Below are 127,651 nucleotides of genomic sequence, written 5' to 3' on the forward strand. Positions count from 1 at the left end.
GAGAAGCAGCTCCTCCGGAATTAAAAAGCGACGGCATCTTCGTGGCAGTAACATGACGGCGTTATGACGGCATTCATAGATTGCCTCCATTTGGGCCGTTCGAGTGTCGGATACGGAATCGATGTGGAGCGGTTGATCGAGAATGAACGACGTCTGATTACGATTTGATGGAGCACAGGAAGTGAGATGACGACATTATAGAACGGCAATGTCGCATTTCAGCTTTGTCTTATGTAGCGGGAGTCCGCAGTTTATTTTTGAAAGAAACAAAGGAAAATGTATAGCATAATTTATATAAATAAATAAAATATTAAATTAAATTTTTGATACAGAGTCAAAATTATACATTAAAATTGGGAAAAATAAAGAGGACGTCTCATTTTTAAAATAATTTAGATGGGTTTTATTTTTATTTTTTTTATCAAAACGTGTTTATATATATATATATATATATATAGACTCAACTAACTTATAATATAATATATTATACAATTATAGTAATTATAATTTCATAATTATTACATAGTTATAACAACTATAATTAACTGCTATAACGTCAATATTACATAAATTTTAAGAAATTGTACTTTTGATTTGGAATGAATCATCAAACGCACAAGCACAATATATGAAATCAAAAATCCTTCTTATATCTATATTTGTTATTTGTTATCCAGTATAATTCATAACAACTCAACTACACTTATAATTATAATAACAATTAAATCCTAACTATTACAACTACAAACTAACTGTAACTATTACAATGCAGCCGACTCATTCAAAATTTAATTGAAAAATGTAGACAAATAATAATAAAAAGATAATTGTGTCATCCTATGCGGTGGGACATTTTTTGATAAAAATACTTTAAAAAATGCCCCTTTAACAAATTTTTTTTAAAAAAACGTCAGATTAATTTTTGCCCATTAAAAGCGAATCTGACGTTAGTTTCCGGTAGCCACAAATAGTTAAGAGTGAAGTATCAACCTCATTTATAAATGAATTGAAACTATAACTAAGCCTGATGGCCGCTTGAAGTCATTCCAGTTCAGTTTTACCCAAAACAAATAACAACCAAGAACTAATTTTGAGGTCAGGCAAAAATGATCTGAGGTCGATAAAGATCAACTAATACATTCTCATTGCTTGTAGGCATTCAAGCTTCCAGACTAACATTGAACACAACAAAACACTTGCTTCTCATTCGTCAGAATTTTAGTCCGTCTTCTCAGCTGCTTGAGTTACACCAACTTCGGCTGGACGAATAACTCGATCATGTAGCATATAGCCAGACTGCAAAACAGAAGCAAAATAATGAAACCACTAAAGCTATTCATGCGGGTAATTTGTGCAAAAGCTGAATAAAATGGATGCCAACTAACAATCACAACATACAGTGGTTTAGTTGTGTTTGTATATATTTTAACAGATTTATTATAACTAAGCTTTTATTGTATATAAATTAAAAAAGATGATAAAGGGGAAACTATTCGACGCATGAAGATCTTAGCATAAAATGATTGATCTAATGTTGCATGATCTAATTTACAAAAAGGACCTATATTTGACCCATTGAAAATCTTAGCCTGAAATCATGGAAGAGGTTCGAAACAAAGGACCGACGTTCAGTTTACAGGATAAATTTACTCGAGGGACAGATGAGTATGAACAGTGAAAATGGTAGAGGGAGGGATATCATCCCCTCATTGTTAACGTTCTTCAGAGAAGAACAAGACACAAGGATATGAAGGATACAACAAACTTACTAAAATAATTGCGCTCAATTACAATACATAATAAATAAAAACTTTTGAATTTATGCATGTGCAACAAGCGGCTGCATTAGGCCTAACAATATTCTTATCTTGTATGTCAGAAAATTTTTTATTTAACTCCCAAGTTACCCATAAAATAAAGGATTCAATTTGTTCAACTATGGAAAATACTACTGGAGATATACCTAGTTGCTCCTTAATAATACCATATTTTTTTTTCCCAACAATCACATGTCCATCTTAACATGCTCGTCTCTGCTACAGAATTTTTTTTGTCCGTGTCGTTTCCTAACTAATAATCTAACCCATTAAGTATGATGGCTCTACATAAAGCAAAAAACAAAAAATGTGCTAAAGTTTAGCATCATAAATAACTACAAAGAGACACTACCATATAAGAGGGTGCAAGATACACAAAACAAAGGGATAAAAGATGAGATATAGAAAGTTCAAGATCCAGTTAATGTAATTTCCACATAGGAGACAATCAGATTATTTCTTGGTTACAGACGATAGTGTCAATTTATGATATAGGGAACGAAAATGAATCTACACAATGTCGTTTCTTACCTTCACAACCACAGCAACTGTGCCAGGTTGTTTGGAAGAATCTGGTAACTGGAAAACTGCAAGATGCCTGTGTGGATCAAACTGTTCGTTCAAAGGATTAAACTTCTCCACTCCATATTTCCTGAACACCTAATTCCATCAAAGCATTCCATTTATAAACAAACAATAATTAATATACAAAGAATACCATCTTGGAAATGGCAGGGACCAACAGAAATGAATCAAGAAGGCGCTAGCTATATCTAGATAAACACTTTCAAAGCAAGGGGCATGTGGAAAACACTTTGTTCAATCTCAAAACATTGTTGATAAGAAAAAATAAAATTTAAAAAATATATAGAATTAAAATTTACAATAAAAATATAGCTCAAGAAGTAGTAGACATACTTCTTCAAATAGATGAATAAGTCAAATATGAAAGTAAAAAAAATGTCCTGATAGAAACGCCAACAAGCATATCAAACTGTATGGAAGATGCAACATCTAATTAGCTAAAAGATAATACTTTATTCGTTGGAATATAAACTTTTAAGAGATTGATGGAGAATTCTTATATATGTATGTGTGTGTTTAAGTTTCTTCTACTTCTTGCACATTCCAGTTCAATAGATTCAGAACTATAAAATCAATTGGACATCCTAACTATTTAGTATAATTTTAACCTAATTTCCCTCCTTTTATCAATAGATTTACGTCTAACTACTATTGGATATTAGGATCTATTATCACTTTTGTAGCAAAAGGTGATTACTCTCACCCCAAGCGTCCTTCATCTTAGGTTATGTAAAGGGAGATAAATCACGGGGTCAACTTATAGCCGACCGCAAAGTTGGCTAGGGGGTGGGAGGGGTTTTTTCCCCAAGGGCAGGTGCCCACCAGGAATTGATCTTTTGCCCCATTATATATACACGCACATATATAAGAAGGTACTATTAATGATGTGTCAAATTAATAAAGTTTTAACAACAAACATAGGCCAGTCAACCTAGTGACAAAATTATTGTGACCAAAACTTTTAATGACAATTATTTTTTGTTAACCTTTTTGCAATGCATGACCAAAAAAAGGAATCAGAATATACTATTTTTAGTTCAATGTTCACTAAAATGACACCTACAACGCAAGCATGACAACTAGGAACAGCAAGAAAAGGAAAATCAAACACCGTTCTATGTAGAAGAATCTAAAAGCAACTTCAAGAGAAATGCTTCATCCAAATGCTCATAGGATTATAAATGATAGGATATGATCCTCAGGAATGCACGTATTAAAGGCATTTCACTGGTAAAACCATCTACATGTCAGTCTTGTGCCATGATTGAATTGTTATGAATTTTACTCCATATTTTATTTTTGAAAAGCAGGAAAGCTAGACATAACTAACTATCCGCATCAGCACAATAATCCACAAATCTACTAGCAGAAGTATTCTACAACCCCAAAACATTCACATGTCAGCACAATAATACTGTCACCTATTTTTGTAACAGAAACCACTTTCAAATGCAGCTTTTAAAGGAGATATCATCCCAACACTACCACCATAACAAAGAAATATTCTTGGGATCTAGTCATGCCAAATGCCTGCATAACAATCATCTCACATCACATCAATACATGATTGTCAAAGAAATATCTCAAAAATGCAATTCCTTAAAAGCCCTTTGTACTTTCTTAGTAAATACTATGATGTTGTTTTATCAATTGCACGAACAAGGTTGCTTTTTCATCATATTATAGTTTAAGTTTTGAAATTCAACAGATTCACCATTAATTAATACAATACAAAACCCTTACAGAGATCCATTATAAGTAAAAAAAGAATCAAAAAATAAATTTGAACTAGAGTTAGTAGGGTTCAGAAATTATGTTTACCTCTGCAAGTTGTTTATTCGTCATTTCAACACCCTCGAGCAAGGTCTTTATGAGTGGTACAGCTCCAATGGAATCTTTGGATTCATCTATCTTCGAGAAGCTATCCTTGCCAACAGATGAAGCTCTTTCAAGATTGTCAGCAACATCTAGTAGGCCCTTAGCAAAACTCTGCAAACAATTGAACCAAAACAGACATATTCCTCCGTATTCACCGAAGAAACTGACACAATGCAGCAAAAGAAGGAGAATAAGTAAATAAAAAAGAAAAACACAAATTATACCTGTATTGCGAACTTTTTTGAGTTTTCTGCCTCACGCTTTGTCCTGTCAATAACATTTTCCATTTCAGCATAACTACGAAGAACTTTATCTTGCATTTTTTCAATCTCCTTTTGTTTCAATTTCAGTAACTCTTCCTTCTCTGCTACAAGATTGACTAGATCATCAAACGATAGGTCTTTCTCTTCCTCTGAATCAGAAAATTCAGTTCTTTTTGTAGTCTTTCTTTTATCAGACTGAGAGTTGGAGCCTTTAGATTCCAAATTAACATCAGCTTCATGTGACTTCTCGGAACTAGTAGCGTCACCACTTTTGTTGTCAGACTCAGTGTTACTTACACCAGATTGGTTTGCCTCCTTTTCAGGCTCAGGTGACGAGGAAGATGTAAACACAAAACGTTGAGAAATAGCAGATAATAAAGATGGATGTCTTAATGACTGGTGCATGTGGGAAGTGGAGCACTGACAATAACAAAAAAAAAAACATGAGATGGAAGATTCAACAATCCATATTATTGCAACTTAAGTCAGTAAAGGAATGCATACAAGATGACTTATAACACTGGTTACAGAGATAAAACTATAGTAGATACCACACCAATCTCAACTATAAGCTCATAGAATAACCTCATATGAACTAAGTACTTGAAAGCATCTAAACCATACAACAAGACATGAGGCCCAGCTGTTCTAGAGCTGATTACATGGAACGTATCTCACAATTGAAATACCTGATTCCAAAAAAAGGAAAACACTCTACCACTAATGTCAACTTTAAAACTTGGCTAAGAAAGAAGTCTGCGTGGCATCATTATTGTGTGGAGTTCAGGGCAAAAATAAATTGATGCCTGGAACATATCTTGCAATTGAAATACCTAATTCCAGAAAAGGAAAACACTCTACCGCTAATCTCAACTTTAAAACTTGGCTAAGAAAGAAGTCTGTGTGGCATCATCATTGTTTGGAGTTCAGGACTAAAACAAATTGATGCCTGGCTACCTCACATTACTTGCAACATCTGAACATTTGTCAGAAAACTAGGAGGATTTTGTATGGTTATAATGTTAGGGGCCGTTTCCATGGTCAACATAAATGTACAGAAGAATGTTTTAAGTTTTGTCAATGTCAAGCAAGCACAAAAAGTGACTAAGGCTCTAGTGAAGTTGGCATGCTCCAACATGGTGTTAAAATCCAGTGTTGATTCAGAGTGTTTTAGTTTAATCATCCTCGATGATACCAGAATCAAGAGGTGCCCACATCATAAGATTAACGATAAGCTGGCATAAATCCTGAAAACATCCAGACCAAGATAAGTATCATGGTGAAGGAAAAAACGAATCCGAAACTAGCTCCAAAATAAACATATTTAGCCTCCTGATCCGTAGGATAACTACATGAACTTATTAAGAACTTAAAACAAGAAGGAAAATCCAAGATTTAAATGCATACATGTTGCGGTAACCTGCGTAGAAAATGAATCGAATAAACAAACACAAGTAAAGAACGTAAGGAGAACATAGCTATATGTAATCTGAGGGGTTAAAACAAGGACTAATTGAAACCATTCTAATAGCGAAGAAAGACAGAAATAGACTATAAAATGTACAGGAACTAAATATTGGAACTCAAATTTACTATTTAAGAACCAAAACAAACAAAAAATTAAGAATCAATCGCACTCTGATCAAAGTGCTCGCGAAAGCGGGCTGCTCAAAGGATTGGAAGCCGTTGCCGACCGGAAGCTGACGAGAAGAAGAGGCTGATAGCAAGCGGTTGGCAATTCTCCTACTTGCCATCCGAGACAAAACCCTAGCAGCCATCGTCTTCGATCAATCGAGACAACAAAAGCAGTGGGGGCGAAAGAGCAAACGAGGGATTCGAGTAGAAGAAACCAGAGCGTCGTGTAAAAGGATATTTCTGTTAGTTCACCATTATATCCTCATCAATCGGGTGCAATTTCGAAGGAGGCTCCCACGGAGACAAGGGTAAATTCGTCTTCACGAGGGTTTAGGGTTTTCACTTGGGCCAAGGCCAAGCTATCCATGGTTGGAATTGTCCGCTGTCGGTTTCAAAAAGTTGTATAAAGACTAATTTTATCTATTAAAATATTTCAAAATTTATTTAAGAAGGAATTTATAATTAGTATAGATTATGTAAAAATAGTAACATTTTAAAATTTATTTGAAAATTCTTGAAAGCTTATGTTAAATTTTTATTATTTTAAAAGATAGAAAAACAGTTTAAAAAATTGATATCTACGTATTAAAATTAATTAGTCATTCAAGACTTCTAAAATTATATATATATATATATATATATATATATATATATATAATTATTGGAGAGATTCGAACGAGGAAGATCGACAATAACAACCTAGGGAAGAAAAACAACAGACTACAAGCAACCAAGACACTAACAAAGCGATACATACATGTACATCAACCCATCAAACTATTTATTTTAAATAGATAGCAATAAATACTTCAACAATTTATTAGAATCTCCAAAGGATCCCACTAAAAGGAAGATATTAAAAGGTCCACAATACACTCCCAATTCCATGCTCCAGTCTCATGTACAACCTTGTAGAAGCACCCACCCTATGTATCACTCCATGCATCCAGTACCTTGTTCAATTTTGACATACGCTTTGCGACCACCTAAGGATGTCCAGATTGTTTATCTTGAAACGCAGCTGAAGGCTGATGCCACCATGGCTGTTGCTCAACATCATGCGTCGTCATCAAATATCGTGGAGAGCACTAGCTGCCTCACAAACTCACTCCTCAGAATACTCTCCTCTAGGTTTTTGTCCGAGTAAGATGGAGCAGGCACAGCGCTGTAAAGCAAAGCTTACACATGTTAGAGAGAGGATTTGATTGAACTGTCACTCCTAGAACAAATTATTATTAGCTTAATGCTTCCAGTGAGGTTTTATGCTGCTTCAGCAGGTGGCACCAAGCACATGTCGTTAATCACTAAATGTACCAACCATGACCCAATTTTTTTTTAAAAAAAAAAAATCACAGCTACCAAAAATCTGTCCTATAACTAGGCATAATAATTTAGCTCGATATCCATTACCTCCAAAAGCATTAGCAGGTAGTTTATCAAAGGAACAAAAGATACAATCATAACCCGACAAACTACCAAGACAATCCAGTGACAAAAGGGATCACTAACTAAAAGCAAAAAAAAATAATCAACTTAAATGTCAATGGACCAACTAAATTCACCTCATTGCATATAAATGGCAAAAATGTGTTTCTTGATAATCCAGACAATACTAAGAACAATGTACAATGAACGTAAACTAAACTATAAAAGGGAAGAGCTCACATAGCATCAAGTTAAATTATGGTGCTAACAATTTAATATATCGATCTCAGAATTTATGCCAAGAGACTAAAGAAAAATTAACTCAAGTGTTCACATGGCCAACACTTCCAGCGTGACTTCAGTACAAAAGAAATCTGGAAACCATATGGAACAGCAGTGCCAATTTCTTAGTGGGAGCACAAAAGAATTAATTGAAGAAACAATAATATATATATATATATATATTAAAATGTCATAAGATTTGACCAAATGGCGTACCAGAAACCTTGGGGGATTTATTTAGTTCATGCTGTCATTATATCATACCTTTCCACCAATTTCTCATCTGAAACTTTGCCAGCAAAAGTTTCTTCAGCCAAGGTTTCAGGTTGTCCATCTGATGTATCTACTGCATGAAAATTAAAAATGAATGATGACAACAATGGATCGGGTGCAGAATTGGAGGTAACAAAAGAGCCCCCCAAAAGTGACTGAAGGTTGTCTTCATGTAAATCTTTTCTTAGCAGAGAATGAGTAGAGTGTGATCCTGAGGAAACTTTGCGTAATCTCCTCCTGCGCTGTATGTTAATTCTTGTTAAAGAATCCAATCAACTTAGTCATACTTGTAAAACAGCCATTTACGAAAAATAAATGACATGTGGTTGTTTAAAGTTAAAATAGTTAATTCAATTTCCAAAGTGAGCTTTTAGTCATAGAGAAGCACACAATATCCACAAAGAGTATAATAAAAAAAGTTGATAGATATAGGCAGCTCAGAAAAAGGAAAAGAAAGGATATCTTAAAAATACTCGCATGTTCAGTTGTTGTGTGAGCAACCATATCTGTCCCAACTCTAGCTGCACAAACAGGGCAAACCTACAAACACAAAACACAATATGTAAGCAACAACATATAGGAATCAAAGCAAAAGCACATATAGGAATCAAAGCAAAAGCCACAACATATAAGTGAAATAACAACTCAATTTTGATTGCAATGGAGGCTCTCACAAACAGTAAGCAACTTACTCATACCGCGTTGAAAGGAAAGGATTACAAAAAGAAAGTGTGTGAACTCTCAGTAGGAATAGTGTGTATATAGTTAATGTTGTTAAATACAAAAACACAAATTTATTATAGTTGCATTTGCACAATACCCAAGCTATGACTGCGTGAAGATGAAAATTGGTTAGGAACACAGGTGCAGAGCAAGAACAAATCTTTTCAAAGACATGCAAGATAACCAGTTGGGTGGCTAGATAAGAAACAACAATCTTGTAATTTACTGAATGCAAGTTTGTCAAGCATGTATTACAATATAGTGGTCCAACTGACTCCCTAACTACAATTTACTGAATAATTACAGTTTCAAAAACATAAAAGAAAATAGAAAGTATATTTAAGCAGAGTCAACTATCAGCCCATTCGACAATTAACATGAACAATAAATGTCGACTCAAACATGTAAAAACTCATGGGCAGCTAAAGTCATTCTGGCATGTGTAGCCTCGTGCTAATAAAGTTAGAAGTATAAAAATTATCCAAACTGAAGAACACCAATCCTAAGGAAATTACTGGGAGCCAAGAGTGCTGTTAACACCATCAATATGCTAGGGGAACGAGATAAATCAGAAGACAGACATAAAGACAGCTTTTTTTGAACTTTCAGTAGCCACTAATGGACTATGAAATGGCTTCCAAAACCTTCTTGGCATATTCTCTCCGGCAACAATGAAGATCGCACTTGCAAAGATATACATGAACAACAATGAAGATTGCACTTGCAAAGATATACATAAACAACGCTATTTTTTTTTTTTCTTTTGTACCATATACATCCAATCTTTTCAATAAGACAATTTTTCATTCAATTAAAAGGGGAAAATTAGAAACGTCTTCTAAGGATACAACCGATAATAGCGATGTCACCGAAAATCGAATAAGAAAACCTCAAAAACAAAGGGGGAAAGGATACAAGGGAACTAATCATCACGCCAAAAATAAGGAAAAATAACCTAGTAAATTCCAAAAGTTTAAGAGACGCAACAAGCCAGTTCCATACCCCATTGTTAGCCTCGACCGGATGCTCGTCGTCGATGTGAAAGCAAAGCCCCACAATATCGAAATCCTCGCCGCAGAACGGACAAGCGAACTCCGCCCGGGACTCGTCTTCCCCTCCTTCCATCTCATCCGACCCAAAGCGCGCATCTACCGTATCACAAAACAGCCGAATCCGAATCCTTAAAACACCGAATCAACGAGAAAAGTGAAAGCGAAAAAAACTATAAAACCACAGGGCACCGAACCCCCCACCATATCGCGATTGCAGAGCCGATTGACGCCGCTTGGAGGAAGCAAGGAAGCGGCTCCACGAATCGGTCTCCATCAGCCCGTTGGACGATCGGGGCCGGGAAGAAACCCTATAAACCAGAAGAGGAGGCGACGGGGGTTAGTTTGGGTTCGGATGGAAGGAAACAAGAGGAGAGCAGAGATGGAGACGCGTCTTTTCAAGGGAAAGGAGACTGAACGGAGGTAACGGTCTACGTGTCGCGTGTTTAATGGTGAAGAGAATGGAACGGTGACGGCATAATTTGGGGAATCAACACTTTAGAGTGGTGACTGTAACTGAGCTGGTAGCTTGCGGCGACGGAGACGCCTCCGGTCAATGCAAAATTTGCAACGTTCAATCAGTATTTTACTTGCAGTGGAAGTGGAGACCAAATATTTATACAAATTTTTTTTTTCTAAATGAGATCCTAATTAAGGAATGCAGAACTTCTGGATGATTTCTTGTGGGTATTTTTTTTAATTTATTCAGATGGTTTATCCTAAATTTGTTAGGACCAGATCGATTATCTTAAATTCATATTTTAAAATTTTAAATTCATCAATCAATTTTATCTAATGGACCTTATTAACTTTGAATTTTTTAATTAAAATCAATATATTTCTATAAGAATATATCTACGTACATATTATATCCGGATATAGAATATATCTATGTCATTATAATCAGATTCAGTATCAACGTTACAAAACTTAGCATAGATGATATCTACTTAAAAACATCCACATCAATTTTTTTTATTATTATATTTAAAATTTAAAATAAATAATTCACTTTATTAAATTTAAATAATTATTTTTCACTACACACTACATTAAATATTTTAAAATTTTCTTCAAAGGAGAGATTAAAAAAATATATTATTTTATTTTTAGATAGAAATTTCATTTCTTAAATTTTAAAAATTATTATCCATCGAATCTAAATTTAAGGAATAAATAAAATAATTTTTAGTTATCTTATCTAAATTTTAAAATAAATTTTTTTAACTAAAGTAGTTGATATGGATGCTCACCACTAATAAATTTCTAATCCTTCTTTTTTGAATATGCGTAAATCCATTTTTAGATTAGATAATTTTAAATATTTTAAAATTAAAATTAATACACTTCTATACGCCCATGTCTTTCCATCTAAATTCGTCAGCGTAAAATTTTTTAAACAGATTGAGAAAATTTAAAACATAGAAAAAAAAAAATTTTGAACGTCTAACGAAATACACATTTTTAGAATTTTGAAACTTGGACGTGTGAAATAAATAATGCCGAATCTTGCTCATCCGGTTGAGTAAAATATAGTTCAAGGTTCAATATCAAAGGAACAAAAAAATAAAATATGAATTATTTATTTTGAGTTTTTGTCACTTGATACGGAGAATATCAGAAGCCTTCACGTAGGCCTTGAGGGTCACTCATCTAACTGAGGTGGAGGTTAAAATCTAAATGGATCACCTCGATCAGATTATTTAAATATAAAAGATGGTCTTTCAGCCGGTCGAATTATCCCAACTTCAAGGAGCTGACCAAATACCTTCGGTCTATTAGATCATCTCAACTTTAGTGACTTAACTCCCCCAATTTAGTATCTCGCTCAGTTAGTTCAAATACTTTCAATTGTTCAATTTATCCTTGACTATAGGGGCTTAGCCACCCCAATTCAGTGTCTCGCTCAGTAACTCCAAATACATTCAATCGATCGGATTGTTCCGACTTCAAGGTCTAATATCATCCAATTCAATGTCTCAATCAATCAGTCCAAATACCTTCAACCGATGGGATTATCCTGACTCTAGAGACAAAACTCTCCCAATTCAATGTCTCGCTTAGTTAGTTCAGATACATTAGCTAGTTGAATTTTCCTTACTCTATGAGCTCAGCTCCTCTCAACTCATTAAAGGTATATAGATCATCTCCCCCTACTAATTATTCCGTTCAATCAGATCAAATCGTGGGGGTTCTACTCCCCTCCGTTATACTTAACATTATTGATCCAACTTAGCCCTTCTTAAACGGGTCAAACCCTTAAAACTCACAATAGGCTCTATGCTTCATGAGTTAATACTCTCATACATACAACATGTGAAATGTCAAAGCCCGTGCAACAATATAATTATATTGATATAGAATATGAGCAATGTGATATTTTTGCATCATGATATGAATTTTAATTAATAAAAGACAGAATGTTACTCCAATAAAATTTAAGAAGGAGTTGTCCTACAAGTACGGGTACATGTATATTGTTTTTTACATACGTGCACTCTCATTTTCATCACTATTCATCTCTTCGTTTTCTCCATTAATATGAGCATCGGAATGACTATGTCAAAATACTCCTGGTCATCCTCCTAACATTCGTTTTTCCTCTCTTTGTCATAATGGGTGTTGTGGACCGAAATCTTTTTCCAATCAACTTACAAGCTAGTTCACCGATGGTTCACGATTTCAGTCAAGATGATCGCCTTTGCTGCAAATTGCACCAAAATATGTGATTGGGATAAATTCCACAATAAACTTTTGCCACGTGCAGTGCATGTGTGTTTTTTTTGTCATAAACACCCTTAAAATAGTTGTGACAACGAACGCCACTTAAAAGTAACACGTTAAATCTGGCAACTATAAATTGATTCACAGTACGTTTACAAGGATTTCTTTAAGGATATATTTAATTTAAGTTATCACGTATAATCTATCAAAGTTATAGGAAATAAAATATAATCAAATATTATTTGGTTCAACCTAGATAATGCAATAAAAATTTATTTGTTTAAAAATTTTAATGAATAACCTAATTTAATATTTTACTATATTACTCTTACAAAATCAACTATATATTATTATTTAAACTCTACGTTTTTTTTTTTCTTTTTCATGGTTTTTTTTATTTTTATGGGTTTTTTTTTTTAAAAAATTAATCTTTACGTTTTTTCTATTTTTATTATTTACGTTTATTTTTATTTTTTGTATATTTTAAAATTGTTTACATTTTTTATTATTTTTACGTTTTGTTTTATTTTTTCTAATTTTCTACTTTTAATGTTTTTTTCCCATTTTTATTATTATTTTTTTATGCTTTTCTATTTTTTTAAATTTTTAAAATTTTAAAAAATAATGGGTTTTTACATTTTTAAATTTTTTAAAGTTTTTATTTTATTTTTTTTATTTTTTATTTTTGTCTTTATATTTTCCTTTTTATCATAATTTTTCTCTTATTCGAGGGTATTTTGGATAAAAAAATTTCGTTAACCCTGAAATCAAGAAAAATCTCAATTTTTCGAGGTTTTACGATTCAGGGCTGCATGCCCCTTTTGCTGACGTGTCGGGCATGAAACATTACTCGGGAATCATCGATTACCTAAATCAAACAGATTTTTGTTGATAATCTTAGATGAATAATCAAGATCATCAAAAATCACCTCCAACCAAATGGACCCTACTTTCTTTAGCCCTGGTCGAGATTATCAACAATCGAAGCCCTTTGTAGTTTTTATTGGCTTCTAATAAGTGAAGGATTCCAAATTAAAAAACTATAACAAAAATAAATAATAAAAATAGATAGGTCAGAAGATGAAAATTAGGCAAATCTTGGTATCTATATTTCCAAAGGCAAGTAGTCCAAATTTTATACTGTTGTTTGGACTGCCTAAAGGAGGGTAATTAATTGGATACTTATCCATTTGTTATTCCCCATGAGAATGTTAATTGCTATCCTATTATCCATGCTCAATTTACTTCGAAAGATAAATGAAATATGAATCATCACTAAGAACAAAAAAAAAAAAAAAAGTCTCACAGTTCTTTGTTTGGAGTAAATTGGACATTCATCTTTGTTTCCTGCAAAGAGTGTAATGGACAAGACAACAGGAGAAGCTGCAGAAAGGATAGAATTAAGATTTAAAAAAAAAACAAGAATGTCAAATGCAATCTACGAGGTGGCCCACCATATCTATCACGTAGCATGTTCCAACGAAACCAACCCGAGTCACGACAGCACCGACTTTCTCCACTTCCTAAAATGGGAAGGCATTTCAAAGGTCACGTATTTCTGCTATCTCCCCCATTTTCACCGAGTAGTGGACCCGATAGAGCGCCGCCCTCGCTTCGCTTGTTTCCGCGTCTCCGATGCAAGAGCTGCGTAGGGGAGTGACGGCACGCGTACAAGGAAAATTCCTTTATTTGTAAGGAAAAGAAAAGGCGCTTTAATTTCTCTCCCGTCGCTCGCATATCACAGTTCCGCTTTCACTTTCCCGGTCGATTCCACTCGCTTCGGTTGCTTTTGCAGGAGAATTTTGGTGGCTTCTGTGGCCTTCTCCTCTGGAAAAACTCGATCGTCGTGCCTCAGCGGTAAGGCCACTGTTTGCATTTGAAAGATTCCTCTTTGATTTTGCGTGATCGAGCTCGTCCCTTCCATCTGATGCTTCTGTTCTTGGATCTATCGTATCCGGTTTTGTTTCGTTCAGTCATTCGAGCGGGGTGATGAAAAACAGGATTTTGATTGGTTTTAGTTAGCCGCGCTGGTGTTGGAGAATCTCGATCTTCAGAGGGTGAGTTATTTTTGATACTAGTCATCTTCTCCTGGATCAGAATTCAGAAACAAACGCTTGATCTTTTAGGTCGTCGACTTTCAGATTTGGGGGATGGATGCGGTCGTTGCCGTTGCTCGTAAGCGACATCAGTGCATGTGGAGGCGCAAGTCAGGGATCACGGATCATCTTGGCTCTTTCTCGCCTTCGTCTAACTCCATGACCAGGAAGAATATGTCTGTCACAGTTGGTGGCCGCTCGGAAGCCAAAACTGCTTCCACTACGCCGCAAACGCCAAAGAGAGGCGGGAAGAGCAGAGCGATTTGGATAAAACGCAAAGCTGCTCCTTTCTCCGAGCTTTGGGCTGGACCTGCCTACGCAATCTCGCCTCCGCCGAGCTCTTTGCCGATTCCTAACTTCTCCCTCGGAGAGAGGCGCAGTTCCAGCTTTACTCTTCAACCTCTGTTGAAATCAGCTCCTAGAGAGTCGACGTCCTCTGTCAGCGGCTTCCCTTCTTGTCACAACGACGCTGCTACGGAGAACTTGAGAAGGATTCTCAACTTGGATATTGTCGATGACCAAAAGGAATTATGCAGAGCTGAAGAAGTTTTGACTTGTTGCGGTGGTGCTTAATGGCTCTAAGGGTGGACTGGACCGTCTTTGTATGCATCGATTTTCATATGGGCGAATAAATCTATTGGAGTATGCAATGTCGAGATTAGTGTGAGTTATCTAAATTTTGACCTTTATATAATTTTGATGAGTATGTAAATATCTTAATAGGCTGATAAAGGCAGGCCCAAAAAGCGGGTCAAAATTAGGGAGGTAAATAAATTAAATGGTTCAGAGCTCAATTGGTTTAAAACTCATTTGAGTCCGTTTATTTAATTTATCGAGTCGAGCTCAAGTAATATTTTAAGTTTTATAGTTTTATTGGGCCAAGCTCAAGCTTAAAAATATTTAACTCGTGAGTTCACGAACATATTCATTTATTTGCTCGTGAGCTCAGGCTTGAGTTCGGTTCATTTAAAGGGTCCGAGTTTGGCTCGTTTAAAGGGATCGAGAACATGTTCGTTTATAGACTCGTGAACTCGGACTTGAGCTCGGCTCATTTAAAGGGCTCGAGAACATGTTCGTTTATAAGCTTATAAATTCGGGCTCGAACTCAACTCGATTAAAGAGCTCACGAGCATGTTCAATGGTGTGTTGAGTTTTGATGTTTAATGTAGTAGTTTGGGATGTTTAATAATGTATTGAGTTTATATTATTTTAGTTGTTAGGTTTGTTGAATATTTATTCAAATGAGTTTTCGAACTCGCTTAACGAGCCTGCAAAATGAGCCTTAAAACGAGCCCAAAAACAAGCTCTAAAACAAGCTTGAGCTCGCTTAATAAGTTAGGTTCGTTAACTATGATAATCGAGCTAATGACGAGCTGAACTTGAACTGTTCGCGAGCTTAGCAATTCCAAAACGAGTCGAGCTTGAGTCTTGTGATAAAGTTTGATTCGAGCTCGAGCCTGAATATAACTTAAACGAGTCGAGCTCAAGCTTAATATTGTTCGGCTTGGTTCGACTCGTTTACATCCCTAGTCAAAATAGGAAGGACCAGCTGACATAGAGGTCAAAGTCAAGCGGTCAAAGTTACATGATGAGGTGGACCTAGAACAGCTGACCTAGCTATGTCGGCCGAGCGGACCTCACATTGTTGGTTGAACGCGAAGTGTCGAACGATGACCATCCTTCACAACTTGCAGATGAGGTTCAAAGTTGAGTACTAATTTACCTAGCCCACCGTCCTAGTCGATCGGACCTAAGGATCGATCGAACACATTGTGCCTCCTCGACAACATGAAGGGTCGAGTGAAGAATAAGTTGGTGACAATGTATTTTAAGGCCGAGCTAGCGATCTCTCGGCTAAGTGGCAGTCGGTCAGCCTACAACGGAAACTAGATACTTGTCATATTGTACACATTGCGCCTCCTTGACAACATAAAGGGTCGAGTGAAGAATAAGTTGGTGACGATGTCTTGGAAGGCTGAGTTGGCGATCTCTAGGCTAAGTGGTGGTCGGTCGGCCCCTCAAGTATACCACTAGCGATCTCCCTCTCCAACCCGTCAGCAGCATCGGCTCATCGCTGACCGAGAGGGTCCCAAGGTCAAGACAACATACCGGTTGAGCGGAACCAACAATAGCCCCAGCACACAGACAATTAAAGATCCGCTCGGGCATCAACCAAGTGGCCAGCACGCTGGTCAGACTAGGAGGAAGAAAATCGTGGTAACATCGTCAAGGGCGACATCGACATCATAGCAGGTGGCCCGATCGATAGAAACTACAACCGGTCTAGGAAATCACACGCACGGAGATTGGAGATCCATGCGGTCGGATGCAGCAAGGAGAATGCACAATAACCAAAAATCAGTTTCGGTCCTCGAGACTTAGAGGGAGTTGAATCTCTCATGACGATACCTTAATTATTAAAGCAGTAATTGCTAACTATACTATTCACCAGATCTTTGTTAACACAAGAAACTCGGTCATCATAATATTCAAGAAGATGTTCAACCAGCTTCAAATAGAGAAAAGTGAGCTCCAGCCCATGATGACTTCATTATATGGTTTCACGGGCAATGAAGTGCTGACGATCAGCCAAGTTCGGTTGGCCATATCTCTCGAACAAGAACCACTCATGAGGACTTGCGTATGAATTTCATCGTGGTGGACGCGCTTTTGGTCTACAACTTGATACTCGACCCACCGACACTAAACAAATTCTGAGCCATCGTCTCAACGTTTTGCTAGAAAATCAAGTTTCTTGTGAATGACGCGGTCGACGAGGTAAAGGGTGATCAGCTTGTGGCACGAAAATGCTACGTGGAAATTGTAAGAGTCGAATCTCGAGCCACTCGAAAGGCTCAATGACTAGAGGCCAATACAATTCAGGAGGCGCCTCCCACCTTGATTTATGAAAAAAAAAAAAGAGGTACAAATTCACCTCAGCCGACCGAAAGCCACCACGTTCATTGCAGCCTATTTGAGCCTCGAGAAGAAAGCCTAGCTGGTTGCCTGCTTAAAGCAGATTCATGATGTGTTTGCATGGGCAACCCACGAGCTCCCTAGAGTTTCTCCAACGATAATACAACATGAGTTGTACGTCCGACCGAACACTTGACCAGTGAAGCAAAAGAAAAGGGATTTTAGCTCAGAGCAAGATCAGATTATCCGAGCGGAGGTTAAGAAGCTGCTCGAGGTAGGACACATTCGAGAAATACAATTCCTAAGCTAGCTAGCTAATGTCGTATTGGTATCCAAACCAAGAAACAAGTGGCAGGTCTGCGTTGATTTCAATGATCTGAACAAAGCATGCCTGAAGGATCTGAGCCGAGCCGAACTCTTGAATATTTGAGTTTATCTCGTTTATAATCAAGCAAAACTCGAGCTTTATTTAACGAATATATTCATGGCTCACTAGCTTATTCGAGCTTTTATCGACCCTAAATGAGCTTAATAAATATAAATTATAAATTTAAATATTCATTAAAAACTAAATTATATATTTAGAGAAAATTATAATATTCTTATTAAAATTTATAATTTTATTCTAATAAATAAATTTAATATATTTTTTATAAGTAGAGTGTAAAATCTATAAATTCAATATCAAAACTATTATTTTTTTCATTTAAAAGTTGACTCATGAGTTTACTAACGAACATGTTCATGAGCTAATGAGCCGAGTGTTGTGAAGCTTGAACATGGTTTATTTATCCTAACGAGCCTCATTAAATAAGCTCAAACGAACTTTTATCGAAACGAGCTTCGAATAGCTCATGAGCGTCTTGGTTCATTTACACCCCTACCCTTCATCTCGCATCGGCTAGTTGGTGTATTCTACAGTTAGATGTGAGTTGATATGTATGCTGGACACATATCGAAAATACCACTAAGTTTCGTTCGCTAACGAGGATCAAGAAAAAGTCAGCTTCATCACGATAGATGGAGCCTTCTATTATAACGTCATGTCATTCATCTTGAAGAATGCTAGGGCAACATATGAAAGACTCATGAACATGATGTTCTGGCAGCAGATAGGTAGAAATATGGAGGTATATATTGACCATATATTAAAAAAAGCCCTTCGAGCTATCGAGCTATGTGCAGATATAGAAGAAACACGCTAAACCCTGAGAAAATATAGAGTCAAGCTCAACCCGAACAAATGCTTATTCGAGGCTATGAGAGGACGCTTCCTTGGCTACATCGTGACTGAATAGGGAATAGAGCCTAATCCTAACAAGGTTAAGACGCTTTAAGACATGCCCCCACCGTGCAACTTGAGAGAGGCTCAATGCTTGACCGGACAAATTATAGCTTTGTTAAGGTTAATCTCAAAGTCGTCTGATTGGAGCTTACTATTCTTCAAGATCCTATGTCGAGCCACCAATTTCCAGTGAGACGCCGAATGTGATAAGGCATTCCAGGAACTCAAAAGCTATTTATCTTCTTTACCTGTACTTGCAAAGCCTATCGTTGGTGAGCCGTTCTGGATTTACTTGTCTTCTACCAAACGGGTAGTCGGGTCGGCGTTGGTGTGACAAGACGATAATAAACAACAATTGGTGTACTTTTTGAATCATTTATTAAAAAATGTTAAATACCGCAATACTAGTCTCGAGAAGCTGGCGTATGGTTTGGATTTAGCCGCTCAGAAGTTACATATTTATTTCCTCTCCCACCTTATAATGTTGTTAACTAACAACTCACTGGGCCGAGTTTGGCTCAATCCAAAGGCATTCGGACTGCTAATCAAGTGAACCACAAAGTTAGAGTGAATTTGATATACAGTATCAACCCTAATTGGTCATCAAAACTCAAGCCTTAGCTAATTTTGTGACGAAAATATAAAACCCCGAGCTAGAGGAAACTTAGAAAGTCTATGTGGATGGATCGTCTACTCGGTAAGGTAGCAGAGTGGGGATACTCTTAATATCACCATGCGGAGATAGGATGCAACTATCAGTCTGGTTGAACTATCAGATAACTAACAATGAGGCAGAATTTGAAGCTTTAATCGCTGATCTATAGGCAACTAAGTATGTGGGAGCTACGCGAATTTTCATATATTCTGATTCACAGCTGGCGACCCAACAACTCTCGAGCAACTTCGAAATAAATAATATGAGGTTGAAATTATATCCCAAAGTGTTCGACAAGTTAAAGGTAGGATTCCAAGAAGTAACATTGCAGAAGATCCCCCATGTGGGCAACCAATACGCGGACAAGATGGCTAAGCTGGCTATCTCTTTAAGCCCAATGATGTTGGACAAGCTGATCGAGTAGGTATTGTTGGTAGCTCATATCGAAAGATCGGCTGAAATAGAAGTGCAAAGTGATTGGAGGACACCTTTGATAGAATTCCTCTGATCGAGAAATACACTAGTAGACCAGGAACAAGCTCAGCTAATAAAAAAGAGAGCTGGTTGGTTCATGCTTATAAGAGATCATTTATACAAGAGAGTCTTTTCCAGGCCACTGCTTAAATGTGTCGGATTGGAGGATGCCCAATACATTTTGTAGGAAGTACATCAAAGTTCTTATGTCAATCATCCAAGCGGCCGTTCACTGGCCCGAAAGATCTTATTGGCTAAATATTTTTAGCCCACCCTACAAGTAAACATAGCTCAGACTGTGGCCACTAGCCTATCCTGTCAGAGACATCAAAACATACCGCACCTACCTATTGAAGAATTGAAGACAACAATTGTCTCTTGAATGTTTGACTAGTGGAGCATGGATATTATTGGACATTTTCCCCTAGTGATCGGTCAGAGGAAATTCCTTCTCATAGCCGTGGATTACTTCTCTAAGTGGGTGGAAGTCGAGCCGCTCACTAAGATAACCGAACAGATGATTATCAAATTTTTATGGCAAAATATTACGTGTTGGTTTGACGTTCCTTATAAGTTTCTAATAATGGAAGACAATTTCAAGGACCAAGGCTTAAAAAACGATGTACAAGCTATGATATTCTGCAGGCCTTCATTTTAGTGGCATATCCCCAGAGCAATGGCTAAGTAGAGGTCACCAACAGAGAGATTATTAGAGAACTTAGAACCCGGCTCGACCAACTAGGGGGGCATTGTGTCGATGAGTTGTTGAGTGTGTTATGGGTATACCACACCATGCCCCAAGAAGCCATTGACATAACTCCATTCCACTTGGTGTATGTAGAAAAAGCAACAGTACCAGTGGAAATAAGTGTTGAATCCAATCAGAGAGAACTATATGACGAGGAAAACTCCGATTGACGCCTTATGGAGCTGGACTTAGTAGAAGAAATCAGACATAAAGCAGCCGCTTGGTTGATGACGTAAAGGCAAAGAATAAAACAGAACTACAACAGAAGAGTTATTCCAAGATCCTTCAAGATCAATGACTTAGTATGGAAGAGAATCAAACCGGATAGCGACATCAGCAAGCTGGAGCCTCCATGGTATAGACCATATAAAGTGATACAGAAGCTCAACTCGGGATCTTATCATCTACAAGATGAAAATGGAAGAAACATGGACCAACCATGGAGCGCAAACCATCTACAGCCTATCAGATTGGGTAGTAAGTTTGCGTTAAATTTATGTAAATTGTAAAAATTATTGTTCCATGAATGCATGAAGGTTTAAGTAAAAAATAATTGAATATCCAAACTCTCGAGCCGTTCGACCGAGTTATAAGCAAACTTTCTCTCACACCCAAGTATCCAGAATCTCGTGCCATTCGATTGAGTTATATGCGAGTTTTCTCTCGCGCATAAGTTTCCTAGACTCTCACGCCATTCGACCGAGTTATAAGCGAGCTTGCTCTCATGCCCAAGTGTCCCAAACTCTCGTACCGTTCGACCGAGTTATAAGTGAGTTTAGCTCTCGTGCCAAGTGTCCCAAACTCTCGCATCATTCGACCAAGTTACAAGCGAGCTTGCTCTCATGCACAAGTGTCCCAGACTCTCGTGACTTTCGACTGAGTTATAAGCGACCTTAGCTCTCGCGCCAAGTGTCTCAAACTCTCGTGTAGTTCGATCGAGTTATAAACGAGCTAAGCTCTCGTGCCAAGTGTCCTTGACTTTCGCACTGTTCGACCGAGTTATAAACGAGCTTACTCTTATGCCCAAGTGTCCCAAACTCTTGCATTGTTCGATCGAGTTATAAGCAATCTTGCTCTCGCCCCCAAGTGTCCCAAACTCTTGTATCGTTCAGCCGAGTTATAAGCGAGCTTGCTCTCGCGCCCAAGTTTCCCAAACTCTCGCGCCATTCGGTCGAGTTATAAGCGAGCTTAGCTCTCGTGCCAAGTGTCCCAGACTCTCATACCGATCGTTGAGTTATAAGTGAGCTTAGCTCTCGTGCCAAGTGTCTCAGACTCTCATGACCTTCGACTGAGTTATAAGCAAGCTTATAACTCACTCCAAGTGTCCCAGACTCTCGCGTTGTTCGACCAAGTTATAAGCAAGCATCTCTCGTATTAAGTGTCCTAAACTCTCGCGTTGTTTGACCGAGTTATAAATGAGCATACTCTTGTGCTAAGTGTCCTAGACTATAGCGTCATTCAGCCGAGTTATAAGTAAGCATGCTCTCACGCTAAGTATCCCAGACTCTGGTGTCGTTTGACTGAGTTATAAGTGAATATGCTGTCGCACCAAGTGTTCTAGACTCTCACGTCGTTCGGCCAAGTTATAAGCGAACATGCTCTCACACCAAGTGTTCTAAACTCTCGCTCCATTCGGCCGAGTTATAAGTGAGCATGCTCTCATGCTTAAGAAAGTTAATTGACCGTCTCATAAAAAGGCTTGTTCCATGACCAAGTCTTAGAGAGTCAGGCCGAACATCTAGGTTACGAGCAAACTTGCTCCCGCTGTTAAGTGTGAAAACTCTCCTGGAAACCCAGAAGACCACTATGATGGAAGAAGTTCTTTATGGTATTACTTGAGTAGAGTGTGGAAGCTAAGTCTAAAAGATAGAAAGAAGTATAATTATAAACTAGTGCATCCACAGAATGAAAGCTCTAAGGCATAGAACAGACATATATTGCATCAGACTTAGAAGGTTTTTACAGAGTCGCTTAACTTTTATAGGAAATTGCTAGTAGACTTAAATGAAAGCACTATGCGAGATCGATAATAACATCGTCCGGGAGTACTTCCAAAATGTTCTGCCTTTTGATGAAGGTTGGAGGAACCATGGCGGAAAGATAGCCTCCCTCTATTAGCTGCTTGAGAGTCCCATCAATGCCATAGCCTAATAGCTTGATGGTCCGATCAGTCAACAGCTGATTGAAATCTCTTGAGCAGAGATACTCCACGGATGTACGTAGATTATATACACTTTTATGCATATTCTAACGCACATTTATATACTTTATTTGTACTTGATCTATGCATTTTTACACCTCTTATCATATTTTTAGCACAATTACTTTTCTTTATTAGCAATCCACTCTTTGTGTATTTTTTTTATTGACAGAATGTGCTTTTAAAGCGAAAATGATGCTTGAAAATGACTCGAAGAACAAACGAAGAAAAAGGGTCTGACGGTGTGGAATCCACACGGCCATGTCACATGCTAGAGGAGGAGAAGACACTGACCGTGTAAACCCACATGACCGTGCCACAAAACAGAGAAGAAACAAGACCTGGCCGTGGATTTTACACGGTTGTGTCATTAGAATAAAGAAGGAGCAGCACACAGCCGTGCGATCCACACGGTCGTGTGGAATTTCTAGAGCCGAAGTTGACTATGGCCATGTAGAATTCACACGGTCGTACCACTGGTCCAGAGCCCAAGCATACCTTGGTCGTGTGGATGCCACACAACCGTGGCATGAGTCGTGCCAAGTCTGTGCCCAACTCTATTTAAGGGGAGCTCTTGCCCTTTTCAAGGGGAGGAAGGTTATTCTCTTTAAGAGATCCAACTTAGTCGAGATTTGGACTTCTTCAGTGCTTTCTTGGATGATCCGAAGCTAAATTCTGCATCTCCATCTATCAAGAAGTTTAGATTGGATCCAAAGATCACTTGACACATCGAATAAGCTTCTTCTCCCTTTTTTATCTTGATCGGGTTTTGATACTTTCAATTTCATTGTCTTTGGATTCTTTCCTTCTAGTTATAGAGTAGATTTCTTGTCTAGGATTAAGGAAGTAATTGTGATGTGAATTGATATAAAACTCATAGATTTACCAATTTCCTATCCATGTGACATTGCTATGCCGTGTATCTATTTGATCTTATGTGTGTATAGTATGTTTGGATTTAATGTTGGTGCAATATCCCCTGGGTCAAGGTTGACTAAACTTGAGTTGGCTCAAGTTTGAATCTCGATGTTTGGGTTTTGATGTTTAGGTTTTGATGTTTAACAATATATGGAAATTGCAAGAGCAATCGTCCGTTTAGGGAGATTGTTGGTATAATTCCCCTCTGGTCAAGGTTTAACCAGTTAGATGAGAAGAAGAATCAAGTAGGTCAAAGATTTAACCAGATACTTGATTGGGAAATTCCTAACTGGAGGTTAGGCAGGTGAAAGACCTAATGAGTGAAGCTAGGCAGTTGGAAAATCCTGGTGAGTGAAGTCAGGTGAAAGACCTAGTGAGTGAAGCTAGACAAGTGAAAGTCCCGGTGAGAGAAATCACGCAGTGGGAAAATCCTAATGAGTGAAGTCAGACAGTAGGAAAATCATGGTGAGTGAAGCCTGACAGATGGAAAGTCCTAGTAAGTGAAGCTAGGTAGATGCAAAGACCTGGTGAGTGAAGCCACATACGTGAAAATCCAGGTGAGTCAAAGTTGACCAGACACCTGGTCTTGGGAAGTTCAAGTAGGTCAAAGAAGTGACTGAATATAGTTAGGGATCTTGCGACCGATTAAAAGGGGGGTTGAGTGGATGACACCCCTAAATCGATAGCTTCCTACGTATGTTAGCTTGCACAGCGGAATAATACAAAACAAACAAGCCAAATACTAAAGGAAATACAAAGACTAAGAAAGAAAAGCAAACTAATACACGTCGATGTAACGTGGTTCGAAGATTAGGGCTCCTACTCCACGACTGTCCTTGAGGTGGGCGATCCCTATCTATTGGTGGATTAGTCCCCGGCAAACTCCGGCTAGCTCACGTAGCTCCTTGTTGGTGGAGAAACCTCACCACAACTCTCACAAGAACTCTTGAGAAGCTAGGGCACTGGAAGACTACTAATAGGGGTTAACCACCTCTATTTCGTCAGCCTTAACCAAGCTCCAAAGCCTTGGTTATATAGACCACGATTTAGAAAATCCTGCCTACCAGTAGACTGTTAAAACCATTAATCGACTACCCTCTGTGGAGATTCGACCATTACATCCCAACGGCTCGATACCAGTCGACTAGTAAAAGTACCAGCCGATTGCTCCACACTGGTCGAGTGAACAGAAGTATTCTGTCCGCTCCCAGTCAACTGTCCAGTCGACTGAAGAAATCACCAGTCGACTGGTATCCGAGTACAATCTCTCAGCACTTGGACTCTCACCCTTACGACTCACTTGACTCTTCGTTGCAGTTTTAACCTCTTCCCTTCAAAGCTACTTCCTTTGGCTCTCGTCCCTCGGATGCACCTAAGCCCGCGACTCGTCCCAATGCCATCATTCGCATATGCCTCAAAGTCGCTTCTCTTGGCCATTGTCCTTGCTACCTTGTCCACGGTCCCTCGGATGCTCCATCCTTCACCGGACCCGAAACCATCAACCTGAGTCAATCTATATCCTACAAATCTGCACACTCATATACACATATCAAATACAAGGGTAAACCAAACTTAAACCTTTTGCCCAAACACCAAAACATATGGTCGCGCAGACCATTGGGATTGCTCTAATAATCTCCCCCTTTTTTATATTTGACAATACGTTTAAGTTAGGGAAAACATAATAACAAATAAACATTCTAAAAACAATGGATTTACGTTGCCAAGACTACATACTTGGACTTACACTGCCGAATGGATTTACTTTGCCAAGGCTACACACTTGGACTTACACTGCCGAATGGACTTACGTTGCCAAGGTTACACATTTAGACTTATACTGCTGAAATAATATGTACCATGCATTGGAACCTATCCCAAGACTCCTCTTGCACCTATGCTCCCCATTGAGTTAGGAATTTTACCACAAGGCTATTTAAGAACCTATCACAAGGCTCCCCCTACGCAAATACACTAAAGGTTTTCCCAACTATATCTTACTTCTCCCCCTTTGCCTAATATCAAAAAGCTTTCCAACAATATCCCAATTGTTGAAAACTTATCATCCAACTGACCCTAAACTCATGTATTTATCCTCTTAGGATCTCATACACCTATACGAGCTGACCCAGTCATAATCCAGTGCTGAAAGCAATTTCAGGCTAGTATCAGTCGACTGCCACAAGCATCAGTCGACTGATTCTATCGAATTCAATACACAGAACCATTCTGTGTTCAAAATACACTGTTACTAGTCGACTGGTAATTGTACCAGTCGACTGACACCCAAATTCCAGCCTATCCTACATTTTCGATTCGATTTCATAAATGTACAAATAATTCCACAGATATAAAAAAATCTTCAAATTTTGTGGAGATGTCTGTTTTACCCATGTCTACTTGGAAAAAATATATTACAAAATGTATCTATCACAAATTCTAAGATTGACACAAAATCAAAATCTAGCTAAATGGTTTAATTAAACCTTGACCTAAAGTCCTAGTTTTGACTTCCTCTTGATGTATTTGCTCATACTAACCCACAATGCATCCCTAGCATTAGTTTATATGGCATCTATACATCCAAAACTAATTATCATGTTATATAATCCCAATGTCATATTTCTAAGCATGAAACATAACTCATGTGTGCCAATTCCCTAAGATTGAGACTCAAATCCGTCTCCAAACTATTTGGCACACTCCATAACCCAACCTAGACTCTCAAGTAAAATCCACTTGAGATACATTGGTCATGTGTCCATTTTTTACTCTTTGAGCTCCCCCTAGAGCTCTTAATCTTAGTCACCTCCCTAAGTAACTCATCCACAATTGCTAGGACACATCGGTGCACCTCCGGTGACACTTGGCATATAAACATAACCTTTTTTACCTTGGACACCTTATCTTTCGTTAATTTAACCTTACCTTTAAATGACTTTCCCTTGCCATTTATTGACTTCTCCTTGCTATAGTCATATGTAACTCTAGCATAAGACTTTCCCTTAGCCTTGGAGATATTAGATTGGTATCCCAAATTTGATCTATCATTATTGGGTCTTTGGCTACCCAATACCATACTTAAACCCTTAGATCCAACATTGAATCTTTTTAGGGTTTTCTCCAACTTATCAAGCTTTGCCCTCAAAGTTTGATTTTTCTTTTCTAGGCCCCTAACCCTAGAGTTGATATGTCCACTTTGGACATTCCTAGACCTACCCCTTCCTAGGCATGTGTCTCCCCTTCTTGAAATTAAGCCTTGGTTCTCCTTAGGTAATGAGAATTTAACTTACCTAGGTCTTCCATGTATAAATTTCCTAGAGTTTTGATCTACATTAACCCTATTCCTATTATGATATTTAAATCCAAGATTTTTCATGGTCATATAATGATTATCATTATTTTTTCTGGCATGCATGGAGGAATTTAAATTTGACTTCAAATTTAAACTAGGATTTACCTTACCCTTTACCTTTGGAGCTCCCCCTTGACATGAGCCTCCATTGTTCCTCCACTTCTTTTCCCATATCTTCAAATGTGCCAACTTCTTGAGCTCTCCCTTCTTTGGGTATTTTGTGTGGTAGTGTCCCATTTCTCCACACGTGAAGCATCTAATGTGCTTCTTCTCATTCTTCTTCCTACAATTCAAATTAGATTCTAAAGAAATTGAATTGAGTTTAGGAGATACTCCTTTCTTAACCATTGGACATCTACTCTTGTATTGTCCCTTCTCATTGCACCCTAAGCAAATTATATGGTCCTTTGATTTCACTTTGGTGGAGATGCACACTATGTTGACTTCTTCCAAGACTTCTTCTTCATCCTCTTCACTTGTTTTGGATTCTTCTTCAATCATTGAGGATGTAGATGATGCCTTATCTTCCTCATCCATACTTGTGGATGACCTTTCTTCATCCTTCTCCTCCTCAGAAGTTGAGCATGAATCAACTTCCAGTTGCCCCTCCTCTACTTGAGCCACTTTTTCCTTTTCTTCAAATTTTTTTCTTCTTGTGTAGACATGAGTTCTTCTCCTAGAACCATCTTTACCTTACTCCACAACTCATGGGCATTCTTGTATTCACCTACATGACTTATCACATTAGATGGCAAAAGTTTAATCAAAATTGATATTACCTTTGAATTTACCTCTGATCGTGTGATTTGTTCCTCCGTCCAATGTTGTAGTTGGAGTCTCTTTCCTTTCTTGTCTCTTGGGATTTCAAATGGTTCCTCGACGACCATCATTGTGTCCTAATCCATCTTGAGGAAGTTCTTCATTTTCACCATCTAAAAGGTGATGCCCCATAAACATCCTCCTTCAAACTTTGGCGGATCTATCAAGTCGGTCATCTTTGCTTTCTTGGCGGTTAGTCCAATGGAGAGCGGTCTCGCTCTTATACTACTTGTAGGGGATCTTGCGGTCGGCTAGTAGGGGGTTGAATGGACAGCGGCCCCAAATCGATAGCTTCCTACGTATGTTAGATTGTGCAGCGGAATAATACAAAACAAACAAGCTAAACACTAAAGGAAATACAAAGACTAAGAAAGAAAAGCAAACCAATACATGTCGATGTAATGTGGTTCGGAGATTAGGGCTCCTACTCCACGGCTGCCCTTGAGGTAGATGATCCCTATCCGTCGGTGAATTAGCCCTCGGCAAACTCCGCCTAGCTCACGTAGCTCTTTGTGGGTGAAGAAACCTCACCACAACTCTCACAAGAACTCTTGAGAAGCTAGGGCACTGGAAGACTACTAATAGGGGTTAACTATCTCTATTTCGTCAGCCTTAACCAAGCTCCAAAGCCTCGGTTATATAGGCCACGATTTGGAAAACTTTGTCTACCAGCCGACTACCAAAACTATCAATCGACTGTCCTCTGTGGAGATTCGACCGTTACATTCTAACAACTCAATACCAGTCGGCTGGTAAAAGTACCAGTCGGCTGGTAAAAGTACCAGTCGACTGCTCTACACTGGTCGAGTGAACAGAAGTATTATGTTCACTCCCAGTTGATTGCCAGTCGACTACACCAATCGACTGATGAAACCACCAGTCGACTAGTACCCGAGTACAATCTCTTAGCACTCGGACCCTCACTCTTACGACTCACTTGACTCTTCGCTGCAGCTTTGACCTCTTGCCTTCAAAGCTACTTCCTTTGGCTCTCGTCCCTCGGATGCACCCAAGCCCGCATCTCATCCCAATGCTATCCTTCGCATATGCCTCGAAGTTGTTTCCCTCGGCCCTTATCTTTGCTGCCTTGTCCACGGTCCCTCGAATGCTCCATCCTTCACCGGATCCAAATCCATAAACCTGAGTCATATGTGTATCCTGCAAATCTGCACACTCATATACACATATCAAATACAAGAATGAACCTAACTTAAACCCTTTGCCCAAACACCAAAACACATGGTTGCACGGACCATTGGGATTGCTCCAACAGATACTTGGCACAAGGAAATCCAGATGGGTCAAGGGTAACTAGACATCTGGTGAAGGAAGTCCAAGTGGGTCATAGAGGACCGGACACTTGGCACGAGATGATAAATTCAAGTGGGTCAAGGTTGACCAGACACTTGGCATAAGGAGAAAAGTCCAAGTGAGTCAAAGGATTGACCGGACACTTGGCACGAGACGATAAGTCCAAGTGGGTCAAGGTTGACTGGACACTTGGCACGAGAAGAAAAGTCCAAGTGGGTCAAAGGATTGACATGACACTTGGTGAAAAAGTCCCAACAGGTCAAGGTTGACTGAATGCTAAGCACGAGGAGTCCCAACAGGTCACGATTGACTGGATGTTGAGTTTGGGAGTTCTAGACTTGATTCGGGCAAGCTAGGATTGGTCAATTTGATCAAGTGATCAAATTGGACCAATCCCAATCAACCAGCTGATCGATTAGGCATAGTGCTACGATAAACATCAGCCCAATCGATTGGTCGATTGATTGGGAGATTATATCATGTGCACAAAAGTCTTCCTAATCGATCAATCAATCGATTAGGCACAACCAATTGATTAGCCGATCGATTGGTAGCTAGAAATCGCGCGCGACGCGATGAAGGTTGAATCGTTTGGGCGATCGATTCAGGCCTTCTCCAGCAGAGCACAGAGGCACTCTGATCTATCGACCGATCAATTCAAGCCTCCCCAATCGATTGGTCAATTGATTGGGATGTGACTGTTGCGAAAGAAGCATCAAGTTTAAAATCATCTTCCTCGCAGCGACTCCGCAGCTCGACTCTCCACTTCTTGCAATCTTTTCTCACAGGTTCTCACTAGTTCTTGAAACTTCTTGGAGCAAAGTGTTGTTGCACTTCCAAGATCAAGAGACATTCCACGCAAGAAGAAGAAGCTAGCTAAGGTTTCATTTGTGTAAAATCTTGTAAGATTTTCTTTGTATTTGTTTTTTCGTTTCTTCTTGTTGTATTGAGAGTTTGTACAAGGCTTCTCCACCTTCGATAGTTATCGAGAAGGAGTTATTTCATAGTGGATGAGTGAGTGAGGGTTGGATCCTTGGATCAGTCACCTCTTCTTGAGGTGGATACCAAGTAAATCCCTTGTGTTAGCATTGTAAGAGTTGCTTAAGTGTTTTCCGCTACAACAACATCATTAAAGCAAGCAACCGAAGCACGACGAGCTATCACCCCCTCTAGCATCAATCGACCCTAACACTTAATTCTCATGTTTGATTGAATGTTTGTGTAGAATTACTAATCCCATAGGGGGAGTGCCCTATATCGTATGATCGAGGGGTCCTAGTGATAAGTGTATCCTTTTTCCGGACATCTAGGGCATTGCCTTGAAAGGAGGAGCAATCCTACATAAGGAAGCAGAAAATTAGACATAATTATTACTTCTTTCTATATGTTATTAAATGCTAGTGTGTTTTTATGATGTATAACTGAGAGGCCATAGTGACAGAGATATCCCGTTACCGGACTTCATAGGAATCAGTTATATTTAGTAGCATAGGATATGGATTAAGATAACATTCCGACTTAATCTTTACGAGGAAAAACCGATAATGAATCTAACTTCCTACAAGTGTATAGGAATAGAGGATAGGTGATAGGTGATCCATGATACATTGATTAACATCACAACGAAACTGAACCCCTAGAACATTTCCCAACCCAAGTTCCTCAACACTCTTTCTCTTTCTTTATCTTTCTCAATCCTACTTCTATTTACTTAGTGTGTGACTCTCGATTATCGATCCTTTATCTAATTCGCTGTGAATAATCGCCAGTGCTTATAACCAGTTCTCGTAGGATTGATAATATTTTATTACTTGACGATACACATATACTTACGAGCTCACATTAAGTTTTTAGCGTCGTTGCCAGAAACTCTGCTTATAACATTAGTTGATAATCATTTGAGTTAGTCTAAACTTATTTTCTTTTACATTTTGTAAATATTTCTATAATAATATTTTTATAGATATATCTTGCATTTGCTTACTTTTATTTCTATAATTTTCTTTTTTGTAATTTAAAATTATGTACTTTGAATTTCCTGCACTTGATTACTTGTTTTTATATTTGAAAACACTATTTTTCGTTATGTTTAAATTTTGCAATTAGAATTCTTGTAATTTTATTTTTGCATGTGAAGATATAATCTTGCAGGAGATCTATTTCCACTTGATCCTGAAATTGATAGAACCTATCGAAGAAGGAGAAACCTGCAAAGACAACAAGAAGAACAAGCATCATCTGAATTTACGCAGCGCCTTATACACATGGGCTTCAGTCTAGCATCACTAGACAAGCTATTGAAACTAATAATTTTGAAATTAAGTTTGCGGTAATTTTAACGGTACAACAACATCAATTTGGGGGTAGGCTATACGAAGATCCTAATCAACACTTGAAAGTCTTTTATGAAATATGTGGGACCATGAAAATGAATGGAGTCCCAGCCGAAACGGTGAGATTAATGCTATTTAGGTTTTCTCTAAAGGATATAGCCAAGATGTAGCTCACTTCTTTGCCTGCCAATAGTATAACTTCATTGGAGAAATGTGAGCAGTTATTCCTCGATAAATTATATCCACCAAGCAAGACATCGTATATGCAGAATCTTATTGCAAGCTTCAAGCAAGTTGACACAGAATCATTATATAAAGTCTGGGATAGATTCAAAAGCATGCTTAGAAAGTACCCCCACCATGGGTTGGAAAAATGGTTAGTGATCCACACATTGTACAACGACATCAACTATCATACAAAGGTGTCTCTAGACTCTATAGCTAGAGGGGCACTAATGGACAAAGGTTTAGATAAAGCCGAGGAAATTATTGAAAGTGTGGTATTAAATTATCACAAATGGGCATTAGAGCAAAGTGAAAGCTTCTTCCCTAAAAATCCAACAAAGGCATCATGCAAATTTGATGTGGATGCACTTACACTTATGTCAACAAAAGTAGATGCATTATCCAAGAAGCTCGAATCAATGGGGATGGGTACAGTGAATGTTATTGTAGGAATATATGATTCTTGTGGAAGTACAGAGCATGTATAGGAAGCCTGCCCACTTGGGGCCATCCCTTGAGCAGAGATACTCCACCCTGTGGGCTTCCAGCTGGTCGGGCTCCTCCTCCTTGAGTTTAGCAAGTTTGACTCGTAGTGCTTGAATCTTGGCGTTTTTCTCGTCAATTAGTCTTTGGCGCTCACCGAGTTGGAGTTCATAGCTCGCCTGCTCTATAGTACAACCAACTTGCTCCATGACCAGAGCCACCTCCGTTTCCTGCAGCTTCTTCTCCAAGATCCGAGCTGTTAGATTTTGAGGGATGTCCTAAGCCAATCGCTTTATGATTTTTATTATTTATTTGATAAATATATATTTACTATTTCAGTGCATATTATATGTTTAATTGTCTTAAACTCATTTACTAAATGTCCGTAATATAATTCATATCATAAGAGAATTTATGATTGGATCACAACTTGTGATTATCTCTATATGTGTGATTATAAATGTATTAGAATTTTCCTAGTCGTCGAATTGATGCATTCTGGCATCATCAATTCTTTAAGACTAGTGCGGGTTATACTCTTTGGTTCGCCAAACAGCTATTTTTTTATTGGCTGGAGACATTGAGATGTCGAGAGCTAAACGTGGATGCTAGTTATGGTAACTAGTTCATTGGAGTGACTCACCGTAAGACTTCATATGGTTATCTACATATATGGATATGTTTGTGAAGTTTTTATTACAGTTCGAGTGCAAGTTTCCTTCGACTTGAGATATACAAGTCATCTTAGTCATGGAGACTTATATTTTTAACATCTTAAACAAGCATCTCATAGAGGTGTGGACTCGGGATGATTGAGTATAAGTTAAAATATCCGAAGGTATTTAGATAGCCCGCTGAGGATTCACCACTCCTTGCGAGGAGACGTATACCCTATGGTCACTCTTAAAGATTATTACTTAAAGTCTTTGATCAAATCATCACATGTTAAGAGTATGAGACTCTTAGACATATATACGAGTAATTTGAATTCCGTAGAACGAGAAAGTATTGCTTGAGCTAGGTGTGACATAATCAGCCTAGTGGAAACAGACACATAAATCATGTCCTGAACCAAGTGGGTATAATGTTGGTTGCTACTCGGAAAACCTATAGGTTCCACTGTACAAAAATTTTGTACAAAGGTCTGAACCTTTTCCTAGCTACCATGTGTTCTTTTAAATTAAATTTTGGATCGCCTGCGGAACTTAACACGTTTGATCCAAAACTTAATCTATTTGTTCTTTTAGGTTTTGACTTGGATCTCCTGCGGAACTTAACACGTTCGACCCAAGTCTCCTTAAGTTATTAATTCCATTAAATATTAATTTCCATAATTGGTTCCCAGTACTGACGTGGCGAGGCACATGGCCTTCTTGGATATGGGAGCAACCACCACCGACTAGACAAAACCTTTTATAGAAAGCTAATATTTAATTTCCTAAAATAACTTTAGGTTAACCAAAGAGAACAATCAAATCACAAGGAAAAGAAAAAACAAAAGAACACAACATCGAAAAACATATTCGAAATTCTAGAACGTAAGCCTCTTGTATTTGGTATTATTTCCATAAATAACTAGTATGATGCGGAAAAGGAAAAACTACTAGTTATACCTTCTAGAAAGACCTCTTGATCTTCTACCGTATTCCTCTTCTAACCTCGGACGTTGTGTGGGCAACGATCTACCAAGATGAGAAACCACCAACCACCTTCTTCTCCTCCTAGCTAGGTTCGGCCACAACAAGGAAGCTTCACCAAGGAAGAAAATCAAAACACCAACCAAGCTCCAAGAGATGCTAGCTTCCTCTCCTTCTTCTTCTTCCCCAAGTAGTATCCGGCCACCACAAGAGCTCCAAGCAAGATATAAGTTTCAGCCACCACAAAGAGGAAGAAAAGAAGAAGATGGCCGGCCAAAATAACTTTCTTCAAGCATGAAGAATTTCGGCCACCACCAGTGCTCCAAGGGATGCTAGAAACGAGACTTGCTTTCTCTCCTTCTTCTCCTTCCTTGATCCGGCCACCAACAAAAGCTCCACCAAGAAGATAGGTTTCGGCCATCAAGAGGAGAGGAGAGAAAGAGAAGGGCCGGCCACCATACCAAGGAAAAAAGAGGGAGAATAATAATAGAGGTTCACCCATGAAGGCACCCTCACCCCTTCTTTTATATTCCTTGGCCTAGGCAAATTAGGAAATTTAATTACAATAAAATTTCCTTAATTTCCTTGACATGATTTAATTGAGAAAAATTAAATAAAATTTCCCAATTTAATCTCTAATGGCCGGCCACTTCTAGAGGAAATAAATTAGACAAGTTTTAATCAACAAATTAAAACTTCCTAATTTGTTTCCAGAAATTTTAAAAATAAAATTTCTCTTTAAAAATCTCTTCATGGTTGATAAAGAAAATTTCTATAATTTTAATTTTATCAACATGTGGATAATTTTTAAAGAGAAAATAAAATAACTCATCAATCTACAAATAAGGAAAGAGATCTAATCTCTTTCTTTAATCTTTTGTAGATCTTTTACAAGAGAGATATTTTAATTTTAATTCTCTTTAAAAAATTATTTCTTCCACATAATAAAAACTAAAATTAAAATCCCTTTTTAATTTAATTTGGCCGGCCCCACTAGCTTGGGTTCAAGCTAGGGCTAATATACCTAGGCCGGCCCTAGCTTGGTTCCCAAGCTAGCTTGGTCGGCCCCTTATTAGTGGGTATAGAAGGTGGGTATAGGTGGGTATAGAACTTCTACAAATAAGAGGCTACGATAGGGACCGAGAGGAGGAATTGGTTTTGGTCTCCCGATAAAATTAAGCATCCCGTTTTCGCCCCGAACACACAACTTAATTTTATCAATGATAATTTATTCCACTAGAGAATTATCATTGAACTACCGCACCAATCCCAAATTATATTTTTGGGCTCCTTCTTATTATGAGTGTGTTAGTCTCCCTGTGTTTAAGATATCAAATGTCCACTAATTAAGTGAGTTACTGACAACTCATTTAATTAATATCTAAGTCCAATAGTAGTACCACTCAACCTTATTATCATGTCGGACTAAGTCCACCTGCAGGGTTTAACATGACAATCTTTATGAGCTCCTCTTGAGGACATTATCAACCTAGTATCTCTAGGACACAGTTTCCTTCTATAATCAACAACACACACTATAAGTGATACCATTTCCCAACTTATCGGGTTTATTGATTCAACGAACTAAATCTCACCCGTTGATAAATTAAAGAAATAAATATCAAATATATGTGCTTGTTATTACATTAGGATTAAGAGCACACACTTCCATAATAACCGAGGTCTTTGTTTCTTTATAAAGTCAGTATAAAAGAAACGACCTCAAATGGTCCTACTCAATACACTCTGAGTGTACTAGTGTAATTATATAGTCAAGATAAACTAATACCTAATTACACTACGACCTTCCAATGGTTCGTTCCTTTCCATCATGGTCGTGAGCTACTGTTTATAATTTATAAGGTACTGATAACATGATCTTCTGTGTGTGACACCACACACCATGTCATCTACAATATAAATTAATTGAACAACTACATTTATCATAAATGTAGACATTTGACCAATGTGATTCTTATTTCTAGATAAATGTTTATACCAAAAGCTAGGCTTTTAGTATACACTCCAACATATAAGACAAGTGAAAGGAACGAGACACGACTCATTGTAGTTGCTGAAGGGTTTAGAATTAATTCTGAAATCAACTATGATTTTCTAGATAATTGGGGATCATGATGTACTACTAAGTGTCACTCGCGATCGTTCCATAATTAAGTAATTAATTATAGATGACCAAGATAAATTAATAATCTATTAGGTTACACGCACTATGAGTCTCTAAAAGACGTAAAACAAGTTAAAGAATATGATTCTTAAATTAAGAGATAAATATTTGGTTGGACCATACATAAAACAAATATAGAAATATTTATCGAATCGGGAGCGCGGATTGACCACATCTCTTTTGGAAGAGTTAGACCTTATTTGGATTAGTCATGAACTAACTTGGTTTAGGTGTAAACTAAACCAAGATGTTAATCAATTAATTTTTTATTAAGGGATAATAGGTTGGATTGAGCTTTCTAATCTAACCCATTAATGAGTGATATATATTGATATGGTTAAGGGAGAAACATACACAAGAGATCATTAATTGGCTTGATAAGGTTTTGGAAACCTTAACCCAACTTTTATTCTCTCCCTTCTCTCCTCTCTTTCTTCCGCCGCCAACAAGGAGAAATCTCTCCTTGTTGTTGTGACCACCAAGGAAGGACAAGGCTTCTTCCTTATTTGCTTCCTCTTTTTCTCTTGATCTCTCTCCTTCGCTTGTGGCTAGTAACTTCCGAAGGAGAGGCTTATACTCACGGAGTTTCCTTATGGAGCTCGACGTGGATACAAATAGAGGAAAGATTCAATAATGTTGCTATAGTTGATGCCTTTCTCATTACAAGTCATCTGTAAGGTATGCCTAGAATAATTGTTATTCATTTTCGTTTTGTTTTATGATCTTGTCCAGTGCGATTAGATCCTACATGCGTGTGGTGAGTGTGTTATAATAAATTAGATTTATTTATGTTTTAGTCTTCCACTGTGTATGTTTATGAAACATGTTTTAGCACACAATTCATCAGCATATCCCAACCGAGCCTCCTTGTTCTTAATGTCTAGGTTTTTGATGACCCTGAGCTTCTGGGCGTTTGCCGAGCTAATCTTTGATTCAAAATTATGGGTCTGCTTCCTCAGCTTCTCCAGCTCGATGGATTGATTATAGTTTTTATCCTTCTCCACGATGAATGCCCGCTCAGACCCTACTCAGACAGCTTCTCCAAGTCTTCCTTTAATTGAGTCACCACTGTAGTCAAACGTTCGATCAAGGCTTGGAAACACCCGTATCCCTAACTGGGATTTGCACCTGCTTGAGCTTATGGTTTAATTGGGCTAGCCTTTGGCAGATAGCTAGGTCATCCACCCAAAACTATTACATGAAGAAATTGGTTAGGTTAAGCCTAGTGGATAATATAATTATTTAAAATATTACACGAACTTACCCTCTGGAATTTTAGCTGAATCGATCGACCAACTTATCAGGGGGAAGGGTCGTCGTCTTGGCTCTGGCATCCACCCAGATCTGGGCTAAGGGACCTTGGATTATGATTTTATGCTTGAGGGTGCGTGGCTCCTCCAGTCGGGGTAGTGCCACTCATCGATTGGCAATCTAAGGATGACCGTTATATGCCTGTGCGAGCTAGAGCCAATTGGCTCTAAGCTGGCCTTGTCTTTGGATTTTGATACCGAAGTGGATCAGATGGTGGAGAGAGGGGCCACAGGTCCAACCGACGTAGGCAGCAAATAAGAAATTGGGTGGGCAATAATAGTGTAAGCCAGTAGCTCAGACAAGGAAGGTGTCCTATCGGATGAAGAAAGAGTCGATAGATTGGCCGCTCCCTCAGGGATAGCAGAAGTTGAACTTTCACCCTGCTCAGATGGGGGTCGTCTAGGAGGCACAATGGTAGAACTTTAGGCAATAGAGGTTTCATCCAGTAGCTCAGACAAGGAAGGTGTCCTATCGGATGAAGAAAGAGTCGATAGATTGGCCGCTCCCTCAGGGATAGCAGAAGTTGAACTTTCACCCCGCTCAGATGGGGGTCGTCTAGGAGGCACAATGGTAGAACTTTGGGCAATAGAGGTCATTGAACATGTGGAAGCTTTCGTTCAAAGCCTTTTTCGATGTTGACGTTGAGCCAGCCGCTCGGTAGAAGTAGTGAACTATAAGGAAACCACTATGGGCAGCAAGGAAGGGCGCTTTGGAAGAAGATCCTCAGTGTAATAAGTGGCATCACTCACCTCCACTCGGCTCTCTCCTTCCTCATCGGTCGGCTCCTCCAAATGTCCAACCTGCATGAGTCTGTGACTCTCTAGCTTAGCGGCTCCATGGGGTTCAACTTCTTCATCAGTCAACTTGGTGGTGTTGGTTGCTACTCGGAAAACCTATAGGTTCCACTATACAAAAATTTTGTACAAAGGTCTGAACCTTTTCCTAGCTACCATGTGTTCTTTTTAAATTAAATTTTGGATCGCCTGCGGAACTTAACACGTTTGATCCAAAACTTAATCTATTTGTTCTTTTAGGTTTTGACTTGGATCTCCTGCGGAACTTAACACGTTCGACCCAAGTCTCCTTAAGTTATTAATTCCATTAAATATTAATTTCCATAAAAGGTTCTCAGTACTGACGTGGCGAGGCACATGGCCTTCTTGGATATGGGAGCAACCACCACCGACTAGACAAAACCTTTAATAGAAAGCTAATATTTAATTTCCTAAAATAACTTTAGGTTAACCAAAGAGAACAATCAAATCACAAGGAAAAGAAAGAAACAAAAGAACACAACTTCGAAAAAACATATTCGAAATTCTAGAACGTAAGCATCTTGTATTTGGTATTATTTCCATAAATAACTAGCATGATGCGGAAATAGAAATTACTAGTTATACCTTGTAGAAAAACCTCTTGATCTTCTACCGTATTCCTCTTCTAACCTCAGACGTTGTGTGGGCAACGATCTTCCGAGATGAGAAACCACCAATCACCTTCTTCTCCTCCTAGCTAGGTTCGGCCAACAAAGAGGAAGCTTCACCAAGGAGGAAAAACAAAATACTAACCAAGCTCCAAGAGATGCTAGCTTTCTCTCCTTCTTCTTCTTCTTCTCCGAGTAGTATCCGGCCACCACAAGAGCTCCAATAGAAGGGTAGGGTTCGGCCACCACAAGAGGAAGAGAGGGAGAGGTTGGCCGGCCACACCAAGGAACAAAAGAGGGAGAGGAATAATAGATGTTGTGTCTTGTGAAGGCACCCTCACCCCTTCTTTTATATTCCTTGGCCTAGGCAAATTAGGAAATTTAATTACAATAAATTTTCCTTAATTTCCTTGACATGATTTAATTGAGAGAAATAAAATAAAATTTCCCAATTAACTTGAGATGGCCGGCCACATCATTGGAAAACAAAAGAGGACAAGTTTTAATCAACAATTAAAACTTCCTAATTTGTTTCCGGAAATTTTAAAAAATAAAATTTCTCTTTAAAATCTCTTCATGGTTGATAAAAGGAAATTTCTATAATTTTAATTTTATCAATATGTGAATAATTTTTAAAGAAAAAATAAAACATCTCTCCAATCTACAAATAAGGAAAGAGATCTAATCTCTTTCTTTAATCTTTTGTAGATCTTTTACAAGAGAGATATTTTAATTTTAATTCTCTTTAAAATATATCTTCCACATAATAATAAAATTTAAAATTAAATTTCTTTTTTAATTTATTTTGGCCGGCCCTACTAGCTTGGGTTCAAGCTAGGGCCGGCCACCCAATCTCATACCTAGGCCGGCCCTAGCTTGATCCCAAGCTAGCTTGGCCGGCCCCTATTGGGTGGGTATAGAAGGTGGGTATAGGTGGGTATAGAACTCTATAAATAAGAGGCTACGATAGGGACCAAGAGGAGGATTTGGTTTTGGTTTCTGTCAGCATACTCTACCGTAGCACCTTGTCCATCGGACGCACCGAGCCCGTCGATTCTCTCCCGTGTCGTCCTTCTCGCTAGTCACGTCTTTCGCTCAACTTTCTATGCTCCTAAGTTATTGCACACTTAGACACAGGACATCAAAACATAACAGGACCTAACTTGACTTGGTTGGTCACACCAAAACTATAATGGGGTACTTACAATCTTTTCCTTTTGATATGAGCAACCCTAAATTAAGTTAGGGTAAACAAAAAATAAATAGTAATAGAAATGACAAGTACATATGTTGCATTTAAGAAAAATATGTAAAAAAAAAAAGTGTACCCTCCCCCTAGACTTAACCTCTAGTTCTCCCCCTTTGATCATATTAAAAATAGGCTATTCCATAAAAATAACTTGAAAACGTGTAAAAAGAGTCTAAGGGAGAAAAATAAGGTGACTAACATTAAAAAAAAACATTAAGTTTAAATTTTGAAAATCTGGAATTTTATAACTTATAAATTAATTTTTAAAAAAATAGTTAAACAAATATTTTTGATCTAAAAATTTTTATAGCAATAAAGCAGACATGACCAAGGCTGTAATAAAATCTTCATAAAATTATGAATTTGATTTAAGCAATAATAAATTTTCTAAGTTTGTATTATAGCAAGTAGCTTTGCAGAGAAAATAAATTTTAAAAAATAACTTTTCGAGAAAAATTTGTATTTGGATAGATAATTCATAGAAAATTTACCAATGGTAAAAAAATTTTAAAAAAAAATTCATGGACAGAGAAAATGATAATGTTTCACAAAAAGTTAAATTTTGCATAAATTAACTCGGTGAAATAATTTTAAATTAAAAAATAGAAATTTTGTTGAAAATTCCATAAAAATAATATAATGGTTTTATAGATGAGTAATGAAAATTTCTTTCTCGGAAAAATTTGGATCAAATTAATTTTTAACAAAAATTATGCAAAAAACTATTTAGTCAATTCTAAGAAAAAAAAAATTCAATCATTTCAAATGTAAGACATGTATAAAAATTTAATCCAAGCATGATTTTGGAACCCAAAATAGGTTCCTTCCTACTGGATCAATTAAAAATTTTTTAGGGATATATTTTGGTGACAACTTTCTAACTTGGCCCTTATGATATCTAAAATATCAATTTAGTCCTGAATTATTTCTAAAATTTGAAGGAATAAAAGTTGAACATGCAGAATTTTTAAAATTTTGTATTTATTCTTTTAAATTTTTATTTTTTATTTTTAGTTTATCGAATCCTCCAAACGACAAGATCTTTCTAGAGTTCCTTTTAAATCATTATTTTCTTTTAATATTTTTTATTCTCTATTTCTAATTTGCAAGAACTTTTTGATAACATTTTTATAAATTTAAACAATTTATCCGGAGGTAGAGATCGTACCTGACTTACCTTGTCGATCTCAGATGTCCCTCCTAAAGAGCTGCTTTCCTCTGACGTTGCTCCTCTTTCATCAATACTCTCGATGCTCATTTCTGATGAGCTTGCTTCATCACCTTCTTCGTGACTTGCCATCAGTGTAAGTCTAGCATAAGCTTCGATTTATGATTTGATGAAGTTTCGTCCCATGTCGCCTTTAAGTTCTTGTGACTTTTCTAGGTCGCCTGATTCACCTTTTTGTCTTTTTCCTTGTCCTTATTCTTGTTCTTCAGTTTTGGACAGTTGTCCTTAATATGCTCTTCTTCATTACAGTGATAGTATCTTACCTTTATTTTCCTTCTATTACCTTACACTTGATTAAACTTATTAGTTTTAATAAATTTTTTAAATTTTCTTACCATAAAGATCGTTTCATCATCATCGAGAGTCATTTTGGATTCCGATTCGTTCATTTTTTGCTTTTAAGGTAATGTTGTGCTTGGGCTCCTTCTTTAGATCTGTACATCTAGTTTCATACACTTCAAGTGTAGAAAATAATTCTTTTAATGTACATACTTATAGATCCTTAGAGATGTAATAAGCATCTACTAAGGTTGACCATTTAGGATTCCTAGGAAATGCGTTAATCACGTACCTTAGTGAATCTTGGTTGGTTATCTTTTCTCTGAGATTCGTGAGTCCAATGATGAGTTCCTTTATCCTTGAGTGAAGGTGTGTGACGGTTTCACCTTCTTCTAGCTGAAGGTTGCTGATCTGGTTCCGAAGCAAGTACCGTCTCGCGAGTTTGGCTTCAGACGTATCTTCATGTAGCTCCAATAACTTCTTCGAAAACTTCTTTGTTGATTCATAGGCGCCGATTCTGTTGACTTCTTGCGGAGGTAACATGCTCAATAGATGGAATTCGTCTCGTCCATTTTGCTACTAAATCTGCTTGCTCTTTCTTGGTCTTTTGGAGCTACAAAATTATATTTTAATATTAGTAATAAATAAAAATCCGTTTTGAAGAATACCTCCATCTTTCTTTTTCAAATCGTGAACTCTCCCTTGAACTTCGATGGGTAGATACTTCATCCGACCATCTCTTATGCTTTGGTTGGTGGTTAGTCCTTCTAAAGCATCCTAACTTTGATACAACTTGTTGGTCCCTTGGAGGCCGGCAAGAGGGGGTGAATTGCCCTGCATAAAAAAATGAACTTCCTTCTCGATCTTTACAGCTTGATTAAAACTAACACTTTCATAAACAAAATTTAAACAACTAATTAAAGAGAGAAAGAGACACCAAGATTTACTTGGTTTGCAATCAAGAGATTGCTAATTCAAGACGTTGAAAGCTCACTAAAGTCTCCTTTGAGCGGAGAAGCCTCTTACAGTAATTGAAGCACTGAATTACAAAGCTAAACAGGAAAAGAATTGATTACAAGTGTTGTTTTTAGCTTCTGAGATCAAGGTTGTATTTATAGCTCTGATCAAGGCGCCTGGAAGGCTTCCAGACACCCATACATGAATAAAATTTTATCCAAGTCGCAACGGATCACAACACGTTGTATTTCAATAAACTTTTTGGTCTAGGCTCCTGGAAGGGTTTTGAGCTCTCGGATGGTGTTGATACTGTTGGAGCAATCTAGGTGCCCTAGGTTTTGATGTTTGGGCAAAGGTTTAAGTTAGGTTTATTGTTATATTTGATATGTATTATGAGTGTACATGATATAGGTACAACAAGGAAAGTCCAAGTGTAATCTTGGCAAAGGAGGAAAGTCCAAGAATGAGTTTTGGCGGTGTAAGTCTAAGCATGTAGTCTTGGCAACGTAAGTCCAAGTGTGACTTGGCAATGGATGAAGTCCCGAAGGTGAGGAGTCTCTTGGCAAAGGAAGACCCGACAGCAAGGAGAAGACCGAAAGAAGCTCCAGAAGGCAAGACGTGAAGGATGGGGAGATATCCGAGGGACGCGAGGCTGATGGAGGAGGCTAGGTCTAAGTTGGTCGGGCGAGGACAAGTGCTGAGTGAATGTACTCGAGGGGGGGTCAAATCCTAGGGTTAGAGTTTGACCAGTTGACTAAGGTAGGGCACAAAGTATTTATGTGCCCGACGGCTGTGAAAACAGTCGCTCGACACTATAACAGTCAAACAGACACTATAGCAGTCAACCGATACCGTAGCAGGTACTGTAGCAGTCGACTGGTACACTATAGCAGTTGACTAGTGTACTGTAGCAGTCGACTGGTAGTCGATCGTTGTCTTATAACAGTTGAATTTCACTTAGGACCAGTCGACTGGTGGAAAGAAAACACTTGGTGTTTTCCTCTCGAGCTCTATTTAATAGAGCTTGGGGTGCTTGGATAAGTTGACGAAATAAACTTGGTTAAAACCTATTAGTGTCTCCCAAGCCCTCGTGTGATCGGTGTACTTGTATTCAAGTGTTTGTGGCGAGGTTTCTCCACTGATAAGGAGTTTGATCTAGCCGGAGGTTTTCCGAGGAGTTATTCACCGACGGATAGGGATCGTCCACCTTACGGACAGCCGTGGAGTAGGAGCTTTATCTTCGAACCATGTTAAATCTACGTGTTAGGTTTGCTTTCTCTTGTTAGTATTTATTTTTGTATTTCGCTGTGTGTACTAACCATTGTAGAAAGCAACGTGTTGGGTGAGACGTTATTCACCCCCCTCTAGCGGACGTTAAGGTCCCAACAGATACGACCCTTACTGAGTGAGGCGCCTCGAGGGCGCCCAGGTAATCCGTACGCTTGGACCGAAGTCAACTTCCCTGTTGAGTTTTTGGTTCAGGCTCTCACTTGGGTGATTTCAACCATCCAGAATATGACTCACCCAAACTCATTTTTCGACCTTCGAGGAACCTTCCGCTCCGGCTTCTCGTCCCTCGAAATTGCCACGCGTTTCCTTCTCATCCGCTAGTATACTCTTCTGCAGCACCTCATTCCTTGGACGCACCGAGTTCATCGACTCTCTCCCGTGTCGTCCTTCTCGCTAGCTGCATCTTTCACTCAACTTCTTGTGCTCCTAAGTTCCTGCACACTTAGACACAACATTAAAATATAACAAGACCTAACTTGACTTGGTTGATCACATCAAAACTACCACGGAGTACTTACAAATTGATTTCCAAGAAATCAAGATAATATCAACAGTAATTAAAGGGCACTATGAGGATGGGAGGCCGCTCGGGAAAGATATGAGAAAGGAGATAATAAACAACTAAGTGTTGCTAACATATGAGTTGAGCGGCGTCAGACTCTTCCAACTAGGGAGAAAAGAATTCCCTTAGGAGCTGTAAATAAGGGCGTTAGTTGTGTAAGCCGAGCGACAGACAACAAAGCTCCCGGGAGAAAATGAGAGCTACAAAAAATACTAAGTATCCAGTCAATCAGACTTACAGCCTCCTTTGACTAGACTTGAGGTGGAGGCTTGTCATACGGTGATAAAAGTGCCCCCTTTAAAAAGCGAGTCAAAACAGGGAGGACCAACTGACATGGAGGTTAAAGTCAAGCGGTCAAAGTTACATGGTCAGGCGGACCTAGAACTGCTAACCTGGATATGTCGGTCGAGCAGACCTCGCATCGTCGATCGGATACATTGTACCTCCTCAACAACATGATGGGCCAAGTGAAGAACAAATCGGTGACAACGTCTTGTAAGGCCGAGTTGGTCATCTCCCAACTAAATGGCGGTAGGTCGGCCTACAGCGGAACCTAGATACCTATCATATCGTACTATTTTAGAAGTTTGTGTTAGAAAGGACATAGAATATCCTGCTGGCAAATCGTCCTTTATAAGCTTTCAACCTGTCAAATCACAGTGGTTTGCGTGCTCATTTAACGAAAAGTGTCAGGACACTTTATGACATGTTCTTTCTTAGGAAAGCTTTAGCATGTTAATGCTTTAAGATGCGTGCATAATACAACATTGACATTATAAAAGAGGTTTTCATTTACAGGTGAAGGAATGTGATACTTCTTATTTGCGCACACTATTTGTTACCGTTAACGACTACTACTTTCTTCCCTAAAATCGATCATTAACTTGAACATCAAAGGATTAACGTCAAAGACTCTTTTTCTGATAAGATATTAATATTCATTGTCTTACATAATAGTACGAAATCTTCATCGAGTCAATAATAGAATCATATCTTGAGCGTCTTCATCGAGTCAATAATAGAATCATATCTCCAGCTCACCGCCTTAATTGATTTCAGAATCATAGCTATTTGTTCAAATGTATTTTAGTTGTAGGTTGTTGAACCAACCAAAGCTTAAGTGCGACGTCATGCTTGCACTATCAGATCTTAGTTCCACTGTTCTACCCATCGTGAACTATGCATTATGTATATCACTACCCACATGATCTTTAAAGTTTCATTCCTTGCTGATATATATAAGGAACTTAATCACCATTGGCTGAGACCACCGAATATATTCCATCATATATATTCAGAAAAATCCAAATGAAGCAGTACATTTGGTGATAGAACGAGACAAGCTCTTTAATCAAACTGGAGCTACTCTTTCATGTTCCGGGATGTCTTCCAAGTTTGGTGCACCAACGTAACAGACAACACATGCCGACCAGCTCTTCTCCAGGCCACCTGCTCCAGTACTTTTAACTTGAATGTAGGCAAAAATATTTTGTTTGTTCTGAGATCATCTTCAACGCTAGCCAAATCCGACCAGATTATCTCCTTAAATCCTCCCTGTCGTCTTGGCTTAGCTTCTCAATCTCCAATCAAGACGACATGACGAACATTGATCGGTCGGCCATTGACGTAGCTATTGCGCTGCTGTGTCTCGTTCTCGTGGCTCTCGTGGCTGTCCTTTACGTCCTCTGCCGGAAGAAGTTCGCCGCCGTGGACCCGGCAGCCGGCGAAGGCAAAGTCAGCACGTCGGGCCCCATCCTCCCAGCCGCGCACTTCCACCAGCTGAGCGATATGGAGACCGCCACGGCCGGTTTCCATGGCTCGCGCGTGGTGGGCTGTGGCCGGCTGGGGACCGTATATAAGGCTGAGGAGGCCGACGGCGGGCGCGGCTACAGCGTGAAGCGCATCCATCACCACCTGGTGTTGGGCAATCCCGGTATGAGCTTCTCCTCGCGGATGAAGTCGCTCTCGTACGCGTGCCACCACCCTAACGTGGTGCCCGTCCTGGGCTTCTCCGAGGCGCCGGGGGAGCGCCTCATCATCTCGGAGTTCGTGGGAGAAACCAGTTGCAGCCTGGAGCACTACCTTAAACAGGGGAGCGCGGTCCTTGGCTGGGCGGCCCGCCTCCGGATCGCGACCGGTGCGGCGCGCGGCATCGAGCACCTCCACGACGCCAGCGTGCCGGGCGTCGTGCACGGGTGCGTGAAGCCGAGCAACATCCTGGTGGACGCGGGGCTCTGCTCCAGGGTCTGCGATTACGGACTCAGCTTCCTAATGGAGGCGGCGGACAGGGCGAGGGAGATGGAGGGATACGTGGACTGGGAAGGCGGCGGCGCGTGCAAGGAGAACGACGTGTATGCATTCGGGGTTGTTTTGCTGGAGTTGTTGAGCGGGAGAAGGTGCGACGGCGGGAGGCTGGCGGATTGGGCACTGGCGCTGATGAGGGAGGACAGAGCAGGGGAGGTACTGGACGCGCGGGTGGCCGCGCCGAGGGACGTGCGGCCGTTGCTGAGGATGATGAAGGTGGCAGCGGCGTGCGTCGGGAACGGCCGGAAGACGCGTCCTGGGATTGCCCAGGTGGCGGCGATTCTGAGCAGCTTGGAAGCGCAACCTTCTAGTGCGCAGTCTCCAGATGAAGTATCCAAATCTTGAGGTACTTCAACGTTGAAGTAGTACATAGCTCTGATCGAGAATTGTAGCAGACAATGAAGAAAGTACATGATTCTCGAACGAAATCAAAAACTAGTCCTTGACGTAATTCTAAAGCATAAAAGTACACCTCAATTTTCCGGTGAATTATCTTCGGACGAAGAAATCATGTGATTCAGTCGTGACAGAGGTCTGGCATGTACTGAGGCAGCACTATGGTTAGTGCCATTACCAGGAAACCCACCAACAATCTGTCAGCAGGAATATCCATCAAGAATTTCTCCAACATGAGTTCCTTCTCTCTGATAATTGCCATTAACCATTGTTGTACTATATTTTCTGTGGTTTTCTCTCTCCCGATGATGCTTTGTTCTTCCTTTTCTTCTGCCTTATTTGCACGCACCAATTTATCTGGGATCTTATCTCTGCATATAATGCTTTCTTCTTGCTTTTCTTCTGCCTCGTTTACATGCACCTCATCCTTGACTTCTTCCTGATGTTATGAAGGAGTCACTCAAGATTTTCGACTCCACTTTGAGCAGTAGAATCTCCGGTTGTTCAACTACCTCTGATGGCGCGATCTGCTTCATTTGATCTTGCAGAAGAAACTCTAGCACTACCTGAGCCGTCCTCTCTCATTTGAGCTGCTGCTTCAGGAGATGAGTCTGACTCTTGGCTTTCTTCTCCCATTTTCTCTACTTCATTCACTATAGGCCGCCCTTCAGCCCAGTGTTGAAGATCAGCTATGTTAGTTTGAATTTGATTGTTCTTGGATCCATCTTCTTCTCGAGCAAATGACGCAGGTTGTCTCTTCTCAATGGCTTCCTTCGTTGTAGAAAATTCTTCTGTGCTGACTTCAGAATGAATTATGTGAGGATGAGTTTGATTGCTATGGGTTCCATCACCTTCTCCTTCTCCTTCAAGAGACGACTCTAACTCTTTCTTTTCTTCAGTCACTTCTTCGTGTCCATCTTTTTCATCTGCTTCATGAGGTGTATCGATATCTTTCTTATCTTCTTCTTCTTCATGTTCTTTTCCTTCTGGAGATGCCTCTGCCTCTTTCATTTCTTCAATTTCTTCTCCTTCAAGGGATGATTTATCCTCTTTCTTATCTTCGATCTCTTCTCATCCTGTCCGAAAGTCGATGAGATGGATACTGGAGATGTGACGCTCCTGCTGACCTCCTATGGACTTTGCTCCGACATGCAACACAAGCAGCGTCAGTGTCAGGGCAGGAAAAAGGTCCCCGACGATGATCCTCCGACGCTCAAGTCAGTCTCCGACGAAGCAAGAAGGAGAAGAAGCAATGAGAACTGCAGCACAACAATAAATATCGCATGTAACGCATACCTCCACCGATCCTTGGACCACCCTTTTATATAAAGCTTCTGTAGCGTGCGTGCACACTTCCCAATGTGAACATGCATCTCAAAGTTTTCTCTGAAAAAACGTGTTAGTAAATTGTCTCTGACAAAGTACCTTAATAAGCCGAGCATATCTCTGAAGTGACAGTGGAAGCTTCCGCCGTATGATCCTCTGTCTGACCATGCCGTCTGTCAGCATGCTGACACTAGCTAGCTCCCAAAAGAATGTCGAGAGATAGTGTGTTGTGTCTATTAGTGGGCCGAGTGGGACAGTCGCTCGATCGGAATTCCACTATTCCCGTGCTGTATGTTGTCGGTCCGAACGGGATGGCAGCTCGGCCGGAAGTGCACTGTTCACATGCTATGTTGCTGTGCCGAGCGGGATGGTCGCTCGGCCGAAAGTCTATTGTCCGCGTGAACTGTTACTGAGTCAAGCGGAATAGCCGCTCGGCCGGAAGTCCACTGTCCATGTGATGATGTCAAGTCTGTTGCTAGACTGAGCGGGGTAGCCGCTTGAATCGGCTTCTGCGCGCCATTTGAACGTCGGTTGTTTGATTGCTCCTTGTGTCAAAGACGGTGGGTCAGAGCTTACTCCCTGGTCGGTGAATGATTCGTCCGACCGACCGATATCGTTCCCCGTTGACCGCCTTGATTTTGACCTTCCTTGACCTTCACCGTGACAACGGGATGGAATCCTTCATCATTACCGCATCATCTTCCTTGCCTCCTCCTTGTTGTGGAGATGCCTCTGCCTCTTTCTTTTCTTCATCTCTTCCTCTGCTGCTGCTTCTTTAGAAGACGATTCGGACACTTTCTTTTTTTCAATCTCCTCTTCATATTTTTCAAGATCATCTTGTTTCTCTCGCTTGGATTCATCTGAGACTTGCTCAGTTTGCTGTTCACTAATGTCCTGAGAATTTGCCTCTTCTGCAAGATCACTTTGTGATGCTTCAACCTTTTGTTGTTCAGCCATTTCCTTGAAGGACAAAGGCTCTACTACTCCGGGCACATCGGTTCTTCCAAAAATGTCAAAACCTTCTCATACCTATAGCACACACACTCTGACATACTTGCTTGCTGATGTCAAAGCCAGCTGATTGAATTAATTCATTTGTGTTGGATTGCCCATTATCTGCCTCTGCAAAATCAAATTGTGGTTGTTTTGGTAAGGGCTCATCTCCCCCTTCATTGCCCAAAGCAGGAGGTACACATTCATTCAGCTCAGTTTCATGATGGTTCACACCATGTTCAGCTTCTCAAAGTGAGGCTACTTCATTTTCTTCTTCACCAGGTGTTTCATCTACAACATCATTTGATCTAATTTCTTCTCCTATTCCATTTGGAGATCCAAATCTACTTACCTGCAAAATTTCTCATTAACTTGGTCCATGTCCAACACTCTGCCATTCGGAAGTTCTTTAGCACCATTACAAGTATCATCTTCAAATAAATTGTCCTTCGATTTGACAGAAACACGATTGTCCTCCTATATGACAAAATTCCAAATGAACAATGCGATTTGTTGTACTGTTTAATAAGTTTGTAACTATATGATTGTTCTTCAATCCTTGTGCTTCTTAACCAGACTATTAGGAAACAGAGAACAGAACAGAACTGCAACTATTCTTTCCTTAAACTAGAAATGTTTACTAAATCAAGAACACACTATTTACGAAATAGCAATTACCGGGATACCGACGGATCGATCAATTTGGCTCTGTTCCGATCTGCAGGAAGAAATAACAATAAATCGTGAGCAAGCATACGAAAACCCCAACCAATCTATGAACTCACTTATGGTCGCCGTTGAAACCCTCAACCCACTCTTTCTCGCTCGCCGGCGGGCGTAGCGCATGCGCCCTGCGAGCGATGATGGTGGCTCCGGCGGCGACGGCGGCAGCAGCCAGGAGTCCGCCGATGACAAGGATCCCTCCTGCTCCCTTCACTTCCACCGTCGACCTTTCCAAAGGCCGCCTCCTCGCTTCCACCGTTTCCCTCCCCTTCTCCGCCCCGGTCATCTCCACCACGAGCTCGTCGCGGGGCTGCGGCGGCACCAAAGAGGGCAGCTTTGCTGCGATTTGCTCCATCTCGGTCGGAGTCCGCGGAGTCGTCACTCTAAATCCACCGCTCCTGCTATGCGCAAAATTAAACGCGCCAGAGAGTTCGGTGGGCAGATGAGCACCGAGACGCCAGGAAGCAACGAGGTCACGGTCGCATCAGCACCCAGCCGAGCCGCCAACGGCGGAGCGCCCAAGGCGTCGACTGGATGCGATTGGCGGAGAAACTCGTTGGGCCGCCGCGCAACGAGCGGCATCGGAGAATTCATGCAGTGGCAACGGCGCGAGTGGCGTGGCCGTTCCGGCGTCCATTCGCCATCATTTCTTTTTGGGCATTTCAGAAAAAAATGAAACTTTCGGTCACCACTGGAATTGCGACGAATGCGAGGACAGCATAACTTGATGCATACCGTAGAGACACTATACACGACGAGCAAAGTGGATAGGAGTGGAGTGGAAATGGGTTAAAAAAAAAAAAAACCATCCTTGTTTTCAGCTTGTTGGTTCGCGTCGTCGCGAAACAAAAGAGGATCAACGGGCAAGAATGGCAGGGTTAAGGTTGAGATGCTTTATCCCGCCAACGACTACGGAACCCTCCGCCGTCCGCTCTAACCCCCCTGCGATCTCACTTGAGTGGAGGAAGAATTCGGAAGTACGCCAGTCGAGGAACTGCAGAACTGCCGCCGCCCGACTGGGAGGCGAACGCCCCGACCCGCTCCTCGAGGCTGCTGTCCGTGCCGCTTTCCTTCGTTTCCAGGAGTCTCTCCGCCCTGGTACATGGTTTTTCTTCCGTTTTGCGTCGACGCAATAAACCTATGTGACTGAAAATCTTCTCTTTCCCTCCTTCAAACCAAAATTATACATGTCGCCATCTTCACCAGGTTCTCTTTCTCTTCTGTTTCTCGTGCATATGCTACTAATGAATGCATTTCCTTTGCCATTGTGTTTCTCAAATGTGTTTCTTTGACGTGAATTTTTCTTGTGGCGGACACGACTCATCTATTAGCAGAAATCGGAATTGCTATTGAGCTACTTTTGGGCGTTTTGCATTTTGTGCTTTCAAGTTAATTAGTTCCTGGGTTGTTCCTACTTCTTTTAGTTTGTTGAGTATGCAACTGGAGGAAGGAAGTTAATTTTTGATGTAGTTTTACCTCTTTGTTATTGTTTCCACTTTTCTAAACCCTAGCATTTAGTTACTAATCATCTTTGTATGTAAGATTTCCATTTCAATTCCAATTGGAAGGAAACCATATTGTTGGCCAATATTTATTCATATTGTTCATTGTGGATGCGTGCAGATCCTCAGTTCATTGATCCATATTCTAGCTGCCTTCTGTCTTCCACCGTTAGCCATCATGATGTGGAGAGCAAATATTCACCTAACCCATGTCAATATAGATTGGCAACAAAATTCATCGACGATAACTTGCTTTCTATGCTTGGAACTACAGAAGATCTTAGACAGGTATCTAGATATATCGATAAAATAAGCACTTTCCATCATGTGCAATAGTCAAAGCCATCTTACACCATATAGATTGTTTTATTGACAGATGGTATGGACACCCGGCCTTACAGGCTGAATTGGCCTCGTTCTTCTGTCATATTTGAAATCTCTCCACAAAGTGTCTTCAATATTGCATCTCAAAAACTCAAAGGTATGTGTTTATTTTCATGTACCGAATTTAGTATGACTTTCATTCATTTCTAGAAACCTCTGTCAAATGTGACTCAAGTCTTTTGATTGCATATGTTATCATATGTGGTTGTTTTCTTTTAGAGCTTTTTAGTCCGACATTACTAGTCATGCAACCCTCAAAGTTTCCTCTTGGGTATAAATTGAGGCCTGGGTATTAATTTTGGTCAGCAAGTGAAGGTTTATTGATAGATCTTCATGCACCATTGGTCTTTCTAGTGGATATGTGGACGTGAGTTATTCGCCTAACCACATTAACTCATTTGCATATGTGTTTTTAGTCTTATTCATTTTATTTGGTTGGTGTTATTATTTTTTCCAGCCTTTTCTATAAAATTTAGATCTTGATACTATACTGAGTACCAGGTACTGGTTCCATAACATCAATAGTAAAGAGAGACAAGCAAATAAGCTTTGTTTGTTTCACTAGACATCTCTCTCCATGTTGGTCAAATCAACAAAAGATTAGTTCATGGTTGATTTTTGATTTCCTAATCATCTAGTTTCTCTCTAGAAGCTACAATGAACTTATAGTAACATTGATCATGTACATCTAAACTTCGGTTTCCGACTTTCCATATATACTTTTAATAAATCCTGATCCACCACTAGTTATGAGATGGAACACTTCAAATGGTATTGGATGCCCTTTGGAAGCTTCAAATGATACCCTTTGTCTTTTAGGAGGCTTGGGTATAGCATTGAATTCTCAGGACTCGCTGATATAAGAAGACTAAGCAACTAAGAATCCTATCTGTCAGGACAAGAATTGTTGGTTTTAGAAGAGGACTTGCATAATGTTGCAAGCAAATAATAGATTAGATGGTGCGGGATAAATTAAGACCTTACTAAATTTTCCACCAGTTATCTCTAATAGGAGGAACAGTTGCATAATGTTGTTGCAAATTCAGATAGTAGAATTTATGATTTTTTGTACAGTTTCATACTCATGTAATTCAATATGATGCCATACACGAATACAAGAACCATTCAACACTCAGCATCAATCAGATTAGTTAATAGCAGGTTTCCTATTTATTTATTTCCTTGTTTTTGTATCTTCTTGATGTCATCCTCTTTTTTCTCTCATCTTTACTTCTCCATGCTACCATCTCCTCCTCCTCCTCCTTCTTCTCTTTAATGATGTCAACTATTAGGAGTTTGTTCTAGGTGTTTGTACTCGTATCAGTATTTGAACCTTGATCTGCTTCCAACATGAACTCATATTTGAAACCTTAGTAGAATGACTTCACTCAATCACCTACTTTTGTAGTATGGCATTAGTTATATAACATAATCTATGCTTCATTGCCTTTATAATGCACTGAAGATTTATAACTTTTTCTTTGAACATCTAACATTCTTCCCCTTGATGTAATAGAAGCGGGAGCTAAAGTTTCAAGAAACTGTATCTTGCTCCATGTTCCTCTAGAATCCACAGATCTGCAGTTAGCGTTGTGTGAAAGGGGTTACAACGGGAATAAACCGAGTTTATGGGCCATTCAGGTAAATTTTGAACCTATCACTATTTCCTGAATCCTATTTACATTTCTTGGCCTTGGAGAATAAAACGAAGGGTTAATCTTGATTTAGTTTCATACCACCAATAACTTACTCTAATTAGACTGCTTTTCCGGTGAGTGCCTGTGCACATGTCTATTACCCATTAGCTTCTCTTGATTATGAAAACATGTCAATCGTGTATTAGATTAATTGACTTTCATTCTGATTTTCAGCTCCCTCAATGATTTCTTAGTTTTGATATTTAGACTTTTGTTGTTTTGTGCATTCTAATTGAAACATGCTAATTACTTTAATGACAACTCACTATGTTCCTATGATCCTGTAGGGGGTCCACAGGGTCCACATTTCAACTATGACAAACTTGGTACATATATCTCGTAAGCAGTTTGGATGCAAAAGGATGTCATGTTCCAAGTTAACCCCCATGGTTAGGAACAACCACTCTGATAGTAAAAACAATTCAATCGGCATGATTCTCATTTCAGTCAATGAATTGTGCCATAAAAATGCGAGATAAAGCTCGAAGCACATAAGTACTTAATGACACAGGATAACATGAGTAGTAACCTGCAAGTACAGTATCAACAATACATAAATGCATAAATGTTATATTACTAAAGGGAATGCAGAAGCTAATATTTAAACAGGAGAAAGAAAACATAGCATGGTTTATGGGCCATTCAGATGAATTTTGAACTTTGCTATTTCTCCAAATCCTATGTACATTTCACATATCCTACTTTGGGAAACAGAAGAATGAGAGGTGGATCATGATTTAGTTTCATGCCGCCTGACTTGCTGTGCACGCGCGCTCACACACATAAATTAACCACTTGCTTTCCTTGATTTTGAGAGTATATCCATCTTGTATTTTCAAATTATGCCATCATGTGATCTTCAGCTCTCTTGATGGTTTCTGAGTTTCAATATTGACCTTTGTGTATTCTAATTAAGACGTGCTGATTAACTTCTAGTGATATTGATTCTCTAGGGGTTTCCCATGTCAACTACGACAAACTTGATAGATATATTATCCCTTGTAAGTAGTTCAGCTATGAAAGGAAGCATTTTCCTAGGAGAATTTCCTACCTCGTTGGCAGTGGAAAGCTCTCAAATTGCAAAGGTATATTTTTTTTTCATAGCAAGTTTGTTCGTATGTGCCTAGATGTTTGAATACCTAAATCGTAGTCACATGAGTCTTTCTCTTTTTTCATTGCAGGATAATAGACAAGACAAGATACAAAGGCTTCTAGTAGACCACGGTTTTCTAGTGAATGCAACCCGTCGTGATGAGATAAACAAAGATTCACAATTGGATGAGTCCGGCGATGGAAGTTTTCTGTTTATTGCTGAACAGTTGAGGTTTTCTGATGCCCAGGTAATTGCTGCACAGCAAAAATTATAAGTCAGTTCCTCCTTTTATTTATTTATTTATTTATTTTTGATAGCATACTATTTATAAACTTGTAGGAGAGCTTATGCTCCAAAATGATGCAGCCATGTCGTAGTTAGCTGATACAGAAATCTTTTGCAATTTCTTTTGCTTTGTTGTTTTTTTCACTCACAATTTTTTTCTTCTTACATTTTCTTTCTTCTGGATTGATGTTTCTTCTCTTGTTATACACACACACACACTAGTTTCATAACACTTAGCTAGATTTGAATTTCGTAGTTATGTAACTATGTTTCAGTTTTTCAATTGCTATGAAAGATGTACAAAATTACCTTCAAACTTTCTATGGAGGAGTTATTTAGCCTTAATATTCTCAAAATCATCAAGAGCATTCTACAATCTACATGCTTCTACTTATTTGAGAACAGAGGTTGTCTGAATACATGCTTTGATGACACAGCTTCTCGATATCATGACTCACATGAACATCGTTTTAGAAATAACATGATTAAAATACATATAAATATTTTGACTTTTCTCTTGTTGGAATCGTAGATGGAGATCTGGAGGACACACTTGGAAAGGATTGAAGATGAAGGAGATGAAGAAGGCTTTGACGAACTGTAGTGGAATCGATTCCAACAATGGAGAAGCTACCATCAGTTTTCTGGAGGATTTTAGTACGACAGTTTTAAAATATTTAAAATTTACAATAATTTAAAATGAGAAATAATATAAATTTTATTAGTTGTAATATATTGAACATTCTGATCTGGACATTGTGCAAGCTAACTTGATCACAAAAAATATTTCGTTTAGAGAGACTTTATTATTATGAAAATTATTATTTATTCATCAATAAACCATTCTAAAAATAATTGATCCATATTCCCTTTATTGCCTGATATATATTTTAAAAATTAGTTATTTTTTATTATCTATATCATTCTTTAGAATAGTAATGTATTTTTTAAAATAAAGGGAAAAAATACCTTTAACTCTTCTATAATTTTTATCAAGTAGTATTTTTCTTCCTGTATTTTAAAAATAACACTTAATCTCCTTTTATTAAAGTCAAATGTGAAAAAAATTATAAAAGATAATTATGTCCTTGTCTTTTTGGATTTTTTTTTTTTTTTTTTTGTGATCTTAAGAGGAAAAAATACATTAAATTGATGTAGACAATAATTATATATATTTTTTTGAGGTCGGTTATTTAAATGGGGTATATAAAAAGATAAAAAAATATAGAAGTATCTAGTGATGACACCCTTTGTCACTGTTCGGATATGTGATTGATGTCGATTTGTCGGTGTTTTCGCTCTCGGTGTCCTACAAAGCAAAGCTTGTCAGATGAGGATTAATATTATTGGTGTTATCCTCTTTGACGGCCAAGTCAGTGACGAACTGAGATGTGAGGTTTGCATGCATGCATTAGAAAGCAAAAGAGCTAGAAGAAGAAGAAAATTTACCTTCACGTAAGAAAATAAAATTATACCTTCGCCTATTTTCGCAGAACCTTATATTAGACCTGACCATGATTTGGAATCGACGGTTCGACAGTTCAGAACTGTCGGTTCGACGGTTCCTGGTAGGTCGACCCTTAACCTTAACCGCTCAAGACAGTTATGGTTCATGGTTCAGAACCGTCGGTTCACGATTTGATTCACAGTTTGCCGTAGTTCAAGATTATTATATTAAAAAAATTAAAATTTAAAATTTATTTTAAAAAAGGTCTTGCACTCATTTAAGTTATTTATGTATCCCCTTAGGGTATAGAGAAATCAAAGTCTATGTAATTATTTTACTTTTTTATCTTTTTATATTTGAATGTGGCGTTATCACTCACTTTCATTTCCCATTCATGTTGTATTTGTTTATTCGGTATCAAAATCTTCAACTTTGTCATCTGAAAGTTATACTCTTGGATTCTTTTCTCGGCTCTGGTCCAATCATCGAGTAATGTTTGGGCTTCCAATGAATCAGGAGACAAAGTTGATCGTCGTTTATTTAATATGTTGTCGCTGGCACTAAACGTCTGCTCCAAAGCAACAATTGACATTGGACAAGCTAAAATATCTTTGGCGGTCACGGAGAGAATGGGAAAGCTTTAAGCCTTCTGTGACTACACTTTAAAATATAGAAATTTTCACTATCTATTTCATTAAAATCAAAAGAAATTGTAAAATAATTTTCAAGTTTCTGTGTGGAACTTGAGAATCCCCGTAGACGTTTCATCTGTTCTTTTAAATTACTAGTTTGTTATATTTCATAAATATTAATTTATGTTCAAAATATAATATTGATTATAAATATCATATAAATAAATTTTAACATTATATATAATATTAACTATATATGAGAAGAATATTCTTTAATTGGAATTAAAGCGTCAAGTTAACATTTCTTATAAAACTTCGTAAATTTAGGATAAGTAAATTCAATTAAATAAATTTAGAAATAAAATTAAAAAAAATCTCATTTAGTTTTTATAATTAATATGCAAGAAGATTAAGATTCATTATTAATATGTTTATTGGAAACTAATACTATATTAGAAATTTTTTCTAAAACTAATTGAGCAGTGGGATAATAAACACCAGAAAGTTGTTCGGTTGCATCATTAAATACTTTTAAATTTTCACAAATATTACTATAAATATTCTATTGTTGTAAAAATAAATATATATTAGTATTAGTATTTTATGTAAAAATGAACATAATAATTATTTATATTGAAATGAATCTTGTAATAATTGGTATGTTGAATTTCAACGTGTTGGTACATCACGTGAAAATTTTTTAGGTCTCATTCCATTAGTTTTACAAAATCTAACTCATTGTTTTAATATAGATGAATGCGACCATAAATAAGAAATTATAATTCTAATTGATTTAATATAATTTTATAAAAATTTTAAACCATCTTAAATACATAAATTTAAAACATAGCGTACACAAGGAATATGAAAAAATAAACCACCAATAATAGTGAACTAGCATTATCTAATGATATTAAAAATATTTTATGTGTTAATTCATATTCTTCTAAAATTAAACATAATAATTGTACGATGTTATAAGTATTGTGTGATTTATCAAAAACTCTATAAACTAACAATCTTTATTGGAGGTTTCAAAAGTTATCGATTCAATGACAAGTCAAACACATATACGAATGTGTTTGTTAATGATCACTCCAAATATCAGAACATAAATAAATTTTATAATCTAATTTACTAAATTCATCAATTAAATTATTTTTTTCCTTGTTTTACTAATTTTTTTAATTGTACAAGTAAATGTAGTTCTAGGAACACATTTAGTACATAGAGTAAATTTTTTTTTATAAAAATCTTCAAATGTGTATTTAGATCCAAAAATAAAAGAAAGATGTTCTATGAAAATAAATTTAGCTAATACTTCGTTTAATTTATTATCCGAATATAAAAATAAATTGGAATTAGTACTACCGTGTTGGGACAATTTCCCTAGGTCAAGGTTGATCAGTTTGACTAAGCTTGAGTTGAGTCAAGCTTGAGTCAAGATTTGAGTTTTGATGTTTGACAATATAAAGAGATTGCTGGAGCAATCGTCCGGTTATGGAGATGGTCAAAGGGTTGACCAGATTGATGAGAATACAAGTCAAGTAAGTCAAGGTTGACAGGAGACTTGACTGAGAAAGTCCTAACTGGATGTTAGGCATTTGGAAAGTCCTAGTGAGGAGCTAGGCAGGAGAAAGTCCTGGTGAGGAGCCAGGCAACGAGAAAGTCCTAGTGAGGAGCTAGGCAAGGGAAAGTCCTGGTGAGGAGCCAGGCAGTTGGAAAGTCCAAGTGTGATCTTAGCAAAGGAGAAAGTCCTGGTGAGGAGCCAGACAATTGGAAAGTCCAAGCATGTGGTCTTGGCAAGGAAAGTCCTGCTGAGGAGCCAGCCAGTTAGAAAGTCCAAGTGTGATCTTGGCAAAGGAGAAAGTCTTGGTGAGGAGCCAGACAATTGGAAAGTCCAAGTGTGATCTTGGCACAGGTTGTAAGTCCAAGTATGTGCTCTTGGCAAGGTAAGTCCTAGTGTGACTTGGCAAGGAGAACCCGACACTAGGATGAGGCCGAAGGAAGCTCCTGAAGGCAAGGCGTGAAGGATGAGGAGATATCTGAGGGACGTAAGGCTGATGGAGGAGGCTAGAAGGCTAGTTCAAGGTTGGTCGGGTGTGACCAAATGCTAGGTATGGAGACCTAACAGGTCACGGTTGACCAAGAGTTGGGTTGGAGATTTTGGACTTGAGTTTGAGTCAAGTCCAAGCTGGTCAATCGATCGGGTGATCGATTGAACCAGGGTCCAATCGATCAGTTGATCGATTGGGGTGTGCTGCGATTGTGGGAAGGCCCAATCGATCGATTGGGATGTGAAATCGCAAGCACAGAGGCTTTCCCAATCGATCGAGCGATCGATTGGGAGCTACCAATCGATTGGGTAGCAAAAGCTCTCGTGCGATTGCGAGAGCACAGAAAGGCTCTGAATTGATCGGCCGATTGATTCAGGCAGTCCCAATCGATCGGTTAATCGATTGGGAAGTGATCATTGCGCAGGAAACGAGCGATGGATGGCTGGGATCGCGTGAAGCTGACGTGACAATCGATTGGGAGGATATCCAATCGATTGGGAGCCCTAGGAGCGCGATGTATAAAGGTCAAGGCGAGCTTTATTCTCTGCACGGTTCGAACACAGGTTGCGACAGTTCCTTGCGAGCTTCTCAGGCGATCTTCTCTGAGTTTCTCCACCGGTTCTTGAAGGCTCTTGGGGTGCACCCCCAAGGTTCAAGAGGCAACAACAAACAACAAGTAAGCAAGAAGAAGGGTGTATTTCAATTGTATTCTTGTATCTTCTTCTTGTGTGAGTGTTGTAGTGTTGTGTGTGTTTGTACGAGGCTTCTCCGTCTCCGGCTGCGACCGAGAAGGAGTTGCTTACTAGTGGAGAGTGCTCGAGTGTGTGGACCCTTGGATTAGTCACCTCTTCTTGAGGTGGATACCAAGTAAATCTTTGAGTTAGCGTTGGTTGTGTTTGTATTAGTATTCCGCTGCATATCATCAAGACGCAACCGACGAGCGCACGACGAGACGCTATTCACCCCCCTCTAGCGGGCACATCGGTCCCAACATATCGTTGGTTGAAGAAAATCTAGGTGATCCTGTCCGAGCGCTAAGTCGACGGACGCTGGGGACGTGGCATGCTCCGCTGTCTCCGACTGTTGGTGTAGATCTCCGACGAACCTGCAAAGAGCCGGGAGGGGTTTCCCGGCGACGGCCCTCCGACGCTCAAGTCAGGCAACGAGAAATGAGAGAGGCAGCGTAACTATGGCTACAGTGAAGATTTGCGCATACCTTCGTCGACGTCTGGGGGTCCTTATATAGGACCTCGAGGAGGCGCGGGCACACTTCTCGATGCGTGCACGCTTCCCCATGTTGGGACCTTGACGTCCGCTAGAGGGGGGGTGAATAGCGTCTCACCCAAAACTTTACTTCCTATAATGTTAGTGCACAGCAGAATACAAAAGCAAACTAACAAATACGAAAGTTAACCTAAAACAAGAAGGAAGAAGACAACAAACCAAACACAAACCCTAACACAAGGCGTGTACGTGGTTCGGAGATAACTTACTCCTACTCCACGGCGTGTCCGTAAGGTGGACGATCCCTCAATCCGTCGGTGGATTAGTCCCCGGCAAACTCCGGCTAGCTCAACCTCCTTGTGGGTGGAGAAACCTCACCACAACTCCAACCAAGACCTCTTGGCACACAAAGATCTCTTGAGCACTTTGGCTAATTAGGCTTTAACCAAGTCTAATTTCGTCACCTTGGCCGGCCATACCAAGCTCCTTCTTATAGAGCTTGGAACAAATCAGAACCTGATTTGTCCGTTACCAGTCGACTGGTCAATGCACCAGTCGACTGGTGCCAACGACTATCTCAACGGCTCTCTGCTACAGTGCATCAGTCGACTGCTACAGTACTGCTACAGTAACACTAGAGTACTGCTACGGTAACGCTACAGTAAACCCTAATTTTAGGATTTTGCCTCGAGTACATTCACTCAGCACTCGTTCTCGCCCGACCAACCTAGACCTAGCCTTCTAGCCTCCTCCATCAGCCTCGCGTCCCTCGGATGTCTCCCCATCCTTCACGTCTTGCCTTCTGGAGCTTCCTTCGGCCTTGTCCATATTGTCGGGTCTTCCTTTGCCAAGAGGCTCCTCACCTCCGGGGCTTCATCCATTGACAAGTCACACTTGGACTTACGTTGCCAAGACTACATGCTTGGACTTACACCGCCAAGACTCATTCTTGGACTTTCCTCCTTTGCCAAGATCACACTTGGACTTTCCTTGTTGTACTTGTATCCTGCACACTCACAATGCATATCAAATACAACAATAAACCTAACTTAAACCTTTGTCCAAACATCAAAACCTAGGGCACCTAGATTGCTTCAACACCCCAAACATACCTTAACGAGCTTATGTCAGAAAAGTACCTCTGACACCATTCCGCAATCGTCCGAGCATATCCCGGATGTGACGGTGGAAACTTCCACCGTACGATCCTGCGTACGACTCGGCCGCCAACCCTGCTCCTTGTCGCCGGCAGATGTCTCGAGGATGATGTTATCCCCTGTCTCCTTTGTCCTCTTGCGCCTCCTGTCTGTTCCAGGGCTGAACGGTTAGACCGCTCGACAGGCATATCACTTCTGTCCCGGTCGTATGCTCGGATGAGATTGCTCCTGCCTGTCTTTGTTGCCTCGCGCCCTGGCCGAGCGGACTGCCCGCTCGGCCCTGAAACCTTTTTACCTTGAGCATCGGAAACCCGACCCCTAGTCGGGTTGTCTTTCATTCGGCTCGGGGGATTCACGGCCGGTCGGGTCTCAGGGTTGAATCTCTTGACTTTTGACCTCCACGTGTCGTTGACCTTCCGCCAACGAGGGTCCCCCGTCCTTACCACCGGATCACATGTCTCCCCTTCAAGTCTAGTCGAAGGAGGCGCTAAGTCCGACTGACTGGACTGCCGGTCGGCCGGAGTGACACCGCTTTGCCACTTTTTGGAATGCTACTCCTCATGGTCGTTCGGCTTCTTACTGCTACTGGCTTTGCAAACGTGCCGATGGTCAACGCTGACGACCTTCGGATCTCCTCGGAATTCGTATAAATCCTCTCTATTAAGACTGAGCACGCGCGTTGCGCGCCGTAATGGCGCTCATTAAATGCACCCCTATGGCATGGTGCCACGTGGCGCCTCCGCTGGCGTCATCGTACGGCTCGGCGACGTGTCCGAGGGGACATCGGCGGTTTGAAATGAACGACCCGATGTGGGTCTCGGTTCCTGTGACCTGCATCCGACGGTCGAGGCCGATCGGGCCCGACCTTATAAAGCCTTCACCTTCTTCCTCCGCCGCACCCTTGCCTTCGCGTCCCCCGCAGCCTTCTTCGGTGCTTCAGCGTTCCGGCGACTCCGATTTTCCGTTCTCCGACGATTCTCCTCCTCCTTCCTTCGATCCTCAGCTCCTTTGTAAGGTTCTTCCGCCTTTCTTCCTTTGACTCCTGTGTTTTCTTCACGCTCTTGGTCGCGTTTCGTCCTTTGGTTACTGTTTTGCTCCTTTTCTCGCTTGTGCATTTGCTTTCCCTTTCGATTTCTGCTTCCTCCATTGCTCTGGCGATGACAAGTTCCTCTCAGCCTGCGGACCCGGCTCTCGACCCATGGTATACCACCATGGAGTCGCAGTTCGATCGGCGCGATGTCGAGAGTCTGTTTAACGCTTTTGATATCCCTTCCGATTTTGAACTAATTTTACCTTCACCTTCTGCTCGGCCACACAAACCACCGAGCGGCGCATTTTGTCTTTTCCGCAACCAATTCGTAATCGGTCTGCGGTTTCCTCTCCACCCCTTCATTGTTGAAGTTTGTAACTTTTTTGGCATTCCGCTCGTCCAATTGGTTCCCAACACTTTTCGCCTCCTGTGCGGGGTTGTGGTCTTATTTAAGATTCACAACATTCCTCTCCGGCCGGAGGTCTTATATTATTTTTATTACCCCAAGCAGTCCAAGCCGGGCACTTATCTGTTTCAAGCTCGGCCCGACTTAGTCTTTTTTGATAAGCTACCCTCTTCCAACAAACATTGGAAGGAGAACTTTTTCTACCTTCGTGTTCCCGGGCAGCTCCCCTTCCGTACGAAATGGCAGGTCGGACCGCCCATCTCTCCCGAGTTGAAGAAATATAAGACCCGACCGGACTATCTTGAAGCAGCGAATCTGCTAGCCGGTCTGAAGCTCGATATCAACAAGCTCCTACCTGAAGGAGTGATGTACATATTTGGTTTGAGTCCGAGCCGGACCCCCCTCCCGAGCAGCTTTGGTAAGAACTTCACTTGTACATTTGCCTTGAGTTCTAACTGATTTCCTTCTCTTTTCTTTGCAACAAATATCGTAATGGAGTCGGTGCTATTCGGGATTTTGAAAAAGAAAGCGGTCGCGCTCAAAGCGGCAGCAGCCAAGGAAATAGAGGAATTGGGCATTGCTCCGATCGCTCGCATGAGGATGAGAGTGAAGCGCAAGTAGGCGAGTCGGTCGCTCAGGCTTCGCCTATGGATGCCGCTGCCGGTGCAACTTCTAGCAAGGAACCGGTCGTTCGGGAGGAAAGCTCCGATCCGGAGGACGAACTCCCGCTCGACAGGAAAAGACGGCGAGTTGAGAAGCCCCTCCGTTCGGCAACCTCCGCAGTGCAAGCGTCCGAGCGGATGGGCACCGCCTCTCAACGCGGCAAAGAACTATCGGTTGAGGCTCTATCTTCTGACCGGACTCCCTCTCAACTGGAGGTGCCTACGGCCCCCTTCGAGGCGGTTCCGGTTGCCTCCCTTCCTCCTGCACCACGCCAAGTCCTCCGCTTGGGCATTCTGTCCACCCTGTCCAGCCCGACCTCCAATCCTTTGGCGTCCGCTCAGACGACTTCGGGCCAGCGCCGTACTGTTAGGGCTACTCCGCATCTCCCTACTGAGGCTTTCATGGCCGAGCCCGATCGGCCGACGGCCCCCGAGCATATGATCACTATGAAGGGGCCCCTCGCTGAGATGTGGGCGGACGCTCGGGCCCGTGTGGCCATGATACCGCTCGACAAGCTGGCTGACAGCCACATGTAACATGCCACAAGGGTAAGCTTTGTTTCCTCTTCTTTATGTAGTCTTCCCGATCGGCCTTTTAACCTTTCCGTGTACATCAACGATGGGTGGAAGAGGTTGCTGTCTCCAATCGCTTGGCAATGGTGGAGGACGAGCTGAAGAGTCAGGGTGGCCCGTCGTCTTCCCGAGGCCCTTTTTATGCCGAGCTGCAGAAGGAGCTCGCCAAAACCCAGGATCTGTTAGAGGCCGAGAAAAAGAAGACGGCCGACCAGGCGTACACGTTGGAGCAGCTTAAGAAGTAGGTCAAAAGTTATGACCATAAAATTTAGCTCGCCACCACTCGGAAGAACACCGCCATTGCTGATCTGGAAAAGAAGAATGTGGAAGCTCGAGCTCTGCAGCAGCGTGTGAATGAGCTGGCCGATCTGCTAGAAGGGGAGCAGAAAGGCCGCTCGGAGGAGGTGATCAAACTCAAGGACGATTTGAAGGCCTTGTAGGAGGCTCTTGATGCTTCTCGCGCTACCTTCAAAGAGTACCAAGAGGCGGAGCCGGGCCGCGTCGCCGCCTTGAGGCAAAACTACATCCGCTCGGCGGAGTTTGTGAAGAAGGTGTGCGACCGGCTCGTCATCGCCTTCGAGTTGGCCATCACCGCCACGGCGGATTATATGAAGACCAAGGGTCAGCTCCCCGAGTCCGTGGTCATCCCTGCGACGGAGCATGCGGCGCTTCTCACTACCATCCCAAAGCATATTTTTGATTTCCTTGAATGAAGTATTTTCAGTAATTCTTCCGATAGGCGAGACTTTAATTTTCATGTGGCGTCTATAACTTTTAAATGCTAGTTTTAAATGAATGTCCACTCTTTCTACGTTAGCCTTTCCTTTCGAGTGTTCCTTTTGACTATGCCGACCTGTCGCTAGACCTTTTTCCCGCAGGGAATTTCTTAATTTCGCCGTTCGGTTAAACGACCTCCCACTATGCCTGGGACTTCAAAGTTTGTCGCTGGGGTGTTTGTCTTTTTTGTGCCAATCGGTCAAACGATCTTCCACTCCCTGCGATTTCTATGAGCTTTTCGCTTAGTGTTTTTCTTTACTGCACCGATCGGTCAAACGAGTTTTCACTTTGCTTGGGATTTTTATTAGTTCGTCGCTGGAGTATTTTTCTTTCCTGCGCCGATCGGTCAAATGACTCTCCATTTTATATGGATTTTCTGATAGTGTCTCGCTGAAGTGCTTCAACGCGACACTGCTTCGTCTGGGGGGTTTATAGTCGTCAGTCCGACTCTAGAATTTAACGTCGTCGCTCGACGGTCTTCAAGCTGGGGGGTTTATAGTCGCCGGTCCGACTCTAGAGTTTAACGTCGCCGCTCGATGGTCTTCAAGCCGGGGGTTTATAGTCGCCGGTCCGACTCTAGGGTTTAATGTCGCCGCTCGACGGTCTTCAGGCCGGAGGGTTAATAGTCGCCGGTTCGTCTCTAAGATTTAACGTCGCTGCTCGACGGTCTTCAGGCCGGAGGGTTTATAGTCGCCGGTTCGACTCTAAAATTTAACGTCGCTGCTCGACGGTTTTCAGGCCGGAGGGTTTATAGTCGCCGGTTTGACTCTAAAATTTAACGTCGCTGCTCGACGGTTTTCAGGCCGGAGGGTTTATAGTCGCCGATTCGACTCTAAGATTTAACGTCGTTGTTTGACAGTCTTCGACATCGAGCCCATGGCTCGGATAATATATGTCAGGCTGAACGACACGGCGTCTTCGACATCGAGCCTGTGGCTCGGCTAATATACGCCCGGTCAAACGGCACGGGGTCTTCGACATCGAGCCTGTGGCTCGGATAATATATGCCCGGCCGAATGACACAGGGTCTTCACCATCGAGCCTATGGCTCGGATAATATACGCCCGGCCGAACGGCACGGGGTCTTCGCCCTCGAGCCTGTGGCTCGGATAATATACACCCGGCCAAACGGCATGGGGTCTTCGCCACGCCTTCATGCAGCTATCCGCTTGGCACACAATGCTCATGCCTTTGCTTTGTTCTTATAACGTTCATTCCTGCAGCTAAAGGATACATCTGAATAGAATATTCATGAAATATATTACATCGGCGCACCTTTCATCCGGCCCGATAGGGCTGGAGGTGGTCTGCGCTCCATGGTCTCTCTAGCCGCCGTCCATCCTCATCCTCCAAGTAGTAGGCTCCTTATTGGAGCTTCTCGACGACTTTGAAGGATCCTGCCCAGGAAGCCTCAGCTTGCCTACGTCCCCGGCCGACTTTACTTTTTTCCAGACCAAGCCACCCACCTGGAATGCTCGGGGAATCACGTAGCGGTTGTAGTTCTGCTTCATTCTTTGCCTGTAGGTCATCTGCCAGACGGACGCTTTAACTCGCTTCTCGTCGATCAAGTCTCGACTCGCGGCATTTTCTGAGCGGACTTGGCTTCGGCTCGGACCATCTTCACATAGCATCTTCGCACTGCCAGCTGGTCTCCCTGCACCTCCCCTACTTGATCTTCCACCAGGAATTTGATCTTCTGGTAGAAGGTAGAGACGACCGCCCGGAACTCGTTGAGAGCCGGTCGCCCCAAGATGACGTTGTATGCAGAAGGACCCTCAACCATGATGAAGCTAGTGGTCCTTGTCCTTCTGAGCGGATCCTCTCCCAACGAGATAGTCAGCCGGACTTGGCCGACCGACAAGACTTCGTTCCCAGTGAACCCGTAGAGGGGGGTCGTCATTGGCAGTAGTTCAGCTCGGTCGATTTGCAGTTGGTCGAAGGTCTTCTTGAATATTATGTTGATCGAGCTACCTGTGTCAATGAAAATGTGGTGAATAGTATAGTTAGCTATTACCGCTCGAATGATCAGGGCTCCATTGTGTGGGACTTCGACCCCCTCGAGGTCCTTAGGCCCGAAGCTGATCTCGGGTCCGCTCGCCCTTTCCTGGCTACAACCGACCGCATGTATCCTCAGCTGCCTTGCTTGTGCCTTCCTGGCTCTATTGGAGTCTCCTCCGGTCGGGCCTCCGGCGATGATGTTGATCTCGCCTCGAGATGCGTTGCCCCTATTCTCCTTCTCCCGAGCGGATAGTCGAGGTCATTCATGCGACGCCCGATGGTGGGCTCCGGGTTGTTGACGATGCCGCTGCTCAGGGGATCTCCTTTCTATTCTTTGAACAGGGCTCCGTTGTCGATGTCGCCGGTCTGGTGAAGGTGATCGGCAGCGGTAACTCCTTGGCGCAGGATGAGTGATGGGGGGGAGGCTCCGACAGTCGCGGGTGTTGTGAGTAGCTGACTGATGGAGTGAACAAAACATTGAGGGTCCATACCTTCCCCTTGAGCTTAGGTCGATCAGTTGTGACTTGCTGGACGGCGTGTGGCCGAGTGTACTGGTGAGGACGAGTGGCTTCGGCTCGCGGTCCTCTGGGGGGCTGGTGACTGACGGGCTACTTCTGTTCGGCGGAAGCTGATTGGTCATTCAGGGCTTCCTTTCTTCTCGCCACCTGAGCTTCCTCCACATTGATGTACTCGTTGGCCTTATGCAACATATGGTCGTAGTCCTGGGGCGGCTTCCGGATGAGCGAGCGGAGGAAATCACCGTCCACGAGCCCTTGCGTGAACGTGTTCATCATTGTTTCCGAGGTGATCGTTGGAATGTCCATGACCACCTGGTTTAAGCGTTGGATGTAAGCTCGGAGCGACTCCCTCGCGCCTTGCTTGATGGCGAATAGATTGACGCTGGTTTTCTGGTGACGCCTGCTGCTCGCAAAATGATGGAGGAACGCCGTTCGAAATTCTTTGAAACTTGTGATAGATCCGTCCGGCAGCCTCTGAACCACCGATGCACTGATCCCGAGAGAGTGGTGAGGAACACTCGGCACTTCACACCATCTATGTATTGATGCAGAGTGGCAGTGCTGTCGAACTTACCCAGATGGTCGTCTGGGTCGGTTGTTCCGTTGTATTCCCCGATCGCAGGGGGCACGTAATGCTTCAGCAGTGGATCACGTAGGATGACATCTGAAAACTGCCGGTTGATCTGCTCGGGTGATGCGTCCGTTCGGGGCGCTTTCCCTTTTCTGACGTCCCGGACGGGTGCTTCGTCCGATGAAGATTCCTTGTCCTGATTAGCTTGCGCTACCTCCGAGGGCGTCTGGAACAGATCCCGATGAAAAGGTATTGGGGTGGGCGGCGCCCCCATCTAGGTGTCGGTCGGTCCCTTATTTTGCCCCCATATGAAGAGCTGCTCCGACCGCTCTTCGGGTGGCGCTCGGCCCCCCGATGCTGATGTCGCCTGCTGCGCTGCCCGCTCGGCCTGAGCTTTCTGCTGCTGCTCCACGATTTTTGCTGCTCGCGCTTGGATGAGTGCTTCGAGCTCCTCAGGAGAGAGCGTTACCAGAAGTTGACGTCCAGCTTCTTCCATCTTCTAAGCTCGGATTCAGGTGCGTTCCCACAGACGGCGCCAATTTGATCTTGTCCGAGCACTGAGTCGACGGACGCTGGGGACGTGGTACGCTCCGCTGTCTCCCGACTGTTGGTGTAGATCTCCGGCAAACCTGCAAAGAAGCTAAACCGGGAGGGGTTTCCCGGTGACGGTCCTCCGACGCTCAAGTCAGGCAACGAGAAATAGAGAGGCAGCGTAACTGTGGCTACAGTGAAGATTTGCGCATACCTTCGTCGACGTCTGGGTGTCCTTATGTAGGACCTCGGGGAGGCGCGAGCATGCTTCTCGATGCGTGCACGCTTCCCCAAACATACCTTAACGAGCCCATGTCAGAAAAGTACCTCTGACGCCATTCCGCAATCGTCCGAGCATATCCCGGATGTGATGGTGGAAGCTTCCACCGTACGATCCTGCGCACGACTCGACCGCCAACCTTGCTCCTTGTCGGCGGCAAATGTCTCGAGGATGATGTTATCCCCTGTCTCCTTTGTCCTCTTGCGCCTCCTGTCTGTTCCAGGGACGAACGGTTAGGGCGCTCGACAGGCATATCACTTCTGTCCCGGTCGTATGCTCGGATGAGATTGCTCCTGCCTGTCTTTGTTGCCTCGCGCCCTGGCCGAGCGGACTGCCCGCTCGACCCTGAAACCTTTTTACCTTGAGCATCGGAAACCCGACCCCTAGTCGGGTTGTCTTTCATTCGGCTAGGGGGATTCGCGGCCGGTCGGTCGGGTCCTAGGGTTGAATCTCTTGACCTTTGACTTCCACGTGTCGTTGACCTTCCGCCAACGAGGGTCCCCCGTCCTTACCACCGGATCACTAGGTATTTGTGTTTGAGAATGGTCAAGTCCATACTCCGTCGGGTGCTTCATTTCTACATGTCATTTCAACGACACATAACCACTACTGGCTTGAAATTTATAGGAAGTATTGCAGTACTTACATTTTGCACGCAATTCTCCCGATAGAAAAGTGTCATTCTCAAATGTTTATGAAAATAGAAAACTTTAGAGGAGAAATTTCTCGAACCTTAGAAGTAATTGCATTGATATTTCCTTGTATTTCGGGTGTCGGATTCGAAAGGTGTTTGATCTCATCATCGGTGGATTAAATGTTGGGGTCCTCGTGCAGATTCACTATTTCCTTTCCCTTCTGAGCTCAAGATGATGTACCTCCATGACTTTCTTCTATTGTAATTGAAAATTGAAAACGAAAGTGCGTATAAATGGAGACCAAAACGTATAGAGAATACGAAATTGAGATTAAAAGTAAAGAAAATGTGTGTGAAATTGATGAAATGAACTCTCTATTTATAGAGTTTGAATAATAACGAACATTAAATCATAGTCATTGATTAAAAAAAGGTCAAATGATCTTAACCGCTAAAAAAATACCCAAAAAATCCCCCACCCCCTCAACGGCTAGGAACTGGCGGTTCCAATGGGAAAAAAAAAATTTTTTTTTGGGTGAACCGGCAGGCCGAGCCGGCAATTAACCAACGATATGCCAATTTTCTTGCTAGGTAGGTTCCGGTTCGGCCTAGCAAACTGGGTCAACAAGCTAGGTTCGGGCCGGACCCGACCCGGGGTTGGGTCTACCTTATGTAATCGTGGACAAAAGCGGATCTAAATTTTTAAATTTTGGGAGAAGTGAAGAAAAAATTATTATATATTGTATTCGAAGGTTGATCAGCCGGGGTGATAAAAATATACATTTTAAACTACTTAATTTTATTTTATTCATATAATTAAGTATTAATATTTATATATGATTAGGGATTATATATAATTTATTTATTTTAATTAATAAATCAACCATGCACATGTTAAAAATAATTTTAAATTATTTAGAATTAATTCAGATATCAATAAAGAAAACAAAAATCAACCTAAATTATCAATAAATTCAATATAATTCTTTCCTATAAAAATTATCAAAAAATATAAAAAAATTTATAATTTTTTTTCATATTTAACTTTGATAAAGGGGTTAAATGTTATTTTTAAAATACAAGGGATAAAATGCTATTTTATAGAAAATAGAGGGGTTAAAAGTATTTAAGAGATAAAGGTGGTCGAAATTTAAAACCTTCTACTATTCAGCAATTTTGATTTCAGGTCTTATTTCAATTATTAATTAAGAAATTTACTAGTAATCGGTACAAAATCCGTTCCCGTTCTGTTTGAGATTTATGAGGCGGTCAGGCACCGCCACAGCCGCTCGTTCAACATCACGCGGTTGAAAAAACTAAACAAAAAACCAATAATCCCTAAAAAAAAAGGGAAGGAAAGAGAAAAAAAAAAACAGAGCTAATTCGCAATTTATTATTATTTTTACCGAGTACGCCCAGAACTCTATAAAGTTAAGTGGAGGTTAGCAGATGCTCATCGCTCGTTGTATCGATCTTTATTGCTCTCTCTCTCTGTCGCGTTAGGTCTTCGTCAACTTCGACCAGGCATCATGTTGGTGTACCAGGATTTGCTCACTGGTATGCATATTCGATGTGTTTTTTCTTGTTGATTGATCCGACATGAAAAACTTGTTCTTTATGGTTTTGGTGGCGTATCTGAAAATATTCATGTTTCCCCTTTTTTATGCCGTTCTGCCCCTCTCTTTTACTGGGCTATAGATCACGTAAACTGTTATTGAGATCAAAATTCCTTTCTGTTTGTGCGTCGGAGTGTAGGTGTCAGCATAAGAAACATGTAATTGTAGTCACTTTTGATATGAGAGGAAGCAGTGTTCACCTACAATAATTTTGCAAAAACCTTGAACGTACGGGAGAGGAGATGCCTCATAATTTTGATATATTTGTCTAATACTGGCAATTTCAAATCAGTCCTTTGGCCCCTTCAAACATCATTTTCTTAATGCGTTAGAAGGGTTAGTTTATCACTTTTTCATTGTCTTAATAGTATTTTAAAATTCAAATTCTGTGTTAGAATCAAATAAGTCTCATGTATACTATGTTCCTCACATGTTGATCAATCTTTTTTATTTTTATTTTTGCCAAAATCTGATTGTGTATCATCTTCTTCTAGGTGATGAACTGTTGTCTGACTCATTTCCTTACAAGGAAATTCAAAATGGAATGCTCTGGGAGGTTGAGGGGAAGGTAGGGCATGCCATATGTATTTTATGTTGCAGTTTCTCAGTAACCTCTTTAACCTTTTCTTTTAACTCTCCTTTGCTTCTTAGAGAATATCCAAATAAGTCTAGGGTCATTCCAAAATCAGCTAAACATCATTATGATGGTCAAATTTTCTCATAAAATGTTAATTTTGAACATGTTGTAATTAGATTACATGTTTATGCATATTGATCCGGATGCAGGTTAGAATATATGAGGGAGGGGGCATTTGGGTCATTTCTCAGATAAGAGTTTGAGTACTTTTAAGGAGCACCGTGCATAGGGAAAAGAAAAAGAGGGGGAGCTGGGCTGGTTCGTGAGAGGGGCTCTCGTCGCCGCACACAGGAAGGACTTTTCTTCCTCATCCTCTCCGATGCTTCCCACCGTTGGACTTGCACTGCCACCGGCGACAGACACTCACAACTGCCTCCTTCTCTCCGCTGCCATCGAGCTCGAGGGCTTCGTGTGTGATCTTTCCGCCATTGCTAGGAGAAGGAGAATATGGACTTCTCCTTAGTCCTTCACCGCTGCGGCCGGACATATCTACCGACGACGACCGCCATTAGAGCCACCTCCTCCCTTTTCCTTCGACTCTGACGGCTCCCGCCATGGCTGCCAGCGTCTCACGCCGTCACCACCGCCTCCAGCGTCCGCTACAGTGACTCCCAGTGACCACCACAGCCGCCTCTAGCGGCTGTCGTCACCTCTTCCGACACACGCTGCCACCTACAGCGGCTACCATAGCTTCTCGCGGCTACTGCCGTCTTCGACAGCTTCGGGGGTCGCCGCCGATACTTCCGGGCAGCCGCCGTCCAAGTGCTCAGGTATCATCTATTTGTATACTCCGGCTTGCGAGTCGAGATTGTGTTCGGCCTTCGTGCCATGGTTATATTCCGGCCTGCGTGCCGCTGTTGTATGCTGGCTTGCGAGCCGAGGTTGTAGTCGGACCGTGCTTCGCCTTGTGGATCCATATCACGCCCGGCTTTGAGCCACCAAAGCCGGCTACTCTCCTGGTGGATATTTATCTACTATTTAGAGCCGCGACGACTCAGTCAGTATCCCGATCAGCTCATCCACCTATCCGAGGGCGCCCCCCCGGGGCCAGGGTACGTTACCGTACCCCTCCTGCATTTATTTTACTATCCTGTTATTAGTATTCAGCTACTTATATACTTGTGGAATTCGCCTCGAGCACCGAGGTACCAGAGATCGGGGCGACCCGGTCACTGGATGCAGGGATTGTTGACTGGAGGACTTTTGACGACTCGATCAACACAGAAGACAGATCATCAACCGGGTCATGGGGATGCGGTCAACGTTCCAGACACGTCACACGGGCAGGTTCGTCTTCTCAGCTTCCCGACAGGATCAAATTGGCGCCGTCTGTGGGAACGCACCTGATATGGAACATGAAGATGGACAACGCCGAAAAATTCTACCATCCTCATGACCTCGGTCAGTTTTTACATTAGCTTTCCCTTACAGTTATATGAGTTGCCCTAGTTTCTAGATCGAGGAACCCCGTGCCGATCGGTCGGGCGTATATTATCCGGCTCGATGTCGAAGACCCCGTGCCGATCGGCCGGGCGTATATTATCTGAGTTGCAAGCTCATTGTCGAAGACCGTCGAGCTCCGACGTTAAATATCGAGAGTCGAACCGGCGACTATAAATCCTCCGGACGGAAGACCGTCGAGCTCCGACGTTAAATATCGAGAGTCGAACCGGCGACTATAAACCCTCGGGCCGGAAGACCGTTGAGCTCCGACGTTAAACTCGAGAGTCGAACCGGCGACTATAAAACCCCGACTTGAAGACTACTTCATGGACCAACTCATCGGATATCCTTTCTCCCCCGTTCGAGGTCGAGCGTATCAGAGCGTGTATCTCCACCGTTCGGGGTTGAATGACCGGCTTATCAGATATTTTATCTCCCCCATTCGGGGTCGAGTGATTATCATTGATATCATACCAGTTTCAGATATTCTATCTCCCTTGTTCGGGGTCGAGTGGTCTTCACTGGTCTCGGACCAGCTTATTATATATTTTATCTCCCCCGTCCGGGGTCGAGCATTCCTGGCGAGCATTTATCTCCCCCGTTCGGGGTCGAGCAGTCTTCACTAGTTTCGGACCAGGATATCTCACGGGCTCTATGCCCGCTCGGCTAAAGACTTTCGCTTCCGTGCGTCTTTGATTCACGATCTACACTTTCGATCAGCTCACGGGTGATGCGGCCACTCGACATTGTCCCATTCAGTACCACTCGATTGCCAGGTCGACATTTCACGATCGCCCGTTCAATATCTTCTGGGCTGCTCGGTCAGCACCCTCGCAGTCATCCGACCGATATCGCTTGACCGTCCATTCGGCCACATGCTTGAGCTAGGTCGCACGCTCGACATCGTCTGCCCAGCATCTATCCAACCGATCGACATCCTGCTGATCGCCCGTGCGGCATCTTCGCGGTCGCAGGCTAGGCATAGCTCGTCCGCTCGGTCTACTCGTTGTCCAGCATGTCGCTTGGTCTACTATCCTTGCACTCGTCGCTCGCCTGTTGTTTTGCCGCTCGTTTGATGTTTATCGTTCGCTCGGCATCGGGCCGGTTGTCGACTTGATCCACTCGGCATCGTTGCTATCTCATGCGACACCGTTATTATAGCGACCGCTCGCGTGACAGTGTACATTGTGTTCAGTAATTTGACTTTGGTATCGTGGGAGGTTCAACCCTTTGCGATGGACTGTCCAGTCAGTCGGACTTGCGCCTCCTTCGACTAGACTTGAAGGGGAGGCTAATTATCCGGATGCAGGTTAGAATATATGAGGGAGGGGGCATTTGGGTCATTTCTCAGATAAGGGTTTGAGTGCTTTTAAGGAGCACCGTGCATAGGGAAAAGAAAAAGAGGGGGGGCTGGGCTGGTTCATGAGAGGGGCTCTCGCCGCCGCACACAGGAAGGACTTTTCTTCCTCATCCTCTCCGGTGCTTCCCACTGCTGGACTTGCACTGCCACCGGCGACAGGCACTCACAGCTGCCTCCTTCGCTCCGCTGCCATCGAGCTCGAGGGCTTCGTGTGTGATCTTTCCGCCGCTGCTAGGAGAAGGAGAAGATGGACTTCTCCTTAGTCCTTCACCGCTGCGGCCGGATATATCTACCTGCGACGACCGCCCTTAGAGCCACCTCCTCACTTTTCCTTCGACTCCGACGCCTCCCGCCATAGCTGCCAGCGTCTCACGCCGTCATCGCCGCCTCCAGCGTCCGCTACAGTGACTCCCAGTGACCACCACAGCCGCCTCTAGCGGCTATCGTCACCTCTTCTGACACACGCTGCCACCTACAGCGGCTACCATAGCTTCTCGCGGCTACTGCCGTCTTCGGCGGCTTCGGGGGTCGCCGCCGATACTTCCGGGCAGCCGCCGTCCAAGTGCTCAGGTATCATCTATTTGTATACTCCGGCTTGCGAGTCGAGATTGTGTTCGACCTTCGTGCCGTGGTTATATTCCGGCCTGCGTGCCATTGTTGTATGCTGGCTTGCGAGCCGAGGTTGTAGTCGGACCATGCTTCGCCTTGTGTATCCATATCACGCCCGACTTCGAGCCACCGAAGCCGGCTACTCTCCTGGTGGATATTTATCTACTATTCAGAGCCGCGACGACTCAGTCAGTATCCCGATCAGCTCATCCACCTATCCGAGGGCGCCCCCCCCGGGGCCAGGGTACGTTACCGTACCCCTCCTGCATTTATTTTACTATCCTGTTATTAGTATTCAGCTGCTTATATACTTGTGGAATTCGCCTTGAGCACCGAGGTACCAGAGATCGGGGCGACCCGGTCACTGGATGCAGGGATTGTTGACTGGAGGACTTTTGACGACTCGGTCAACACATAAGACAGATCATCAACCAGGTCATGGGGATACGGTCAACGTTCCAGACACATCACATCGACAGATTCATCTTCTTAACTTCCCGACAGGATCACATATCAATCTCAAGCCTCTTGCCTATTTATCCAAGAAGTATATTGATATGTTATATGCACACTTCATAAGTCCGGTTTCTTTCCTTTGCAGTGGGTAGTCAAAGGAGTTGATGTAGATATTGGTGCAAATCCTTCTGCAAAAGAGGGAGAAGATGAAGGTGTTAATGAAAACACTGTTAGAGTGGTTGACATAGTGGACACCTTTAGACTTCAGGTCAATGATTGATTTTCTCTGTTTCCTTTTTTTTCTCTTATCTTAAAGATTTGTTTAGTTTTTTTACATGTGCACTAAAACTGCTATTATTAATAACAGGAACGACCTTCTTTTGATAAAAAACAATTTGTGACATTTATCAAGCGCTATATCAAGTTACTTACGCCTAAGCTGGACGAGGAAAAGCCAGAATTGTTCAAGAAACATATTGAAGCAACTACAAAGTTCTTGCTCTCCAAAATCAAAGACTTGCAATTGTAAGCATCAAATTTGTTTCTCCAAAATTTTCTTCATTTGAGAATGTTAATGAAATGACAACTTTAAAAATAGCACTGGAAATAGCTGCATTTTTACAATAATTCCTGCCATTTACTGAACCACTATATAGCAATAATTTCATCTAATTACTCAACAATTTAAATTAAATATGCCTACCCTAATCCTATTTTTTTTTTGCTCTTTTGCCAGTTTTGTGGGTGAGAGCATGCTTGATGATGGAAGTCTTGTCTTTGCATACTATAAGGATGGTGCAACTGATCCAACATTTTTATATTTGGCCTACGGACTAAAGGAGATCAAGTGTTAGGGACGGTCTCAAGTTCCAAAGATGTTTTGAGGAAAACATAATTTTATAGATTTTGTTTCGTTTTGATTAGTGTTTCAAAAATTGTTTTGAAATGGTTCAAACCATTTTTTTACTTATGATTGGGTTAGAGCAGAGGTTCTTCTTAATTTATTCATATCTTTTAATTTGATTACTTCTAGGGTGGTAAACGAATCGAGCTGAGTGCTTATTTGATAAAGTAATCAAACCAAGTCGAGCCGAACTTAAAATGAATTAAGTTTTGGAAATAGTTGTTCAAGCTTAGATTGGTTTATTTTTTATGAGTTTGAGATTATTTGAAACTTGATTTGAACTTGGTTCGTTTAGATGTTATTGAACTCTCAATTCAAGCTGGTTTAATTGTTTAAAACTTTTAGTTATTTGATTGATTATTGAGCTTGATAATTTAAATTTATTTATTTATTTATTTTATTATTTATTTAGTATATTGAAAAAGGTTTTATTAATGAATATGATTTATCAATATTATTCACAAACGTTAACTAGCTGAACACATATATGTTCTAATTTATTTATTTAGTTTAACGAGTTATTCAAGCTTATTTATTTAATTAATTATATATATATTTAACGAATATAAATAAATTTTTATCAACTTAAATATCAAATTTATTCATAAACACTTAGTTATCTATTTGAATACATGAGCCTTTTTCATAGATTAGATGACTTAGTGTTAAAGTTAGTAGATATAATTAATGCAATAAAATCATATAGAAAATTTTAACACATTTTTATATGTTTTGAATTTATTTAGACGATAAACAATAGGGAAATATGAAACGCAAATAGATAATACTAGGATACAGTAAAATATCTTTTATATTAAAAACTAATATTTACAGCTCTACAAGAATATTAATTGAAAATCATAATGCAATAATCATTTCCAAAGTAATTGTCATATTGTTTTTTCATGCTTAATTTTTTTTATTGCTAGAATATATATTGGCCATTTTGTTAAGATATTTATTATTATAATAACTAAATTATATTTAAAAAGTCAATTTACATAAGTCAAATTTTCAAAATGTCATCCACGAACTTTTCCAAAAATTATTGCAAAAAGAAGGAAAAGAGCAGAATTTTTGTTTTTTAAAAAAATACTAAACTATAAAAAAAAGGCCAAAAAAAGGGCAAAAAACAAGAAATTTCTATTTCTGTAAAAGCAGACGGCCGAGTACCGGCGCGAAGCCGGACCGAGCATAACCCTAACCCTAACCCCTACCCTACTTTTTCCAACTTCTTACTCTCCATCTGAAGAGATGCCGCGCCAGATCATCACTGTCCAGGTCGGGCAATATGGCAACCAGATTGGCATGGAGTTCCGGAAGCAGATCTGCCTCGTGCACGGTATCGGCAAGAACGGTCTCCTCGAAGATTTCGCCACTCAGGTTCGTTCTCTATCTCCCTCAAATATTTCACCTTGACTTTGCTTTACCTACTGTTGAATATCGAAGACCCTGCCACTGTGTGAACTCACAGATCCCTTTGCGCCAAAGATTTGTTTCGATCTCGTGCATACAAATTGCATTCCTCTGGAAGTTGGTTGATTTGCCAATATACTTGTTTTGCCTTTTATTTCTTGAGTTACACGTGTTCCAGGGTTCGTCGAATATATTGTTTTGTAGCTATCTGGAAAGGAACTTACAAGTTACGACGCATACTTGCCAATATGTTTGTCTTGCCTTTCATTTATTGAGTTACTCATGTTCCGGATCTGGGGTTTAGTATATTATTTTTTTAGCTGTCTGGAAAGAAGCATACGAGGCATATCAGTATGGTCAATCATTTAGTTTGTATTAGTAGCTCATTTCTATGGCTTATTTCAAAATAATACTTAAACTAAAAATTCAAGTGCAAACATTACCTACTCCTGCGCTAATCTTGTCAGAGTACAAAAAGTTCTTTCTGCTGTTTACTGTGAGGCATATTCATTGAGCACAATGCCTAATCTATCACTTGTTGCAGGGTGGTGACAAGGAGGATGTTTTCTTCTATCAAGCTGATGATCAACACTACATACCGAGAGATCTTTTAATGGACTTGGAACCAAGGGTAATCAATGGTATCCAAAACAGTGTATACGGAAACTTTTACAACCATGAAAACGTTTTTGTCTCAGATCATGGTGGTGGTGCTTGGAACAACTGGGCTAGTGGTTATCATCAAGTAAGTTATGACTTTATTTATTTATTTATTTATTTTTCATGATTCACATTCTTCTTCTTATTAAATCAGACATCATGGAGTTGGATACTTAATTGTAATGTTCAACTTATATAAGGCCAACATTGTCATCTTGTTTGTTTATTTGTTTACTTCTAGTGTTGATAGAGAAATTAACAGTTTGAGTATCATAAAGAAGAAGTTTTTGTGTTTTGAATATTTTAACGCAAAAATAGTTTCATTTTTTGCGAGAAGTTAGTTGGATTCAGTGACTCTTTAGTCATGTAACCACCTACTTTCTTGTATGTCTATATTTATATGGTAGTATAACCTTTTAATTTAGAAATTTCAATTTAAGAATTCTATATATGCATATTCTCTTATCACAACAATTTAATTGTCACAAACATTGACATGCATTTATCTCCCTAAACATTGATTTGCTTATAAAAAAGTTTTTGGTAGTTCATTGGATGTCAAAGCAAAACCATTTTGTTAAGCTCTTCCTATATTTGTTGTAAGATTGTTAGAGTTAATAATTTAGTCCCACCATGATAATCTAGCCATTTGGCATTATGATTGTGTCTTGTATACAGATATATATATTTTATTGTTAATGTGTCAGTAATTTCTATCCCATCAATTCACATTTCAGGTTGTGCCTCTGAAATCTAATTGAATCTAATTTGCTTATTCACAAGTGAAAAGTGAGTGTTAAGAGTATAATTGTATACAATGTCACTTTTCCCGCAATTGAGCTTTCAGAATAAGTGCTACTATCATGCATTATCTTCACGTTCTCTTTTCTACTAATATTACTAATAGCAACTAAGGGGGGTTGCTTATTTACTTAATCTTTCCTTGATTGGGTATTGTCTTGCGAACCAAACATACAACAACAACAACCAAGCCTTAGCCCTCTAGGTGGGTCGGTTATATGGATCCTTTTACGCCATTAGGCCCTAAACCCTTAACCACACATACTTGGCATAAAATATAACATAATTTATCTGCACATGCAGAAGTGTTCTTAGTTTTATATACGCATTAGTTTTTAAAGCTCATAGTAATAGTTAATATTACCTGCCTTTGATTTTCTGTAACTTGGCCTTTCCAGGGTGAACAAGTTGTAGATGATATCATGGATATGGTTGACAGAGAAGCTGATGGAAAGGATAGTCTTGAAGGATTTGTATTATGCCACTCGATTTCTGGAGGAACAGGTTCAGGTATTGGGTTTCTCTTTCCTCAACCCGCTGTCTCTAATCACATAGAATGATGTTAATATTTCTTGCTGATGCTATTTAACAGATCCTTTTCTTGTCAAATTGGAATTCTGAATTGTCTTTTTAATTTTGCACATGAGCAATAATACTAAGCATATTTTTGGTCAATATTTTGGTATATGTATTCGGGAAGTCCTGTATATTAAAGTTCAAGATGTTTTTATTTGAACAATAAAGCTCAAGGTTATGCTTTTAATGCTTTACTTCTTCCTGGTTTACAATGAGATTGATCCAAAAAGCTTGCATAAATGTGCATGCCACTGTTGCATTTCTCTACTTTTTTCAGTTAATTAAACAATTACACACTGTAACATAATGAATGAGAATGCAGTATAATGTCAAATTTGATCATCAATAATTTGTTCCAACTTGAAAATGATTTCAAGAGTGATGAAAACTGAGAAGGTTGACAGTTAGGTACAGAGATATTTCCAAGTATTTTTCCTCATTGTGAAAACAAACTATATTAATATATATATACACACGAAAATATTATCCTGCGGCATCAATAGTATTATCCTGCGGCATCAATAGTGTGTATATATATATATATATATATATATACACACACACGAAAATATTATCCTGCGGCATCAATAGTGCGGTTGCATGCAGTTTGGGTGACATGGACATGCCACGTCAAAGAGAAAACGGTCCGTAGATGCCGATCGCTATTCTCTCTCGCACCTTTTGTGTTGTCGCTAATCTTCACAGGACACCAGTGGATCGCCCCCGGCCGCATCGCGACCGGATTTCGGCCGGATCGCGATCGGAGCCCAGCCGGATGATGTCCGCGATCTAGTTGGAATCCGGCCGCGATCCGATCGTGATCAGATTCCGGCTGGATTGCGACCGGATCGCGGCCAGAATCGCGCCAGAACCCCTGGGGTTCTGATTCCCCATAGTTGTAGTTTTGCGGCCGCCGGCGGTGGGTGGGCGGCGGCCGGGCGTCCAGCGGAAGGCCGGCGAGCAAGTGACAGTCGGTGAAGAAGACAAGAAGTAGCTTTTTTTTTTTTATAAAAAAACATGGCATTTCCACGAGGGATGCACCGCACCAAACTTCATGTAATGAACCGCAGGCTAAATGTGTGTGTGTATATATATATATATATATATATATATTATTATGTGTAAAGCTTGAACAAGCAATACTACAGTTCTCTGATATTGACGACATTGCTTAAATTTTCATGATATTTGGCAACATGCTACTTGCTTGCAATTGCATAGTTAGATAATTAGGTTTTGTTATTCTGCTTCCCTTGTTTGAAAGACTTTACTGCTCTTCTTTACTTACCTTTACCATGCCAATTAAAATAGAAGCAAATTATTCTTCTCTTGGAATTCATGTTGTTACCATTGCTTGTCAAAAACTGCTGCATATATCCCTTCACATGTGTGTGATAGGAATACTACATATCTTATTATCATAGGTAGATTTATGGTTCGCGTCATGTCAGTATATTTATGACTTTTGTAGTTGTAGTAGTAAACTATCACGATGCACTATGACATGCCTGCAAGCATTGTTTTGTTCCCATCCTCGGATGTTTCAGATATTTTACTGTGTTTTGTAGTATGATCAGGTCATGGACCAAAAGACGATTTTAGGATCATCTTATTATTGTATTTCTAGAGATCATTAAATAGCAGAAATTAGTCATGATTTTATATTAGCATGTGCCTTGGATAATCTGTCCATGAAATTGTTCATTTTGTTAGCTTTTTTCTGTGATCTATATTTACTTTGTCCTTCGCTCCAGCTACATGAAAGCTTGCAAAGAATACGTGAAAGAAAGGTCGTTAATTTTATTGATTGGGGATCAGGCTAGCATTCAGGTCATGCAGATGACTTTAATTTGTGTTGGCTTTTGATTCATCTTGGTCTGACTTTCATTATGTTTGTTTGCAGGTTGCATTTTCTAGAAAATCACCATACATCTAAACTACTCATCGGGTACAACTACTTGCTTGTTACATAGTGGGTAGATAAATGAGTTAAGCAGGGTCTGCATTGCATTTCTCGAAAGTTAATGCCTTTTGTCCCAAATTGATAACTTCTAACACCGACCAGAAATCAAAATCTCTTGATCTGAAAAGGATTTCCCAAGATATATGAAGAAACTGCATGAAATGTAATTCACTGTCCAACCCAAGTAACAAACCGATGATTGTCATGATATAGATGAATACATGTGCAAATTTAGTTGATATGATATTTTACTATGATGTATGAAAAGCCAAGTTAACTCTATGAAGGAGCTCCCTAACTTTCTACACGTTCATCCAGGTAAGTGGTCTAATGCTTGCGAACCACACTAGCATTCGACACCTTTTCAGCAAATGCCTGGGTCACAATTACTCAATCATACCTCAATTGTTCTCCATGTTACACTTAACTCCAATTTAAGATAAATCCAATTCAAATCAAATGTTGGAACGATATTTTTTTAATGCCACTATGCCAGCAAGCCTTCTGTCAAAGAAAGGAAAAACCTATTTCAGAATTAATATATTTTTTTATAAATAATTTGTATTAACTCATATTGTATTCTTCCTCTTGTATAACAATCTTTTTCAACAATGTAAGTTAAAAAAAATAAATAAATTATCAATGAATCATCATAAAAGTGTAAGAAAATCGTCAGACATAACTTCACCATGTGTCACAACGTGTTGGAAGGAACCTTGTCCCCTCGGGACGGTCTAGTGATTAGCCATGAGGTGTTGTCACCATGAGGTCTGAGGTTCGAATCTCGACAAAGTCGAAGTAAATGCCTCCCTTGTGTGTTAGTCATTATTCCAAAAGATAGTAGCCGGTCGTGATTTACCTCCTCCATGTTGGTTTGGGACGAGTTGGCGGGGGCGCTGGGGCGAGCATATTCGGCTTTTGCCACCGTGTTGGAAGGAACCAACAATATTTGACGGTGGGTCGAAACACATGCGGTTGAGTCAAAAGTTTGGGAATAACTAGACAACATCTTAATTCGGAGGTTCCAAGTGGAAGAGGGAAAGGAGAAATAAAAAGAAAAGTTTCATACGGGGTGAGCTGATAACATCAGTAAACGGAGGCAGAGAAGAGGGAAGATTAAGAGAAATATTTAACATATTTTTTAAAGACATGTTATATTCTTTAGATAATTAAAAGTATAAAATATTTATAATTAAAAAAAAAAACAGGGTAAAAATCAAGGGCGTAAATCAAAAGGTGTCCTTTTATTTTTAAATCATCACAGTGGTGTTTCATTTTTTTTTAATCAAATGATATTCCACTCCACCAACTCTCTCCATAAACTGATTATACCTTTCGGTACGCTGTTCACTTTTGACATATTAAATCCTGACATAATGATTTTGTAGCTGTTACAATTATAATAGTTGTAACAGTTACGGTTTAACTCCGCCCATGACGACCGGTCATGGCCGGTCCTAAGTCTGGATAAAGGAGGAGGGTTGTGTTAGGTTGCCTGCCAACGTCAAAACTACGACAAATATTCAATGAATGAATCCATTATACTATTGTGCTAATGCTAGATTGTTCCCTTGAAGGAACGCGTTGCAGGGTCCGACTGTAACGTCTCGGCAAGGACCGCTACATCTCCAAAACTCGGGTGTAGTGCTAAATATGCAAGAGTTCGCGTTACAGGGTCCGACTGTATCGTCTCAACAAGGACCGCTATATCTCCATGAGAATTTGAGTGTAATGTTAAATAGGCAAGAGTTCTCACACCATAGGTTGGATAAGAACAAATATGATAGGAAAATTAATAATCTAAGATTTGGATCATGAAACATAGGAACTCTCACTGATAAATCAATGGAGGTAGTAGATATGATGATTAGGAGAAAAATTAGTATTTTGTCTGTACAAGAGACAAAATGGATAGGCGAGAAAACAAAGATGATAAAGATCTCGGGTTTTAAGTTATGGTACACTGGAAAAAGTAAAGCAAGAAATGGAGTGGGTATTATTGTACATAGTTTGTTAAAGGATGAAGTTGTTGGAGTAGTTAGAAAATAGGATAATATTATAACCCTTAAGATAATAGTGGCGAAAGAAACTATGAACATAATTAGCGTATATGCACCATAAGTAGGATTAGATGAAGCTACCAAATCAAGGTTTTGGGAGGACTTAGATGAAATATTATAAAATATTTTACCAAATGAAATGATTTTAATAGGATGTGATCTAAATGAGCATGTCGGAGTGAAATATGAGGAATATGAGAGAGTACATGGGAGTTATGAGTTTGGAATGAGGAAGGGAAAATTATATTAGATTTTGCGATAGCATATGACCTTATATTAGCTAATACATTTTTTAAGAAAAGAGAAGAACACTTAGTCACATTCAAAATTGGGAATAATAAATCGCAAATTGACTTTCTTATGGTTAGGAAGAAGGATAGAAATATTTGTAAAAATTGCAAAGTCATCCCTGGAGAAAGCTTAACTACCCAACATAGGATAGTAGTGTTGGATATACGCCTCAAACAAAGTATCAATAGAAATAAAGTATATACAATTCCTAGAATTAAGTGGTGGAAATTAAAGGATGAGAAGCAAAATATATTTAAGGAGAAGGTAGAGTAAAAGCATTAGGTGAAATATACGATAACTCTAATACAACATGGGATAAGATGGTATCAAAGTTGAAAATAATAGCTAAGAGTGTACTCGGTGAGTCAAAGGGACATGCACCACTAAGTAAAGAATCTTGGTGGTGGAATGAGAAAGTACAAGAGAAAGTGAAGGAAAAAACGAATAACTTATAAGGAATTATATATTTGTAAGAACGAGGAAAACTTAAAAAAAATATACAATAGCCAAGAAAGAAGCTAACAAAGTAGTGAGTGAAGCAAAAAATGAAACTTTTGAATGATTATATCAAAAATTGGATACAAAAGAAGGGGAAAGAAATATTTATAGAATAGTTAAAGTGAGAGAAAGAAAAACAAGAGATCTTAGCTAAATCAAATGTATTAAAGATGAATGTAATAGGGTATTAGTAAACGATGGAGAAATAAAAGAGCGGTGGAAGAGGTATTTTCATCAACTTTTTAATGAAGGTTTAGGTGACCTACTTAACTTAGGTAATTTAAGTAGGTCAAATAAGCATAAAAACTTTAATTTTTATCCTAGAATTCAAACTTCAGAAGTAAAATAAATTTTAAATGAGATGCATAATGGAAAAACCGTTGGACATATTTCGATAGAGGTATGAAAGTGCTTAGGGAAACAAGGTATTGAATGCCTTATAAAATTATTTAACATGATATTGAAAACGAAAAAAATGCCTGATCAATGTAGGATAAGTACTTTAGTTCCCTTATATAAGAACAAGGGAGACGTACAAAATTGTGCAAACTATATGAGTATTAAACTAATGAGTCATACTATGAAACTTTGGGAAAATGTAATAGAAAAAAGATTAAGGAGACCACAGTGACAGAAAATCAATTTGGGTTCATGCTTGGAAGGTGTTAGTGTAACATATATTGAACTAATTAAAGGTATGTATGAGGATGTAACGACCAGAGTAAAGACTTCAGGCGGAGTAACTGAAGCATTTCTAATAAAGATAAGTCACATTAAGGATCAGCTTTAAGTCCCTATCTTTTTACACTAATTATGGACGAACTCACTGCTCACATTCAAGACACAGTACCGTGGTGCATGTTGTTTGCAGATGATATTATTTTGGTAGACGAAACACGTGAAGTAGTAAATGCTAAACTAGAATCTTGGAGGGAAACATTAGAAGGGAAAGGTTTTAAGCTTAGTAGATTAAAGACAGAATATATGGAATTTAAGTTTAGTAATATTAGAAGTAATGAAACAATTGTTAAGATAGGAGAAGACAAGTTGCCCGGAACTGAGAGATTTAAATATTTAGGATCATTTTTACAAAATGATAGAGGGATTGAGAGAGATGTCTTACATAGAATACAAGCAGGATGGATGAAATGGAGGGGAGCGTCGAGTGTTTTATGTGACCGTAAAATACCTCTTAAGCTTAAAGGTAAGTTCTATGAAACCGCAGTTAGACCTGCTATGTTATATGGAGCTGCATGTTGGGCTATTACTCGAGCACATGAGCAGAAGATGAGAGTTGCAGAGATGAGGATGTTAAGGTGGATGTGTGGACATACGAGGATGGACAAAATAAGAAATGAGAGCATTAGAGAGAAAGTTGGAGTTGCATCTATTGAGGAAAAATTTCGAGAGACACGTTTAAGATGGTACGGGTATGTACTTAGACGATCAATAAATGTTCCAATTAGGCGATGTGAAACTATGATAAACATGCATATCAAACGAGGAAGAGGAAGACCAAAAAAGACTTGGTTAGTAACAATAAAACAAGATAAAATTTATTTAAATATAGATGATGATATAATAGGAGATAGAGTTCAATGGCGTAAAAGGATTCATACAGTCGACCCCACCTAGTGGGAAAATGCTTGGTTGTTGTAACAGTTACGACTTCATAGTTATTATAATAATGAGTTGAATTGTGTTATAGTAGCTATGAAACTATAACTGCTACAATGTTAATATTTTTGAACGTTAAGTATGTTAGACGCATTGTAGTAGTTACGAAATTATAATTGTTATAACATGTATAGCAACTACGATTTTGTAGCTGCTATAACACATCCAATCGGTTTAAAAATCAAGCGGGAAATAATAATACTGAACAAAACACTATTAGAGGACATTTGAGTAAAATGTACATGATAGAATAGTGAGGTGGTGTGCTTGTTTGATAAAAAAATTAAAGTGAGACACCCCCTTGATGATTCAAAGAAGCGCTTCATGTTGATTTTTTTAATCAAAAGGACATTTCACCCCATGTAAAATGACACAACTGTCTTCTACTACATTGTTTCCATTATTATCTCTAGTATAAATCTTGAAATTGGGGGTGTGTTGTAGTCGCTATGGTTTCGTAGATGCCATACAGATGTAATAGCTATGGTTTTGTAGGTATTATATAGTTGTAGCAATTATAGTTTCATAACTATTACAACATGAATGGTAGGTGAACATTGTTGAATTTGTATTATCGATTAAGATTGACTATGCAAGTCAAAATGAAATTTTCCTATATATTTTGCATTAAATTCAAAAAAATAAAAGTAACATAACTATAATGATTAGAATTAAATATATAGAGAAGTATAACGATAAAGAGAAAAAAAAAATAATTAAAAAGTCAAAGCACCTATCATAAAACTATAGCTATTACTAACAGTAACTACTACAACATATCTAATTAATTTAGAAATTAAATGAGAGAATAGTATTAAATATTATTAAAGAATAATTGTGTAATGATACATACAAGAGTGGGATATGACGCTCTTATGATAAACCATCAAAATTGAGATGTCCTATGATTTGGCAAATACAAAGGGCCTTGATTTTTACCCAAAATAAATAGGATACTTTTTTTTTTAAAAATGCCAGTTTTTTCAAGTGAATTAGTTGATTAGTTTTAGTCAATGGGTGAGATTGATTTTGCTTAGATCCAACCGCTTGCCATTTTACGGTGTAGGGCAAACAACTTAGGCTCCTATGAAGTTTCGTTTGCTCTCCATTTCCACGTGGTCAAATTGGTCATCGTCGGCCTCTCAGGATGCCACTTCTCTCAGGTGCGATTATCCTTCTCGCTATCTTCGTTGCTTCCTTGTTCCTTTCTTTGGCTTCGTTGTTACTCTTTGATACGCAGCTACAGTTATTCTATTGCATGTTTGGGTTTGACTTCGTATACGGATAGAAATCGGTGCTAGTGTTCCGGTTCTCGGCGGATTTGGTTGCGGAGAGGGGTTGGAGTGGAGGATGTCGATGTATGAGTGGAAGACGATAGATTTGGAGAGAATCAGGACCATCTATGACATATGAACCATAAAAATGGCCATGGAATTGTTGCTCCTTTGTTCAGCATGTTCAGATCCATTCTTGTAGCAGGATTTTTTTTCCCTTTTTATTCTACATTCCTTTTATAGGATACATACTAATTGTCATAGCATTTTTAGAGTTGTTATCCTAAACTCTAAACCCTAAACTTTGACTAAATTGAAATATGAATTTTTTGAAGGGGAGACTTGGTGCAACGATAAAGTTGTTGCTTTGTGACCTAAAGGTCACGGGTTTGAATCCTGAAAATCGCCTCTTGCAAAAAGCAAGATAAGATCGTGTATAATGGATCTTTTCCCGGGACCCTGCATGTCGTGAGCTTCGCGCACCGGGCTTCCATTTTTTTTTTATATACTAATTGTCATAGCACACATAGATAAAGGGATTAACCTATCTACTAGTGGTTTAAAATGCTTGAGCACAAGTTTCTAATGGCTCACCCGTCTAAACATATAAATTTCCTTTGTTAATTCACAATTCACCATGTATGACTAAACTAGGATGTTATAACCGTTTCGACTATGGTAAAATAGGGCGTCATATTTAAGGCTTGACGTGTTGTCTAGTTTGAAAAACAAATACACAGTCCAAAATGATCTCAATTCGACGACTTGTGAGATTCAATGGTGACTCATCCATCACATCCTTTTTCCAAAATGCTTACACCTTAGTGAAGTAACTCATGCACATAAGCTTATACACTCTTTGGTAGCTCACAATTCATGTGAGACTGAACTAGGGTGTCATACATTCACTGTTTCAGAGCTTCACATGGGGCGAACTTCTTGTGAGGTTTAAATGCAGTGATATATCAATTCTGTGATGGAATCTGCACTTGGTCTGTGTGATTTCTCATTGATCTTGAAAGATCTTTGAGTAGGACCTCGCAGACATTTGAAAATTAATTCATTGGGAATCATACACTTAGTTGTGAGTTTTGCATTGATGCAGCAATTTCAAACAAGAGTCAGATCATGACAAACACTGCCTCTAGCTTTGGAGAGGTTGACAGTTGTACATGATACATAGACTCCACTGATTTAAGCCTCTCATCCATTATAAAATTGAGTGTCTGGAAGTGGTCATGGCAATAACACGTACCTTTTAATAACCTTTGCTAATGGTAACTGCCACTTCACATATATCTAATTACGGTCTATAATGAATTTGTCACTTAAAAATGTAACTGAAATCAGCTTTGCACTGAAAAATAAAGTAAAAATTTTCCTATTAAAAAAAATTGTTGTTTGTCTATGATGGCCTTTGTGGCACTGAGCTGATGAAGAAGATTTTGATTCTTGTCCAATGAAATTCTATATCATGAGAAGACTTGGGAAGTTGTATAATTTGTTTAAACAACTCCATGGCAGCCGCTAGTTTTTGGCTTTATTTTCATAACTTGCGCAGGATATTGTAGAAATTATTTAGCAACAAAACATTGGTGGCCCTGTCAATTTTATTTGTAATGCTATTTTTCAACTTTGCAATTTTATTTGTTTGTTTATTATTGTTATTTAATATATTATTTAATAACGAAAAAATATCTAGACAGAGAGAGTTTGTTAGCTTGCACACCCGTTCGGTGTATATTCCTGGGCGACCTTCACATGTCCTGGTGTTTTGATTCACTTTTGAGAATCAGGTCGCCCGGGAGGGGCTCTGGGCGCCCGGACATGTGAGGGTCTCCTAAGAATGTGCACTGAACGGGTGTTCAGGCAAACAAAATTATATATATATATAAAAGATGAATAATCTATAAAAAGTAACTTATTTTAACACAAAAAGAAAAAATAACGAGAAATGAGTAGTATTTATTTGATGATTAAGGAGTGTTTGGTAGAGATTTTACTAAGCGCTTCATAGATTCTAGCTATATGGAAGCACTTTTTTGAGTGCTTGTGCATGTCAATTTTTGCTTCAACCTTTGTAACTTTTACTCAAAAGTTGAAAGTAAGAATTTGATGCTTTTTCTTGCTTCTACTTTTTTTATTTATGGTTTAAAATTAAAAGTTGATATTTATGTCCTTAATAAATTTATCATTTTACATAATTGACATTATGCTTCTGCGGTATTTATTTTTTAAATAATATTTTATATTTTAATATATAATTTGTATTTCTAGAATTTTTTATACATATTTTTGTGTATTTATATAAATTTTAACATTTTTTATTAATTTAATATTTTTTCCATTATAAAAAAATTAATTTTGATATAATATTTAAAATATAATAATAATTATGTAAACAAATGGTGTATTAAAATTATATTTAGATAATTAAAAAAATTAATTTATATAGTTTAAGAATATTGTTGTCATTTAATTAAAAATTCAACTTTACTTTGTATTTACTTTTTTTTGAAGGGGAGCCTTGGCGCAACGGTAAAGTTGTTGCCATGTGACCACAAGGTCACGAGTTCGAATCCTGGAAACTGTCTCTGGTAAAATGCAGGGTAAGGCTGCGTACAATAGATCATTTTCCGGGATGCCGCATGGCGGGAGCTTCGTGCACCGGGCTGTCCTTTTTGCTTTGTATTAACTTTTGATTTATATTTCTAAACACTCAATACTTTAGCTTCTCACTAATTTTAAAATAATCTTTATAAGAATCACTTTTCCACGAGTAAAAGTTCTTCCAAACACTCTGCAAATATGAAAATTATTTGATAAGTTATTTAACAAGCTGCATACTTTCATTTCCATAATGATATATTATACCATGTCTTTTTCTTACTCCACTTTTCGCTTGTGTACTCATGTTCCACTTCCGTTGACCTCAATCTCACAAATTTAAGTTGATCATTTTGGACTTTCCTTTTACTTATCTTGCTCAAATATATCAGGGACAGCTCTAGAGGATTTTTTTATTATTGTTTATTTATTTCCTTTTAGTTTTGCATGTTGGTTTTGTTATTTCGTCTAGTGCATGTAGTTTTCCATTTTAACATATTTCTATTTAATAGCATGAGTCTCAATGTTCTTGGCAGTTTATTTCAGATTATTTAATAAAACTCAGAAATTATTAGAAAAGTGTAAGAAAATCGTCAGGCATAACTTCACCATGTGTCGCAACATGTTGGAAGGAACCAACAATATCTGACGGTCGGTCGAAACACATGCAGTTGAGTCAAAAGTTTGGGAATAACGGGACAACATCTTAATTCGGAGGTTCCAAGTGGAAGAGGGAAAGGAGAAATAAAAAGAAAAGTTTCATACAGGGGTGAGCTGATAACATCAGTAAACGCAGGCAGAGAAGAGGGAAGATTTAAGTGAAATATTTAACATATTTTTTAAAGACATGTCATCCTTTAGATAATTAAAAAGTATAAAATATCTATAAATTAAAATTCAATTTAAGAATTCTATATATGCATATGCTCTTATCACAACAATTTAATTGTCACAAACGTTGACATGCATTTATCACCCTAAACATTGATTTGCTTATAAAAAAGTTGTTGGTAGTTCATTGGATGTCAAAGCAAAACCATTTTGTTAAGCTCTTCCTATATTTGTTGTAAGATTGTTAGAGTTAATAATTTAGTCCCACCATGATAATCTAGCCATTTGGCATTATGATTGTGTCTTGTATACAGATATATATATTTTATTGTTAATGTGTCAGTAATTTCTATCCCATCAATTCACATTTCAGGTTGTGCCTCTGAAATCTAATTGAATCTAATTTGCTTATTCACAAGTAAAAAGTGAGTGTTAAGAGTATAATTGTATACAATGTCACTTTTCCCGCAATTGTGCTTTCAGAATAAGTGCTACTATCATGCATTATCTTCACGTTCTCTTTTCTGCTAATATTACTAATAGCAACTAAGGGGGGTTGGTTATTTACTTAATCTTTTCTTGATTGGGTATTGTCCTGCGAACCAAACATACAACAACAACAATCAAGTCTTAGCCCACTACGTGGGTCGGTTATATGGATCTTTTTACGCCATTGGGCCCTAAACCCTTAACCACACACACTTGGCATAAAATATAACATAATTTATCTGCACATGCAAAAGTGTTCTTAGTTTTATATACGCTTTAGTTTTTAAAGCTCATAGTAATAGTTAATATTACCTGCCTTTGATTTTCTGTAACTTGGCCTTTCCAGGGTGAACAAGTTGTAGATGATATCATGGATATGGTTGACAGAGAAGCTGATGGAAGTGATAGTCTTGAAGGATTTGTATTATGGCACTCGATTTCTGGAGGAACAGGTTCAGGTATTGGGTTTCTCTTTCCTTAACCCGCTGTATCTAATCACATAGAATGATGTTAATATTTCTTGCTGATGCTATTTAACAGATCCTTTTCTTGTCAAATTGGAATTCTGAATTGTCTTTTTAATTTTGCACATGAGCAATAATACTAAGCATATTTTTGGTCAATATTTTGGTATATGTATTCGGGAAGTCCTGTATATTAAAGTTCAAGATGTTTTTATTTGAACAATAAAGCTCAAGGTTATGCTTTTAATGCTTTACTTCTTCCTGGTTTACAACGAGATTGATCCAAAAAGCTTGCATAAATGTGCATGCCATTGTTGCAGTTTTCTACTTTTTCAGTTAATTAAACAATTACACACTGTAACATAATGAATGAGAATGCAGGATAATGTCAAATTTGATCATCAATAATTTGTTCCAACTTGAAAATGATTTCAAGAGTGATGAAAACTGAGAAGGTTGACAGTTAGGTACAGTGATATTTCCTAGTATTTTTCCTCATTGTGAAAACAAACTATATATATATATATATATATATATATATCCTGCGGCATCAGTAGTGCGGTTGCATGCGGTTTGGCGGACATGGACATGCCACGTCAAAGAGAAAATGGTCCACAGACGCCGATCGCTATTCTCTCTTGCTCCTCCCATGTTGTTGTTAATCTTCAATGGACGCTGGCGGATCGCCCCCGGCCGGATTGCCACCGGATTCCGGCCGGATCGCGGCCTGATTTCAGTTGGATGGTGGCCAGAATCAGCCCGTTTTGTGGCCAGAATCGGCCGCGACGTTAGCGGAAGCAACGCTGCTGATTCTGGCCGGAATCCGATCGTGACCGGATTCCGGTCGGATAACGGCCGGAATCCGGCTGTTTCGTGGCCAGAATTGGTCGTGACGCTAGTGGACGCTGCGCTGCTGGTTCTGGCTGTCATCCGGTCGGATTTTGGCTGCGATCTAGTCGGAATCCGGCCACGATCAGGCCGGAATCCGGTCGTGATCAGATAACTGCTGGATCGCAAATGGATCGCGGCCAGAATCGCGCCGGAACCCCTGGGGTTCAGATTCCTCGTAGGTTGTAGTTTTGCTGCCGTCGGCGGCCGGGTGTCCAGCGGAAGGCCGGCTAGCAGGCGACAGTCAGTGGTTTGGAGCTTGCGGTGAGTCGGTGAAGAAGACAAGAAGTAGCATTTTTTTTTATAAAAAAACGTGGCATTTCCACGAGGGATGCACCGCACCAAACTGCATGTAATGAACTGCAGGCTAAATGTGTGTGTGTGTGTATATATTATTAGGTGTAAGCTTGAACAAGCAATGCTACAGTTCTCTGATTTTCAGGACATTGCTTAAATTTTCTTGATATTTGGCAACATGCTACCTGCTTGCAATTGCATAGTTAGATAATTAGGTTTTGTTATTCTGTTTCCCTTGTTTGAAAGACTTTACTGCTCTTCTTTACTTACCTTTACCAAGCCAATTAAAATAGAAGCAAATTATTCTTCTCTTGGAATTCATGTTGTTACCATTGCTTGTCAAAAACTGCTGCATATATCCCTTCACATGTGTGTGATAGGAATACTACATATCTTATTATCATAGGTAGATTTATGGTTTGCGTCATGTCAGTATATTTATGACTTTTGTAGTTGTAGTAGTAAACTATCACGATGCACTATGACATGCCTGCAAGCATTGTTTTGTTCCCATCCTCGGATGTTTCAGATGTTTTACTGTGTTTTGTAGTATGATCAGGTCATGGACCAAAAGACGATTTTAGGATCATCTTATTATTGTATTTCTAGAGATCATTAAATAGCAGATATTAGTCATGATTTTATATTAGTATGTGCCTTGGATAATCTGTCCATGAAATTGCTCATTTTGTTAGCTTTTTCCTGTGATCTATATTACTTTGTCCTTCGCTCCAGGTACATGAAAACTTGCAATGAATACGTGAAAGAATACATGAAATTGCTCATTTTGTTAGCTTTTTCGTGTGATCTATATTTCTTTGTCCTTCGCTCCAGGTACATGAAAGCTTGCAAAGAATACGTGAAAGAAAGCTTGTTAATTTTATTGAGTAGGGACCAGGCTAGCATTCAGGTCAGGCAGATGACTTTAATTTGTGTTGGCTTTTGATTCATCTTGGTCTGACTTTCATTATGTTTGTTTGCAGGTTGCATTTTCTAGAAAATCACCGTACATCTAAACTACTCATCGGGTACAACTACTTGCTTGTTACATAGTGTGTAGATAAATGAGTTAAGCAGGGTCTGCATTGCATTTCTCGAAAGTTAATGCCTTTTGTCCCAAATTGATAACTTCTAACACCGACCAGAAATCAAAATCTCTTGATCTGAAAAGGATTTCCAAAGATATATGAAGAAACTGCATGAAATGTACTTAGCTGTCCGACCCAAGTAACAAACCGATGATTGTCATGATATAGATGAATACATGTGCAAATTCAGTTGATATGATATTTTACTATGATGTATGAAAAGCCAAGTTAACTCTATGAAGGAGCTCCCTAACTTTCTACACGTTCATCCAGGTAAGTGGTCTAATGCTTGCGAACCACACTAGCATTCGACACCTTTTCGGCAAATGCCTGGGTCACAATTAGTCAATCATACCTCAATTGTTCTCCATGTTACACTTAACTCCAATTTAAGATAAATCCAATTCAAATCAATTGTTGGAACGATATTTTTTTAATGCCACTATGCCAGCAAGCCTTCTGTCAAAGAAGGGAAAAATCTATTTCAGAATTAACATTGTTTTTTTATAAATAATTTGTATTAACTCATATTGTATTCTTCCTCTTGTATACCAATCTTTTTCAACAATGTAAGTTAAAAAAAAAAAAATTATCAATGAATCATCAGAAAAGTATAAGAAAATAGTCAAGCATAAGTTCACCATGTGTCGCAACGTGTTGGAAGGAACAATGTCTCCTCGGGATGGTCTAGCGGTTAGCACATGAGGTGTGCCACCATGAGTTTTGGGGTTTGAATTTCGGTTAAATCGAGGTAAATGTCTCCCTTATATGCTAGTCACTATTCCATAGACTAGTAGTCATCTGTGATTATCTCCTCTTTGTTGGTCCTTGGACTGGTTGGCAGGGGTGTTGGGGATGAGTGTATTCGGCTTTTGCCACCGTGTTGGAAGGAACCAGCAATATCTGACGGTGGGTTGAAACACATGCGGTTGAGTCAAAAGTTTTGGAATAATTTGACAACATCTTAATTCGGCGGTTCCAAGTGGAAGAAGGAAAGGAGAAATAAAAAGAAAAGTTTCATACGGGGTGAGTTGATAACATCAGTAAACTCAGGCAGAGAAGAGGGAAAATTTAACATATTTTTTAAAGACATGTCATATCCTTTAGATAATTAAAATGTATAAAATATCTATAATCTTTTTTTAAAAAAAGGGTAAAAATCAAGGGTGTAAATCAAAAGGTGTCCTTTTATTTCTAAATCATCACAGAGGCGTTTCATTTTTATTTTTTTTAATCAAAGGATATTCCACTCTACCAACTCTCTCCAAAAATTTATTATACCTTTCGGTACACTGTTCACTTTTGACATATTAAATCCTGACATAATGATTTCGTCGCTGTTACAATTATAATAGTTGTGACAGTTACACTTTCATTGTTATTATAACAGTAAGTTGTATTGTGTTATAGTAGCTATGAAACTATAGCTGCTACAATGTGTATATTTTTGAACGTTAAGTATGTTAGACGCATTGTAATAGCAACTACGATTTTGTAGCTACTATAACGCACCCAATCGGTTTAAAATCAGGCGGGAAATAACAACACTGAACAAAACACTATTAGAGGACATTTGAGTAAATGCACATGATAGAATATTGAGGTGGTGTGCTTGTTTGATAAAAACATTACAGTGAGACACCCTTTGATAATTCAAAGAAGCGCTTCACGTTGATTTTTTTATCAAAAGGACATTCCACCCCATATAAAATGACAACTATTTCTACTACATTGTTTCCATTATTATCTCTAGTATAAATCTTGAAATTGGGGGTGTGTTGTAGTCGTTATGGTTTCGTAGTTGCCATATAGATGCAATAACTATGATTTTGTAGGTATTATATAGTTGTAGCAATTTTAGTTTCATAGCTATTACAACATGAATGGTAGGTGAACATAGTTGAATTTGTATTATCGATTAAGATTGACTATGCAAATCAAAATGAAATTTTCCTATATATTTTGCATTCAAATAAGTGCCTCATCAGCCAAATTCAAAAAAATAAAAGTAAAATAACTACAATGAATAGAATTAAATATATAGAGAAGTATAATGATAAAGAGAAAAAAACAATTACAAAATCAAAGCACCTATCATAAAACTATAGCTATTACTAACCGTAACTACTACAACATATCTAATTAATTTAGAAATTAAATGAGAAAATAGTATTAAATAGTTTTAAAGAATAATTGTGTAATGATACATACAAGAGTGGGATATGACGCTCTTATGATAAACCATCAAAATTGAGATGTCCTATGATTTGGCAAATACAAAGGGCCTTGATTTTTACCCAAAATAAATAGGATACTTTTTTTTTTTAAAAATGCCAGTTTTTTCAAGTGAATTAGTTGATTAGTTTTAGTCAATAGGTGAGATTAATTTTGCTTAGATCCAACCGCCCGCCGTTTTACGGTGTAGGGCAAAAATCTTAGGCTCCTATGAAGTTTCGTTCGTTCTCCATTTCCACACGGTCAAATTGGTCTTCGTCGGCCTCTCAGGACGTCGCTTTTTTCTGGTGTGATTATCCTCCTCGCTATCTTCGTTGCTTCCTTGTTCCTTTCTTTGGCTTTGTTGTTGCTCTTTGATACGCGGCTACAGCTATTCTATCGCATGTTTGGTTTTGACTTCATATACGGATGGGAATCGGTGCTAGGGTTCCGGTTCTCGACGGATTTGGTTGCGGAGAGGGGATTGGAGTGGAGGATGTCGATGCATGAGAGGAAGACAATCAATTTGGACAGAATCAGGATCATCTATGACATATGAACCATAAAAATGGCCATGGAATTGTTGCTCCTTTGTTCAGCATGTTTGGATCCATTATTGTAGCAGGAAAATTCTCTTTTTATTCTACATTCCTTTTATAGGATAAATACTAATTGTCATAGCATTTTTAGAGTTGTTATCCTAAACTCTAAACCTTAAACTTTGACTAAATTGAAATATGAATTTTTTGAAGGGAGCCTTGGCGCAACGGTAAAGTTGTTGTTTTGTGACCTAAAGGTAACGGACTCGAATTTTGAAAACAGTCTCTTGCAAAAGGCAGGATAAGACCGTCTACAATGGATCCTTCCCGGGACCCCGCATGGCGGGAGCTTCGCGCACCGGACTAACATTTTTTTATATACTAATTGTCATCGGACACATAGATAAAGTTATTAACCTATTAATTTATCAGGGTACTAGTGGTTTAAAATGCTTGAACACAAGTTTCTAATGGCTCACGCGTCTTAACATATAATTTTCCTTTGTTAATTCACAATTCACCATGTATGACTAAACTAGGATGTTATAACCTTTTCGACTATTGTAAAATAGGGCGTCACATTTAAGGCTTGACGTGCTGTCTAGTTTGAAAAACAAACACACAGTCCAAAATGATCTCTATTCGACAACTTGTGAGATCCAATGGTGACTCATCCATGACACCCTTTTTACAAAATGCTTACACCTTAGTGAAGTAACTCATGCACATAAGCTTATACACTCTTTGGTAGCTCACAATTCATGTGGGACTGAACTAGGGTGTCATACATTCACTGTTTCAGAGCTTCACATGGGGCGAACTTCTTGTGAGGTTTAAATGCAGTGATATATCAATTCTGTGATGGAATCTGCACTTGGTCTGTGTGATTTCTCATTGATCTTGAAAGATCTTTGAGTAGGACCTCGCAGACATTTGAAAATTAATTCATTGGGAATCAAACACTTAGTTGTGAGTTTTGCATTGATGCAGCAATTTCAAACAAGAGTCAGATCATGACAAACACTGCCTCTAGCTTTGGAGAGGTTGATAGTTGTACATGATACATAGACTCCACTGATTTAAACCTCTCATCCATTATAAAATTGAGTGTCTGGAAGTGGTCATGGCAATAATACTTACCTTTTTATAACCTTTGCTAATGGTAACTGTCACTTCACATATATCTAATTATGGTCTATAATGAATTTGTCACCTAAAAATGTAACTGAAATCAGCTGCGCACTGAAAAATAAAGTATGAACTTTCCTATTAAAAAAAAATTGTTGCTTGTCTATGATGGGCCTCTGTGGCACTGTGCTGATGAAGAAGGTTTTGATTCTTGTCCAATGAAATTCTATATCATGAGAAGACTTGGGAAGTTGTGTAATTTGTTTAAACAACTCCATGGTTGCCGCTAGTTTTTGGCTTTATTTTCATAACCCGCGCAAGATATTGTAGAAATTATTTAGCAACAAAACATTGGTGGCCCTGTCAATTTTATTTGTAATGCTATTTTTCAACTTTACAATTTTATTAGTTGTTTATTATTGTTATTTAGTCTATTATTAAATTTGTATATATCTTTTATAAATTTTTATGATATTATTTTCTGTAGTTCAACCAATCAGCTTGATTGGTCGAACTAATGATCTTCTAGTTTTTTCCTTTGCTGTTGATTTTGGTTTGGTTTTCAAGACATTTGGTGGCCCTCTATCTACCTATGCCTTCTTGTGCAACTCAACCATGTGATATCTTAACCATGGTCTAGTTAACATCTAGCCCAATCTATGCATGTGCCCTTAGTGATTCCGCCCAAAAACCTTAGTCCCTTCCATCTTCTTTCCCTTGTGACCTTTTTCTTGTTGTTGGTTGATTCCATCTATGTTAAAGAAAGTTGTTCATCCCTAGGCCGATAGTGTTGCTTTTTTACAAAATCATTATAGAGGATGGTTAATGAAGTAACACCTAATGATGTCTGGATCACTTGCTTTGACTGAGTACTCAAATGAAGTTATATGTAACTATTTATACTGGAACAAAAATTTAAAATATATTTATATCGTTGAGCTTTGACCTTGCACTCTTGGAGGATCCTTGGTCCATTAACGTGTTATGCAAGGCTATGGTCCTTTACTATATTGAGATGAATGTCCTCTTGCACAACTGAGTTTAGGGGTTGAACTCGCATGATATGTAGGCTTTGGCGATTTTTACTTGGTGGCTGTTGGGTGCTTGCTTCTCTCTCTCTCTAGAGAGAGAGATAGAGAGTTTGTTAGCTTGCACACCCGTTCGGTGTATATTCTTGGGCGACCTTCTCATGTTCGGGTGTTCTGATTCACTTTTGAGAATCAGGTCGCCCGGGAGGCGCTCTGGGCACCCGGACATGTGAGGGTCGCCAAGGAATGTGCACTGAACCAGTGTTCAGGCAAACAAAATTCTATATATATATGGAAATGATGAATAATCTATAAAAAGTAACTCATTTTAAACAAAAAGAAAAAATAACGAGAAATGAGTAGTAATTATTTGATGATTAAGGAGTGTTTGGTAAAGCTTTTACTAAGCGCTTCATAGATTTTAGGTATATGGAAGCACTTTTGAGTGCTTGTGAATGTCAATTTTTGCTTTTGTAACTTTTACTCAAAAGTTGAAAGCAAGAATTTGATGCTTTTTCTTGCTTCTACTTTTTTATTTATGGTCTAAAATTAAAAGTTATTCTTATGTACTTAATAAATTTATCATTTTACATAATTGCCAGTATGCGTCTATGATATTTATTTTTTAAATAATAATTTATATTTTAATATATAATTTGTATTTCTAGAATTTTTATACATATTTTTGTGTATATATATAAATTTTGTCATTTTTTTATTAATTTAATATTTTTTCATTATAAAAAAATAATTTTGATATAATATTTAAAATATAATAATAATTATATAAACAAATAGTGTATTAAAATTATATTTAGATAATTAAAAAAATTAATTTATTTAGTTTAAGAATATTGTTGTCATTTAATTAAAAATTCAACTTTACTTTGTATTAACTTTTGATTTCTATTTCCAAACACTCCATACTTTAGTTTCTCACTAATTTTAAAATAATCTTTATAAGAATCACTTTTCCACGAGTAAAAGTTCTTCCAAACACTCCGCGAATATGAAAATTATTCGATAAGCTATTTAACAAACCGAATACTTTCATTTCCATTATGATATATTATACCATGTCTTATTTTTACTCCACTTTTCGCTTGTGTACTCATGTTCCACTTCTGTTGACCTCGATCTCACAGACTTAAGTTGATCATTTTGGACTTTCCATTTACTTATCATGCTCAAATATATCAGTGACAGCTCTAGAGGATTTTTTTTATTATTGTTTATTTATTTCCTTTTAGTGTTGCATGTACATTTTGTTATTTCGTCTAGTGCATGTAGTTTTCCATTTTAACGTATTTTTATTTAATAGCATGAGTCCCGATGTTCTTGGCAGTTTATTTCAGATTATTTAATAAAACTCAGCAATTATTAGAAAAGTGTAAGAAAATTGTCAGGCATAATTTCACCATGTGTCACAACGTGTTGGAAGGAACCAACAATATCTGACGGTTGGTCGAAACACATGTGGTTGAGTCAAAAGTTTGGGAATAACTCAACATCTTAATTCGGAGGTTCCATGTGGAAGAGGGAAAGGAAAAATAAAAAGAAAAGTTTCATACGGGGGTGAGATGATAACATCAGTAAACGCAGGCATAGAAGAGGGAAGATTTAAGAGAAATATTTAACATATTTTTTAAAGACATGTCATATCCTTTAGATAATTAAAAAGTATAAAATATCTATAAATTAAAATTCAATTTAAGAATTCTATATATGCATATGCTCTTATCACAACAATTTAATTGTAACAAACGTTGACATGCATTTATCTCCCTAAACATTGATTTGCTTATAAAAAAGTTGTTGGTAGTTCATTGGATGTCAAAGCAAAACCATTTTGTTAAGCTCTTCCTATATTTGTTGTAAGATTGTTAGAGTTAATAGTTTAGTCCCACCATGATAATCTAGCCATTTGGTCTTGTATACAGATATATATATTTTATTGTTAATGTGTCAGTAATTTCTATCCCATCAATTCACATTTCAGGTTGTGCCTCTGAAATCTAATTGAATCTAATTTGCTTATTCACAAGTGAAAAGTGAGTGTTAAGAGTATAATTGTATACAATGTCACTTTTCCCGCAATTGAGCTTTCAGAATAAGTGCTACTATCATGCATTATCTTCACGTTCTCTTTTCTACTAATATTACTAATAGCAATGAAGGGGGGTTGCTTATTTACTTAATCTTTCCTTGATTGGGTATTGTCCTGCGAACCAAACATACAACAACAATAACCAAGCCTTAGCCCACTAGGTGGGTCGGTTATATGAATCCTTTTACGCCATTGGGCCCTAAACCCTTAACCACACATACTTGGCATAAAATATAACATAATTTATCTGCACATGCAGAAGTGTTCTTAGTTTTATATACGCATTAGTTTTAAAGTTCATAGTAATAGTTAATATTACCTGCCTTTGATTTTCTGTAACTTGACCTTTCCAGGGTGAACAAGTTGTAGATGATATCATGGATATGGTTGACAGAGAAGCTGATGGAAGTGATTGTCTTGAAGGATTTGTATTATGGCACTCGATTTCTGGAGGAACAGGTTCAGGTATTGGGTTTCTCTTTCCTCAACCCGCTGTCTCTAATCACATAGAATGATGTTAATATTTCTTGCTGATGCTATTTAACAGATCCTTTTCTTGTCAAATTGGAATTCTGAATTGTGTCTTTTTAATTTTGCACATGAGCAATAATACTAAGCATATTTTTGGTCAATATTTTGGTATATGTATTCGGGAAGTCCTGTATATTAAAGTTCAAGATGTTTTTATTTGAACAATAAAGCTCAAGGTTATGCTTTTAATGCTTTACTTCTTCCTGGTGTACAATGAGATTGATCCAAAAAGCTTGCATAAATGTGCATGCCATTGTTGCATTTCTCTACTTTTTCCAGTTAATTAAACAATTACACACTGTAACATAATGAATGAGAATGCAGGATAATGTCAAATTTGATCATCAATAATTTGTTCCACTTTGGAAATGATTTCAAGAGTGATGAAAACTGAGAAGGTTGACAGTTAGGTACTGAGATATTTTCTAGTTTTTTTCCTCATTGCGAAAACAAACTATATATATATATATATATATATATATATATATACACACTCACGAAAATATTATCCTGTGGCATCAATAGTGCGGTTGCATGCGGTTTGGCTGACATGGACATGCCACGTCAAAGAGAAAACGGTCCGCAGACGCCGATCGCTATTCTCTCACGCACCTCCCGTGTTGTCGCTAATCTTCACTGGACGCCGGCGGATCACCCCCGGTCGGATCGTGACCGGATTCTGGTCGGATCGTGATCGGATTTTGGCCGGATCGCGACCGGATTCCGGCCGGATCGCGGCCAGATTTCAGCTGGATGGTGTCTTGAATCCGCCCGTTTCGTGGCCAGAATCGGCCGCGACGCTAGCAGAAGCAACGCTGCTGATTCTGGCCGCAATTCGGCCAGAATCCGATCGTGACCGGATTCCAGCCGGAATCTGGCCGTTTCGTGGACAAAATCGGTCACGATCCTAGTGGACGCAGCGCTGCTGATTCTTGTTGTGATCCGGTCGGATTCTGGCCGCGATCTATTCGGAATCCGGCCGGAATCCGGTCGCGATCAGATTCCGTCTGGATCGCGGCCAGAATCGCACCGGAACCCCTGGGGTTCAGATTCCCCATTGGTTGTAGTTTTGCGGCCGGTGGCGGTGGTTGGCTGGCAGCCGGGCGTCCAGCAGAAGGCCGGCGAGCAAGCGACAGTCAGTGGTTTTGAGCTTGCGGCGAGTCAGCGAAGAAGACGAGAAGTAGCTTTTTTTTTTTATAAAAAAACGTGGCATTTCCACGAGGGATGCACCGCACCAAACTGCTTGTAATGAACCGCAGGCTAAATGTGTGATTATATATATTATTAGGTGTAAGCTTGAACAAGCAATACTACAGTTCTCTGATATTCAGGGCATTGCTTAAATTTTCTTGATATTTGGCAACATGCTACCTGCTTGCAATTGTATAGTTAGATAATTAGGTTTTGTTATTCTGCTTCCCTTGTTTGAAAGACTTTACTGCTCTTCTTTACTTACCTTTACCATGCCAATTAAAATAGAAGCAAATTATTCTTCTCTTGGAATTCATGTTGTTACCATTGCTTGTCAAAAACTGCTGCATATATCCCTTCACATGTGTGTGATAGGAATACTACATATCTTATTATCATAGGTAGATTTATGGTTCGTGTCATGTCAGTATATTTATGACTTTGTAGTTGTAGTAGTAAACTATCACGATGCACTATGACATGCCTGCAAGCATTGTTTGTTCCCATCCTTGGATGTTTCAGATATTTTACTGTGTTTTGTAGCATGATCAGGTCATGGACCAAAAGACGATTTTAGGATCATCTTATTATTGTATTTCTAGAGATCATTAAATAGCAGATATTAGTCATGATTTTATATTAGCATGTGCCTTGGATAATATGTCCTTGAAATTGCTCATTTTGTTAGCTTTTTCCTGTGATCTATATTACTTTGTCCTTCGCTCCAGGTACATGAAAGCTTGCAAAGAATACGTGAAAGAAAGCTTGTTAATTTTATTGAGTGGGGACCAGGCTAGCATTCAGGTCATGCAGATGACTTTAATTTGTGTTGGCTTTTGATTCATCTTGGTCTGACTTTCATTATGTTTGTTTGCAGGTTGCATTTTCTAGAAAATCACCATACATCTAAACTACTCAACGGGTACAACTACTTGCTTGTTACATAGTGTGTAGATAAATGAGTTAAGCAGGGTCTGCATTGCATTTCTCGAAAGTTAATGCCTTTTGTTCAAAATTGATAACTTCTAACACCGAACAGAAATCAAAATCTCTTGATCTGAAAAGGATTTCCAAAGATATATGAAGAAACTGCATGAAATGTACTTACTGTCCAACCCAAGTAACAAACCAATGATTGTCATGATATAGATGAATACATGTGCAAATTCAGTTGATATGATATTTTACTATGATGTATGAAAAGCCAAGTTAACTCTATGAAGGAGCTCCCTAACTTTCTACACGTTCATCCCGGTAAGTGGTCTAATGCTTGCGAACCACACTAGCATTCGACACCTTTTCAGCAAATGCCTGGGTCACAATTACTCAAATCATACCTCAATTGTTCTCCATGGTACGCTTAACTCCAATTTAAGATAATTCTAATTCAAATCAATTGTTGGAACGATATTTTTTAATGCCACTATGCCAGCAAGCCTTCTGTCAAAGAAGGGAAACACCAATTTCAGAATTAATATTGTTTTTTTATAAATAATTTGTATTATCTCATTTTGTATTCTTCCTCTTGTATATCAATCTTTTTCAACAATGTAAGTTAAAAAAATAAATAAATTATCAATGAATCATCAGAAAAGTGTAAGAAAATTGTCAGGCATAACTTCACCATGTGTCGCAATGTGTTGGAAGGAACCATGTCTCCTCGGGATGGTCTTGTGGCTAGCACATGAGGTGTTACCACTATGAGGTTTGGGGTTTGAATTTTAGTAAAATCGAGGTAAATGTCTTATTTATGTGCTAGTCACTATTCCAAAGGCTAGTAGCCGTCTGTGATTTGCCTCCTCATTGTTGGTCCTGCAACTGATTGATAGGGGTATTGGGGTTGATCGTATTCGGCTTTTGTCACCGTGTTGGTAGGAACTAGCAATATCTGGCGGTGGGTTGAAATACATGTGGTTGAGTCATAAGTTTGGGAAAAACTGGACAACATCTTAATTCGGAGTTTCCAAGTGGAAGAAGGAAAGGAGAAATAAAAAGAAAAGTTTCATACGGGGTGGGGTGAGTTGAGAACATCAGTAAACTCAGAGAAGAGGGAAAACTTAAGAGAAATATTTAACATGTTTTTTAAAGACATGTCATATCCTTTAGATAATTAAAAAGTATCAAATGTCTATATATATATATTTTTTAAAAAAGGGTAAAAATCAAGGGCGTAAATCAAAAGGTATCCTTTTATTTCTTAATCATCATATAGGCATTTCATTTTTATTTATTTTTAATCAAAGGATATTCCACTCTACCAACTCTGTCCATAAATTGTTTATACCTTTCGGTACACTGCTCACTTTTGACATATTAAATCCTGACATAATGATTTCGTAGCTGTTACAATTATAATAGTTGTGACAGTTACGATTTCATAGTTATTATAACAGTAAGTTGAATCGTGTTATAGTAGCTATGAAACTATAGTTGCTACAATTTGTATATTTTTTAACGTTAAGTATGTTAGACGCATTGTAATAGTTTTGAAATTATAGTTGCTATAACATGTATAGCAACTACGATTTTGTAGTTGTTATATAACGCGCCCAATCGGTTTAAAAATCAGGCGGGAAATAACAACACTGAACAAGACACTATTAGAGGACATTTGAGTAAATGTACATGATAGAATAGTGAGGTGGTGTGCTTGTTTGATAAAAAAAATTAAAGTGAGAAACCCCTTTGATGATTCAAAGAAGTGCTTCACGTTGATTTTTTTTATTGAAAGGACATTCTACCCCATATAAAATGACACAACTGTCTTCTACTACATTGTTTCCATTATTATCTCTAGTATAAATCTTGAAATTGGGGGTGTGTTGTAGTCGCTATGGTTTCGTAGCTGCCATACAGATGTAATAACTATGGTTTTGTAGGTATTATATAGTTGTAGCAATTATAATTTCATAACTACTACAACATGAATGGTAGGTGAACATAGTTGAATTTGTATTATCGATTAAGATTGACTATGCAAATCAAAATGGAATTTTCCTATATATTTTGCATCCAAATAAGTGCCTCATCAGCAAAATTCAAAAAAATAAAAGTAAAATAACTACAATGAATAGAATTAAATATATAGAGAAGTATAATGACAAAGAGAAAAAAAACAATTAAAAAGTCAAAGCACCTATCATAAAACTATAGCTATTACTAACCGTAACTACTACAACATATCTAATTAATTTAGAAATTAAATGAGAAAATAGTATTAAATAGTATTAAAGAATAATTGTGTAATGATACATACAAGAGTGAGATATGACGCTCTTATGATAAACCATCAAAATTGAAATGTCCCATGATTTGGCAAAAACAAAGGGTCTTGATTTTTACCCAAAATAAATAAGATACTTTTTTTTTAAAAAAAAATGCCATTTTTTCAACTGAATTAGTTGATTAGTTTTAGTCAATGGGTGAGATTAATTTTGCTTAGATCCAACCGCCCGTCATTTTACGGTGTACGACAAACATCTTAGGCTCCTATGAAGTTTCATTCGTTCTCCATTTCCACGCGGGCAAATTGGTCTTCGTCGGCCTCTTAGGACGCCACTTTTCTCAGGTGCGATTATCCTCCTCGCTATCTTCGTTGCTTCCTTGTTCCTTTCTTTGGCTTTGTTGTTGCTCTTTGATATGCGGCTACAATTATTCTATCGCATGTTTGGTTTTGACTTCATATACGGATGGGAATCGGTGCTAGGGTTCCGGTTCTCGACGGATTTGGTTGCGGAGAGGGGATTGGAGTGGAGGATGTCGATGCATGAGAGGAAGACGATCGATTTGGACAGAATCAGGATCATCTATGACATATGAACCATAAAATGGCCATGAAATTGTTGCTCCTTTGTTCAGCATGTTCAGATCCATTCTTGTAGTAGGATTTTTTTCCCCTTTTTATTCTACAGTCCTTTTATAGGATAAATACTAATTGTCATAGCATTTTTAGAGTTGTTATCCTAAACTATAAATCCTAAACTTTGACTAAATTGAAATATGAATTTTTTGAAGGGGAGTCTTGGCGCAACGGTAAAGTTGTTTATTTGTGACATAAAGGTATCAGACTCGAATCTTGAAAACAGCCTTTTGCAAAAAGCAGGATAAGACCGTCTACAGTGGATCTGTCCCCGGGATTCCGCATGGCGAGAGCTTCGTACACCGGACTATCCTTTTTTTTTATATACTAATTGTCATAGGACACATAGATAAAGGGATTAACCTATTAATTTATCAGGCTACTAGTGGTTTAAAATGTTTGAGCACAAGTTTCTAATGGCTCACACGTCTAAACATATAAATTTCCTTTGTTAAGTCAATTCACCATGTATGAGTAAACTAGGATGTTATAACCTTTTCGACTATTGTAAAATAGGGTGTCGCATTTAAGGCTTGACGTGTTGTCTAGTTAGAAAAACAAACACAGTCCAAAATGATCTCTATTCGACAACTTTGTGAGATCCAATGGTGACTCATCCATTACACCCTTTTTCCAAAATGCTTACACCTTAGTGAAGTAACTCATGCACACAAGCTTATACACTCTTTGGTAGCTCACAATTCATGTGGGACTGAACTAGGGTGTCATACATTCACTGTTTCAGAGCTTCACATGGGGCGATCTTCTTGTGAGGTTTAAATTCTTTGATGGAATCTGCACTTGGTCTGTGTGATTTCTCATTGATCTTGAAAGATCTTTGAGTAGGACCTCGCAGACATTTGAAAATTAATTCATTGGGAATCATACACTTAGTTGTGAGTTTTGCATTGATGCAGCAATTTCAAACAAGAGTCAGATCATGACAAACACTGCCTCTAGCTTTGGAGAGGTTGACAGTTGTACATGATACATAGACTCCACTGATTTAACCCTCATCCATTATAAAATTGAGTGTTGGAAGTGGTCATGGCAATAGCACGTACCTTTTTATAACCTTTTCTAATGCTAACTGTAACTTCACATATATCTAATTATGATCTATAATGAATTTGTCACCTAAAAATGTAACTGATATCATCTTCGCACTGAAAAATAAAGTAAAAACTTCCCTGTTAAAAAAAAATTGTTGCTTGTCTATGATGGCCTTTGTGGCACTGTGCTGATGAAGAAGGTTTTGATTCTTGTCCAATGAAATTCTATATCATGAGAAGACTTGGGAAGTTGTGTAATTTGTTTAAACAACTCCATGGTAGCAGCTAGTTTTTGGCTTTATTTTCATAACCCGCGCAAGATATTGTAGAAATTATTTAGCAACAAAACATTGGTGGCCCTTTCAATTTTATCTGTAATGCTATTTTTCAACCTTACAATTTTATTAGTTGTTTATTATTGTTATTTAGTCTATTATTAAATTTGTATATATCTTTTATAAATTTTTATGATATTATTTTTTGGTTAATTAGTTCAACCAATCAGCTTGATTGATGGAACAAGACATTGGTGGCCCTCTATCTTCCTATGCCTTCTTGTGCAAGTCAACCATGTGATATCTTAACCATGATCTAGTTAGCATCTAGCCCAATCTATGCATGTGCCCTTGGTGATTCCGCCCAAAAACCTTAGTTCCTTCCATCTTCTTTCCCTTGTGACCTTTTTCTTGTTGTTGGTTGATTCCATCTATGTTAAAGAAAGTTGTTCATCCCTAGGCCGTTAGTGTTGCTTTTATACAAAATCATTAGAGAGGATGGTTTACGAAGTAACACCTAATGATGTCTGGATCACTTGCTTTGACTGAGAACTCAAATGAAGTTAGATGTAACTATTTATACCGGAAGAAAAATTAAAAATATATTTATAGCGTTGAGCTTTGACCTTGCACTTTTGGAGGTTCCCTTGGTCCATTAACGTGTTGCATGGCTATGATCCTTTATTATATTGAGATGAATGTCCTCTTGCACAACTGAATTTAGGTTTGAACTCACATGATATGTAGGCTTTGGCGATTTTTACTTGGTGGATGTTGGGTTCTTGCTTCTCTCTCTCTCTAGATAGAGAGAGAGTTTGTTTGCTTGCACACTTGTTCGATGTATATTCCTAGGCGACCTTCACATGTCCGGGTGTTCTGATTCACTTTTGAGAATTAGGACGTCGAGGAGGGGCTTTGTGCACCTTGACATGTGAGGGTCGCCTAGAAATGTGCACTGAACTGGTGTTCAGGCAAACAAAATTATATATATATATATATATATATATATATAATCTATAAAATGTATCTTATTTTAAAACAAAAAGAAAAAATAACGAGAAATGAGTAGTAATTATTTGATGATTAAGGAGTATTTGGTTTTACCAAGCGCTTCATAGATTCTACCTATATGAAAGCACTTTTGTGTGCTTGTGAATGTCAATTTCTGCTTCAACTTTTGTAACTTTTACTCAAAAGTTGAAAGCAAGAATTTGATGTTTTTTCTTACTTCTACTTTTTTATTTATGGTCTAAAATTAAAAGTTGATATTTATGTCTTTAATAAATTTATATTTTTATATAATTATCATTATGTTTCTGCGATATTTATTTTTTAAATAATATTTTATATTTTAATATATAATTTATATTTTTAAAATTTTCTATACATATTTTTGTGTGTTTATATAAATTTTGTCATTTTTTATTAATTTAATATCTTTTTTCATTATAAAAAAATTAATTTTGATATAATATTTAATATATAATAATAATTATATATTAAAATTATATTTAGATAAAAAAAAATTAATTTATATAGTTTAAGAATATTATTATCATTTAATTAGAAATTCAACTTTACTTTGTATTAACTTTTGATTTATATTTCTAAACAATCCATGCTTTAGCTTCTTACTAATCTTAAAATAATCTTTATAACATTCACTTTTCCACGAATAAAAGTTCTTCCAAGCACTTCGCAAATATGTATATTATTCGATAAGCTATTTAACAAGCTGAATACTTTCATTTCCATTATGATATATTATATCATTCTTTTTCTTACTCCACTTTTCGCTTGTGTACTCATGTTCCACTTCCGTTGACCTCAATCTCACCTACTTTAGTTGATCATTTTGGACTTTCCTTTTGCTTATCATGCTCAAATATATCAGTGACAGCTCTAGAGGATTTTTTTTATTATTTATTTATTTCCTTTTAGTGTTGCATGTTGGTTTTGTTATTTCGTTTAGTCCATGAAGTTTTTCATTTTAACATATTTCTATTTAATAGCATGAGTCCCGATGTTCTTGGTTGTTTATTTCAGATTATTTAATAAAATCCTGTAATTATTATAAAAGTGTAAGAAAATTGTCAGACATAATTTCATCATGTGTCGCAACGTGTTGGAAGGAACCAATAATATCTGACGATGGATTGAAACATATGCGGTTGAGTCAAAAGTTTAGGAATAACTGGACAACATCTTAATTCGGAGGTTCCAAGTGGAAGAGGGAAAGGAGAAATAAAAAGGAAAGTTTCATAGGGGGCGAGCTTATAACATCAGTAAACGCAGGGAGAGAGGGAAGATTTAAGTGAAATATTTAACATACTTTTTAAAGACATGTCATATCCTTTAGATAATTAGAAAGTATAAAATATCTATAATTTTTTTTTTTAAAAAAAGGTAAAAATCAAGGGCGTAAATCAAAAGGTGTCGTTTTATTTCTAAATCATCACAAAGGCGTTTCATTATTATTATTTTTTAATCAAAGGTACCTTTCGGTACACTGTTCACTTTACCAACTCTCTCCATAAATTGATTATACCTTTCGGTATACTGTTCACTTTTGACATATTAAATACTGACATAATGATTTTGTTGTTGTTACAATTATAATAGTTATGACAGTTACGATTTCATAGTTATTATAACAGTGAGTTGATTCGTGTTATAGTAGCTATGAAATTATAGTTGCTACAATGTGAATATTTTTGAACGTTAAGTATGTTAGATGCATTGTAGTAGTTACGAAATTAGAGTTGCTATAACATGTATAGTAACTACGATTTTGTAACTGCTATAACGCGTCCAATCGATTTAAAAACTAGGCTGGAAATAACAATACTGAACATGATAGAATAATGAGATGGTGTGCTTGTTTGATAAAAAAATTATAGTAAGACACCCCTTTGATGATTCAAAGAAGTGCTTTACGTTGATTTTTTTTTATGAAAAGGACATTCCACCCCATGTAAAATGACATAATTTTCTTCTACTGTATTGTTTCCATTATTATCTCTAGTATAAATCTTGAAATTGAGGGTGTATTTTAGTCGCTATGGTTTCGTAGCTACCATACAGATGTAATAGCTATGGCTTGTAGGTATTATACAGTTGTAGCAATTATACTTTCATAATTACTATAACATGAATGGTAGGTAAACATAATTGAATATGTATTATCGATTAAGATTGACTATGCAAATCAAAATGAAAATTTTCTATATATTTTGCATCCAAATAAGTGCCTCATCAGCCAAATTCAAAAAAATAAAAGTAATACAATTGAAGAGTGAGATATGACGCTCTCCTAATATACCATCAAAATTGAGATGCCCCATGATTTGGCAAAACCAAAGGGCCTTGATTTTTGCCCAAATTAAATAAGATACTTTTTTAAAAAAATGCCATTATTTTTCAACTGAATTAGTTGATTAGTTTAGTCAATGTGTGAGATTTTGTCAACTGAATTAGTTGACTACTTTTAGTCAATGAGTGAGATTAATGTTGCTTAGATCCAATCGTCCGTCGTTTTACGGTGTAGGGCAAACAACTTAGGCATCTATGAAGTTTCGTTCACTCTCCATTTCCACGCGGTCAAATTGGTCATCGTCGACCTCTTAGGACGTCGCTTCTCTCAGGTGCGATTATCCTCCTCACTATCTTCGTTGCTTCCTTGTTCCTTTCTTTGGCTTCGTTGTTGCTCTTGGATACGCGACTACAATTATTCTATCGCATGTTTGGTTTTGACTTCGTATACGGATGGGAATCTGTGCTAGGGTTCCGGTTCTTAACGGATTTGGTTGCGGAGAGGGGATTGGAGTGGAGGATGTCGATGCATGAGAGGAAGACGATCGATTTGGACGGAATCAGGATCATCTATGACATATGAACCATAAAAATGGCCATGGAATTGTTGCTCCTTTGTTCAGCATGTTCAGATCCATTCTTGTAGCAGGATTTTTTTCCTTTTTTATTCTACATTCCTTTTATAGGATACATATTAATTGTCATAGCATTTTTAGAGTTATTATCCTAAACTCTAAATCCTAAATCCTAAACTTTGACTAAATTGAAATATGAATTTTTTGAAGGGGCGTCTTGACACAACGGTAAAGTTGTTGCTTTGTGACCTAAAGGTCACAGGTTCGAATCCTTAAAACAGTCTCTTTCAAAAAGCAGGATAAGATCGTGTACAATGGATCCTTCCCCAGGACCCCGCATGGCGGGAGCTTCGCGCACCAGACTACTATTTTTTTTTTATATACTAATTGTCTTAGGACACATAGGCGTTCTGATTCACTTTTGAGAATCAGGTCGTCCTGGAGGGGCTCTATGTGCCCAGACATATGAGGGTCGCCTAGGAATGTGCATTGAACTGGTGTTCAGGCAAATAAAATTATATATATATATATATAAAAGATGAATAATCTATAAAAAGTAACTTATTTTTAGACGAAAAGCAAAAATAACGAGAAATGAGTAATAATTATTTGATGATTAAGGAGTGTTTAGTAGAGCTGTTTTTGAGCGCTTATTTTAGCTATATGGAAGCACTTTTGAGTGCTTGTGAATATCAATTTCTATTTCAACTTTTGTAACTTTTACTCAGAAGTTGAAAGCAAAAATTTGATACTTTTTCTTGCTTCTATTTTTATATTTATGGTTTAAAATTAAAAGTTGATATTTATGTCCTTAATAAATTTATCATTTTACATAATTGTCATTATACTTGTACAATATTTATTTTTTAAATAATATTTTATAGTTTAATATATAATTTGTATTTCTAGAACTTTTTATACATATTTTTGTTTATTTATATAAATTTTGTCATTTTTTATTAATTTAATATTTTTTCATTATAAAAAAAATAATTTTGATATAATATTTAAAATATAATAATAATAATAATATAAACAAATAGTGTATTAAAATTATATTTAGATAATTAAAAAAATTAATTTATATAGTTTAAGAATATTGTTATCATTTAATTTAAAAATTCAACTTTACTTTATAGTAACTTTTGATTTCTATTTCTAAACATTTTAAACTTTAGCTTCATACTAATTTTTATAGAATCACTTTTCAACGAGTAAAAGCTCTTCCAAAACTCTGCAAATATGAAAATTATTCAATAAGCTATTTAACAAGCTGAATACTTTCATTTCCAATTTGATATATTATACATGTTTTTTTCATACTTCACTTTTCGCTTGTGGACTCATATTCCATTTCGGTTGACCTCGATCTTAGAGACTAAAGTTGATTATTTTAGACTTTCCTTTTACTTATCATGCTCAAATATATCAGTGACAGCTCTAGAGGATTTTTTTTATTATTGTTTATTTATTTCTTTTTAGTGTTGCATGTTGGTTTTGTTATTTCGTCTAGTGCATGTAGTTTTCCATTTTAACATATTTCTATTTAATAGCATGAGTCCCGATGTTCTTGACAGTTTATTTCAGATTATTTAATAAAACTCAGCAATTATTATTTATTTAGAGCTATGTATCGTGTGTCTAATGCTTATGATGCAAGGATCAGTATTCTAGAAGATTTAATCACCGGAGATTATTGGAAGGCAACAAGGATAACCCAACTCTTTTCTGAAATCTGATTTGGTTGTGTTGCCATCTGGTAGAATGTAAATTAGTCGAATCGAGTCGAACAATATTAAGGTCGAGCTTAGCTCGTTTAAATTATATTTGAACTTGAGCTCGAATCGAACTTTTATCACATGACTCGAGCTTGACTCGTTTTATAATTATCACGCTCGTGAACAGTTTGAACTCGGCTCGTTACTCGATTATTATAGTTACTAGCCTAACTCGTTAAACGAGCTCGGGCTCATTTTCGGACTCATTTTAGAGCTCGGCTCGAAAACTCATTTGAATAAATATTCAACAAACTTAACAACTAAAATAATATAAACTAGGCACATCATTAAACATCCCAAACTTGTAAATTACTACATTAAACTTCCAAATAGCAAATAAAAATAACATCACCTTAAACTCCATTATCAAATGTCTCACAACACATTTTGAATTACAACACAATCATAACAGTTCAACTTCTCAAGTTCAAATGACAAAACAAAGAAGATATAAAACCCATTAGAAAAGGAATTGTGGAACCATCTCCGGTAACAACTACCTTGCACGTTCCATAAAAAAAAATGATCAATTCAATCAAGAAGCATATAATATATTTAAATTCTAAAAACCAAAAAAACTTCACCAATTCAATGACAACAAATATTACACAACAAATATTATGAGCTTTTGACAGTTGACTTCTAAATGTGCATAATTTGTTGTAAGCTATGCTCTTGCTTTTCTCCTTCAGCTTTGTTCTGTTTCCAAGATTTTATTGGCAAAACTACGAGACTATTTGACATAATATTTATTTTGAAAATGGTGCAACACTTTTAGTGATTCAAATTGACCCCTATTTTCGTTAAATTCTACTACAAGCACATGTTTCCTAAATTTTGTGGCATGATGCCCATGAATCTTATATTGAGCATAAATAAATATAACTTAGCATTCTCACTTGGACGACTGTAAACTTGAACTATTATGAAAGAGCCAGTTTATACTTTCTATTATGCTTTGTTAAAATTATCCACAACACATTGAGGCATATGTTCAATAGGCTCACACTTTAGTTCCTTATCACGTCACTAAACATATTGAAAGTTTGCATTGAATTGTAAACAATACCAGGTTTGGTACAGAGTTTAGAAATAGATTGTGAGCTCAAAACCAGATTACAAAAGAGAAACAACACTAAACACTATTTATTTGGTGGATGCAAGGGAAGGCTAAGAAGATTACCAATCACTACGGCAGCAGCAGATAATACCACTCAAATAGAGTTTTATTCGGCTGACTTTAAGTCAAACGAATCTCTTTAAGTCCCGAATTTTCCTTTTACATATAAGTACAAACATGCAAAATGTTAACATAAATAATCAAATTTAATAGAACATAAGAAAATTATATGTGTAACAAATATAATTAATAAATGCATAATTAAATTTGATATCGATTAACTTACTTTTTCTTTTCTCTTGATTTGGTAATGGGCACGTAACCAATCTTCTGCGCAAAGCAATATTTGAACCGTTTCTACTCCCAAATTGGCGTGATATGGATCAATAACTCTACCACCCGCACTGCAAGTTGATTCAGAAGCCATAGAAGTTATTGGAATTGATAGTACGCCCCACCCATCTTTGACAAAATCCTAAACTTTAAGTTGTTCATCTTCCACCATGACAATGCATCAAATTCATGATATCTTCACAAAAAATAACTCCTTCCTCAAGGTACACCTCAAGCTCAGACTTCACTTGTTCCACACCGTCAACATTCTTAATGTAGTTGGCAAATTATGCTCTCACTTTACCTTTTCCTTTTCCTTTTCTACTAAGGATACTTGAATGAATCACTCGAGATTTCTTTTTGACCTTGAACATCTTTTTTAGCAATATCTATTCCGTGAGCCTTAACATATTCACTATACAGTAAACACAACGTTTCACAAACTGTAACGATGTGCTCAATTGCATCAACTTCAGAATAGATCTCTAGAAAGCACCATTCAATCAATTTCATCTTATTCCTTGGATCTAATACTGTTACTATAGAAATTAACAAGTTGTAGTCACCCCAATACTTATCGAACTTAGTCTTTATCTTCTTGACCATATTTTCTATGAAACTACCTTCATCCACTTTTGTATCATTCAACAATTTTTTTTTATTATAAAGTTAAGGAAGAAACAAATTCAAAGTTGGATACTCAGAACCTGAAATAAGGTAGGTAACTTGAATTGATGTGGGTAACTTCATTAAATTCTTCAAGAAAAGCACAAACTAAATGAACTTGCTTCCAATCCTCCTCACTAGGCAAAGAGTTATAAGTAGGATCCCTATGTTGATATCTTGGAAAGACATCTTTGAATTCTAAAGTAACAGACAACATGCAATATGTGACATTCCACCTACTGCAACAATCCATTACAAGTTTCTTTGAAGATAATTGCAACTGTTTTGCAATTTCACTGAACATATTAATATGAAGCTCTGAGGCAGATATGTGTTTCACACTTTACCGCACATTGGAAATTATAGTTTGGATCTCTGAAAGCCTATCTTATACCAAAAGATTCAATATATGGCCACAACATCTCACATGGAACAATTTCCCATCAAGAGGAAGGATGTTTTTGTAACAGAGATTTTCTTTTAACATTCGAATAGCTACATCATTATATGCAGCATTATCGACTATGACTGTCCACACCTTGTTTTTAATTCTCCATTCAACCAAACACTTGTTCAAAACATCACAAACAACAATACCTGTATGGGGTGGTGGGACTTCACAAAAATTCAAATTTCTCTTTTGCAAATTCCAATTAGAGTCCATGTAATGACAAGTGACAACCATATATAAAATTTTTTGAGCAGACCTCGATAAATCAGTAGTCACACTGACCCTATTTACGTCCTTTAATTTTGCTATTAATTTTTTCTTCTCTATTTCATAAGAAGTAATAAATCTTTCTTTGCAGTGGCACGACTAACCTTTTGAAAATGTGGAGAAGCACTCTTCATCAATAAGTTGAATAATTCATATTCTGCAAAGACGAAAGTCAATTCATGAATAATAATCATGTGAGAGATAATCTCTCTGATCTTTGCTTGATCATATTTGAAATTCTGCACCGCACTTACCGTTTCTGACTTCGAAATGCTTGTGATGATACTTATACTTTTTTGCTCAGTCTTGTTCATCTGTCTTCTCATACATCCATTACTATGCCTATTTAAATGTGATGTACAACTCGAAGTAGTAATTGATAATCAATGCTTACAATGAATATATTTGGCCTTCATCTTCCCATCGGGAAGAGTAATCTGTTTAAAATCAGTCCATACTGGAGATGTGCATTTCCTTTTCTTCCGGCAATATGGTTTGTTTTCCTCATCTTCATTATTATCAGTCACATCCTTGCTTTGAGAAGCTTCATTGATATCATTTGTACTTGCTTGAACTCCTCCCATGATAGGAGTTGTGCTCCATTCTTGAGCTGACAATGTGTTTGGAGTAGATGAACAACAATAACTACATCAATTAGTACGACAACAACAACAACAACAACCAAACCTTTTCCCACTAGGTGGGGTACTACATCAATTAGTACAATGAAAATATTTAATATAAGAAATCAGAGAATTACTTAAATAAAATGAAAGAAGCATTTTTATAACAGGTTCAATAATTTAAAACACATAATAAGATGATATGGAAACAAATCTTAGTAGACAGAAGAAAAGTTCACAAACTTATATATCCTTAAATATGAAAACTCATTAAAAAAACAGAAGCCAAGCATGCATTTGACTCAATCATAAATTCATATGTCAGTACAAGATCAATGCAAAAATTATTAACTAAAGTTGTCAAGATGTGGTTGGGAATGAAAAAGAAAAGGGAACAATTAAAACTAATAATTTGTGTATGCTGAAAAACAAGAAAAAATAGGAAGCTAAAATTTAAGAACGAAAGCCCTTAAAATGTAGTAACTATCCACACAGGCGATCCTAGCACGAGGACAAGGGGACTCTGGATTCACCTCGGGAGCAATGAGCTGAATCGAGCAATGGGATGAGTTGGATCGAGTGACGGGATGAGAGAGGAGGGAGAGCTGAGCAGTGAGGATCGGATTCGATGGAGATGCTGAGTCGCAACCTCGTAGGTGCTTGGCGACGAGAGGATGGGCGGAGAGATGAGAAGACACGACGGAAGGAGAGAGGGTTGAGCAAGGACTGGCGGAGTTGCAACCTCACAGGTGATCGGCGGCGAGAGTCAGAGAGGAGTCGAGCGATGGGGTGGGAATGGTCGAAGGGGATACGCGAGCGACGAGTCGAATGAAATGAGGAGATCGGGATTTATGCTATGTTTACTCTAGAGTGTGGATGAGGAAAGGAAAGAAATCAACGATAGAAAGTTATCTTTGGAGGAAGAGAAAAGAAAGGATAAAGAAATCTTTTCCTTTGCATACTTGTTTACCTTGATAGAGGAAGGTGAATACTTATGATGTAATTTTGTAAATAACAAAGGATGCATGCGTCATTTTTTTGGTACATAGTGTAATTTTGTGAGTTAAAAAGGCTATATGCGTCATTTTTTTTGTATATGATGTAATTTTGTGAATGCAAAAGGGGTACATGCATCATTTTTTTTCCCATCCGCTGTTTTCCGTCCGATTTTGAGGTGATCGATTTTGGCTCCAAAATTATCCGCTGATGGATTGCGTTACTTTTCCTTCAAAAAATTTTAATGAAGTAAACGACGGAAACTTTTCCTTAATTTTGCTTTCCACTCTCCCAAGCAAATAGAGCCTTAGGGATTTAGGGTAAAAACTTTAAAATCCTTGCCACACATCCCACGTTGAAGACTTGAAGTTACGTCATTACCCTGATTTTAAATCCAGTTCAAGTTAAAATTTGATTTTTTTGGTTTAACCGAAAGAATAGATAACTTTTAAATGGAACTCGAACTGAGAAAATTGAAATAATAGATTTATTTAACTGAATTAATCGAAATTCTGAAATAACTGGACCAAAATTTAAAAATCGATCAATTCGGTCGGTTTATTCTGTTTAATCGAAATTTTGCTCACCCCTAATTATAATAATCTCTCTATCTTATAATATCTTATCTATCTACACTACAATTATTGCCATTTTTTTAGGTCAATTATTGCAATTTATAATGCAAAAAAAAAATCATACATCTGAAATTTAAAATTTCATATTTTGTGCATTTTTTTTTTTGATATTTGTAGCCTAGTATATACACTATAAATAGGGGTGACAATTTCTGACCCGATATGAAAACATGATCTGAACCAGATACGAAAAAATCAAGTTAGACTCAGGCCTTATTGGATTTAGGTTGGGTTCGGGTCGACCTGATTGACACGATTAAGAAACAAGTCGGGTTTAGATTAACCTAAAAGGACCCGATTACAACTTGTGAATCCATTTATAAATATTTTTGGGTCGGGTTTGAATCAGATTCTGATTGAGTTTAGGTTAAAATAAGCATATTTTAATAAAATGGGTCTTTTCGGGTCGGATTCGGGTTAAGATGAACATGTTTTTATAAATGGGTCATTTCGGCTTTCGGGTCATGCTCAGGTCAAATACAGATAAGCAGGTTGGGTTCGGATCGAACAATTTAACCCGAAATATTAATTAGGTCGGGTTCGAGTTTTATGTTCTAACTTCCAACCCGTGCCAATTCGTTAACCCGAACCCGCTAACCTGAATTTGATCTTATAATTACCACTCTAACAGTATACAAATCTATGATAAATTACTACAATTCATACATATAACTATCAAAATATGAGATTTTAATTAAAAATAAATTTAAACGAGAAAAGTTTACCACATTCAAGTATTTTACACAAAAAAAAATTAAAAGTAATATCTCACAATTGGAAAATCATTAATTTACTTGAGCTGCATAATTATTGATAATTTGCTATACTTCATATTTGAATTTCTTGTCATTAATCCAACCGGATATGCATTAATACATAATACTTCAAATAAAATTTTAAAATTATTACAATAAAATCTCTAGTAATGCTTCATACGTGGCTTTGATGTTTTCAATGATCTCAGTTTATCATAGGTCCATCAACTAGTCTCACACAAACAAAATTTTCATATTACCATAACTTTTTGAATTAAAATTTTCATAAAAATCTCAATATTATGGGTTGAATTTCAATTGCAAAAAATTATTCAAGAAAGCAAAAAAAAAAAAAATTGAAAGAGAGAATAATTACAATTCATGAGGGGATGATAGCCATCTTCATTAGAAATTTCATCGGTATCATTTGAAATCACTAATTTTATTATTTGATCTTCTCCGGTTCTCCCTCAATAATTTCTAAATTTTGAATGCTATGATTTTTTTCCCTTAAAAGAAAGGGAAATAAGTGACAAATAATAGAAAGAATTAAAAATTGTGAAATCAAATATTGGAAATGAATGGAATGGCTAGTAGGATTATAAGAGGACATTTTAGTCTAATAAAAATGAGAGGCGATTAAATGAGGGTAAATTTGTAAGTCAAGATAGTGGGAATAAATTTAACAAGTCGTAGGCCAAGAAGTTTGTTCGGAGAAAATGGAAAGTAACATGCTATAATGGTCAAGAATAATGGCACATCAAGAATGATTGCTCGAAATTGAAAAAGAAGGAAAAAAACAAATGACTAAGCAAACCAAAGCACAAAAATATGAAGGCAATGTGAGACAAGTCATCATCAAAGTCTGAACTGGAGAAGTATACCAGACTAGCACTTATGATGAGTTACCAAGAGGAGATCATTGATGAAGGAGAACCTACATCCAAGTAAAGCAGCAACGAAGGGGGAACATCCAACTTCGAACATGATATGGTATGCGAGGTATGTCTTCTACTTCCTGATCAACTTCATTTTGGAATAACATTAATGTGTAAATCCTTATGTAAGCTAAAATTTAAAAATAATAAATTTAAAAAGGAAAATATTGATTTGAAAAAAAAATTAGCTAAAACACGCCCACTAGAATTATTTGATAAAATTAAAAATGAAAATGAATAATTAAAAGAAAAAGTAGAATGACTAGAATCACTCAAACCAAATTTTGTATGCTTAAATACCTCTCAATATTTAAAGTTAGATATAATAGCAGACTTAACTGATATTTATGATTTCACAAGTGTCAAATTATAAAAATAGGTAGAAATTATATTTCTAAAAATTATTTGATAAATCCATTAGGTAAAAATTTACATTGGATTCCTAAATCATACTTAGTTAATTTAAATTAATTTTATGCATGCTTTAAAATTCAATGTGTTTAATTTTCCATATTGTTTAAAAATTAATTATTTAGCATGACTATTGTTTGTATTTCGAGTTGGAAATTTTTACTTTTCTATCTCATAATTTGATCTATAAACAAAAAATTTTTTAAATTTTTTTTACTGTTAAGTTATTTTCTATAAATTTATTAACAAAAATAGTATTTTAAAAACTAAAAATATTTTGTAGACTCATTTTTGAAAACTTTTATTTTTTTTATGATAAAATATGATGTTTTCTATCATAATAAAATTTTTTAATATATTTTTAAAATTTATCTGAATTATTATGAATTATTATCTAAAAAGTTAATTTTTAATATTAAAAATTTAGGAGAATAGAAATTTAGAAACTTTAAATTTTTCTAGTATTAGACAATTGTTTTCCATATCCAAGAAAATTATCATAATTTTCAGAGTTGAAAAATATATTTTTGAAGATTCATATTTGAAAATTTAGTTATTCTGATAAGATAAATTCATTCTATTCAATAAACTATTTTTTTTTTTGTGAATTTTTTTTCTACTGACATAGATTATTCTGTTTAAATTTGATAAAAAGTGTCAAGATTTTTTGAAACAGGAAAGTAATTTTTTTTGTCAAAATAGAAGATTAATTAGTAAAAATAGAATAATTTTGATAATTATTTTTAAAAAATATTAATCGACTAGTAATTATTGTAATGTACCTCTTGAAAATTATTGCAAAATTTTCTATCTATTTATTTTATTTTTCCTAATTTTTTGATGTAATCAAATGGCGAGAAATATGTACAAGTTAAGGGGGAGTTAGGGATAATATTTGAAATTTTAGAATTTTTATCCTTGTACTTAACTTCATTGTATTGCAACTTTTTGTTATAATTACAATTTACTTTATATAATCATGTTATTATATTTTGTTTAACCTTAACTTTAACTTGGGTTGAGGTACATCAAAAGGGGAGAGATTGTATGTATCTTGTGGTAGTTTTGATGTGGTCAACAAGGTTAAGTTAGGTCCTATATATTTGATCCTTGTGTCCAAGTGTGCAGAAGCTTAGGAACAGAAGAAGTCAAGCGGAAGACACAGCTAGCAAGAAGGGTGACACGAGAAGGGAGCTCACGGGCTCGGTGCATCCAAGGGATGAGATGCTGCGGAAGAGTACACTGGTGGATAAGAATGACGTGCGTGACGTTTGAGGGACGAGAAGTCAGGAACGAAGCCTGCTCGAGGAGAAGGTCGGTGTTAGGTTCAGTTGAGCTCAACTCCGGTTAGCCGGAGCATCACCCACGCGAAGAGAATAGCTAAGGAGCTGATCTGCCTCATGGAAAGTGTCTTCCATGACTTGGAAGGCACCTTCGATGAACAGTGTCGAAGGTGCCTTCCAACTTATAGAAGGCGTATTCCAGTGACCATTAACTGAAGATAAAGTTTTATTTTCGGTGATTTTTCTGATTGAAGGCGCCTTGAATCCTATTAAAGGCGTCTTCTAGTTTCAGATAGAGTTTTCCATGGGCTATAAAAAGACCAATGGAATTAGGAAATATTCAACAACTCCTGTATTCATTTTCTAATATATTTCTGAAGATTCAATGAGTGTAAGAGGGTTCTCCGCCTTCAATGAAGGAGACTTATAGTACTTTTATTTACCTTATATTAACAACCATTTATGTTGTAATCAAGTAATTCTTCTGTCTCTTTTATTTTATTAATTGTTCCATTACTTTAATTTAATTGTGCTATCTAATGAAGTTGAAAGATTGGGAAAAGGTTACTTTTTTTACAGACAATTCACCCTCCTCTTGGTGGCCGCACTAGGGCCAACAACTTAGAGTCCAAGCGAGATATGATATGCATAGATTTTGAAAATATATTTAACATAAGAAAAATCTAGAAAAAGTCCTTATTTAAAATGTCTTACTTTAGTTTTTAGCTATATATCATAAGATATCACCTTTTGACTAAGATTAGTCAATTTGAGTGTTGGGTTTAGTTTCTACTTAAATTGATCAAAATGTTGTTTAAAGCCTAGAGTTATATCTATACATAGATATAAACATCTGAAATTTTATGCTAGATTCTAAAAATCTCACCTCATTCTAAGTCTCATAATACACAAACAAGGAACCTTAGTGCACTTGTGAGATGCTAGCTGCCTAAAAATATAGGTTCATGCCGTCTATGGTAAGACCTAAGCGAGTTTCATGTAAATATAAGTTTTGAAAAACTATAGGTAAATAATTTTGAAAAATATAAGTTTTGAAAAACTATAGGTAAATAATTTTGAAAAATATAAGTTTTGAAAACTATAAGTAAAAAATTTTGAAAAAATGAGTTTTGAAAAATAAATTCTATTCTACCAGACACATTCTTAATTGTCATCTTAGATTACTGAATTCTAATCTAATTCAAATTCAGAGAATGGTTTAGTAAATATGTCAGTTAGGTTGGATTTAGATTCAATGTAGTTAAATTTAATGTTTCCTTTTGTAATGTGATCTTTAACAAAGTGGTGTTTAACTTCTATGTGGTTTGTTCTTGAGTGATGTATTGGATTTTTAGTTAAGTTTATAAAACTTGTGTTATCAATAAATGTTTTGATATTTTTATAATCTAGGTTAAAGTCTTTTAAGGTATAAGACATCCATAATAGTTGGGAAACACATTCACCCATGGCTATATATTTTGTTTATGTAGTAGATAAGACTATTACACAGTATTGCTTTTTACTAAACTAGCTGACTAAAAAAAATTCTAAAAATTGACAACCTCCTCTTGTACTTTTTCTAAGTTACAGCCAAAATAGTTTGAATCAAAGTACCCAACTAGTTCAAAATTAGTTGTTCTAGAGTATTACATTGCTACATTAATTATTCCCTTAAGATACCTAAAAATTCTTTTAGCATTTATTAGATGAGATTCTTTAGCACAAGTTTGGTATCTAGTACACATACTTACTACAAATAATATATCAAGTCTGCTTGTAGTTAAATATAACAAACTACATATTGCACTTCTATAGTATTTTAGATCTACCGGTTTACAATTTAAGTTATTATTGACCATTATGTTGGTTGTCATAGGAGTTTTAAAGTCTTAAGCACTTTCCATTCCAAATTTCTTAATTAATTCTTTTATATATTTATTTTAGTGTACATAGTTTCTTTCTTTAGTTTGTTTTATTTGCAGTCTAAAAAGAAATTTAATTCACCTACTAGGCTCATTTCAAACTCCTTTTCCATTAGAGTTATGAATCCTTTTAGAAATTTAGAATTGGTTGAACTTATTGGCACTGAAAGTACCAGCTAATCAAACTTGTATTTTGATATTGCCAAAGGTTTAAAGTTAAGTTGTGTTATTTGTCTAACAAGTTAAATTGAGTGTGCAGGAAAGTCCTAAGTGATCTTAGGTAAAGAAAAATCCTAGTTAAGGCTAGGTAGGTGAAAAGTCCTAGCTGCGGTTAAACAACAAAGTTCTAGTCTGGGGGACTGGGCAAAGTCTTGGCGGGTCGAGGACATTGGGCAAAATCCTAGAGTCAAGGACACTAGGTGAAAATCTTGGGAGTTACATACACCAAGTGGAAGACTATGTAACAACCCAAATTTCCTCTTTTCGAGTCTTAATAGTATTTAAAAATATTTAGAAATGCTATAGAAATATTCTAGAGATTTTTAGAAATTTTTAGAGTATTTTTATGAAATTTTTGGAGGTCGTTTGGTATTTTTACTAAACGAAAGAAGTTTCAACAAAAATAATGTCCAAGCCAAGATTCGAACCGGAGATCTCCAGCCGAACCAACTCTTAAGCGAATCTGGCTGACCAAGTGTTCCGCAGGTATTTCGTGAAAGAGTAAGGCGCGAAACATTCTTAAGCAAAAGTTAATAACAGAAATAACCTAGGTTATAAAAAGGGAATCATTTTCTCTCCCCGAACCCTAACTCCTTTACCTCACCTTTCTCTCTCGACGGCGCGGCTTCTCTCGGGCGAAATCCGCAGCAGGAGCTAGGGCTTCTCCGGTGGCCGGCCAAAGGGAACTCCGCGAGCTCTTCTCGGATCCGAGCTCCTCTCGTCAAGAAGGAAGCCGTGAGCACAAAGAGGAGGCCAAAATCGCAAGCCAACCGAAACCCTAGAAGCACTAGAAGTCCTTCTTCTTCGGTAGTGAGTCCAAGAAACCATTGTAAGTTACTACTCACCTGCGGTAGGAGTAGCTGTCGGATTTTGTTTTCCTATCTTGCATTCTTTGCCGCTGTAAAGACTTGGTGTTGCCATGAATCTCTAAAAATCCGAGTAGATTTTCTGAGCATGTAGTCTAGTTGTGTATGCTGTGTAAATAACATGAAATAATTGTTGTTTAAACATGTAGTTAGATTTTCTTGGCTATGTTTTATCAAGGCCGATCAGTATCACATTAAGAATTTCTGCTTAGACTTTGTGATGTCACGGCAAGGAGCAAGAACAGCTCTTCTATTCGAAGCACACAATTTCGGTTTACTTGAACAATAATAGCTATTTAATTTAGGCGTGCAAATATGGGTTGTTTGCTTATTTGCTGAACATGAATAGTCATGTAGCATTTCAGATTTTCTTGAATTGCAGTAAGCATAAACGAATTCATATGTATACAAGCATGCAATTTCAGATTCAGTTAGTATTTCTATTTTCGAATCCTTTGATGTCCGAACAAGCATGAATAGCCATATATGTTGCATCTTAGTTCTAGTTTATGGTTTCTAGATTATTGGCTATCTAGACTCAATTATTATTGGAAAGATTCTCACCTTGGTTTCAGATTTTATATACATGCGTTTATGAGAGGTTATAAGTGAGAAAGGACCAAGGTCCTAATTGGATTTCAAATTTCAGAATTTTGGAAAAAAAATCCACAGCACGCCAAGTGCTTTATAGAAGCATTAATAGATATAAAGAAAAGTATTTTATTTTAAGAGGCTAGTACCCGACTTCCAAGGTTGTCGTAAAAGAAAATCCAGGTGACAAATTCCAAGGTCTTGGCCCTGGTAAGACCAAGGTCTTTACCCTCGTAGGACTGGTGACTAGCTACCACAGTCTCTATTAGGGGGCGCGCATTGGTACTAAGCCTGGGCCCAAGAGAAGCTTTATTATTAATTTGAAGTATAAGAGTATAAGAGTATAAGTTTTGGAATAAACGAAATAAACTTTATGTAAGTTTCAAAATTCAGCAAGTTCTTATTCCTTTTGTTTCAAATTCAGCAGGTTAACTAATTTAGATTCCTTTCAGCAAGTTAGCTAATTTCAGTTGTAGTTTTCCTTGCTAAAACTGGGCACGAACAACCATACATAGTGTATTTTGTAGCTTAGTTTTCCTTGCTAATTCCATGAACATGATTAGCTTCAAGTTTAGTATTTTAACCTTGGATTTCCATGAGTTCCGAACAGGAACAACCTCTGTTTCTTTTTAGCATGCAGTTTGTACCTTACTTGCTATCTAATGTGCATGAGTAACTTCTTATCCTGTCTTCCGGATTTTGTGCATCTGCATACTTGAGTTTTGTGAGATAGATTAGTACTTACTAAGCAATTCACTTATAGTTGCATTCCTCCTACTGCAGATAAAGGAAAAGCTAAGGTATATGAAGGAAGGCGGCAAGGTGGAGGTGGTGGTGATGGTGTGTGATGGTTGGAATCATGAAAGCCTGGGACCTTGCTAAGGATTTAATTGGATTCTTGCTAAAAATTTGTTAAGAGTTTATTAGGAGTCTTTCTTCTAATTGCTAGAGAAATTAGAGGTTGTGCTACTTTCGAGGGGGAGGCAAGTGATCCGGCGGTTAGAACAGAGGACCCCCATTTTGAGGGGTCAACGTCACGTGGAAGTCAAAGGGCCAGGTGGTCGACCGGAGAAGGGCGGACCAGTCGGCCGACCGGGGAAGGATGGGTCGACCTCTTGGCCGGCCGACCGATGAATAACCGATGGCAAAAGGTGCCCCGACAGGAGTCGGGGTTCCGGCGCTCGATTGAACAGTAATGAAGGGCCGAGCAGAAGTCATGCTCGGCCGAAGACATAAGGTAACATACTGCTAGCAGTCCCTACATAGCACCTTACCGAGGATCTCCCCA

The 127,651-nt window shown here is 38.3% G+C and overlaps 9 protein-coding genes across 17 annotated transcripts in view; 5 read left to right on the forward strand and 4 right to left on the reverse strand.

The window, feature by feature from the left end:
* The window catches only part of LOC122046952 (basic leucine zipper 19-like), a 1,333-nt gene extending 1,319 nt beyond the window's left edge, over window positions 1-14 (reverse strand). For both annotated transcript variants that reach the window (XM_042608034.1, XM_042607957.1), the window contains exon 1: window positions 1-14. This exon is cut by the window's left edge. The gene's annotated coding sequence lies outside the window, so the exon portion shown is untranslated.
* A 992-nt stretch (window positions 15-1,006) lies between these two features.
* LOC122052960 (grpE protein homolog 2, mitochondrial-like) lies at window positions 1,007-6,413 on the reverse strand. The gene is made up of 5 exons (XM_042614745.1): window positions 6,181-6,413; window positions 4,505-4,963; window positions 4,224-4,391; window positions 2,349-2,477; window positions 1,007-1,296 (listed from the first exon to the last, which is right to left on the reverse strand). The coding sequence occupies exons 1-5, from the start codon at window positions 6,319-6,321 to the stop codon at window positions 1,219-1,221; spliced, it is 975 nt and encodes a 324-aa protein (XP_042470679.1). The 5' UTR covers window positions 6,322-6,413; the 3' UTR covers window positions 1,007-1,218.
* A 525-nt stretch (window positions 6,414-6,938) lies between these two features.
* Window positions 6,939-10,318, reverse strand: LOC122052968 (protein DEHYDRATION-INDUCED 19 homolog 2-like). Its single transcript, XM_042614756.1, has 5 exons — window positions 10,135-10,318; window positions 9,884-10,029; window positions 8,621-8,698; window positions 8,150-8,406; window positions 6,939-7,343 (listed from the first exon to the last, which is right to left on the reverse strand). Exons 1-5 carry the CDS (start codon window positions 10,205-10,207, stop codon window positions 7,235-7,237), a joined length of 663 nt encoding a protein of 220 aa, XP_042470690.1. The 5' UTR covers window positions 10,208-10,318; the 3' UTR covers window positions 6,939-7,234.
* A 3,977-nt stretch (window positions 10,319-14,295) lies between these two features.
* LOC122047076 lies at window positions 14,296-15,530 on the forward strand. 2 transcript variants are annotated; one of them, XM_042608227.1, is made up of 2 exons: window positions 14,296-14,711; window positions 14,796-15,530. In XM_042608227.1, exon 2 carries the CDS (start codon window positions 14,805-14,807, stop codon window positions 15,321-15,323), a length of 519 nt encoding a protein of 172 aa, XP_042464161.1. In that variant the 5' UTR covers window positions 14,296-14,711; window positions 14,796-14,804; the 3' UTR covers window positions 15,324-15,530. The 2 variants fall into 2 exon arrangements, with proteins under 2 accessions (XP_042464161.1, XP_042464083.1); XM_042608149.1 differs by having other exon boundaries at window positions 14,302-14,711; window positions 14,781-15,529.
* Window positions 15,531-46,189: 30,659 nt separating this feature from the next.
* Window positions 46,190-47,242, forward strand: LOC122033683 (serine/threonine-protein kinase-like protein CCR1). Its single transcript, XM_042592841.1, has one exon. It carries the CDS (start codon window positions 46,190-46,192, stop codon window positions 47,240-47,242), a length of 1,053 nt encoding a protein of 350 aa, XP_042448775.1.
* A 2,718-nt stretch (window positions 47,243-49,960) lies between these two features.
* Window positions 49,961-51,019, reverse strand: LOC122052989. Its single transcript, XM_042614790.1, has 3 exons — window positions 50,398-51,019; window positions 50,291-50,330; window positions 49,961-50,089 (listed from the first exon to the last, which is right to left on the reverse strand). Exons 1-3 carry the CDS (start codon window positions 50,688-50,690, stop codon window positions 49,961-49,963), a joined length of 462 nt encoding a protein of 153 aa, XP_042470724.1. The 5' UTR covers window positions 50,691-51,019.
* On the forward strand, window positions 50,998-56,038 carry LOC122052977 (O-methyltransferase 1, chloroplastic-like). Of its 2 annotated transcripts, none has more exons than XM_042614769.1 (7): window positions 50,998-51,433; window positions 51,959-52,125; window positions 52,198-52,318; window positions 53,738-53,862; window positions 54,872-55,003; window positions 55,100-55,258; window positions 55,829-56,038. In XM_042614769.1, exons 1-7 carry the CDS (start codon window positions 51,205-51,207, stop codon window positions 55,898-55,900), a joined length of 1,005 nt encoding a protein of 334 aa, XP_042470703.1. In that variant the 5' UTR covers window positions 50,998-51,204; the 3' UTR covers window positions 55,901-56,038. The 2 variants fall into 2 exon arrangements, with proteins under 2 accessions (XP_042470703.1, XP_042470711.1); XM_042614777.1 differs by lacking the exon at window positions 50,998-51,433 and adding an exon at window positions 51,437-51,541.
* Window positions 56,039-71,244: 15,206 nt separating this feature from the next.
* On the forward strand, window positions 71,245-76,897 carry LOC122052998 (translationally-controlled tumor protein homolog). Of its 2 annotated transcripts, XM_042614801.1 has the most exons (6): window positions 71,245-71,350; window positions 71,904-71,977; window positions 72,196-73,447; window positions 76,060-76,182; window positions 76,282-76,439; window positions 76,651-76,897. In XM_042614801.1, exons 3-6 carry the CDS (start codon window positions 73,439-73,441, stop codon window positions 76,766-76,768), a joined length of 408 nt encoding a protein of 135 aa, XP_042470735.1. In that variant the 5' UTR covers window positions 71,245-71,350; window positions 71,904-71,977; window positions 72,196-73,438; the 3' UTR covers window positions 76,769-76,897. The 2 variants fall into 2 exon arrangements, with proteins under 2 accessions (XP_042470735.1, XP_042470743.1); XM_042614809.1 differs by lacking the exon at window positions 72,196-73,447 and having other exon boundaries at window positions 71,298-71,350.
* A 1,072-nt stretch (window positions 76,898-77,969) lies between these two features.
* On the forward strand, window positions 77,970-107,584 carry LOC122053007 (tubulin gamma-2 chain-like). 5 transcript variants are annotated; one of them, XR_006132143.1, is made up of 10 exons: window positions 82,023-82,101; window positions 82,175-82,219; window positions 87,827-87,923; window positions 92,308-92,419; window positions 94,445-94,520; window positions 94,594-94,638; window positions 102,068-102,179; window positions 104,165-104,240; window positions 104,314-107,004; window positions 107,143-107,584. XR_006132143.1 is itself a non-coding variant. In XM_042614828.1 (4 exons), the coding sequence occupies exons 1-4, from the start codon at window positions 78,073-78,075 to the stop codon at window positions 92,310-92,312; spliced, it is 447 nt and encodes a 148-aa protein (XP_042470762.1). In that variant the 5' UTR covers window positions 77,970-78,072; the 3' UTR covers window positions 92,313-92,422. The 5 variants fall into 5 exon arrangements, 3 of the variants coding, with proteins under 3 accessions (XP_042470762.1, XP_042470770.1, XP_042470778.1); XR_006132142.1 differs by lacking the exons at window positions 82,023-82,101; window positions 82,175-82,219; window positions 87,827-87,923; window positions 107,143-107,584 and adding exons at window positions 77,970-78,201; window positions 78,779-78,979 and having other exon boundaries at window positions 104,314-104,639; XM_042614828.1 differs by lacking the exons at window positions 82,023-82,101; window positions 82,175-82,219; window positions 87,827-87,923; ... (4 more) ...; window positions 104,314-107,004; window positions 107,143-107,584 and adding exons at window positions 77,970-78,201; window positions 78,779-78,979; window positions 80,094-80,205 and having other exon boundaries at window positions 92,308-92,422.
* Window positions 107,585-127,651: the final 20,067 nt, after the last annotated feature.

This window comes from Zingiber officinale, chromosome 1B (genome assembly GCF_018446385.1).
Source record: "Zingiber officinale cultivar Zhangliang chromosome 1B, Zo_v1.1, whole genome shotgun sequence".
Taxonomy (NCBI): Eukaryota; Viridiplantae; Streptophyta; class Magnoliopsida; order Zingiberales; family Zingiberaceae; genus Zingiber; species Zingiber officinale.

What these genes read in the sequence shown, in the direction of transcription:
- LOC122052960 (XM_042614745.1), bottom strand. Translation starts at nt 6,321, where the DNA reads ATGGCTGCTAGGGTTTTGTCTCGGATGGCAAGTAGGAGAATTGCCAAC. An exon ending in CAAAAAAGTTCGCAATACAG is followed by an intron (nt 4,392 to 4,504) that starts GTATAATTTGTG and finishes AATTGTTTGCAG; the next exon opens with AGTTTTGCTAAGGGCCTACT. An exon ending in CGAATAAACAACTTGCAGAG is followed by an intron (nt 2,478 to 4,223) that starts GTAAACATAATT and finishes TGATGGAATTAG; the next exon opens with GTGTTCAGGAAATATGGAGT.
- LOC122052968 (XM_042614756.1), bottom strand. Translation starts at nt 10,207, where the DNA reads ATGGAGACCGATTCGTGGAGCCGCTTCCTTGCTTCCTCCAAGCGGCGT. An exon ending in CGGTCGAGGCTAACAATGGG is followed by an intron (nt 8,699 to 9,883) that starts GTATGGAACTGG and finishes TTGTGTTTGTAG; the next exon opens with GTTTGCCCTGTTTGTGCAGC. An exon ending in GATGAGAAATTGGTGGAAAG is followed by an intron (nt 7,344 to 8,149) that starts GTATGATATAAT and finishes TTTGCTTTACAG; the next exon opens with CGCTGTGCCTGCTCCATCTT.
- LOC122047076 (XM_042608227.1), top strand. Translation starts at nt 14,805, where the DNA reads ATGGATGCGGTCGTTGCCGTTGCTCGTAAGCGACATCAGTGCATGTGG.
- LOC122033683 (XM_042592841.1), top strand. Translation starts at nt 46,190, where the DNA reads ATGACGAACATTGATCGGTCGGCCATTGACGTAGCTATTGCGCTGCTG.
- LOC122052989 (XM_042614790.1), bottom strand. Translation starts at nt 50,690, where the DNA reads ATGGAGCAAATCGCAGCAAAGCTGCCCTCTTTGGTGCCGCCGCAGCCC. An exon ending in GGTTTCAACGGCGACCATAA is followed by an intron (nt 50,331 to 50,397) that starts GTGAGTTCATAG and finishes TTCTTCCTGCAG; the next exon opens with ATCGGAACAGAGCCAAATTG. An exon ending in ATCGATCCGTCGGTATCCCG is followed by an intron (nt 50,090 to 50,290) that starts GTAATTGCTATT and finishes TTTGTCATATAG; the next exon opens with GAGGACAATCGTGTTTCTGT.
- LOC122052977 (XM_042614769.1), top strand. Translation starts at nt 51,205, where the DNA reads ATGGCAGGGTTAAGGTTGAGATGCTTTATCCCGCCAACGACTACGGAA. An exon ending in CTACAGAAGATCTTAGACAG is followed by an intron (nt 52,126 to 52,197) that starts GTATCTAGATAT and finishes TACACCATATAG; the next exon opens with ATTGTTTTATTGACAGATGG. An exon ending in AAAGCTCTCAAATTGCAAAG is followed by an intron (nt 55,004 to 55,099) that starts GTATATTTTTTT and finishes TTTTCATTGCAG; the next exon opens with GATAATAGACAAGACAAGAT.
- LOC122052998 (XM_042614809.1), top strand. Translation starts at nt 71,323, where the DNA reads ATGTTGGTGTACCAGGATTTGCTCACTG. An exon ending in TCTGGGAGGTTGAGGGGAAG is followed by an intron (nt 71,978 to 76,059) that starts GTAGGGCATGCC and finishes TTTCCTTTGCAG; the next exon opens with TGGGTAGTCAAAGGAGTTGA. An exon ending in TGGACACCTTTAGACTTCAG is followed by an intron (nt 76,183 to 76,281) that starts GTCAATGATTGA and finishes TATTAATAACAG; the next exon opens with GAACGACCTTCTTTTGATAA.
- LOC122053007 (XM_042614828.1), top strand. Translation starts at nt 78,073, where the DNA reads ATGCCGCGCCAGATCATCACTGTCCAGGTCGGGCAATATGGCAACCAG. An exon ending in TCGAAGATTTCGCCACTCAG is followed by an intron (nt 78,202 to 78,778) that starts GTTCGTTCTCTA and finishes CACTTGTTGCAG; the next exon opens with GGTGGTGACAAGGAGGATGT. An exon ending in GGGCTAGTGGTTATCATCAA is followed by an intron (nt 78,980 to 80,093) that starts GTAAGTTATGAC and finishes TGGCCTTTCCAG; the next exon opens with GGTGAACAAGTTGTAGATGA.